Here is a 139,799-nt window from a genome sequence, read left to right on the forward strand (position 1 = left end):
GTTTTAGGTATAGGTTATGTGAGAGCTGAGCTGGGATGGAGCATGACTCACATACCACCTGGGAATTCAATAGCTCCTTCTATCAGCCTTCAGCTTTCCTCATGATGGGCATCCCAGGCCTGGAAGCCCTTCACCACTGGATCTCCATCCCTTTCTGTGCACTGTACCTTACTGCTCTCTTGGGAAACTGCGTGATCCTATTCATCATAAAGAAGACCCAAAGTCTTCACGAACCCATGTACTACTTCCTCTCCATGTTGGCAGTCACTGACCTGGGCTTGGTTCTATGTACACTGCCTACTACTCTGGGCATTTTTTGGTTTAATATGCGAAGGATTGGGTTTGATGTTTGCCTCACTCAGATGTACTTCATCCACATATTGTCCTTCATCGAGTCCTCTGTGCTCCTGGCAATGGCATTTGACCGCTTCATTGCCATCTCCCGTCCACTGAGACACTCGTCCATACTGACCAAGACCACTGTCATGAAAATAGGTCTGGTGATTGTATTGAGAGGTATGGTCTCCCTCCTTCCCATACCCTTCTTGCTCAAGAGACTAACCTATTGCGGGAAGATCGAGCTTTCTCACTCTTTTTGCTTCCATCCTGACATCATGAACCTAGCCTGTGCAGACATAAAAGTCAATGTCTTCTACGGTATGATTATTCTTCTGTCAACAGTGGGGATGGACTTCATCTTCATTGTGCTGTCCTACATCCTGATCATTAAAACTGTTATCGGCCTTGCAACCAAGGAGGAGTGTCTCAAGGCTCTGAATACATGTGTCTCCCACATCTGTGCTGTTCTAGTATTCTTCATCCCAATGATTGGCCTGTCCATGATCCATCGCTTTGGAAAGAACGTTCCACCTCTGGTTAACACTTTGGTGGCCTACACCTACCTTATCATTCCCCCCGCTCTCAACCCCGTTATCTACAGCATAAAATCCAGCCAGATCCGTGAGGCTTTGCTCAGGGCACTGCGGAGGAAGACTGAGTTGGAGTGGTAGCTTCCCCCACCAGTTCTGCCAGAAGGTACTAGTGGACTGGTTTCTTGGTCCAAGCTAGCAGACTGGTTTCTTGGTGCTCCATCCAAGCGGGTCACTGCCAGATGAAAGAACTGTAGATCCTCTCGGATGCTGTCCCTCAGCCCAGAGCTGTGATCTTCCAAGTTTTGTCCTAGCATGATGCTTTCATCCCTTCCAGCAGCCTGCGAACACCCCAAGCAGTAGTGCTGGTGATAGAAACAGATGGAAGCCCCAGTGAGAGGGAGACAATTACAGCAAAATGGGCTGCATGACTTTCTCTTCTCAAGTCGCACATTGGTGTGGATCAAAGAACCTCTGCAACACGTTATGCAAACTCTAACAGCCAGATAATAGCGTGTAAGCTTCACTCAGAGCCGCTTGGACAAGGTCATGGGTCCCTCACTGCCCGTTACGCATAGATAACCCCAGCAGAAGGCTCAACAGGACAGGGATTGGACTAAGACTTTGGAGTTACTCTGAATATCCCAGTCCTTAGTTGGTCCACTGGAAACACCCCACAAGATGGAGCTCAGTTCCAGAGGCTGAGCACAGAGCGTTTTCTGAAGATTAGGTTCTGTTAAGTGGGCCCGCAGCACTCTCAGTCCTCCTAAAAAAATGACTCAGCCCAACATGAGCCAGCAACCTGGGCTGGCAGTCCAGAAAGCCCCCCGCACCCTGGGCTGCATCCCCAGCAGTGTGGCCAGCAGGGTGAGGGGGGGGATTCCGCCCCTCTGCTCCGCTCTGGGGAGACACCCTCCCCCCCGTGCTGCCTCCAGCTCTGGGTCCACCAACATCAGAAGGACATAGAGCTGTTGGAGCAGGTCCAGAGGAGGCCACGGAGATGCTGGGAGGGCTGGAGCCCCTCTGCTGGGAGGGGGGGCTGAGAGAGTTGGGGGGGTTCAGCCTGGAGAAGAGAAGGCTCTGGGGAGACCTTAGAGCCCCTTTCAGTCCCTAAAGGGGGGAGTCTGGGGGCAGGAAAGCTGGGGAGGGACTCTTGATGAGGGAGGGGAACCATAAGACAAGGGGGAAGGGTTTGACACTGAAAGAGGGGAGATTGAGATGAGATGTGGGGAAGAAGTTCTTTGCTGTGAGGGTGGTGAGAGCCTGGCCCAGGTTGCCCAGAGAAGCTGTGGCTGCCCCATCCCTGGAGGGGTTCAAGGCCAGGTTGGAGGGGGCTTGGAGCAACCTGGTCTGGTGGGAGGTGTCCCTGCCCAGGGCAGGGGGTGGGAAAGGATGATCTTTAAGGTCCCTTCTAATCCAAACCATCCTATGATTCTATGATTCATGTTCATCTGTATTTTTAATGTGCCACACACATCTACAGTGACAGAAGCAGTGCTGCTTTTGCATCTCTTTTTGATGTCATCGAGCCTTACCATCTTGCCAAGTCTAATGTTCCAGCCATTGTTTTGCATTGAATGTAATGCGTGTGTGCAATATCTTCAATAAAAGACATCTATTGGTTGTAAAAGGTCAAAAGATTCAATGAAGCCATTTTTTTTCTGTTTATATGACACAGAGACATTAGGTTGGAGTTGCTTAAAATCTTCAGGATTTGCTGTAGAGGAGCATAGGATTGTGTGAAGTAGGGATGCACCAGGATGGTGCTTGGGGCTCTGGTGGGGCTGCTGGCGAGGCTTGCTGAAAAAAAGTTTTCAAAAATATAACAGGAATGGCTAAACTTACTGACACTATGGACCACGTATGACAATTTTCCAGCTCAGATCTGCCAGGTACTGATGGTACTGCTCAGAGGAGTTGGAGGAGGAGATCTCCAGGGGCAGTTCATGACAGTGTGTCTCAGTATCTTATTGATCTGCTCTTGTTGCTGGGTCTCAACCAGGCAGAAAGGTTTCGTGATCCTCCTGGCTTGCTTCCTCCGAGGGACAGAATAAAATGACCCCAAATTTTTCGTGCCTCCAAATTGTGGAGCTGTGTTTTCACTGGTCTTAAGCCATATTTTGGCCAGTTTGGACCATGGTGGTCCAAATAAGAGGAAATGGCCAGTCTTCACCTTGGAAGGGTGAAGCAGCAGAAGGTATGGGGGCAGGATTACACACCAGAACTGGCCTGCTTCTGCCTGCTGCCACTTCACACTTCAGACTAACCCAGGATTAGTGTCTTTTTCTACACACAACAGTACCTGGAATAGAGACAAAAGAATAATGAGGGACCTGCTCTGTCAGGAGGTTGGACTAGATGATCTCCAGAGGTCCCTTCCAACTCCATATCGCTCTGTGATTCATTCTGTGAAGATCCCCCAAAAAAAAGTGGGAAGGGAGAAAGGAAGATTCCCAAGGGGAGGATTCCCAGGGCACTGTTTGTTTTGTGTTAGTTATTTTGCTGAGGATCTTGGTGGGCGCAGGGTGAAATACTCCTCAGCAGACCAGAAGAACAACAGAACCTCCGCCTGAGCGCTGGCACGGCAGCTCTTAGGGTGAAGGTCCCATTTGCAGGGAGATAGCACGCAATGGGAGCACTCTTTGCTCAAAATATCTAAGATCTAACCTGGTGCTGTGCTTGCAGCCAGCTATTACAAAGATTAACATAAGGGAACAAACACAACTTTCAGCAGAAAAGCCTGGAAATGAGGTTTGCTGGAGAGATGCTGAGCTTGCAGGATCCTCACCCTGCCCTGCTCCCATTCTGAAAACTTCCAGAGTTTCTCCCTGGGCGTCCACGCTTCCTGGCCTCTGAGAAACAGCAAAAGCCCAAGGAGCCTCTGCCACAGGTTAATTAACACAGGACAGGTTAATTAACACATTTATTAGCAGAGCTGGAGGCCACAGTGGAGCGGGGTTTGCAGGGTATTTGGTGCGTCTCCATGACCCACTTGAGCAGAGCTTCATCTGCCACCCCGTTTGCTTCCCAGTGGGTGTAGCTGCAGGGTACCGAGCAGGCGCTCCAGATTTGGGAACCTCTGTATAAGGTACTGTCTTTTAGGAACATGTGTTCAAAACACTTTGTGGCCGCCTCTGGGAACGGGAAACTTAATTGTGGTGTAATGTCTGCGTGAGAGAAAAGAGAGATGGATGAACCACTTAGAGCCGCTAATTCCTATTCTGCAACGCCCTGAGCTCTCTGCTTTGTACCATGGGATCAGTTTGTAAGTGATTGCAAGTACTTGCCGATGGATTTATTTCTTATGAGGCACTGGAAGAGCAGCGTGAGACAAATCAGAGGCATCTCTTGAGGAGAGGAGAGGAGAGGAGAGGAGAGGAGAGGAGAGGAGAGGAGAGGAGAGGAGAGGAGAGGAGAGGAGAGGAGAGGAGAGGAGAGGAGAGGAGAGGAGAGGAGAGGAGAGGAGAGAAGAAGGGGAAAGGGGGAAGAGGAGAGGGAGAAAGGAATAAAGGGAGAGAAGGAAGGAAAGGGAAAGGGAAAGGGAAAGGGAAAGGGAAAGGGAAAGGGAAAGGGAAAGGGAAAGGGAAAGGGAAAGGAGGAGAAGGAGAAGGAGAAGGGAGGAGAAGGAAGGCCATTGCTACCATCTCCACTTGGTTCCTACTGCCAGTTCCTCCCACTCCGAGCCCCCTCTGAGCCCTGTGCTGAGCACCTCCCCTGCCCTGAGAAACTCTCCCATTACCTCATTCATGCAGGATAAGGACATTTCTCTGTCCTGGAGACACCTGGTGCTTCTTGGCCACATCCCCGTCTATGTTTTCCTCCTTCCCTAACTGTGTTGGCTTCACTCCGCAGCCCAGTGGACATAAGTGTGGCCAGCAGGTCACGGGAGGTGATTCTACCCCTCTACTCTGCGCTCATGAGACCCCTCAACTCTGTGTCCAACTCTGGAGTCCTCAGCACAGGAAGGACATGGACCTGTTGGAACGGGTCCAGCGGAGGGCCACGAAGATGATCAGAGGGATGGAGCACCTCCCCTATGAAGACAGGCTGAGAGAGCTGGGGTTGTTCAGCCTGGAGAAGAGAAGGCTCTGGGGAGACCTCACAGCAGCCTTCCAATATCTGAAGGGAGCCTCCAGGAGAGCCGGAGAGGGACTCTTTGTCAGGAAATGTAGTGACAGGACAAGGAGGAATGGTTTTAAATTGGAAGAGGGGAGATTTAGATTAGATATTAGGAGGACATTCTTTGCTGTGAGGGTGGTGAGGCACTGGAAGAGGTTGCCCAGGGAAGTTGTGGCTGCCCCATCCCTGGAAGTGTTTAAGGCCAGGCTGGATGGGGCTTTGAGCAACCTGCTCTAGTGGAGGTGTCCCTGCCCATGGGAGGGGGGTTGGAACTCGATGGTCTTTAAGGTCCCTTCCAACTCTAACCATTCTATGATTCTATGATTATTCCCCAACTGGTCCTACCTCCTCCTTCACACCTGGGGCAGGGCTATCGGGCAGCAGCTGGGATGTCCTGGGGGTCAAGGAATGGGTTAATGGTGTGGGTGATGGTGGGATGAGGCTCCAGCCGTGTCTAGAACCCGCTTGTATGACTCCAAATACAGCAAGTGCCTGCCCAGAGCGACCAACTTAGCCAGGACCTGGGCATAATTATAAAATAGCAGCAGAGCGACAAGCAGGTACAGCGTTTCTGCTTAAAAGTGATGACAAACAGCCAGGGAAAAACAAAACAAAACAAAACAAAAACAGAAAAAAACAACCTAAAAATCCCCTACGTTTGATCAAACCATCAATTAAGATTAATTTTATTTTTGGTTCAAAAATGCTTCTAATTTGAGTGATGCCTTGTGTTTTTAATTTTTATTTTCTCTTTTCCCTCTGAAACAATATTTTGGCCTGAGGTATATTTTTTGTTGTTGTTGTTGAGTTGGTATGGAAAAATGGCTACATATTCAAAACAGCACAGAGGGCTTTTGAGGGTGTATATATATATATATATATAGTCCCCTCTCACTGCCATGTCGCAGGAGGGAGCAGTGGAGAGAGGGATTCAGATGGTGCAGGCTGTCCCATTGCCTGCTCTGTCCTGGGAAGTTGGTCCCAGCCCAATTTTGGCTCCATGGGACAAGTCTGGTTGATGCTTATGGCCATTTACTGGGATCAGCTGCTGTGGCTGCTGCTAGAGGTCCTCTGGCTCAGAAGGTTTTACTCTCTGAATGCGCTTACCTCGTGTTAAATGGAGTTACTGGGGCTTGCTGGTGGGAGGATGAGGGAAATAAATCTGCATTTATTGGTGTTTTTAAAGACACAGATCCCATTTTTATCTCTACAGAAGGCAAACTCCTTACAGTGCCCGGTCTTCTGCCCACAGGCAATTCAAAATCATTAGTCACTTCTGAAAACGAGTTGGTGGATTTATCAATGCCAAAGAGCTACAGATGAACTGAAACATCCAGGGATTATTTACTCTGTGTGTTTGTCTCTTACAGCCCCATTCTCTCAAAAGAAATGGACAGGATGGCGGGTATTTTACAATGAGACTCAGGCTGTAATTACACTTTGGTGGCCGGCAGGTAAGCTGGCTCAAATACGTGTTGGCAATTACTGAGTCGCTTTGTTCATTCAGTTTGCATCTTAAGGTAAGTGGTTTGTTGAAAATCCCATCACCAGAATAGCTTTTAGGCAACTCCGGCAGTAACAGTCCACCTACGCTGTTTGTAAAGGGTGTATAAAAAGCTGGAGTATGAGTCTTACTGGTTGTAGATTCCAAATGGAAAAACCCCACACCAGGGAAATAAATCGCAATTGCTATTTCAGCCTAACAGCTTCACTACAGATCTGCATTAAAAAATCCCACATTTTCATAACCGAATGTTACTTTTGAAATAGTTGTACTAATATCCTGCGTGGCTCGCCATAAAAACATTTTGCATCCTTGTTTTACACGGACAGGGCATGAATGGTAGACCACGGTTGGTCTAGTGGGAGGTGTCCCTGCCCATGGCAGGGGGTTGGAACTCGATGGTCTTTGAGGTCCCTTCCAACCCAAACCATTCTATGATTCTATGAAAGAAATAATCCATAATCAAAAAGCTGGGTAATGTTGGGGAGAGCAGTTATGGGCTTGACCTCATACTGTCCATAGAGGCCATGGGAGATGGTGGGTTTGGTCCAGGGTGGGTAGAGCCAGCCACTGACCTGCTGCCTGGTCCATTGGGGTGGATGGATGAAGCCCTACGTGCTCCAAGGGGTCAAGCTCACCCCCCTCTTCTCGTCAGGGCTCAGGGCTGGCAGTCAGGCAGGGTCTGCCTTTGCTGCTCCACCCCAACACTTTTTAAATACCAATATTTAAAAAAAAAAATCTAATCCCCGAGTATAGAAACGCACCTAAAGTAGAGGATTTTGCATATCTTCCTGGCCATTCCCCTTGGATCACAGCACTCCCGGAAAGTTTGCAGATACAGAATAAGGTGAATAACCATCAGATATTTTTTTTCTTTCTCTACAGATATTCTGATATTTCCATATGTGTTTTCAGGCAGGAAGGATGAAAATCCTGTTTGTGTGTGCAAACGCATAAACATGCGTGTCTCGCTGTGCGTGTCTGCAGTCCTTGGGAGCAGGGGGCCGTGGGAGGCAGCACAGCCATTTTCACAGAGCACATTTCTGACACAGCAGCCCAGCACATATGGAAAAACTCAAGCAGAGCTGAAGCTTAACAGGAAGCATTGTTTTGTTTTGTTTTGTTTTGTTTTGTTTTGTTTTATTTGTTTTGTTGGTTGTTTGTTGGGGTTTTTTTTAATATAATTTTGCCTTTAAAAAGAAAACAAGTTCAGCTGCTGGGTTTAGAATTTAAAATGATGATTTTACAGTGTTCTGCATTTGAGAGAATTCAAGAAATTCTTGTTCAGATTCAAATGCCAGCATTTCATGGCGGTATTTGTTGTTGTATATATCCATGATGGGCTAAAACAACAAGAGGGGAGCTCTCCGTATCGGAATGGCAACTATAAGATTCCCCTGCATTTTGCAGGCACAGCCCCATGGGACTCACGGTCATGGGAAAGGATTTATAAAGCTGCTGTTTCTCTTTCCCTCGCAGCAGGGGATGTGCCATGGCATAGCATGACTGCTCCTCACCCCACGTGCCATGCCCTTCTCCAACGGCTCTGACCCCAGCCCATCCTCCTTCATCTTGGCCAGCATCCCGGGGCTGGAGGCTGCCCATTTCTGGATGGCGATCTTTCTGTGCTCCACGTACGTCGTGGCGGTCGCAGGCAACTGTGCGGTGCTGTTCATTGTCAAGACAGAGCCCAGCCTTCATGCTCCCATGTACTTCTTCCTCTGCATGCTGGCGGCCATCGACCTGGCCTTGTCCACATCCACGGTGCCACGCGTCCTCTCCTTCTACTGGTTCAACACCAGGGAGATCAGCTTCGGCGCCTGCCTCGTCCAGATGTTCCTCATCCACAGCCTCTCAGCCATTGAGTCTTCTGTCCTCCTGGCCATGGCTGTGGACAGGTATGTGGCCATCTGCCACCCACTGAGACACGCTGCCATCCTCACCAATGCTGTGACGGCCAAAATAGGGCTGGTAGCCATGGCCAGGGGAGTCCTTTTCTTCCTGCCTTTGCCTTTGCTCCTCCTGCCCCTTCCCTTCTGCAGCTCCCGGGAGCTGTCACACTCCTTCTGCCTGCACCAGGACGTGATGAACCTTGCCTGCGCCAACACCACCCCCAGTGTGGTCTACGGTCTCATCGCCATCCTGCTGGTCATGGGGCTGGACTCCATCCTCATCTGCCTCTCCTACATCCTCATCCTCAAGGCTGTCTTGCGGCTGGCATCATGGAAGGAGAGGCTCAAGGTGTTCAGCACCTGTGTTGCCCATATCTGCGTGGTCCTGGCCTTCTACGTGCCCCTGATCGGGCTGTCTGTGGTGCACAGGTTTGGGAGAGACCTGGCTCCACTGGTGCATATCACCATGGGGAACGTCTACATCCTGGTGCCCACTGTGCTCAACCCCATCATCTACGGGGTGAGGACCAAGCAGATACAGAGGAGGATCCTCAATTTAATTCACATACACAACAACAGAACTCTCCAGTGACCTGTGCTTGGCTGCTGTCTCCTGTATCCTCACACCAGCTCATCTTGATTTACACTTAGATCTTTGGTGTAGGACTGTCCTCTGTTTGTGGGGCGCCTACCACATGGTGGGAGACTCTGAGGTGCTACCACAAGGCAAAAAGTAAACAGCAATTGTAAACTCCTTCCCAGAGTGTTTATCCTCACTGAACTTGGAGTGAATCTACTACAATGATCCAAATCCAACCCTGACCCAGCAGGTACCACAATGGGAAGGAAAAATGACTCAGTAAACTAATAAAGATGTCTTGACACTGTACTTCTTTGTTCCCATCTCACTCCTAACAATGGCAGAGTCGAGTGAACTCTACAGTGGTTTTTTTTGACTGATTTGGTTAATTCATGGTTTCCACTTGTGACACATTCACTTTCCAAAAACATTTTAGCAAAAGTTTTGTCAGAAGCTTTGGCTGTAGCAATGATCTCTAAGTAAAATAATTACAGGAAAGGACATTATAGATGCAGAAATGTACCTCAGAAGAAGTCTGGGTCTTCAGTCAGGACAGCTCAGCCTCCTTGTACCAGATGCTCTGGAAAAATTTCAGACCCAGAGTTAGTGGTAGCAATTGTAAAAATATTTTCAATTAATAATTATAGTCAATAATATTACAACCTCCCAAGAGAAAAAAATAACCAAGTTATAAATGTAAGTGATAATTCCAAGCTGAAGAAGGTGGTCTTCCTAACTCAAACGTGTTTCATACCTTTCACTTCACACATACTGGGAATTCCTAAGAAGTTATGGATTAGGTTCCAGATCTTCAACTTTCAAGCTTTTTTCATACTTCCTAGGTATTCCTCATGAAACAGAGTACCTGACAGCCTTTCCTGTCTTTATTCTCATTACTCTTCTAAAGCACTAGTGCACAAAACCTTGCACATTAGGACCCTTCACAGATGACTAGAGCGGCACCAGGTGCTATTAAGAAGGCTGATCTACACTCCATCAGGAGGCCTGGCTCTGTTGAACACTGATGTCTCTATCAGCAGGTGATTATCACAGAATCACAGGATAATTTGGGTTGGAAGTGACCTCAGGACATCTCTAATCCAACCTCCTGCTCAAAGCAGGGGAAGCTCTAGGGTCAGACGTGGTTGCTCAGGGCTTTATCTAGTTGGATGTTGAAAGCTTCCAAAGATGGGTGTTGCACAGCCTCTTTGGGTCTCTATTACAGTGCTTGGTTGTCCTTACTGTGAAAGAGCTTCTCTTTATATCTAGTTTGAACCTCTCCTGTTTCAACTTATGCTTGCTTTCTCTCATCCTCCTGCCTGTCCCATTGTGAGGAGCTTGGATCCATCTTCTTGATAAGAGTAGAGGAATCCTGCTCTTCCGCTGTTGGGTCTTCCCAAAACAGGGCCAAAAAAGCCCATTTTCCTAAACCTCTCCTCATGGAGCGTTGCTCAAACCCCAGCCACCCTGGGAGCCATCAGCTGAACTCACTCCATCTTTTTGATGCCTTTTTTTTTTGCACTGGGGCCCAAACCCAGATGCAGTATCTAGATGTGGTTTAGCAAGTGCTGAGTGAACTGTGAATCCTTTGGGGGCATGGCAGATCACTCTCCAGAAAGATCAGCCCAGAGCCCAAAACAACAAATATCAGGAGGAAGTGCTAGAAAAGGAGGAAAGAGAAACCCAAAAATTATAGAGCCTGTAAATCTGCACTGATTTATACCATGAAAGTGGAAGTGTGTTTGATGGTCTAAGATTTGCAGGGAGAAGTTTCATTTAGTGTTAGGCTGGTTTCTCAGGGTTTTATCCAGTTGGGTCCTAAAAACCTACAAGGATGGAGGCAGCACAACCCCTCTGAGAAACCTTCTTTTGCTTGGCATGGGCTCCTGTTTCTCTCATAATATTAGCACGTATAAGCCATTTAGCTGTGAAAAAAAAAAATAAATTATTTGAGAAAAACAGGGAAATATGTGGAAAGCAGGCAGTTCCGTCAGGGAGGATAGAAGACAGGTCTAAGCGCGGCACTCAGGGGCTCTTGCATCTTGTCCATAACTTCTAGGTGTGGTAAAAGGGGTCCCTCACCAAAGATACGTGCTGTGTTGCATCAGGGCCTTCAAACGGCAGTGATATTTGGTGGAGTTCAGTGCAGATTCTTCTAATTCCCAGTTAACACTGAAAGCAAAACAGGTGCCCCTTTTGTAGTCTGTGCTTGTATAGTTTCAGTCTCCATGAAACACATCTTGTTACAACCTTTTCTGCTAAATTAAAGCACATTTTATTTCAAAATAAATACTTTCACGTAGGTGAGTTGCAAGTAGTTGCCTTCTGGGAGTTAAAGGCAATTTTGCCCCCTGTCATTTTGCTCATAATCTGTTTTATTAGAGCTTAGAAGGGTAAAAAAAATTTCATAAAAATGAAAACAATCTGTACCTGCCTAATGTGATTTGGGAAGAGTGAATGAATTTTCCAGAGGTGCGCTATGGATCTTAACCCTTTTCAGAAGGCTGTGGCATTGAGAAACAGCTCCTGCTCATTCTCCATATGGTCCTTATTTTTTTTCCCTTTCGTGCTGAAAGAAAAATTATTAAAGAAAAATGAATGAATCATCCTGAAAATGCTGCATTATGTTTCCTAGCCATCTATTTATCAGAAAGACAGTTAATAGAGCCTCAAAGCAGGGAGGCAAGATGAATTTCTCCTCGGTACAAATGAAAACTGTGTGGGATTCTCGCTTTCCATCTTGTTTTCCAAACTTTAGTTACAGAGTGTTGCTTTGGTGGGGAAGAGAGGGAACGTGCCTTCTTCCTCAATGTGTGTCTTTGCTGATGACTACGACAACCATTTTCCATCTGAAATGTCCATGGCTGAGGCCCCAGGCCACCTCTGCCCTGCAGCAGAAGAACACCAACCAGAGCATGGGACATCTGAACCCACATCTCCTCCATGAGCAGGTCCAAGAGCCAGAGGTGCAAACGGACTGACTTAGCTGGGGCCCAGCTGGCTCCAGGAAGGTGAGGAAAGAGCCTGGTTCAGTTGAAAAATGTACTGAAAAGGGAAAGGATGGGACAAGGAGAAGGAGAGAGGAAAGGACAAGATGGAAGCGTGGTTTGCATAGCGGTGGGGAGAGGACAGGGAGTCACATGAGCCTGGAGGTGGCAAGGGAGGCAATGAGGAGTTGCATGGGGCTGGGCCAGTTGTTGGAGATCTTCTGGAAGATCTTCAAGTGTTATTCCTCTTCTCTTCTCTTCTCTTCTCTTCTCTTCTCTTCTCTTCTCTTCTCTTCTCTTCTCTTCTCTTCTCTTCTCTTCTCTTCTCTTCTCTTCTCTTCTCTTCTCTTCTCTTCCCTTCCCTTCCCTTCCCTTCCCTTCCCTTCCTTTCCCTTCCCTTCCCTTCCCTTCCCTTCCCTTCCCTTCCCTTCCCTTCCCTTCCCTTCCCTTCCCTCCCCTTCCCTTCCCTTCCCTTCCCTTCCCTTCCCTTCCCTTCCCTTCCCTTCCCTTCCCTTCCCTTCCCTCCCCTCCCCTCCCCTCCCCTCCCCTCCCCTCCCCTCCCCTCCCCTCCCCTTCCCTTCCCTTCCCTTCCCTTCCCTTCCCTTCCCTTCCCTTCCCTTCCCTTCCCTTCCCTTCCCTTCCCTTCCCTTCCCTTCCCTCCCCTTCCCTCCCCTTCCCTTCCCTTCCCTCTCCAAGCATTCCTGGGACTGGACCTGGGGACCCAGCATCTTTGCACACTCTGGCATTTCTGCTGTCCCGGACTCCCTCATAGGCTGCCTTGGGGTTTGATATGGTTCCCCCAGTAATGGAAGGGGGGGTTTATTTACATGCCTTGCTTTTTAATTGACATTGGCATTGCCAGAGATTTGGCACAGAATCATAGAATCATGAAATGGGTTGGGTTGGAAGGCACCTTTAAAGGCCACCTAGTCCCACCCCCTGCCATGAGCAGGGACATCTTCAACTAGACCAGGTTGCTCCAAGCCCCATCCAACCTGGCCTGGAATGTTTCCAGGGATGGGGCAGCTCCCACCTCTCTGGGCAACCTGGGCCAGGGTCTCACTACCCTCACAGCAAAGAATTTCTTCCTTAAAGCTAGTCTGAAGTCAGTCCTGTGATTTAATCTTGAACTACTTCATCGCTCTTAAGTCTCTTCCAAATAAACACACTGCAAGAAAACAGATACAAAACTGGGCAAAATGCAGCTGTGCCTATGAGATCGTCAGCGTTGAGGGGGTTAAAAACTGTCTATTTCTCTCTCTCTGATTACATGTGAAGTAGCAGGGGAAGTGCAGAGCTCCCTGCTGGGATTTATCCGTCAGACAGATAAATATCTCCTGGTCTCTGCAGTGCAGAGTCCCTGCGAGGAAACCTGCAGGAGGCAGGTGAGTATTTAGGGTTTGGGCAGCAACTTGTTGCTCTACAATAAGTCCTTTTATGCCATGGCTCCTCCTGGGCAGCAGCAGCAAGCACTGAACAGCACCCAGTTCGTGGAGCTTTGCAGACACGCTCCTGTGTCTCCCACTGCCTTGGTCTGGGAATTGTGTTCCCTGTCCCTGTGTTTTCCATGGAAAAATGAAGTTTTAGGCAAAGCAGCACCAACGGAGGCAGCTGGGCGGAAGGAGGTGGAATGAAGAAAGGAAACTATCAGGAATTTCCATTCCCCCCAAAAAAAAACAACCAGGAAATCTCTCCCAGAGTGCAGGTGACCCCATGCCACACATATTCGTAAGGTTTCAAGCACAGCCCCAGCAGTCCAGCTCCAGCTGATGGCTGGTGGCCATGCTGGGATGGGATGGGGCGGTCGCAGTGTGAAATCTCACTCTGGATGGAGCAGGAGCAGAGCCTGACGCTGGAGCCGGCTCAGCACCAGGATCTTGGGGAGGAAAAGCCCAGCTCGCTCCTGGGAACCTGCTATTTATTGTCTCCTCTGTCCCTCTGCTCCCCAGCACAAGTGTGGTCGGACGCAGGAAGGTCTCTGAATGGTCTTATCAGGAACATTGGCTTAATCTGTGCTGCAGGGCTCTTCAAGAAATCCTTTCCCCCACGTATTAGGGAAAAAACATGAGCTGGGCAATGTGCAGGGGCTGAGCGAGATACAGTCTTTTTGGGGGGGGCAGAATAGACATCACTGGAGCGCAGTGTTTGGAGGTTGGGGGGGATCAAATACTGTGACGCTGGCTCAGTTTTTTTGCCCTGAAATTGGATGTTTCTTACCTGAGGCAAGCACTTATTGCCTCGGTTTACGCTGGCAAGCAGCAGAGTGCTGTTAAAAGCTTCTGCAGAGCTCTGGGGCTGGTGGCAATGACCTGACATCCCCACCAGACACATTTCAAGAAGGCTTAGCTTCAGACCAGCTTACGTCTGGTCTCCTAGGCTGGACACCCTTTGGACACTGGAGAAGTATCAGGTGTGCACCTCAGGCAGTCTTCCCATTCAGTCTGATCTGGGAGGAACTCAGTCTGCTCCAGGACCACTCCACCACATGGAGCACTTCCAGTGGAAACTGGCAGGACACTGGCTTCAAAAGTACTCTCCTGAATCAGTGCAAGTGGCTGTCACTGGGATGGATGGCTGCATGGGGAACTGGAGCTCCTGGACCGTAGCTCATGCCAGTCTCTGTTTGCCACTGACCAGATCAGGTCGAGGGTGTTTGGTGCTTTTTTTTACAGGACACAAGAGCCCTCAGTGTAGGCAAGATTCAAGAAGGATTTCATGTCTCTGAACTCTACTGCCTTCTCCCACCCTCCCTATTTCCTACTCGTTGGCATCCCTGGGCTGGAGAAGGAGCAGTTCTGGATTGCCTTCCCCTTCTGCATCATGTATGTCATTGCTGTGCTGGGGAACATCACCCTTCTCCTCATTATAAAGGCAGAGCCGAGCCTGCACGAGCCCATGTACCTCTTCCTGGCCATGCTGGCCTTCACTGACCTTGTCCTAACGACATCCACACTCCCCAAAATGCTTGGCGTCTTCTGGCTGGGCTCCGGGGAGATTGGCTTTGTCTGCTGCCTTTCTCAGTTGTTCTTCATCCATACCTTCTCCTCAGTGGAGTCAGGCGTGCTCATGGCCATGGCCTTGGATCGCTACATCGCTATTTGCCACCCGCTGCGGCACTCTAGCATCCTCTCTGTGCCAGTGGTGGTGGCCCTCGAGAGCTTGGTGCTGATGCGCGGGGTCCTCCTGGTGAGTCCCTTCTGCTTCCTCCTCCACAGGATGTCCTTTTGCCGGTATCACGTCATCTCCCACTCCTACTGTGAGCACATGGCCGTGGTGAAGCTGGCATGTGGGGACACCAGAGTCAATGCCATTTATGGCCTCTTCGTGGCTTTCATAGTGACAGGGTCTGATGTGATCCTGATCTCTGGGTCCTACACCATGATCCTGCAGGTGGTAATGAGGCTGTCATCCCCAGAGGCACGACTCAAGGCCTTCAGCACTTGTGCATCCCATGTCTGTGTCATCCTTGCCTTTTACGTCCCTGCCCTCTTCACGTTCCTCACCCACCGGTTTGGGCAGAGCATCCCTCCCCAGGTCCATATAACGGTGGCCAATCTCTACCTGCTGGTGCCCCCCATGTTAAACCCCATTGTTTATGGGGTGAGAACCAAGAAGCTCTGGGACAGGGTGGTCCTCCTCTTCCAGCAGAAGGGAAACTGACCCATATGTATGTGCCTCAAATTGTGCTCATAATTTACTGATGATGCTGGTAAATATAACGAGAGTTAACGTTGTGGCTATTTGTTCAAGGAGGAACCCTTAGACAGTGCTCGGAATTTAAGCAACACATTCCTGCAGAAATCACTGTATTTGTCTCTTCTGTTAGCACCATCCAGGAGGTTTCACCCATTGTGTGGTGAAACTTGGCATAAAGACATTCAGTCTGGCTTCTGCACTAGTGGAAGATGGTCACCCCTCCCAGAAGTTAGGTTCCTCACTGTTAAAATTCTTCCACTATTAAAAAAAATGTCCTCTCATGACTAAAATATTTACACTGTAAGGCTGAGTATCTCCAAAAGATCTTTCTGCAACTGCTCTCATTATATGAAGAGCTCATTGGACTGTGTGATGAGAAGGTGCTCGGATGGGAATGGTGACTGTCCTTGTAGAAGGAAATGCATATAATTCAATTTTAAGCATTATTCTTTTTTCGTGTAAAGAAGGCAAAACACACAATAATCCTATGCTAGCAATTCAAAAGTCCTATGTAAACACAAACCCTTTCAAAAATACCAGAAATCCTCCCTGATGCGATACTTTGGAGTGACCTATCCCAGGGAGATTGTTGCTAACAGGATTGCTCTATAGTAATATGTCAACTATCCCAATAAACAGGCAAACGTGTTTTACAGAATCTCTGCTCTGTACCTGAAAAAGGTAGGAAGCAGAACGAGCTGGAGGTCAGACCACCCAAATTCGAGTTACAAAACTCAAGCATGCTCTATTTTTGGTGCAAACTGAAGAGCACTAATGGATGGAGAGGAGATCTCTAACCTGCCCTGGCATTTCTTGGAGCTCTCTCTCTTCCTGAGCGTCCCTGACCATCGTGGCCATCCACGGGGAGGCTCCGGGCTCTGCTGTGTCCCCAAGAGCTGGATGCCAGTGGGGAAGCAGGAGAGCGGGGCCCAGGAAGAGAACACACACTTCTGTTGAAGCGAGGCAGATGTTAGGCTGCAGACAAAAAGGGAAATGAATATTTTTGGCACCATTTCAGTAGAATACTTAAATTTCAGCTCAATTCATCCTTTTTCTTCCGATAAAAGAGAAGTAGCGTTTCACAGACTGCAGAGGCAGGAGAGATACGATTGCAAATCGTCTAAGAGCTGGACTCAGAGCACCCATTTCATAAAGCAGGGCTGCACCATATCGCGTGGCCCGATGCTCACCCACCACTGCTCTGCTGAGGTAGAACCCTCATTTTTCTGTAGGGTCCACAAAAAATCACAGAATCACAGAATTATGTGTCATTGGAAGGGACCTCTGGAGACCCCCAAGTTCAAACCCCTGCCAGAGCAGGTCCACCCAGAGCAGGTTGCACAGGAACGCATCCAGGTGGGGTTTGAATGTCTCCAGAGAAGGAGGCTCCACACCCTCTCCAGGCAGCCTCTTCCAGGGCTCTGCCACCCTCACAGGAAAGAAGTTTCTTCTCATGTTTAGATGGAACTTCCCATGTTCAAGTTTGTGCCCATTACATCTTGTCCTGTTTTAATTTTCGTTAACAACGTGGGAGCTGCCCTCATGACCAACGTCCACCCACCCCACCACGCTGTCTCCTCCAGCGGCAACAGGAGAGGTCTTCTGAGAGATTCCTTTTTTAAGTAAGAAATAACAGCAGGGGATCATTGCTGGTCAGATACATCCAAAGGTGACTGGCTGACCATTAAAGCTCCTTGTGACCTGTGAGATATGTGCACACAAGCCGTCACTGCCACGTAACATCAGATACTCAGCACCAACAGCCTGGGCTCCTACCCTACAATTCCCTTCTTTGTAAATAAACAAGGTTGGCTGTGATGTCTGGATCACTGGATAGTATGGATGGAGTGGTTGCTGGGGTGGGAGGACATCAGCAGTGTCCCCCAGTCAATGCTAACTGGAGGACACTGCCTGGAGAAAGCGGTGGGAAAGATGAGGATATCTGTACCCAAACCAGGGATGTAAGCATGCTTTCACAGGGTGGATGTACAACTTTGGGATGGTCCTTTGAAATCCACAGGCAACAAATGGTCCTCTTGCTGAAAAAGGCCAAACCTGAACAATTTGATGGGTAGCCTGGTGGTTTCAGGAGTGTCACCTGAGGCCACAGCTTCCAGGAAAAGATCTTAGCCCAGAGAAAAGGAGGCTGAGGGGAGACCTTCTTGCTCTCTCCAACTCCCTGAAAGGAGGGTGTAGCCAGGGGGGGTCGGTCTCTTCTCCCAAGGAACAGGCCATGGGACAAGAGGAAACGGCCTCAAGTTGCACCAGGGGAGGTTTAGGATGGAGATTGGGAACAATTTCTTCCTGGAAACGGTTGTGAAGCCTTGGCAGAGGCTGCCCAGGGCAGTGGTGGAGTCGCCATAGAATCATAGAATGGTTAGAGTTGGAAGGGACCTTAAAGGTCATCAAGTTCCATCCCTGGAGGGATTTCAAAGCCAGGCAGAGGTGGTGCTGAGGGACATGGGTCAGTGGCGGGTTTGTCAGTGTTGGGGTGATGGTTGGACTCCATGGTCTGAAAGGTTCCTTCCAGCATCGACAATTCTATGATTCTATCTTGCCATCAGTGCTCTCTCCTCTTGTTAGGTTCACGTCTCTCCTTCTCGCCTCTGCAGAGGGAAAGTTTCCTCCTGTCTGATGTCTCCTTGTAGAAGCCAGAAGCCAACACCACATTCAAGACCTGCTCTGACTTCACACCTAGTTTCTAGTTCTACTTAGCTCCTGGTACTGACCTATGGCAGTTCCACAGTGGCCCCCCAGCTGACACTGGGATTTGCTGTTAGCAGCACGTTTGCATCATCTCCTTTGAGATAACAGATCAACCAAAAAAAAACCAACCAAGAAGTCCCCGGTAGGCTTGGACCTCCTGGGGGATTTTTTGGAGTAGCGATACAAGGATGCGTTCACTGGCAGCCTGGAGGCAAGATGCTCAGGCAGCTCATATTTCGGTTTTGCTCCAAATTAAGGCAAAACGATCTGTTTTTTCACATATCAGTTGTTAGATAATTTCAGATAACTTTGTCAGTAGTACTGCAGTATTAGTGTTAAAGTGACTATTAGTTTTGGAGGGAGGATACGCCTATAATGAAGAGTTCATTACCCTCAGACCCTGTTCTTGCCAATGAGGGCTGTACACACCATGTATCCGACCAGGGTAGACATTAGGGTGAGACAACCTGCCTTCTGGCAGTGCCTGTTCCCCAGTGTGACTGGTGGGGTCCAGACAACCACCTGAGATCCCAATACCTGCACAGCAGGTACCTGCACCCAGCTGAGGGGACAGTGACCTGCAAGGAATGACAACCCTTGCCTGTGTTGCAGCTTGGCAAGGTGGGTGCTCTCGTAAGACCCCAACTGGAGCACTGTGTCCAGCCTTGGAGTCCTCAACACAGGAAGGACATGGACCTGTCGGAGCAGGGCCACAGGAGGTCACGGAGATGCTGGGAGGGCTGGAGCCCCTCTGCTGGGAGGACAGGCTGAGAGAGTTGGGGGGGTTCAGCCTGGAGAAGAAAAGGCTCCGGGGAGACCTTGGAGCACCTTCCAGTCCCTAAAGGGGGGAGTCGGGGGGCAGGAAAGCTGGGGAGGGACTCTGGATGAGGGAGGGGAGCCCTAGGAGGAGGGGGAAGGGTTTGACACTGAAAGAGGGGAGATGGAGATGAGATGTGGGGAAGAACTTCTTTGCCATGAGGGTGGTGAGAGCCTGGCCCAGGTTGCCCCGAGAAGCTGTGGCTGCCCCATCCCTGGAGGGGTTCAAGGGCAGGTTGGAGGGGGCTTGGAGCAACCTGCTCTGGTGGGAGGTGTCCCTGCCCATGGCAGGGGGGTTGGAACTTGATGATCTTTTAGGTTCCTTCCAACTCTAACCATTCTATGATTCTATGATATGAAACCTTCTCCTCTCAGTGTGCAGAAGTGGTTCCTGTAAACCACAGGCAGCTGCCAGAGCTTTCCTCCCCGTCAGAGGGTGATTTTGTTATTATTGACTCCATTTCTTCTGGAAAACAGCACTTGCACTTGTACATATGAGAATATCTGAGTCCAATATCTTTTGCTCTTGGACTAGCAGATGTTCATAACACTGCTTTTTGGCAGCAGGACGGTGAGTGCTTGTTGGCTGGATCCTGCAAAATGTTGCTGTGCTCTCTGGGTTCTCAGCTGTGCACAGCTCCCGAAGACGCAGAAACCACTTGGTGCAAAGGTACTTATATCAGGTCTTTGCTGCCAAGGTTATTTTTAGGGAGGAGAAAGATCACCAAGTCTGATAACTCATTCACAGAAAGATAGAAAATGGAGATGCAAAGAATTTTAAAAAAAAAAAAAAAAATATCTAAAATGAGGATGAAGCTTACGACCAGCAGAGAAGAGGTGTTCGGTGACATCCACGCAGCAGGGACGTGGGAATTGCATTCATAAAGCACTAGAAGCCAAACTCAGGTATCCCTGTGGGGGAGTCACACAATGGGGCAATGTCAGAGTACATCATGGTGACTCTTCTCTTGCTTTTTACAGAAGGATGAGGAAAAGCCAGAGCAAGGACCGGTGAACTCCCTCCGTGACTCCCAAGTCCCGAGATAGGCTTTCTGCATGAGACACAAGTCTGCTGTCACCCTTTACCAGATGCCACCTCTCAAGACGTTTTGCCCTCTGGTGCAATACAGTCAAGAGAGTATCATGTCTGTCAACCTATAAACAGCTCTCTGTGTCCTGGCATCAGGAAGCCCATAATTCAACCATCAACTAGGTGCTGTGTCCCTCCGTGGTGGAGTCTCCATCTCTGGAGACATTCAAAACCCGCCTGGACACGTTCCTGTGCAACCTGCTCTGGGTGGACCTGCTTTGGCTGGGGGGTTGGACTAGATGATCTCCAGAGGTCCCTTCCAACCCCATGTGATTCTGTGATTCTGTGATCTCCGAAAGCTTTTGGTAAAAAACAAACAGATCTGCAGAGGGATACACAAACTTCTCGCTCTAAGAAGGCATTGATGGAGGACACAGGAGACCCAAGAGGTTTTTGCATATGGTAGAACAGCTGGTGAATAACAGTTTAGATACTCTCTACTCCATCCTGTTGTTCATTTGACTGTTGAGGATCCTGAACATTTAAACTATTTTTATGCAGCAGATGAAGGGGCTATAGGAGAGATGGGGAGGGACTCCTGATGAGGGAGGGGAGCCATAGGAAGAGGGGGAAGGGTTTGACACCGAAAGAGGGGAGATGGAGATGAGATGTGGGGAAGAACTTCTCTGCTGTGAGGGTGGTGAGAGCCTGGCCCAGGTTGCCCCGAGAAGCTGTGGCTGCCCCATCCCTGGAGGGGTTCAAGGCCAGGTTGGAGGGGGCTTGGAGCAACCTGGTCTGGTGGGAGGTGTCCCTGCCCAGGGCACGGGGTGGGAAAGGATGATCTTTAAGGTCCCTTCCCACCCAAACCGTTCTATGATTCCTCTGGGTGGCCCTCCCCTTGCCCCCATGTTGTAGCAGATGACAGATGCCTGTGTCCCCCCTAGGCTGTGCCTCCAGCCTGTTGTCTGTCCTCAAGAAGGGTCCCCGGGAGCTACAGAAACAGAAGGAATTACTGACATTTATCTGTCACCCGCTCTCACCCCCGAGAGGACACGGTCACTCCTGCAAGCGTATATTTGATATAAGACATTGGCAAATTTAGAACATTATGGTTTCCCTTCACTTGGGAGTTTATTTACTATTCTAATCATTGTTGCCATTACTACAGCTCTTACCCATAGCCCATCAAGCTGTTCAGAGTGACAGGTATTGCAGTCGGTATGTGCGTTAGTAATATACACAGCAGCTATAATTCTTAGCAGGAATGTTGTTATTACAGCTCACAGTTGTGGGTAAAATTAAGCAATGTGTACACAAACGCAGCTCTCATTTCTTCTACAGAGCTGTCAGCCACCGGCTTCCAACCCACAGCCCACAGATACCTCAGGGAAATAAAGTGTTATGTGAAATACAAAACATGAAAGAAAAGCTATGCTTAAAGGGCTTAAGTTTTAAATATGGGGATGGCACCTTTTGGGGTTGTAAGTGAAAATTAAACAAAAAAAAAAAAAGAAAAAAAGGAGGGTTTAGCTCCTTTAACCTACACTAGTTATTTGCCTGGCTTATCTGCTTCTCTTTTCAGGGGCTGCAGTGGCTGATAGGGAAGAAGCTAAACTTTTTCCAGCCCTCAGCACTCAAGGAATTCACCCTCCATCTGTCTGTGTAAACAGGGAACGTGGCATTGTTTAATTGGAGGGCACGTGGCTAAACTCATTAGCGTGCCATGAAAAATGGAATTAGTCCATTTCCAACTGCCCCACTTCTCGGACAAAGCTCCAGACATCTGTGCCTCAACTCTTTGCTTCGCCAGCTAAATAATTAGCTCGATAAGTTAAATTAGCAGAGAGCTTTCCAGAGTGCTCCAATTGCATGATAATATAGATTTAAGTACTTGAGTCTGGGTGTACAGACTTAAACGTGTACCTCATCCTCATCATTTGAGGAAGAGGAGGCTGAGGGGAGACTTCATCAGTCTTTACAACTACTTGAAAGGACATTATAGAGAGGTTGGTGCTGGTCTCTTCTCACAAGCAAATAGCGATAGAATGAGAGGGAATGGCTTCAAGATGCAACAGGGTAGGTTTAGACTGGACATTAGGAAACAATTCTTCACAGAGAGAGTGGTCAGACACTGGAAGAGGCTGCCCAGGGAGGGGGTTGAGTCACCATCCCTGAATGTGTTTAAGAGTCGTTTAGATGTGGTGTTGGGGGATATGGTGTAGGGGAGAACTTTGTAGAGTGGGGTAGATGGTTGGACTCGATGATCCCAAGGGTCTTTTCCAACCAGAATGATTCTATCTGTAAATGTGCTTTGGATGCTCTTTTTATGGCAGGGGGATTGGAACTCGATGATCTTCAAGGTCCCTTCCAACCTGAACCATTCTATGATTCTTTGTCCCACAAAAAATAAAAAGATTGCTTTGTTCACTCTGTGCATCACTGACTGGGCAAGTATTCATTAAACTGGGAAAAGTCCCATCCTCCACCCATGGGACTGTCCCAGAGGTTTGTTGTCCTACCCCCACCCTCCTCCCCAGTGCACCTCCATGAAGCTGTTCACCTCAATTGCCCCAGATTGGGGCTGAAGAAGGAATATTCCTCTCCTGCTCCTCCCATCCTCCCTTTATCTTCATCCTTGTCAAGACACGTAAGCAATGTGTCTGCACCCAGGGGGAGGATGAATTTCCAAAGCCCAGCTGGGTGCTGTGCCATGGGGTGGGAGTGGGAGCTCTGGCTGGGGTGGATGCTCAGGAGCCCAGAAGGATGCTCATGCCCAGGAGGATGAATACGGAGCCTGTAGGCAGAGCTTAGTCCTCGCTCCATCATGCTTCATAATTCCATCTGTCAGGCTCTTGGTGACTAAGAACCAGAGGAACTGGTTCGCCATCTCCAAGCGTGCTCAGCACCAGCCACCTCAAATACAGGAGCAAAACATCATCCCATCAGCAGATGGGGCATAATCTGTGCTTTGTGAAAGACCCCATGAAAAAAACAGTTTTCAGAACTTGCCTTCAGGGGTTTAAATCCTGTCTGAAATATGCTGTTCTAACACTGAATGTTGCTCTCTATAGAAATGTCCACTCCCTCCTCTAAATATCAGCAGTTGTGTCCCTGCAGTGTTGCTGGGTTGCAGCAAGAGGCTCCTGGGCTGTGGAAAACACTGAGAGGAGACAGTGGGGTGGGGATAACTAGGGACAGATGATGAAGATGGATGACCATGTGTGATAAATGATGAAGATGTGTGAGGATAGATGGACAGACAAACAGCCAGCCAAGGGGTGTGCTGGCAGTAGCTGCCTGGCTGGCGAGGTGATGGGTTCGGAGCGTACACTGATTTTGGCTGGAATAGAGTTAATTTTCTCCATAGTAGAAGAAACCAGCTGGTTTGGGTTTGTGACCAAAACAGTGTTGAGAAAACACTGATGGTTTGTTTATTGCTGAACAGGGCTTACACAGTCTCAAGGCCATTCCTGTTCCAACCAGCGAGCAGCCTGGGGGTCCACAAGGACTTGGGAAGAGACACAACCAGGACCCCAACTGACCAAAGGAATATTCTGTGCCATATGACATCGTGCTCAGCAACAAAAATTGGGAGAAGGAGGAAGGGGAGGGCATTCACTGAACATCTGTGGGGTTAAACCACAGCAGAGGGACATGGGTGGATGGGTGGATGGAGGGGTGCAAGGGTGGATGGATGGAGAGCATGAAAAGGCTGCAGGAATGCACAGTGATAGATAAGCAAGGCAGCTGTGAAACAAAGCTACTTTTTATCACAAGATCTGAGTGGAAAATGACCTACCCAAAATTAAAATATCGACGATGGAGCAAAGCTGACATGGAAGTGCATTGACCCTTCAGATGCCCTTACCTCTGTTGGGCTGAAGTCCTTCAGCAGAAGATGCAAAGGGACAAGGAACCTCACTCCTGCCTGAGTGCTCCACATGCAGAAGAAACTGTCTGTTTTTATAATGTCTGTGTGAAATCTCAGCAGCAACGACAGTCACCTGGGACCTGCTGCAGGGGCTGAGGACATGAAATGCAAACCGATGACACAGCCCAGGAAGGTGATGGCATTTCTTTCCCTACCTTGAGCTGCTTTTCCCTGGCGGCAGCAAAAGGGTAAATGCTGCAGGAGCAAACACAAGGATCGTAAAAGTTTAAGAAATGCTGCTCAAAGCAGCAATGTAAAAAAAAAAAATAGAGTTTTCACTAGATTTTCCTTCCTTTTAAAAATAGAACAGTGAATTTTTAAAATGATAAATATTGAATAAAGTCAGTTGTTTGCCCCAAGTGTAGGAGGTGGCTCCAGGGTGAAAGTGCCGCTCTGCGCTTGCCAACTAGATTTGAAGGTTGGGATAGTGATGCAGCTCCCTGGAAACACGGCTTAGGTTTCATCACTGAATTTTGGGTAAAATCAAGTTTTACCTGCAGGCTGGTTGAGCTACTTTTTGGCCATGGAAAAGCGCTCTTGCATGGTGACACAGAATCACAGAATCATATGGGGTTGGAAGGGACCTCTGGAGATCATCTAGTCCAACCCCCCAGACAAAGCAGGTCCACCCAGAGCAGGTTGCACAGGAACGTGTCCAGGCAGGTTTTGAATGTCTCCAGAGAAGGAGACTCCACCATCTCCCTGGGCACACACATCGTTTTTCAAACACCAGCAGTGGAATCCAAATTAACCCTTTAAAAGATGAATGCATTTTATATTCCCCATGTTATGGATAGGGCAACCAAAACAAAGAGGCAAAACAGAAAAAGCTAAGGCCAGGGCTACTGTTTATGGAGTTCTTTTCTTTGTTGGAATATTGTCCCAAGGTGTCAACAGGGAATGATCCATCAGTGATTCAAGTACAGATCATGCCTGAAAATACCTGCAGTTCAGCTCGTTATCTGGGACAGACTCAAACGTGCAGAAAGGGCCAAGACAAACTGTCCTGCCTTTTTTTTTCCCACTGAAAGGCGTTCCTTGTCTCGAGTGTTGCCAAACACCGAAAACTTCACGACAAGGAGAAAAGAACAACCAGTCCTAGCAATGATGAACTAAGATAGAAGTGCTGAGTGTACAGATCTTAAACCAGGAGCATGGGGACCTGTCGCACAGTCGTCTAAGCAGGACAAAGAAAGACTGAGGGAGAGACATGATAAAAGGCTGCCAACAAAACAAACAACAGCAAAAAGAAAAAAAAAAAGTAAAAAAGAATAATTTGGTTTCTGACTTTTGTGCCAGACGATGGGAACTCCTGCACTTCTAGCCTGATGAGTCTTTTAGATATGAAAGAGAAACTCATCATCATCTCAGAAACGTCACCCTTGCCACTTCTAGTTTGGGGTGGGATATGAGCACGTGTCTGGTTCTCTTACTGAGGAGAATTTGGGCTGGAAGGGCCCTGAGCAGAGGTGGGAGGAGGTGAGGGGGCGGGAAAGAGGAAAGATGAGGCAGATCAGCTGTGATAAGTCACTCTGGGGTTTCAAACCTTCACTTCTCCAAAGTTACCAAGGTGGGGGAGGGGGTGTGTGTGGATAAAAAACCTCTTAATATCCAAACAATTTTTTTCTCAAGGTTTTTGAAGCAGTTGCCATGACATCAGATTTTGCTAGTGACACAGGAAAAAAAGCTGTGATCCCGTTCCCACCCCATCCTTGCACAATGTGGCTCATGGAAACCAGCCAGAAGAGATGTCCCCATTCCTCCAGGCTCACCCAGGGACTGCTTGTGGCGCTACGGATTGCAGCCCCCTCCTGTGGGCTCGGCACACTGAAAAGGATCCCCCTGTATTTTCTGCCCAAATATCCCTGTAACATAAAGTGCAGTGAGAAAAAAAATGCCAGAAATGGTTGCTGCAGGCGCAGGGAGCCATTAGGCAGCTCAGTTATTTCCCTTCTGTTTCTTGGAGAAAACATCATCTTTATTTACTCCTCAAAAGCAATAAAGCGTCTTTTGCAAAATCAGGACAAGTACATTACCATTCATCCTCATTTCAAGGAGTGTGGCAAAACACAACAAACATATCACATGGATGGCTGAATTTTGTTATGATTATATTCCAATCCCACCAGCTGTAAGACCTGTCTTCTGAAACGCTCTATTATGCTGATGCCTCTGACAGAAAATTCCCTCTAGAGGCATAACATCGTGCCTTACGCTATATATAACTCCAGCAGGGGCAGCACAGAGTCAGTTAAAGAGTATTTTTGGCTGATGCTAAAAAGTAAAGCTGGTTTGGGCGTTGTTTTTTTGGTTTGGTTTTTTGTTTTTTTTTTTTTGGCTCCTGTTATTGTGGTAAATGTGGGGATCAGGACAGATAAAAATTATTATACCTGGTAGCCCTGTGGTTGGCCTGCTCCTTTGACTGACATTAAACCTCGAATAAGAATTCCTTAGAAGGCTCTAGGGTATGAATAATTAATTATATTTTTAAGCAGGAGTTTTTAAGGTTTCCTTTCCAGGCAATATGCCATGGGAGTTAACAAGAGGGTTAGAAAACACGAACGCTTCTATCGTAAGCAGAAAACACACCGCCGCATTTTTTCACTGCAACAGACTCCATGAATTATCCTAGCACAGATATTCGACGAATTCTTTTTCTTAACACCTGTACAAACTGCACACAATATCTATTATGAGATACATGAGATGATTTATTTTCCATTTGTAAACCTGGGAGGCTCCACTATCATGGTGGATCTGCAGGAGGGCAGGCTCCAGGAGGAGATGGCTGAGGAAGAGTGGGTGTTGCAATCACAGATCACAACTGTTTTCTAATTTATATCATTTAACTCTATCTCCTAATGCCCTTTCCTAACAGGTTTCACAAGAAGCAATCCTCCTCTCATGCAGCCTATCCAGTTATTAGTCTGTGCTGTTGTCCTGGAAATTCCCTTCTTTCCAAAGCGACACGGTGTGCTCATTCATCACAGCCTTGCAGTGCTGTCTCAGGTTTGAGAGAAGCTGCTGTGGAAGAGGAGGATAATCCATCAACCTGCTGGTGAGAGTTCCCCATCATTTCAGGGCTGCATGATGCAATCCATAGCGATCCAGGGGTTTTCTATCATTTCCAAACCAGACAGGAGCCGAATCCTGGCTGGGCAGACTGTAGTTCCTAAGAAGGGAGAGGACATCAAGAGCACCTCATGGGGGTGATGGACCACCCTTGTGGTCACAGCCTTTCTGCCAGCCACATTCTGTGAGTGTGAAGCATCTTGCCCCAGTTTTCCACCTCAATTTATTCCGTTCATGTTACTATGAGTTTGGAAATGGTGTTATTCTGCATGCTAGAAAAGCAGACCAGGGCCTCTACCAGCTCTCCATCATGTCCTCTCCGTGCTGGCCCTCCCTGACCTGGGACTGTGTCTCTCCACCATGCCAGGGGTGCTGTGGTCCTTGTTCAGGGCAATTAGCCTGTATCCCCATGTGTCTCAGCTCTTTCTTATCTGCTCCCTCTCCTTTCTGGAGTCAGTGGTGCTTTCTGCCATGCCCCTCAATAGGCTGATGGCCCTCTGTCCTCCATGGGGCTGTAGGACCATGCCAACAGGCATGAAGACAGCCAACACAGGGCTGATGCAACCACAGAGGAGCATAGCCCTGATCATACCCTGGTCCTCCACCTCCTCTGGCTGCCTGGTGGCTGAGGAGTGCCTTGTCCCACCCCCTTTGTCTCCATCCCACCTGGTTGCCCTTCAGAGAGGTGACATTCAACAGCATCTGTGCCCCAGACCTCATCTGCTTCACCATGGGTTCAGATCTTTATTTTGTTGTCCTCCACCATGGCCCTCTTGACACCTTTCAGCATTGCCTCCACAGATGAGGCTCCAAAGGTTGTGTGGTCTCAATCTTCTGCATCCCAGCACTTGGTTAGTGAATCCTGCACAGATTTGGAAAAGAGGCACCCCCATCTTCCATGCTGTGATGGGCAACATCTACATCCTCCTCCTGCTCCTCTTCTGTCTTTTACAGCATCCAAACAAAGCAGATTTGTAAAAGCACCTTCAACTTGTTTCTTTATGGACCCCTCCAAAACAAGCCATAGGTGAGAAAAGCCAGTGTCTTGCAAACCATGGGATAATTCTGGTGGGAAGGGCTCTCAGAGGGTCTCTCGTCTGATGCTCTGCTCAAAGCAGGGTCAGCGCGTGGGCTGACCAACATTTCCAGGAGCTGTGCTACTCTCTGTGCAAAAACCTGCAGGTTTGGGGCAGAGGAGAAGCCTGCTGAACCCGGGTGAAGTGAAAGATTACTACCCAAAACAACCGTGTCCTCCCTGGTAACTCCAGAAGCTTCTCTCATAGCCAGGACTCTGCTGTGCCAGATGCTGTAAACAGCACTGATTGTCAGCTCCCTTGTGCAAGGAGTTTCCAGTCTTGGTTTAAGACAAGATTTAAGAGTAGGACAAACACAGTCCTGGTCATTTTTATGTTTTTGTCCTGTATAACAAAATAGCTAACAAAAATTTGACTTGCCACCCTCATCCCAATGAGCGAATAACCAAGACTGACCCACAGCTTTGCTCCGTGCACCACGAAGGACCCCAGGATGGGAGAAGGAGAGCAAAGCCCAGATGCCAGTTAGGGTGGTGGGGCTTGTTCGCAGGGTGACGTTGGGACCTGAATGCCCTCAGCCTGGAGAGGGGGGGTCTTTGGGGACATGGGTGCCTGGGCATGAGGGTCTCTTCTACATGCAGCAGCATGATAAATCCCCCCTTGTGGGATACGGGGGGGATCCTGTTAGGCCAGCTCATAGAGCTAGAAGTGAACATCTCCTGAACACCCCCCCAAGAGTCAGAGTTCAAAGGTTTTCTGCTGTCTCAGGCTGCTTGAAGAGGCGATCGTCCATCCCCAGCCCTAGAGCAGGGCAAAGGAGGTGCCACCTCTTTGGGTGCAGCAACGGCTTGGACAGGAGCTCTGTGCTCTGCATAGCGCTGGCTTCACCTTATTTCAGATTAAAGGAGAGCCGGGAGAGCAGATGTGGATTTTTTGCAGTCCCTCATTATTCCTATGACCCTCTCTGGGCTCTTTGCATGGGTTTTCTCTCCGCAGACCCCCCCCGGTACGTGCACTGACAGGGAGTGCACATGAGAGAGCACTGCGGAGTTAAGGAAACCCTGCCTGCAACAACCCTGAGAAACAAGAAATACACCCACATGTGGATGGCATTGCATTCGACAGTGAAAACCCCCTGCCTCCCCCCTTCCCCAGCCCAGAGACAGGCAGACTCTGCAGACACGGTGCTGGGAGGCATTTATTTGGTGGCTACAGCCCGTCAGTACCCGATGGACATCTCCTTCTGCTCAGGGGTGCTTGTGGCGGAGCAGGGACCCTTCCTCACCACAGCCAGCCCTGGGATGCTCAGTGGTACTTGCGGGCCAGAGCATGGGCCACCACACTGACCAGCTTTTGCCAGGCAAACTGGCAAGCGGGGGTGAAATCCCGGGCGAAGTGGGAAGCCAAGACGATGATGAGGATGTCTCCGAGGAGCTGGAGAAGAAGGAGGAGCACAGAGAGGGTTAGTGCTGCTCGAACCGTGGTGCCACAGCAGAGCACAGAGCAGGGATGGGACATCCCCAAGCTGGGGGCTGAGCTGTTGGACCCACAACCTCTGAAGGAGGGCTGTGTACTCACTGCACCCTGTACTGCCATCTCTTTAGCTCTAACGAGCTTCTTCCTTCATGCAAGCTCTCTGTTTCCCTGGTTTTTCTGTGACTCCCCTCCAGTCCCCATCCCCCCCAGACACCACTCCACAACCCACAGGCTGCCTTTCCTTCCTCCTGACTTCTCCCCGAGGCTGAATTCCAACCCCTGAAAAGGGTCTCACATGCTCACATTCCTCCTCTTCCTCCTCAGTGCCCCCTGCCCCATCGGAGCGGCCCTTGGGGTGCAGGGCTTGTTACGGGGGCTGGCTCCCTCCCTGTTCCCTGGGATGGCTACAGCAAGATGCTCAGCCTTTCCATAAAAAGCTCTGGATTTTGGTAGAACAAAATCTGCATCATTCCTTAAAAAAAAAAAAAAAAAGAAAAAAAAGAAAAAAAAGAAAGAACGAACCTTGAAACTATTTCCCCCCATTTTGGGAATGCTAAAGGAATTTGGCCTGAGACCCACCCTGCAAAATCCTGGGGTTTTTTGCTTTTTCTCTTCAGATGTAAAGGAAGAAAATGATCCATTTTTATTTAAATGTGCTGAAGGAGGAAGGAGAGCCCCATCCAGACGGGCAGCCCACGCTGGGCAAGGCAGAAACCTGCCCTCTGGTTTTCCAGCACACAGGCTGCTTATCTTGCTGTAGGATTTCCCCAAATGCTCTGCTTGTCTTCCCCCTGCCTCTGCCTCCTCCAGCCCACCCTGCACCTTCCCCTGGGTTTGGTTCTTTCTCCCCCAACCAGATGTCCTTCAGATAATGATCTCCTACAACCTTCTGCTCCCCATTGTTGTGTTGGCATTAAAATTTTAGACTTTTTAACATGAAAGTCACCCACCCTCCTGCAATAACTCCTGCATCACAATCGTCTCCCGTGGGTACCGCACGGGGTCTCTGCCTCCACCAGCCAAAGACAGTAGCCCTAGACAATGTTGTTGGAGGCCATACCCCCAGTTTCAAAGCAAAACTTTCCCCACAGGACATAGGGAAGGGGCTGGGACTGCAAACACGGCTCACCCTGAAGTTCTCAGGATCCACGTGCAGCTTCTCGCAGTGCAGCTCAGACAGCTTGGCGTAGGTCGCCTTAATGTTGTCCAGGTTCTTCACAGCTTCCCCGAAGGAGGTGAGCACTTTCCTGCCATGAGCACGGACCTTGGGGTTGCCGATGATGGCGGTGGGGCTGGAGAGGTTCCCGAAGGAGGCGAAGAACCTCTGGGTCCAGGGGTAGACGATCAGCAGCCTGGGGAGAGACAGAGGGACACAAGCAGAAAAATTAACACTCCCAAATGCAATTTCCGTGGTTTCTGTATTCAGGGAGAAGCTGGGCAGATGCCCGGGAGCTGGACCTACCTGGCCAGGGCCTCAGCACCACATTCCTCCACATTGATCTTGCTCCAGACGCTGGCGATGAGCTGCTTCTCTTCGGCTGTCCAGTGCACCATGGTGGCGGGTGGCTTTGCTGGGAGCTGCAGGAGGACACAGACCCCTTAGTGGAGCTGCAGACCCCATGGAGGCTTTTATTCCCTGCTGACAGCTCCTCCCCGTCCTGTGCTGCGGGGTCATTGGCTGGGGATGGGGTGGGGGTCCCCATCGGTGGGGCGAGCAGAAGGGGATGGCCAGGGTGTGTCATGTTGAGAAGGGGCCCCTGGTTATCCTGAGCTCAAGAGCTTTGTCCCTTCCCCTCTGTGCGGGCAGTTCTCCCTTCCACCTACCAGACTTGGGCCCCTTTGCAGAGAAAGGGTTAGACAAGCCACCATGAGATAGTCCATCATGGTCAAACACATGTGCATGGGGCAAGCCTTGTGCCTCAATTCTCCCAAATGCTGGATTCTGCCTTGCCTTTGCCTCTGCCAGTGAAATGATGAATGCCCCTGCCAAAATTCAGCCCTTGGCAGAGCAACCCAGAGGGATTTGCCACCAGCAAACCCCTGAGATACCTGCTCTGCAGGAGGTCTCCACTCTCCTTGCACCACCAGGAGTGGTGACGCTGTGGGTGACGCTAGGGTTGTTCAGAGAGTGCTCGGGCTTTGCAGCTGAAATCTCCATTAACCCTGTTGTCCTTCTCCTGTAACAGAGTTTGACCTGCTCAGTTTACTTGTCCCTGTTACAGGAGGAAGAAGTTCACCCAAATGTTCTCCCCTCAGATGTAAAAGGACCTGCCAAATGAAGTGCTGCTGGAGAGGGAGCAAGTATCAAACAGGATCAACTTTTTCTGCTTTCATCCACATCCATAAAGGGCAGGAGATAGGCTTTGAACACAAATAACAAATAGGCTTTGAACACAAGGTTTGCCACTGCAGGATCTGCTGTGGGCTGCTGTGGGCTCAAAAAGCAGCAAAAGCTCCGCTCAGGGATGTCCAGCCCAGGGCTTTTCCCTTCTGAACCTGCCCTGACAAGATGCCATATTTCACATTTTCTCTTCTCCAGGCTGAACCCCACCAACTCTCTCAGCCCCCCCTCACAGCAGAGGGGCTCCAGCCCTCCCAGCATCCCTGTGGCCTCTTCTGGCCCTGCTCCAACAGGTCCACGTTGGGGGCTCCAGAGCTGGATGTCGGGACTGAGGGAGATTTTCAGCCTGATAACATCTCTTTCCCCCTCTTGTTGTAGACTTTATCAATGGAATAGGGATGAATAATAGTCATTAGAGTTACAGAATCACAGAATCATGGAATCATAGAATGGTTTGGGTTGGAAGGGACCTAAGAGATCATCCGGTTCCAACCCCCCTGCCCTAGGCAGGGACACCTCCCACCAGACCAGGTTGCTCCAAGCCCCCTCCAACCTGGTATTGAACTCCTCCAGGGATGGGGCAAAGGTCTACATCTGCCTTTTGTGGAGAAAATCTAGTGCACACGGGCCGGTGTGCTGGAGCATGACGATAAATCCAGTTGAGCAGTGCCCGGGTACACGCATTGAGGAGGAGAGAACATGCCGGCAAAATGCCACCGGTGCCCACCCTCCTGCACCGCTTTATCAACCCCTCCAGGACCTGCCGTCCCTGCACCAGGCATTGCCCTGGGGGGTTGTCAGCGCCCACAACGACTTTCTACCGTCACACCGGAGACAAAACAGGAGCGGGAGAAGCCACACAAGGAGAAGACATCCCACGGGATCTGTTTGCTGGGGGATGAGGGACTGGGGTGTCATCCCCCAGCTGGGGATGGGGAGTGAAGCCCCGGGGAACCACCCCCACCCTGCCATGCTGGGATGCAGGTGCAGGGGAAGGATTATGGGTGCAGGGGATGGAAACCCTCGTCCCTGCTGCTGGGAAGGGGTACCCCAGCAGGAACCCCGACAGCGGGAAGAGCCCAGCCCTCCCCTGCTCTGCTGGCCCACAGGGTCCAACCTGAGAGGCTCATTTCCACCCCCCAGGCACCTTGCTCGCAGGAGGAGACCTGCTTGATCAAATAATTCCATCTTTTCTGCCTGAAGTCTGTGAACAATATGTTCATGTGAAAGGCTACGAATAGCTAACATGAAACCTATGAAAAATCATGTCAGAATCTGGGTTTTGTGGCCCTGTAACACCTGCCCAGAGTCCCTGCAGGGAGGAGAGCGCTTTGGCACTTGGTAGGAACCACCTTCTCAGTGCCTGCCCTGACACCAGAAACAAAATGCCTCTTCGAGTAACGTGTGTGAGAAAGGGCATTTATGGGTCACAAAGGGCTTTTATTACCCTCCAGTGGGTCATGGGCAGAGAGTGGGATGCCCAAAAACACGTGGATGAAGCAGGGAGAGGACACTGTGCAAAGAGGGTGTTGGAGACACTGGGATATATCACTTTGCCCTCTTTTTTCCCTTCGAAAAATAAGCGAGTCCTTTCATCCAACCATCCTTTTTTCTGTGTCATACTCAGTCCAGACAGCGCTTCCCACGCCAAGAACAAACTCTACCCAAGAGAGTCCTGCCCCGCAGACACTTAAACACCCAAAACGCTCCGAGTGCACACAGCATCGATTGATACTCATATCCAGAAAATTATTAGTATTTACCACTATTAGCAGGATCAGGCCCCCTCCCTAATTGCCGAATGGGCGGCACAGGGTGAAAAAGAAGCGCATAAACAAAGTCTGGACAGGTCTTGATAGCAAAATGTTTATCTAAAACCTACCCCCACCCAGCTGGCTGCTTGGCCAGTATGAGTCAGCTAATTTCTTGTAGGCTTTATGCCAGGAATGAGCCCGGGTAGATTAAAGTCTTCACTTTATTTATCCTCCCTAAAAAAAAATTATGAATCCTCTGAGTTCCCCTCGCCTGCAAGAAAACATGCACATTTCACAGTAGAACACCGGATGGTTCATCAGTGCAAACTTCCCAGAAGTAGCCGGACTGCATCTGCCCAATACTCCATAAAGATGATTTCCAGAGCCCAAACACCCCCCCCCCCCCAAAAAAAAAACATACAGAACAAAGGGAAGTGGTGTTTTCAGGGAGCAAAATGCCTTGCTCAAGCTTCAACCCCCAGCCCTCTTGCAGGTGCCCCAGGTCCCCATCCCACCAACCCCTCCACCATCTCAGGGACACACGGACTCGGTGGAGACTTCACAGGATGAGCTTTATTTGGCTGTTACAAGCTGTTGGCTCCAGAGCAGCACATCAGCCGGTGCACAACATGCGGCTGGAGGATGCTGCCAGGGCTTTCCTGCTGGCCTTTTAGTGGTATTTGCGGGCCAGGGCGTGGGCCACCACACGGACCAGCTTTTGCCAGGCAGCCTGGCAGTCGGGAGTGAAATCCTTGGAGAAGTGGGCGGCCAGGACGATGATCAGGATGTCACCCAGGAGCTGGGGGGACAAGAAGACCCTCGGGTTAGCAATGCCCAGCAGCCTGCAGATCCCCACACAAGCATCCGCACTAGATCCAGGGAAAAACTCCAGGCATTTTGTTGGCTTAAAAAATCTCACCCAGAGTCCTTTCTATGATGAACCCTAAACTTGTTCTCTGCTCTTACTCTAAAGATTCAGGTTCTGATACTGCTGTAGGAAGAGTAACCACAAACGCCCCAGAAATTTTGTGGATTAAATTTCTCTTTCTCCCTTCTGGTTTTGTTTGGGAGTTTCTCCCCAGCAGAAGCTATGGCTGAGGGTCTGCGGCACGGCAGGGAGCCGGCACTCATCAGTGCCAGCCCCGGTGACAAATGTCAGGATTACTTCCCCATGGGGAAACTCTCAGCTACAGAGACATAAGAGCCAAAGTTCTCTCTCCCTCTAGGTCCCATTCCTCTTGTGCTTTTGGCATCCAGCCTCTGTCTCCTGCTCCTCACTCGTCTCTCCTTTCTCCTCCGTGCCAAGCTCCACTCTGGCTCCTTTGCCCTCCCCTTGACTCAAACCTCTTCCTGCCCAACGACTGCTTTCGTTTTGCCCTTCCCCTCCCTTTCTGCACTGAAACCACCTCCTCATCGCCTTCCCGTCTCCCCTGCATGCTCCCTTGCACCCTCCAGATGACTTCTCCATACACCATCACCCCTCAGCCCCTTTGGTGCTTTCGCACCGAGCTGCAGGTCTACCCCTTCCCTCACTATCCCTCTCCTCTATCTCCCCCTTACCCCAACCACCAGCCCCTCTTCCTCCTCCACCAACATGTATGGGGTAAACCCTTCATGTGGTGGGACTCGGGGTTGGGGCAGAAGCTGCCCACAGAGAGGACGGTTCCCCGATGATGAGCACGGCTTACCCTGAAGTTCTCAGGATCCACGTGCAGCTTGTCGCAGTGCAGCTCGGACAGCTGGGCGAAGGTGTTCTTGATGTTGTCCAGGTTCTTGACGGCTTCCCCGAAGGAGGTAAGCACTTTCTTGCCATGGGCGCGGACCATGGGGTTGCCGAGGATGGCGGTGGGGCTGGAGAGGTTCCCGAAGGAGGCGAAGAACCTCTGGGTCCAGGGGTAGACGATCAGCAGCCTGGGGAGAGATGGGGGAACATAAGCAGATGCGTTAACGCTCCCAAATGCAATTTCCATGGTTTCTGTATCCAGGGTGAAGCTGGGCAGATGCCCGGGAGCTGGACCTACCTGGCCAGGGCCTCAGCACCGCAGTCGGCCACATTGACCTTGCCCCAGAGGCCGGTGATGAGCTGCTTCTCTTCGGCTGACCAGTGCACCATGGTGGCGGGTGGAGGGTAGCGTGTGGCTGTCGGCAGGTACGGAAGGTCTCGGCTCTTGCTCCCGAGGGGATCGCACGCTGGCGAGCAGCTCTCCCCGTCCCCGCTTTTATATGCTCCCCCGGGCCCCTCCTCCTGCCCCTGCACCCCTCCCTTGGCTGGGCCCCCCGGGGGGGGGGGGGGGGGGGACCGTGGCCCTGGCACATGAGGGAGGGGACGTGGCGTCAGGGTGGGGCTCCAGGGCAAGATGCCCAGATCCACCACGGGATAGGCTGTCCGTCCGTCCTCCCGTCTTTGATTTCCAGCTCCGTGGCTCCCCACTGAAGGGTGGCATTTATCTCCACGCTACATCTGAGCGTCCCATGAGCCCCACGTGCCCCCGGAGGAAGGTGCGTGCCAGGCTTGGTGCCCCTTGGATGGTGCAAACCACGAGGCAGGAGAGGCAGAAGACTCGGACGGGGGCTGTTGGGTCCTGCCACTGGAGACACCAACACTGTGCAGGCAGTTTCTCTTTGTCCTCTTCTTGCACGACCTGCCAGGCTTTGGGTTCTTTGGGTTCCTTCCTATCAACAATTTTAACAGTTTCATAGAATCACAGAAGGGTTTGGGTTGGAAGGGACCTTGAAGATTGTCTAGTTCCAACCTCCACCATGGGCAGGGACACCTCCCACTAGACCAGGTTGGTTCACTTCAGGGTAACACTGAGAAAACCATGAGCAGTGCGTTGAGGTCAGAGAGGGCTTCAGTCTCACAGAGCGTGTTAGCCAAGATCAAGCAAGGCTGGATGGGACAGGGCACACCAATTTCCTGCACGGTATTAGGTCACAGGAGAGATGGGGAAGACTGGGTATACTGGGGTCTGTGCAGCAGGAGGCAGTGCCTGACCTAGAGATATGACAGTTGGAGGAGCAGTGATCCCCTTGAGTGGTGGGAGAGGCAGTTGGGTCTCCTGGGGCTCCATGTCGGCTCCTACTCCCAGCAGAGCCAGCTGGAGGTGATGGGGTGGGATGTAGGTGCTGGGGCCAGGGATGGAGCTTGTGAGACCAGAGTCAAGTAACACAGAGGAGTGGTCCAGTGGAGTCTGGATGACCATGGGGCAACGTGTTCACCTTGGCCATGGGCTGTGGGCTACCACCCTTTCTGATGGCTGCTGCGTTCTCCTCTGCCTGCTCACTTCAGGTAGGTTCTTGGCCAAAGGACCTGTGGGGGTAACACTGTCCCCCAGCCCTCCACGCTGAGCAGCACAGACCTGATCTGGAACCATTCGCTCTGCCCACTCCCTGATAAGGGTGAGGGAGGGATTCACCACCCAGAAACCCGACACACATCCCTGAGCTGCTCTTGGTGCTGTGGGGATGCTGGAGGACAGGAGGCTGGTGAGGGCTGTGGTCCTCTGCGTGACACAGAGACTATTCAGGGGATTTCATTTTGCTTGTGGAAATTTAGATGTAGGGGGCAGTGAAACTAGGGACTCTGTCCTTCCTGTGCATGAAATTACCATTCTTGGCATATTTTTTGCCATAAGGGGTAGTTGTGTCTATTATATTCTCTTTTTAATAATCTGAGAATGATAAGCTTTTAAACAGAAAACAGCAAAAAAAAATCCCATTTTCCCTTCCATAAAGGTAGCTACAAATGATGGAGCTCATCTCACTGCCACTTGCCCCCACTGCATGCTGTTGTACAGTTTTTTTCCCACTTAATCTGTGAAAAGCTTAAAACATTAAGCTCAACAATGTCACTCAATGTCTCAGAAAAGCACTGGAGTATTTCTGTTTGCATTTCGTAGTGTGTTTATTTGGGTTTTTTTATTTTTTTGTCTTGAATCTTCCCCTGGGTGACTCTCACTGGCATGAATTCATAGACAAGCCCGTGGGTCGTGTTCCTCCACGTGTGTAAGCATCCCCTCCATATTCCCCAGCACCCCGGGGTGTCCCCCACCCCATGCCCACAGAGAGGCGGACACCTCTTCACAGCTGAAGCAGTTGGTGTTTATTTGGCAATTAGAGACCAGCAGAACCAGAGGATGTTTCCCCAGGAGCATCTCCAGGCGTGAAGGCTTGCGGGAGGCTCAGTGGTACTCGTGGGCCAGAGCGTGGGCCACCACACGGACCATCTTCTGCCAGGCGGCCTGGCAGGCGGGGGTGAAGTCCTTGCTGAAGTGGGAGGCCAGGACGATGATGAGGATGTCACCCAGCAGCTGGCAACGGAGGGAGGAGAAGTCGTCAGCCCGGTGCTGCCCCCCATCTCCCTCCCCTCCGTGTCACCACCCAGGTGTTCGTGCATGGACACCGGTTTTTGGGGAATTCTTCGCAAAGCAAGGAACGGATTTATCACAGCCCCGTGCAGAGCACCAGGCTCCTTGCACAGCTTGCAGCTCTGGCACCCACCAGGGTGCCTGGATGTGCTGGCTCCTCCTCCCCACACACTTTCCTCCCTCTGCTTCGACTGGGTTTATCCTTTCCTCTCACATCCCTCCTCCTCACCCTTGCTTTTCCTTGGCTCAGATCCCCTCCTTCTGCTTCTGTGTTTATTTTCTCTCCTGGTTTAACCGCTCCATCACAGCCAAGCTCAGCTCTTCCCTCCAAACCCTCCAAAACTGTCTCGGTTTCTTCCCTTCTGGTCTCTGGCTGCCCCAAGCCAACGTTGCTTCCCACCAGCACGTATTCGACTCTGCATTTCATCCACATCCTCCTCGCCTGCCTGGGTCCCTCCTCTCACAGATCCCAGCACCATAAATCCTCTCTATTCTCCCCAAACATGCCTATTCACTCCCTCTTCCCCTCCACCACCCCTCCCTCAGCAGGCCCCCAGACTCAGGGTTTCTCTCTAGGTCTCACTGACCATCAGACACCCCAGAGACCCCTAAATCCCTCTCCGGAGAGCAGAAACCTCTGCCAAGCTGAGGCTGGAGTCTGAGCACGGCTCACCCTGAAGTTCTCGGGGTCCACATGCAGCTTGTCGCAGTGGAGTTTGCTCAGCTGAGCAAAGCACTTCTTGATGTTGTCCAGGTTCTTGACGGCTTCCCCAAAGGAGGTGAGCACTTTCTTGCCGTGGGCACGGACCATGGGGTTGCCGATGATGGCGGTGGGGCTGGAGAGGTTCCCGAAGGAGGCGAAGAACCTCTGGGTCCAGGGGTAGACAATCAGCAGCCTGGGGAGAGACGGAGGGACACAAGCGGACACAGACACGTTAATGCTCCCATGGTTGGAGCGGTTTCTCTATCCAGGGTGAAGCTGGGCAGATGCCCAGGAGCTGGCATGGACCTACCTGGCCAGGGCCTCAGCACCACATTCGGCCACGTTGACCTTGCCCCAGAGGCCAGTGATGAGCTGCTTCTCTTCGGCTGTCCAGTGCACCATGGTGGCGAGCAAGAGGGTTTTCCTGGGGCTTCCCTGAACAATGAGGAGGAAGTGGAGCCAAAGTCTGCCCCAGGGATTTTTATACAGTAGTAACGGCTTGTCCTAATCTCAGTTCACGTAGCTATTGGTTGGGGCTGGGGAGGGAGCTGGGCTGCACAAGGAAAGATAGCAATTTTGGATGCAGTCCAAGGGGAAAAGAGGCCCTTTCCCCCCTCTGAGTGGACACCCATCATCTCAAACCCATGGACTTGTATTCACCACCCCGAGCACAGGTGGAGCTGCCTGCACAGCTCCTCCTCGGCTGTGGGTGTCCAATATTGCAGAGGCAGACAGGGGCCAGGGGCTGAACGTGGGGTGCAGACCCAAGAAGACAGGTAGTGACATTCAAAGAGTTTCCAGTCTCCGCCTTGACCATTTTTTCAGACTCTTCATGGTGCATTGGTGCCCTGCACTCCTGGGATTCATCCCCAACACCTCTAGGCATCATCCATCCCAGCTTGAAGGACCAGAGCCTTTCTGGGAAACATGGATTGAATGATCGCTCCCAAATGTAGACCCCCCTCCTTTCTTGTCTGTCCTACCAAGGAGCTTCAGAGTTGTTGTCCATCATCATTGTCCATCGTCATTGTCCACGTTGTTCTCAGACCCCTGTTTTGCATCTGCTCTCCTGTTTCTCATTGCTAGTGCAATTCCCTGTCACCAGAGAAAGTGGACCCACCTCGAAAGCATGACTCTGAGTTATGGGTCTCAGGAGCACGGTGTTACCCCCTAGTCCTTGGCCTTGGTCCCATGAGGAGAACAAGCCAGACATGTCACCCACGTGAACAGCGAGTCCCACCTGATGCCAGCGACAGCCTGAGACCAGGCTGTATTGTGAAAAAACAGCCCAATGTTCTTTTTATCTGCTGGCCCTCTAGGAAGAGGACAACACAGCATTCATTTATTTTCAATTTTGAATGCCTCGTTACTGTACGGGCCAATGAACGGCCCCTTAGTCTGATAACTGGGTGGCTTTGGGGCACAGTTCTGAGCCTGACCAAGTTAGAAATGGGGTGTACACCAAACAAAAGGCAGAACCACACAGGGAATCACGCTTATTTTTCCAGACTGCCAGCAGAAACATGCAATAAAACCTTGTGTGCATGGCACAAGTTGGATGGTTTTGCTGTATCAGGCATTAGCACCGACAGACTCTCGAGGGCAAACACTGCTTATATGGGCAAAAAAGGAGTTCTTTTGATAAATAGCATACCTCATACCCCAAGAGAAATAAGCTGTCCTGGCAAAGCAGCATTTCTCTGTTGGTAGAGCTGTCTTGATGAGATTTCTTGTTCACGTGAAGTAATTCAGGCCTAAGAAACGGCCTTGCAGGGAGGATGTCTCCCTGCATTGTCTCACTCATGGTCTTTCTTCTTGGCAACTGTCTTTACAAATCTGGAGAGCACTATCTTATCTCTTATCTGCCTGCTCCAAATAAGACTGTCGATAAGTTCTTCCAGCCTTACTTCTGACCAATACCATTACTCCCTGCAGTTGCTATAAATGTGAGAGTTGTGACTTTTTTCCACCCTCCTACTTGACAGGGCACCTCCATCCAAGGTGTTTCCTACTAACAGGGAGGCTGTCAAAGAAGAGAAGCATTCTTAAGGGGATAATTTTGCAAACAGGGTCCTGATGCACGGTAGGATGCATCAATGCACACAAAATAATGCAAGAAGTCCATGATACAATCAGGTTCTGAGCTCTGCCCTTGGCCGTAGCTGGTGACCTGACCTCAAACTAAATTCTCTAATTGCAACTCTAGTTCTGCTGTGTCTGCAAATCGGCTCGTGCCCATGTTTTCTCAGTTAATAGAGACATAAGAAATGAGGAGGCTGTAAGGTCAGTTCATTGCTCTGTGGACACAGCTTCCAGATTCTTTATTAATAGAATGGACTGGTGAACTGGTGGCATCAGTCCCGTGGTACCTCAGCACCAGAGCAGCTCAGATGCACTGTCCCACAAGGGCAGTTTCAAATGCCCATCCCAGGCATGAGGTGAGATGCTAAACCAAGAGAAGAAGCACAGGATGAGCAGCTCCTGGGCCTTTCTGAGCTTTGCCATATCTTTCCTTCCTTCTCCCTCAGCCCTGTCCTTCCCCAGCCTACATGGCTCCTCCTCGGTCACTGCTGTGGGCAGCAGCATCTCCCAAGCTGGAGGTGTCCCTGCCGGAGAACATCATCCTGTCCCGGCAAGTGATCCCTTCAAAGTGCTTCATAGAATCATAGAATGGTTTGGGTTGGAAGGGTCCTTAAAGACCATCCAGTCCCACCCCTGCCCTGGGCAGGGACACCTCCCACCAGAGCAGGTTGCTCCAAGCCCCCTCCAACCTGGCCTTGAACCCCTCCAGGGATGGGGCAGCCACATCATCTCCAGCAAAGTGCTTTTCACATCATCTCCCATGGCATAAGTGCCACAGGGCAGTCATCAGCTGACTGAAGGAAAAAGCATGAGATATTAAACTCCCTGTGAAAGGAGCTTCCAAGGGCTTTTTCGTTTGAAGGTTAGTCAGCCACAAAGACATTTTAAGGAAACCTGCTGTGTCGGGAAGGCCCAGAGGCTGTTTACGACAGTCGGGCAGTGGTCCATGACGCCGTCGGAGGCAGGAGCTGACAGTCAAGCAGAGACAGCTCCAAAGGTGCCTGCAAGGATGGCAAGGTGACCTTGACCAGGACATGGAGACAATTTGCCGTAAGCAGCCCTGTGCCCTGCCGGACGGCAGAGAGACACTTGGCAAAACACAACAGCACGACAGCCCAGGCAGTCCCAGCCCTGGCTTCTCCAGGGGATCCATCCGCCTCACCCATTTTTATAAGAAAGAGTTCATATTAAGTGCATTTTAAAATCGCCTGCTTTACCTCCTGGAGGGGGCAGAGGCCTGGGAGGCAATTTTTTGGATGCTCAGAGCTCCCAGCACAGGGGCTGTCTATTGAGGGGGCTGTTTGGTGGCACAAGGTGGGAAGGGAAATGTCCATCATGACATGCCAAGTAGAGGCAATTTCTGTAGATTTTTTTCCAGTTCACAGAGTCAAAGGGAGAGATGTCCTTTCACCCAGTCCTTATCTCCAGAGTGAAAACTAGGGCTTTTTTGCTCCTCAGATGGATTTCTCTATGCTCAGGACCCTTCCCTCGAGCATCCTTCCAGATGGCTGTCCCATTTGTGTGGGTCATTCTTGATTTCTTGGCCCCACATTGGGCCATGCCCATTTCCATGGATGGGAACCTTCCATTTTTATAGATAAACCATCTCGATGACAGCACAAGGCAGCTACAGTGACAGCCTTTCTGAAACAAGCAGAATTAATTGGTCACTCTGATTGCAGCAGGCAGTGTCCTGCGCCAAGCTTTACCAGAGCCCTTATCAGCAGGAGTGGCAGCTCTACCCAGCCTCTGCCGCTCTGGATCCCGGCCAGCCTCTTCTATTTCCTCCAAAACGCGCCATTTCTTGTGTCTTAAGCCAGTAGGTCTTAAAGGTGTCTTTGTTTCCGCTTTATTTGCTGTGATCTTCCTTTCCCAGCTGTCCAGGCTCATCTCACCCTGCGCCAACATCTCATGGTCTCCCAGTTGAGGGCAGGAGCTTGCTCCATCCCCCTTGGAGTGGAAGCAAAATGGGATTGTGCCTCTGCCAGCTCTGCCTTGGTCAGGCCATGGAGGGCTGGAACCACTTGGAAGGGACTCTGGGCTCCAAAAGGCTGTTTGTACCATGCAGAGATCCTGGGGCTCTTTTCCCAGGTGGCTGAGAAGGCCATCAGTATCCTGGCCTGTGTCAGGAACAGTGTGGTCAGCAGGACTGGGGCAGTGACCATCCCCCTGGACTGGGCACTGCGGAGACCCCACCTCGAGGGCTGGGTCCAGGTTTGGGCCCCCCACGACAGGAAAGACCTTGAGGGGCTGGAGCGTGTTCAGAGAAGGGCAACGGAGCTGGTGAGGGGTCTGGAGCACAAGGAGAAGGGTCTGGAGAACTTCTGAGGGAGCTGGGGGTGTTCAGCCTGGAGAAAAGGAGGCTGAGGGGAGACCTTCTCGCTCTCTCCAACTCCCTGAAAGGAGGGTGTAGCCGGGGGGGGTCGGTCTCTTCTCCCAAGGAACAGGCCATGGGACAAGAGGAAAGGGCCTCAAGTTGCGCAAGGGGAGGTTTTTGATGGAGACTGGGAACAATTTCTTCACCAAAAGGGTTGTCAACCTGGTCTGGTGGGAGGCATCCCTGCCCATGGCAGGGGGCAGGACTGAGTGGTCTTTAAGTTCCCTTCCAACCTGAACCATTCCATGATTCTTTGAACTTCCAAGTTTAGAGCTGCACTTCTGTACTAACTGGAACAAGACTTTGAGAACAGCCTCACCTCCTGAAATCCTGCTGAAATGCCCCTTTGCTCACCGAAAGGATAATAACGTACTGCGGGAAACCTGGACTGGTTTCTGGGTGGGTTTTTTCTTGTTTATTTTTCTTTTCATAGAATCATAGAATAATTCAGGCTGGAAAAGACCCTTGGGATCATCGAGTCCAACCATCAAATCCCTGCTATATCAGGAGAAAGGCAGAAAATTTATTCCTAAATCATGCAAAACAAGGATTTCAGCATTCTGAGACACCGACATGTCTGTCCTTGTTGCTTTTTAAGTTATTCCTGGAAAAGCATTGCTGACACTGATGTGTTTATGCAGAATCCTTCTGCTCCAGTGAAAAAACATGCTTCCATTAGGCCAAACTGAATGAAAAAAAACCAACTCTGATCGGTCCAGCTTAAAAGCTGCCCTCGTCCCCTTCTCTTGGGATAGTATGCATTTTCTTTTAGATACCACATTTTGATCAAAATGCACAAAAGTCATGGCAGGAGCAGTTTCATTGCCAATTCAGAAAATGCTTTTGATCAATTTCTTAAATACACGTTAGTACTGCAATACGATGGGCCAAATTTCTGCCTAATCTAAGGTGGCTTCAGTGAATTTCTACAAATTTAAACCCTCTCATGCATGAAAAGTGGAGAGATTTGGGGCCAGAGGGGCCTTTGCTTAGAATCATAGAATCATAGAATGGTTCAGGTTGGAAGTGACCTTAAAGATCTTCGAGTTCCAACCCCCCTGCCCTGGGCAGGGACACCTCCCACCAGACCAGGTTGCTCCAAGCCCCCTCCAACCTGGCCTTGAACCCCTTCAGGGATGGGGCTTGCCCTGCAGCTCACCCTTCTGCACAGAATGGGTCAGAAACCCCCCACCTGGCAATTTCAGAAAGCTCAGAGGTGCTCAGAGGTGGGCTGGGAGGTGCCCATCACTGGTTTGGAGACCAGTGTCCCCAGATGTCCCACTGGAGCTCCCTGTGCAAGTAGCCCCCCAGCATCACTTGGTGGGTGGAGGTCCAGGAGGTCCAGGACCAGCCTCACTGGGCAGGCAGGAAAGGCAGACTGATGTCTTTTGGAGAGAGCCCAAATAGCCAGGAAGTCACCTCCCCTTTGGCCAAGCTTCCTGGAGTGTGATGGTCCCAGCAGCCCAGAATCCACCTTCCCCTTCTCATGCCCCCCAGCTCCCTCCCTCCCACCCCACAAGCGGCCACAGAGACACAGGAGCACACTAAGAAGTCCAGAAAATGTGGGGGTTTTTTATTGACTGTTAGAGAAACATCTGCCTCCGGAGGGTTTAATGGTACTTGTAGGCCAAAGCATGGGCCACCACACCAACCAGCTTCTGCCAAGTGGCCTGGCAGGTGGGGGTGAAGTCCTTGGTGAAGTGTGCGGCCAGGACGATGATAAGGATGTCTCCCAGGAGCTGGAGAAGAGAAGGAAAAAAATCAGTTCAGCTCGGTGCTGAGCACCCCTTTGCCCTGCGCAGGACCCGAGGGACCAGGGTCTGGGGGGAGCTCAGGTCTCTGGTGGGTCCTTGGAGGCTGTGACCCAGGGAAGCTCTTTGAGCTGAACTCTCTGTGCTGGAAAATAGCCCTGTGCTGACCGTATGCACCAGAGTCCGCCTGCTCTGCCTCTGCTTCTTCTCACACCTGCTTTTTCCAGCCTTTAGACTTTATTTCCAGACATTTTCTGTTTTTTTATCTTTTTCTTTTCTGCTGTGAAACCCCATGCCTACTTGAGCAGAGGGTCAGTGCAAGGTCCACCTGCTATATCCCCAAAGTCAGGCATCAAAAGAGACTGAAACAGGGGCCATCAGCCACATCCAGCCCTCTCAATCCCTTCCACCCTCAGCAGCTCCCTCTCTTCACCCCCAGCAACTTCCCACCCCCCTGCACCCTGATTTTTTCTGTTTCTTCATTCCCCTCCTGCTCCCCTCCCACATCTGCTGACCTTGTCCCCACGCTCAGACCTGTCCTCTCTGTCTCTAATCCCACTCTCTATCTCTTCCCATCGGTGGCCAGCCCCTGACCACCCCACACTTGCTTTTCCCTCTCCTCCCATGTCTGCCAGCCTCGGAAAAAGGGGAGACGAAGCCGTTCCCATCCTCGGGGCCAGGAGGTGCCAGGGAGAGGCTGCCCATGGCACTGACACAGCGGGACTTCCCTCCATGCTCTCCACCCTCAGCCCCACTTGGCCTCCCAGCATCCTTCTCCCATTTTTCTCAAACCATGCCTGTCTGAGACCCCAAGGCTTTCAGATCATCTCCTGATACTTGTCCCCAACCCCTCACAGCCTGGAGACCGGCATTTCCCTAGAATCAAATGCCCAACCTTTCCCTCCAACCCAGCCCCTTTCTGTTTGGTAACTAAAGCACACGACATTTATGCTTGTTTGAAGCCTTCCAGGCACTGAGCTACCCTGCAGAATGGAGGGAGAGGAGGGTCAAGCCCTGAGCACGGCTCACCCTGAAGTTCTCGGGGTCCACGTGCAGCTTCTCGCAGTGCAGCTCGGACAGCTTGGCGTAGGTCGCCTTGAGGTTTTCCAGGTTCTTGACAGCTTCCCCGAAGGAGGTGAGCACTTTCTTGCCGTGGGCACGAACCTTGGGGTTGCCGATGATGGCGGTGGGGCTGGAGAGGTTCCCGAAGTTATCAAAGAACCTCTGGGTCCAGGGGTAGACAATCAGCAGCCTGGGGAGAGACAGAGGGACACAAGCAGAAAAATTAACATTCCCAAATGCAATTTCCGTGGTTTCTGTATCCAGGGTGAAGCTGGGCAGATGCCCGGGAGCTGGACCTACCTGGCCAGGGCCTCAGCACCACATTCCTCCACGTTGACCTTGCCCCAGAGGCTGGTGATGAGCTGCTTCTCTTCGGCTGTCCAGTGCACCATGGTGGCGGGTGGCTTTGCTGGGAGCTGCAGGAGGACACAGACCCCTTAGTGGAGCTGCAGACCCCACGGAGGCTTTTATTCCCTGCTGACAGCTCCTCCCCGTCCTGCGCCGTGGGGTCATTGGCTGGGGATCCCCATCGGCGGTGGGTCGGTCTGTCCATGGAGTGGTCAGTCTGCAGTGAGGTGTGGTCTTCAAGGAAAAAGCCCTGTGACTTGCTTACCAGGCAGGCTCAGGACACAATAACCACTTATCTCCCTCTCCTTCCCCCCTTGACTTCCTGCTTACCACAGGCATGGACATGCTACCCCGTGTCCTGCAGCCTGCACTGACCCATGTGCAAGGGGCTCTACAGCAGCTTTGAGTCCTCTGCAGGACTTACAGCCTCTCTAAACTTGAGGGATATAAGCATGGCCAGCAGGTCATCATGAGGAAGGTGATTCTGCCCCTCTACTCCACTCTCGGGAGACCCCACCTGGAGCGCTTTGTCCAGCTTTGGAGTCCTCAGCACAGGAAGGACGTGGACCTGTTGGAGCAGGTCTAGAGGAGGCCACAGCGATGCTGGGAGGGCTGGAGCCCCTCTGCTGGGAGGACAGGCTGAGAGAGTTGGGGGGGTTCAGTCTGGAGAAGAGAAGGCTTTGGGAAGACCCTGGAGCCCCTTACAGTCCCTAAAAGGGGGGGGCGCTCCAGGAAAGCTGGGGAGGGACGCTTGACGAGGGAGGGAAGCCAAAGGGGGAGAGGGAAGGGTTTGACACTGAAAGAGGGGAGATTGAGATGAGATCTGGGGAAGAACTTCTTTGCTGTGAGGGTGGTGAGAGCCTGGCCCAGGTTGCCCCGAGAAGCTGTGGCTGCCCCATCCCTGGAGGGGCTCAAGGCCAGGTTGGAGGGGGCTTGGAGCAGCCTGGTCTGGTGGGAGGTGTCCCTGCCCAGGGCAGGGAGGTTGGAGCTTGATGATCTTTAAGGTCCCTTCCAATCTAATCCATTCTATGATTTCGTATTTCTCTGATGGGATAGATGACCTCATTTATGAACTTGGGCACTTCTGCACAGGAGCATGCTCTTGGGGATGCCAAGTGCTGTTGCCCGTGGCTGCAGATCTGTATCTATGGACACACAGACCCACAGAGAAGCCCCTGTCCATTTTCCTAAACAGACAAAAGTGTGGAAAACATCATCCTGCTGGTCTAGTTCCTCCACACCTGAACTGTGTGCTGGAGATCCACGGACCAAGCCATGCTTGGTGTTAATGAATCAGAGATCACATCCCCATTCTCCAGGTTTCAAGGAATACCTGTGAGGGATGCCAATGCTGGGGCAGGCTGCGACCAGGGCCAGGCTCCCCGGCTCTTCCAATGTGTGTAGAGCATTAACAAGACAGGTGCTTCAATGGCCATGCCCTCTTTGGAAATTAAATGTCTTGCCCAAGGATAACAGGACCCACCATGTTACAACCAGACCAGCAACATCTATTTCCACCAGTTCAGGGTCTGACCAAAGGCTTTTGTTTGACTCTGGGTGTCACCTTCCCATTGAACTATTTGGGTGTTTTCCTGTTTTTCAGCCTTGGGGTGAAGCTGTGCTCCCATGCTCAGAAAGGCAAAGCCAGGAGGTATAGGGGATCCAGACAAGACCATGGACTTTGGGTCCGTCCGTAGGCAGCCTAGGAGGCTTCATCCAGACCTCCAGCCCAGTCCAGTTACAGATCAATACTGGTCCATTGATCCCATCGGAGAACACCGTGCAGTGGCACAAGCCTGTCACGGTGATCCCAGTGGGCTGGTTCACGTGTCTAGTCACGTTTCAGCACGTTTGCTGCAGGGTCCTAGGAGGCATTATTAATTTTCTAAAATTTTCTGAATCCCAGGCAAGGCCCACAGGCCCCTTCCAGCCCCAAGCCAGCCACCAGTGAGGTCTGATAACACAGCATGGAGCGGAGGCTGCTCGGGGCAGATAAAGGCATCGTGCAGGTGGCCAGCGCTGGCTTCAGCTCCTCACCTAAAGAGCAGGCATACGGCCACACGCCCTGGGTTCTTGAGGAGACCTGAAGACTTCAGGAGTTGTCAATTTTCAACGAGTCGGGACTCAAAGGGTGAAATCAAATGTGTGCCACCCCGAATTCACAGGGCAGATATCTGCATCGTGTGAGCCAACCAGCCCGTACAACTGGACACAGAGCTGGCCAAAACAGCTGGGGAATGACAATAAATGACCTCACACGGCCTCCTCATTTATTCCTTCTCTCGTCCTGGCAGACCCACATGGAAAATAAAATTCAGGCTACATCTGGGTCTATTATTAGCCATGCATTTGCCTCGCCTGCGATAGGAGTCTCACTGTCAGCTCCGCAGAGCTGAACTTTGAAACAGAAAAGATAATGATGCTTTTCTTCTGCTTTTAAGCCAGCAGCACGAGAAAGCTCAGGGAGGGGTGGCAGAGAGCAGGAGGGGTGCGAAGCTGGGACAGGCAGGACAGCATCAAACGCAGAGGCTTGGAGGAGAGTGTTAATTGCGGAATTAATATTAAAAAAAATGTATGGTTAATAAAATGTTTTTTTTTTTTCCTGGACTCTGCAGAAAATGGCCTGTAGTGAGAAACATCAAGTTCCTGGTACCATTCTTTGGCCCATTCAGGATCTGTTTTTGCTGGTGCAGCTGCGGGAGCAGGATCACCTCTTCTCAGGATGGTTAACGAAGGGTGGTCAATGAAGGATGGTCACAAATTGCTGAGGGGAAGAGAGAAGGCAGAGGAAAGAGAGGAAGAAGAGAGGCTGAGGTCATTCCAGCTCAATTGGTGCTACTTTTCTGTATTGATTCCTTTTAATGGCTTCTTTCATACCCACAGTAATTCCTTAAACTCTTCAAATCCCACAGGACGGGCACTCATAGAGAAGGAGTAATAGCAAGCGAATTAGCCAGATAATCGGATTAGGGTCATATCGGAGACTCCTACGCCTCTGGATGTGGAGAGGAACAACCTTTTACAGCCACTTTGGGCTGTAAATTCATATGTCTGAGCTTCAGCCTACTCCTACCCCACTGGTCCTTTGGGCTGTGTCCAGTCTAGCACGGGTGCCTTCATTTAACTGGAAGGTCAGAGCTAACTTCCCTCTAAAGGGTTGCTCCATAAACGGTGCCTGGGGAAAAAGGGGACTTTGGAGCTACTGTCCAGGTGAGCCCCAAATTCAGGAGTGGAGCAAAGCCTCACCAAATGCTCACAGATCATAAGGAAACCAGTGGAGGGGCTGCTTTAAACCAAATGCTCACAGACCTTAAGGAAACCAGTGGAGGGGCTGCTTTAAACCCATTCAGGATGTGGTCAATGATGAATTTGGGGAAATTAATGCAGAGCAGCAGCAAGCTGGTCTGAATCACCCTAATTTATACATCTTTCCCTGGCTGGGACTCTTTGGTCGCTAGCTTGAACATGAAAACCAAGGAGAATTTCTGCAAATGCATTTTTTTTTCCCTTAGGAGGGAAAGGGAGAATGGGAAAGAAGAGGTACGGGTACACCTCGGTGGAGATTCGGAGCAGATTGGAGTTTTACAGCGAGCAGGCAGAGAGCTTGATGTTATTACCACAAGGAGAGTTATCTAATTTAGCTGTGGCTCATCGCCCAAGGCACTCTGCTTTCAACACAAAGACATTTCAAATTGTTTCTGTGCCGTAAGGATAAACTAAGGGGAAATATAACTGCAGGTTAAATGAATGGTTCTCTCTGCCCCTAAGGTGGATCTCTAATTCCAGGATCCAGGTTTAACCCTTCGTACCCTTCAGGCCTGACTCCAAGAGAGGAGGAGCACCCCTTGGTCTGACTCCTCTGGTCTGAATTTCATACCACATAAGGACTTACATATCATGTAAACATGGGCCTCGGTGTTTTAATTGTCTCAGAGGCTTTTACTGTATTGCTTTAATTTTGTAGGAAGTCTCCTGGGTCTGAAATTTGGTTCTCAGTGACACTGCCTGGAGGTTGGGGGTTGGTTGCAGCAGAGGAGCTCCAGGGCATGGCAGGAGACATGACCTGAGCCCATTCATACATCCCCGTCCCTATGTCCCAGTAAAGGAATTCATCAGGACATACCTGGTCCTAAAGCCTGTCCAGTGTCACAGGCTATGGGGGGTTCAGAGCTGAGTGCGGTGAAGGGATGAGGGGCACATGGTCAGGCATAAAAGCCAGGATCACAGAATCATAGAATTGTCTAGGTTGGAGGGACTTTTAAGATCATCAAGTCCAACCATCAACCCAGCCCCGAAAAAACCACCACTAACCCATTTCCCTAATATTCAGATGCAAAGTTAAAGGTTTAATTAAACAGCTTCTGAGTTACCCCTCAACACAAGAACTCAGGCAAAAGCAATCCAGAAATAGGCAAAAGCAGCTTTTTTTTATTCATGACAAGTTGTCTCCAAGACAGTCTCATTTAAGGCAGTGTTTTTCCTGCCTGTAACTGAGCTGGTGGTTTGCTCCCACTCCTCACCCTCGCTGGGGTTTTCATCTGTTCAGCACAAGAATCATAGAATCATAGAATGGTTGAGGTCAGAAGGGACCTTTCAGACCATGGAGTCCAACCATCAACCCAGCACTGACAAACCCACCACTGACCCATGTCCCTCAGCACCACCTCTGCCCGCCTTTGAAATCCCTCCAGGGATGGCGACTCCACCACTGCCCTGGGCAGCCTCTGCCAAGGCTTCACAACCCTTTCCAGGAAAAAATTGTTCCCAAGCTCCATCTTCAACCTCCCCTGGGGCAACTTGAGGCCGTTTCCTCTTGTCCTGAGAAGCAGTACACAGGCCCCTGGCAGGAAGGTCCAGCCTGTGGTCTCCCATCAGAACCTCTGCCCTGGACTGCAAAAAAAGCCCACTTGAGCTGGGGGCTGGAGGGGACACCCGAGTGGGACAGTGGGACATCCCTGGAAGTGTTCAAGGCAACACCGGACAGGGCTTTGAGCGACCTGGTCTAGTGGGAGGTGTCCCTGCCCAGGGCAGGGGGTTGAAGTAGATGGTCTTTAAGGTCCCTTCCAACCCAAACCATTCTATGATTCCATGACAGCTCAAGTGGGGGACGTGGTGCAGCACCTCCCAGGGTGCAGAAGGGAAGGGCAATGGGGCAGGGGCGTGAGGGAGCCAGCTGGGTTTTTCCAGCTGTGACCAGATGTGGGGCACTGCTGCTGGACCACGTTGAGGCCCCGCTTCTCCCCGAGCGGGGGTCTGCTTTGCTTTGCCATGTTCAGGGAGGGGGTGCAGCATCCCCAGTCGCAGCAATGCAGCACAACAGCCAGCTATCAGCCCCACAGAGGCCGGCGGGGACCCCACCGCCCTCCCCATGCCCACCTCCCCCTCTATCGCCCACGGGCAGCCCATCGCCGCCCACACCCTACGAGCCCCACACCAGATAGCTCCTCGCCACCCTCGCTGCAACGCGAGATAAAAGCCAGCGCCTGGCCGCCCTCAAGGTGTGACAGCGTGTTTTCTGACCCTGGATTTAGCAGAAATGGGCTGGATTATTTGTGGGGCTGGGGTCCGGCTCTGCTGCATGAAGGGAGCTGGACCGACAAACCTCCATCCACACACCCACTGCTGGCGTTTGCCGGTCACACCAGTGGGGCGATCTGTGGGGTAAATTTGAGTTTTCCTGTCATTTTTTTCCTCTTATGGCAGGTGGGGGCTGTTACAGGACAGGATTTCAGGATCTCCTTCACCACTGCCTAGTGCCCAAAGGCACCAGCGCAAAGTGTGTACCAACCCAAGAGGATGGGAGGTGACACTCAGTCACCAAGCCTTCCCCTCTGCCCCTCTCATGGCATGGGCACCCCTAAATGTGTGTTCCCCAGGGCCCCTGGGCAGGAGATGGGCAGAGGAGAGAGAAAGGGGTGGAAAATCAGACCCACAGAAAAGATCCCTCCTGGGGTCTCCTGCCCAAGCAGATGAAGTAAGTGCTGTTTGTAATCACAGAATTGTAGAATCATAGGATGGCGGAGGTTGGAAGGGACCTTTCAGACCATCAAGACCATCAACCCAACACTGACAAACCCACCACTGACCCATGTCCCTCAGCACCACCTCTGCCTGGCTTTGAAATCCCTCCAGGGGTGGCAACTCCACCACTGCCCTGGGCAGCCTCTGCCAGGGCTTCACAACCCTTTTGGTGTAGAAATACCATGGGATAACACAGTGCCATGAATTGTAGTGTCCTGGGTAGGAAGCCTACAAAGCCAAGCCCCCTCAGGCATTGCCGCAGCCCTGTGTGTGACTGTGGCTAATCCAGAAGTCCTGGTCCTTGATGGTTTGCAGCATCCCTGGGGACGCACAGCCCAAACTCTCAGTCATCAACTCAGGAGAACAGAAAGTGGCCAGAGAGACCCGTTGCCCGGGGATGGTCCCTGGGAGCTTTGGAGGCCAGGGAAGGGAAGAGCCAAAGAGCCCAAGAGGTGCTGGCATCAGCCCTGGAGCAGAAAGGGTCTGGATTCACCCACTGTGGGGAGGGAAATCCCTGTGGGAGGGAGGCCAGCTGTGCCTGGCAGGTTGGAAACCACCCTCAGGACCCTAGACAAGAGGCGTGAAACCTCTGCCTCCGAAAATTCCAGGGCTTTCACAGTGCTCCTGGGACGCACGTGGCTCCAAATCTCAAGAGCTGTTAATCGTGCCCTTCGCTGCCTTCCTCCATCGCTTCCCCCAGCCCATGTCCGTGCCTGTGCCTTGGGGACGACCCCCACAGCTGGAAGGTGATGCTATTCTCCTCCCCTCCTCAGGTCTTTCCTCGCCTGTGGTCACTGAAGGAGCCCGGGGCTCCTTGGACAAACCGAGCCCAGCCTTGCTGCAGGGAGAGCAGAGGAGTTCCCCCCCTCCGCACAGCTCCAGGAGGATGTTTGGTTGTACCTGTGATGGGCAGAAGTACGTTTCAATCCCAGAGACTTCAGAGTAAGGGAAAACACCCTCACTTTCCCCCTAAAACAGCTCCAACATCCTTTTTTCTAAGGAGCAGCTCCAAGGGACCAAGCCAGTCCTCCCAGCAGAGCCTACTGCAGGTCCAGCTGGCTCTACCTGTCTTTACTCTGCAGAAGGCTCCCTTAACCACAGAATCCCCCCCAAAAAGCCTCCAGCACTGGGTGGGAATCACAAGAGCTGTGTCCCAGACCTTAAAGTCCCAGGGGGCTTGCTCATGAAAGATGACCCTGTGTCCTGGTTTGCCCAAACCCCAACACCCTGTGAGCAGGGAAAGCTCCTGTGGGACCAAGAAGTGCATCACTGAGCTCAGGCAGGGACTTCTCTCCTGTTTGTGTCACCAGCTGGGTCAGGGACACATTTTCTGCCTGCATCACCTCCCCCTGATGCCTTTCAAGCAGTTAATGCTGGCAGTGGACAAAGCCAGACCCGTTCCTGTGCTGGGGCTTGGTTTTAGGAAGGCAGAAAGAGAGATTTGACCTATTAAAGTGACAAAAGTGGCTCTGGAAATGGGATGGCACCTGGAGCGATCCCTTTGCAGCCCCTGAGCCACTGCCTGAGGGCTCCCTGCGCCGTGTACCCCTGCGTGATGGACCAAAGTCCTGTGTGTGGGGCAGCCCACTGGTAGAGCCCCTCTCCAGCTGCCCCACCAGAGACCCTGGTGCTCAGCAGCTCATCCCACCACCTCTGTGGTCCCAGGACTCGTGGGTGAACCAGGGGCTGGTGTGAAATTCATTACTAATTTTGCTCAGGTCCCCACAGCACCGAGCCATCATGCCAGCAGCGTGCATCAGGCAGAGCCCCTTTCTCCCAGGGAATCCCAAATAATCATGGAATCACAGAATGGTGGAGGTTGGAAGGGACCTTTCAGACCATGGAGTCCAACCATCAACCCAACACTGACAAACCCACCACTGACCCATGTCCCTCAGCACCACCTCTGCCCGGCTTTGAAATCCCTCCAGGGATGGCGACTCCACCACTGCCCTGGGCAGCCTCTGCCAAGGCTTCACAACCCTTTCCAGGAAGAAATTGTTCCCAATCTCCATCCTAAACCTCCCCTGGGGCAACTTGAGGCCGTTTCTTCTTGTCCCATGGATTGTTCCTTGGGAGAAGAGACCGACCCCCCCTGGCTACACCCTCCTTTTGGGGAGTTGGAGAGAGCGAGAAGGTCTCCCCTCAGCCTCCTTTTCTCCAGGCTGAACACCCCCAGCTCCCTCAGAAGTTCTCCAGACCCTTCTCCTTGTGCTCCAGACCCCTCACCAGCTCCATTGCCCTTCTCTGGACACGCTCCAGCCCCTCAAGGTCTTTCCTGTCGTGGGGGGCCCAAACCTGGACCCAGCCCTCTAGGTGGGGTCTCCGCAGTGCCCAGTCCAGGGGGATGGTCACTGCCCCAGTCCTACCCACCACACTGTTAACAACATCTCTGTGGGGCTGAGCTGAGATCGGGGTCAGGGAATGTCCCACAGCCCCTGTTTTCCTCCCCCACCTCCAGCCCAGAGGGACACTTTGTTTTAAGTCTTCTTTCCGGACATTCAGGCAAAAAGGCAGTGCTGGCACCAGCATCACCCGACGGGGCTCTCACCCCCGTGCCCGGGTCTCGGGGACGGGGGGTCTGGGGGTGTTTCAGCTCTTCCTGCTGTGGTGCTGGGGGGAGAGCAATTATTGATGGGGCTCCCCCATCATAAACGGAATGTGATGAGTTTGCATCGGGCATCGACTCATCGGTGCTGAGTCACGGCAGCCTCCCCCAGCCCGGCTGTGGCGTGGGGCTGCGGTGGGGCGATAACTCGGGGAGGGGGGGGGCACAAACAGGAGCCCAGCTGCGGGGAGATAAGGCAGCCCTTGGCCCAGGAGCTGCGTTCCCCTTTCTGCTGTGTCAGACTTCTGACGCGGCAAAAAACATTTCTGCTGAGGCACCCTAGCAACCAGCTGAAAAATATTTAGCTTTTTTTTTTTTTCCTTTTTCTATTTTTTTTAAGTATTTTTCTCAGCAGAACCAGGAGGGAGGGGTTACTAGGGCAAGCCCGGGCTGCTCACCCCTGTGGTTTTCATGACTGGTCCCCCCCCATCTCTGGGGCAGAGGCTCAGGTGACTCATATTCCCAAAGGGATGGTGGGACGTGTCCTGACAACCACCCCCTCCCCTCCATCCTCCCCTCTTGCCCCATTGCACATCCATGTGTTGCCGGGGAGTGGGGGTGAAATGTGCCAGCTGCTTTTGAAACCCCCATTTCCATGGGGGGAAGCACAGCACCTTGTTCCCCCTCCCAGAAAAAGGCTCTTGCAGGGGGGCGGGGGATGTTGGTGTCAGAGGGCTCCCCTGCTCCCCCCTGCACTGGCTGGGAGTTTTCCTTGCAGGGAAACTGAGGCACGGAGTAGGGCAGCTGCTCACCCAAAGTGCCGTGAAATGCTCACGGAAGGGCAGGATCCCCCTCGGGAAAGGGGGACCTTTGCTGTCCCATGCCCTCCTCCCCCTCCAGGGATATAACGAGGTATAATCTCCATCATTAGTGTTGGTGCCAGCCCAGTTTGGTGTTTGTGTGGTGCCCACTTGGCTCCCACGGGGCTCGGGGCAAGCTCTTGTGGGGGGTGGGGTGTAAAGCTGGGTTCTTTCACTGGGATTGAGGAGTTTTGGGGGTAAATGTGGTGTAGGGTGATCCATAGCACAAACCCTGTGTGTTCGGCAGCATTAAGCTGCCCAGACTGAGCTCCCCGTGTGTCGTCAGGCACAAAAATCACCCAGAGTCACCCTGGGAGACTGTGAGTGTTTTGCATGAGCCCCTTCCAAAACAGGCACACAGGAGTTGAAGGCACCAGCAAGTGCCTTTTTCTGAAGAAAAAGGATGTGGCACTCTCTGGGGCAACCCTGGTTCATTTGGAAAAGGAGGAACGGACCTTCAGGCTAGTGGAAAAGGAAGCAAACCCTCTTTTTCCAGGCAGGGAAACTGAGGCATGGATTTGAGGAAGGGAGGGGGAAGGAAAAGCGATGCTGGCCAAGCCACCCCTCACAAGTCGCTGGGACAGACCCAGCTTGTCCCCCTTGGGACCTTCCAACCTCCCCATGGCATCGTGTGAGTTGTTTGTGTGGCTTTGCCCAGGGAAGGTGGGACAGTGGCACAACACTGGACCCACCAACCCAGACCCCTCTGTGGGTCCATGGGCGACAAACCTCTGCCATATTGGGGTTCCTGCTCCCCCTGCTGTCGGTGAAACCCCACATCATGCCAAGACCAAACCAGGGCAGGCTGGGGCAAGTGGGGAAACTGAGGCACAACCCTGGAGACCCATTGTGCTGCCAGCACAGGGCAGGGGGATGTCAGGTGGTACCTGGGCTCCCCCAGACTACATTCCCATCAGTGACTGGGGTTTCCAGAGGAGGTGCTGGGATTTGGGTGCCCCAAGCCCTTCCCCAGTTTGGGCACTGGTTTTCCAGCTGGGCTGTGTTTGGTGCTAACCGTGGATAAACATAATCCAAAGCCACTTTCAGAAATAGTGCTATGGGATGCTAAACTCCAGAAACAGGGTTTAGTGGTGGTTTTTGTCAGTGTTGGGTTGATGGTCCAACCTGGCCTTGAACCCCTCCAGGGATGGAGCAGCCACAGCTTCTCGGGGCAACCTGGGCCAGGCTCTCACCACCCTCACAGCAAAGAATTCCTTCCCCAGATCTCATCTCCATCTCCCCTCTTTCAGTGTCAAACCCTTCCCCCTCCTCCTATGGCTCCCCTCCCTCATCAAGAGTCCCTCCCCAGCTTTCCTGGACCCCCCCCCCCCCTTTAGGGACTGGAAGGGGCTCCAAGGTCTCCCCGGAGCCTTCTCTTCTCCAGGCTGAACCCCCCCAACTCTCTCAGCCCCCCCTCCCAGCAGAGGGGCTCCAGCCCTCCCAGCATCTCCGTGGCCTCCTCTGGACCCTCTCCAACACTGTAGGAACCTGCTGCAGATACCAGCCGTGCTGCAGCAACTCTGCAGTCGGACTGCATGGGCTGAGCCTCTCTGGGTCTCTGCTCCACTTTTCTACCCCCTGGGACGTGCAAAGAGCCCGTGCTCATTCCTGAGCTACTAGGGAGTAAAATTCCCTCTTGACGGTCCATGTGGACTGCGGGTTTTGTCTGTATCTGTGCGGAATTTGCACCCAGATCTCCAGGCTGGGAATACGGTCTGTTTATCTCACTTCACCCCAAAAATAAGATACCTGCTGCCCCTCCTGGGCTGCCATCCTAGGCAGAACCCGCTGTGGTCAGCCTGGTGGCCTCGGAGAGCTCAAGCCCGGTGCTCAGGGTGTTTGTGCATCAGGTGCATCAGGAGTTTGTGATGGCTGCGGTAACAAACCCCCACCAAAATGACTGCACAAACGCAAGTGTTTCAGATCTTTAAGTTAACATTTCCCTAATGCAATTCCTCCTCGCAATAAAAATGCATTCGCCATATCCCTGCGCACCGTATTTCTTCATTAGTGTTTTACCAGCGGGGGAAGACAGGCCCCAAAGAACGCAGTAATAAATACAACTCTAGATACTGAAATCTGACCATCTTCATCCACTCGGAGGCTCTTGAGCTATAATGTGCAGTATTAAATATTCCATTTCTCCCCTTCACCAACAACGGCCTTTACAGCATTTTGTTTCCATCATTTCCTCTAGTCGGATGAAATCCTCCCGGGGTATTAATTTCATTATGTTGTTTTCAAATCATTTCACCCATCAGTGCACCAAGTGCTGCAGTAAAATCCATTCCAAGATTTAGGAATACACCCCCCCATGAACATTCTGCCCCTCACAAGGACCCTCCTGAGGACTAAGAGGAGATTTAAATCATACCTAGACTTGCTCCTGACCTTCTGAATTAAAGTAGAATTGCAACGCTGCAGGAGGGTCCGTCATCACACGATAAGGGCGCAACAAGAGGCCTGTGCAGGGAAGACCCTCAAAGAGCTGATGGGGATGGAAGTGGATGTCCTGGAGCATCTCTTCTGGTCTAGTTGAACTGAACGTGGCTGCCCCATCCCTGGAAGAGTTCAAGGCCAGGCTGGATGGGGCTTTGAGCAACCTGGTCTAGTGGGAGGTGTCCCTGCTCATGGCGGGGGGGTTGGAACTCAACAATCTTTAAGGTCCCTTCCAGCTCTAGCCATTCTATGATTCTATGAACATGTCACCCAGGTCCATGCTCATACCCTGGCCTCCTGAGGACCATCTCACAGGGCTCCCTCAAATCCCTTTTCTCTCTCACCACTCCAGTGGCTGCACTTGGAGGCTCACGATGCTCCACACCCCAAAGCCGCCCAACAGGAGGATTAAAAGCTGGGTGAGTTTCCGCAGGAGCTTGGAATGACCCAGGGCAGCTGGAGGGAGCTGGGATGCTCAGGGAGGTGTTTTGGGCAGAGGCTGCTGAACCCAGGCTCATTCAGCCTCCCCTGCCAGAGTCACGCTGGGCTCCAGGCTGCTTCTCACAGGGCAAGCCAGACACCCATCCCCACATCTCCTTGGTCTTCACCCCATACCCAACGAGGCTTATGGTCTGGGTGGCCCAGGCTGGCCAGCAGGACATGGACAGGGTGGTGGACAGTGGTCCTGAAACAGTGGGTGAAGTAGAAGAGAGCTGGAAAGTGGAAGTATGCAAAGATGCAGATGTGGGACCATGCAAATGTGGGACCATGTATATGTGGGACCATTCAGATGGTCCTCACAGGGATCAAGGAACTGGAGACAAGTGTTCCTGGAAGGCAAACTCAGCACATCTTGGGGACCCAGGACGTATGACCTGACATTGAAGACAGCAAGCACCAATGGCCAGGAAGGCATCTGTCGCACCATGGACACTGCTTTTGGCTGTGTCAGCAGAGGCCACCTTTGAATGGCTCTAAGATGGGTGGCAGGGATCAAGTGTGCTCTGTCTCTTCCAATACATGAATTAGGAGGCCTCCAAAGGAGTGTGTTCAGGACAAGCATAATGTGGTGGCTCTAGATCTTCTTTCACACAAGCCATTGTGTGTTGCAGTTACCAACATTCGAATTCAAATGAACATTTAATGGAAGGAAGAAGACCTTCCTGGGCACCTATGTGTATATGAACTGGTTCTGGTTCAGGAATCCCCTAGAATACAAATTGCTGGAGGCTGAGAAGGTGCTTGAGGAATTACTAAGCACACTTGCCTTATTCTTACATTCTTCTCTTGGCATCTGCCTAAGGCCACTTTTGGGGACAGGACACAAGGCCACATAGCTCTGGTCTGCTCCAGAGACCACAGACCTCCCCCGGGGTTTCCTCCCATATCCACAGAACTGGAACAGGTTGCCCAGAGAAGCTGTGGCTGCCCCATCCCTGGAGGGGTTCAAGGCCAGGTTGGAGGGGGCTTGGAGCAACCTGGTCTAGCAACCTGCCCCACCCAGGGCAGGGTGGCTGGAACTCGATGATCTTTAAGGTCCCTTCCAACCCGAACCATTCTATGATTCTATGAGCTGAAGTGGGGCTGGCAACAACCTTTAAGCCTCATCTGTCCATCAACTTGCCACAGAGCAGGAGCTCTTCTACCCAAACCACCCCTGGCCTGACTCTCCGGGGAGGGGGATGCCGGGAGAGGATGGCAACTCTGGGAGGGATCTCCAGGGCACATCCCCTGCCACCATCATCAAGGACGGAGGGCACTGTGTGGAGCTGCATCAAATGCTAGGGTGGACCTGGTGCTGTAGGGGTTAATGAGTCAACTCTGAGCGCTGAGGAGCCAAGAGCCCTCCTGCTCTCAGGCGGAGGATCTTCTATAAATCCATCCTCTGCTGCTGTGAGCCCTGAGGGTGAGGAACAGGCTGCAGAAGCTGGTGGGAAGCTCGTGAGTGAGGCAGGTGAGTGGGCTTTTTGCTCTGTGCCACTGTTGGGGGGCTCAGATGGGTACCCCCCCCAACTCCTCCCAGATGTGGGCAGGGTGTGTGATGCTCGCCCCTGCAAACAAACACCCTCCCATGGACCAGCTCATTTCAGCTCCCCGAGGTGGGTGTTGCTCCAAGGAACTGCACCCTGTCCCCTGTCCAGAGAACTGGCATGGAGATGGGACACCTCTCCAAGACCCCAGACTCTCCTGTTGCAAAGGGGAACGGGCAGCCCTTGCACCCACTCAGAGAAAAACTCTTCATGCCAGAGCAAGGTGCAGCCCCTTTTCCAGTCACAGCCTGCTGAGGACGCTCGGTCTCAGTGAAATCCTGGGGTGCATCTGTGGAATTTGTCGTTTTGGGGAGTACATCACACTGTAAGAGTTAAAATGAGTCATCACTTCACGCTCTGCCTGCTGAAGATGCTCCCATGCTGCAGTGAGGGGGCGGGGGGGCTGATTTGTGGCAGAAAATGTGGCCGAGACAAGGAGGTTCTTCAACTGGCACAGTGTGGGTAAAGCACATACCAGAAATTCAGGGCAATTAAAAACAACCTCTGATGGTCCCTGTACCCTCAGGGTGGAGACTGAGCAGGGAATTACGGCCGCTTTAACTGGTCCTGCCAGATGTTTGTGCCTGAAGATAACTTTCTCCTCCCGTAACTCCTCCTCTGTCCCCTCTGTCCCCTCCGTGTACTGTGGGGGATGATCTTTGAGGACCTTCTCCGGAGGAGCAGAGAAAACTCCCACACGTTAAAGTTTGTGCCAGCCCAGGTCAATCCACGGAATTTTCTCAGTCTTTCCAGCTTTCCAGGGGTGCTGCCTTGGGCCACAAACCCAGCATTGGGCCACAAACCTGTACATGGACACAGGGAAGGGCAAAGATGGATGCTGTGGGTTAGAAGCCCTATGAGTTTGAGGAAAGAATGGCAATTTTTCTGCATTTTTTTCTGAACAATCAAGATATTTTCAAATGCAATGGTTTTACAGTTATTTAAGCTGTTTCCAAAACTTTTCTAGACTTAAGGGTGGGTATTCCAGACAAGGTGACATAAACCTCCATAACAGATCTCACTTAGCTGTCAAAACCAGTCATTTCCAGAGCAGTTTCTTAAAATCCCTCTTATGCACCCATTCATTCCCACTGCCTTCCTCCCTGTTGCTTTCCATGGGAAGTCCTTATAGGAGAGGGGTGGGAAGGAGCTTTCTAGAAGATGTTAGAAAGCTGATGTGGGCCAACTGAGCCGACCTGGGGCTGTGGAGATCTCAGTGACCCTCATTGAAACATGCTGAGGCTGCACTGGTTCTGCTCCCTACGAGCACCCAAGGGAGCACAGGAGCCCCTGTCGTAGACGGTCCTTCAAAGCTAGACATGAGGACCAGAGCAAGGTCCTCCATGCAGAGAGGCCTGGGGAGAGGACTCTAGACATTACAGTCCTTGGGTCCTGTCACCACCCTTCCTGGCAGTGTGAGTTTACAGAAAGAAAAATTTCCATCTCTCCTCCCTGTATGTCTAGCGGGAGGATGTTCAGGGACACTCTGCTTTTAGACAATGTCCTTGTAATTTCCAGCTTGCATATATCCATGTACAGTTTATAGAATCATAGAATGGATTATGTTGGAAAGGACCTTAAAGCCCCCCCCAGTTCCACCCCCTGCCCTGGGCAGGGACACCTCCCACCAGACCAGGCTGCTCCAAGCCCCCTCCAACCTGGCCTTGAACCCCTCCAGGGATGGGGCAGCCACAGCTTCTCGGGGCAACCTGGGCCAGGGTCTCACCACCCTCACAGCAAAGAATTCCTTCCCCAGATCTCATCTCCATCTCCCCTCTTTCAGTGTCAAACCCTTCCCCCTCCTCCTAGGGCTCCCCTCCCTCATCCAGAGTCCCTCCCCAGCTTTCCTGGAGCCCCCCACCTTGAGGGACTGGAAGGGGCTCCAAGGTCTCCCCGGAGCCTTCTTTTCTCCAGGCTGAACCCCCCCAACTCTCTCAGCCCCCCCTCCCAGCAGAGGGGCTCCAGCCCCCCCAGCATCTCCATGGCCCTCTGCTGGACCCGTTCCAACAGGTCCATGTCCTTGCTTTGTGAATAATCACTATTCTTCAGCTTAAGTAGATCTTTTTCCCTCCGTGTGTTTGTAGATGGCCTGTGTTTTGTTGGTCTAAAAGGCCCAGGCTCTACAAGTGTCCATTCCTCAGAAAGTGGCTATATTTCCACAGGCAGACCAGTATCTGATCTGTTACCAGCTCCTCGTCTTTCACCAGGGATTCCCAGCAAAAATAGAAAGTTCAAGATCAGCACTCTAATTGCAATGTCACTTCTCCCCCTTGATTTGTATTTACACAAGCACTCATGGACATTTATTGTCCATGAGACAATATGGAGAGCTGTTTCAGTCCAGCTCCTGGCAAGCTTTGCTGTAGCTGGTCTTGCTGATGCCTCTGATCCAAGGGCTCCTGGACCATCCCTGTTTCTTACTGCCTGTGTGTGATTTGCGACCCCTCTGGCTTTCCTTCCAGGGCAGCTCTTCAGGGATGAGATGGAGCATCCTTGTTTCATCCCCACTGGGACCAACAGCAGCCAGACCAGGACCCAATCATTCTTTTTGGGTGGCTTTCCAGCATGGGGAACCACTCAGGTGTGGTCTGCTGTTCCTCTCTGCTCTACGTACCTCCTAGCGCTGCTGGGGAACCTGACTGTCCTTTCCATCATCAGGGCAGAGCAGAGCCTCCACGCACCCATGTATCTACTCCTTGCTATGCTGGCTGTGGCCGACCTGGGCTTGTCCACATCCACCTTCCCGACCATGCTGAGGATGCTGTGGCTGGAGGCCAGGGAGATCAGCTTTGGCACCTGCCTTACCCAGATGTTCTTTATTCACTCCTTCACGGACATCGAATCTGCTGTCATCCTGGCAATGGCCTTTGATCGCTATGTGGCCATCTGCCACCCCCTGCGATATTCCTCCATCCTCACCAACTCGGTGACCACCAAGATCTGCATGGCAATTGTGGTGAGGACCGCCCTTGTCCAGTTCCCGCTCCCAATCCTGCTGACTCGGCTGTGTTTTACCAGGGTCAGCAAGCTCTCCCATCCCTACTGCTTGCACCCAGACATCATCACACACACAGGCTCCGACACGAGGATTAACAGTGCTTATGGACTTTTTGTGCTGCTCTCCACACTGGGTTTGGACTTGCTCTTTGTCCTCCTGTCCTACCTCCTTATCCTTAAGACCATCCTGAACTTTGCCACTTGGAGGGAGCGTCTCAAAGCCCTCAACACCTGCATCTCACACATCTGTGCCGTCCTCCTCTTCTTCGTCCCCATGATCTGCCTGTCTATGATGCACCGTTTTGGCAAACACATGTCCCCCCAGGCCTACGTTTTCACGGCCAACCTCCATTTCCTTGCCCCACCCATCCTGAATCCCATCGTTTACAGCGTGAAAACCAAACCCATCCGGAGACGGATACTGAGGATGCTCTGCCAAAGAGGGCTCCCCAAGTCCAGGGTTGCCATTTGCCAGTGAAACCAATATGATGGTCACTGCTGACTGTCTTACACAAGGTTCAACCCCCAAGAAGACCAGCCAGGAGAGGGGAACATGCCAAACTTCTGCCGATGTGGCAAGTGAGGATATAAGGAAAGTAAAAGGCATATGGACAGTAAAGGATATGTAGATATCTGCAATGTAAAAACCACAGTTTTAAGAATATCTGGTTAATGGCTCTTCAACATATAAACAGAGGCCAAAAATAGGAAAAATAACAAATCATGCTGAAATACACAAACCCAAGACCCCAGGAGATAACAGAGACAATAACGCAGACCACAGCCAAGGTCAGTGACTGAGGGGTGGCTGGAGGATCCAGGAGGAAAGAGGTTCAAGCAGAACTGCTGAGAAGGGAGAATGAAGTCATGAGTTCCCTGGAAAGAGCAGACTTAGTGCTGGATATTCGGTGGCCCTTGTGTAAAAATCTATATGGGGTGATTTCAGGGGCTTGTGGAAATGTGAAAAATGTATTATGGGATGTTTAGAAGATGGACTGAAGGCAAGAGAAAGGAGGGATCCAGGTGTATTGGGAAGGAACCAGGTTGGGAAAATGGAGGGGAGCTGGTAAAGGGGATGATCAAGTGTAAACAGGTTGCTGGTCAATGTGCTCTCCAGGCCAAGTGCCTGATCACCGCAGCCCAACCTCTCAGCTCATTAAACTCACTTCTGGCTCTCTTCTGAGTGACCCTACTATCTGTGTACGGGGGTACGTGTGAGGCATTTGGTGACAAACATTAAGCTGGACTAACTGATGAATGGGAAACCAGAACCTGTAAAGACCCAAGGCTGGAGCTGAAGAGTGGACAAAAAGGGCTGAGGGTCTGTCTGGACATTGATCTGGACAAGCTTCTGGTCTGCTCCAGGGTTTGAGGGACCCACGGACACAAGAGTGACTACGAAACAAGCAGGAGAGGGTCATATCCTGTCCTGACCATCCATTAAGGAGAAAAAGGGCTGGGTCATGCTGGTCATGTCCACATGAGCTGGTGTCGGTGTGGGTACCAGGGCAGGCACTGCTCTCTGTGACAGGCCTTTTGGCCACCTGGGACCATTTTTGCCTCCCAGGAAGACCAGGCTGGTCACTGGCCACTTGGACTTGGTCCATTATATGTGAAGTGGAGGATGAGGGTAACTGGGAGCAGAGGGGGCCAGGTCTGGCAAGGTCCACCCTCCATAGACACAGCTGGACTTGGTGTCCCAAACATGGGCTGAAGCAGACCCCAGGTCTGTGAGGGGAATCCTTTATATAAAGCAACGACTTTTGGACTCTCAGGTATTAATCAAAAGTGTTGTCTTCTCTTTAAAACAGGGGTGCTTTCCCCCTCAGGTTTTTTTCTTAGTTTCACCTGGAGCATTTCGCCTGAGTTAGGCTACAACACCAGATTTCTTGAAATAACTGTCATTCCTGAATTAGCATGCACTAATTAGTATGCTGGAGTTTCCATAAGGCACTGCAGCAGAACACCTCCTCAGACTGGCTCATTTAGGCTTAGAAGATTGATTTCTTCCCACTTGAGCTGACAGGGTGGTGCTGCTTCAAAAGGAGCTGCTCTCCTCCAGCTGGGCCAGAGGTGCAGGCACCGTATGAACTGACTCCCCTCAGAAGGACGTTTTAAACCAGTTTAAATATTTAAGAACTGTTTTCATGTTTTCTGCCAGTGTTTGTTACGGACTGGGCCCCCAGCACTGTAACAAGTAGGATCAGCATGTCCTTGGGAGCACTTTACTGGGAAGTATAAATATTTTTAAAAGTGGTCCAAGTAGATTCCCTCAGCCTTTCCAGGCTCAGACCCCTTGACACCCATAATATAACCCATGAAGATACATATATGCATCCTTCTATGTATAATAAAATTACAAGCCCCAATTAAAGACCCTGGACACCAGTAATTCTGCTTCTTCCAGTATCAAAGTTTTGGGTTGTTCTGGTAAGAGCTTCAATAAGACACCCTTTGCCCAAGAGCTGCATGGTAGAGCCTTGCTCATGGGTGAGACCCGCTGTCCTCAGCCTCAGAGCTGTCCTCAGACCCTCTCCCTCGGGGATGAGCTCTGCAGGACATTGTGGATGGCAAAGGTTTCTACAAGCTCAAAAAGCAGCAAGGAAAATCCACAGGAGAGCAATCCTTTGGTTCCATAATAGCCTCTCTGGCTGAGGAGCCACTGTGCTCTTCTGTGTGGAGGAGCACCACGGCATGTTTGCCTTGTGCTTAAACTCTGGGACCTGCTGGTGGCCAAGCTGCTGGGTGGCACAGAGTTTGGACTAGCTCCTTGCAGGTCTTCCATAAAACCACAGAATCATAGAATGCTTTGGGTTGGAAGGGAACTTAAAGATCACCCAGTCCCACTCTCTGCCATGGACAAGGACACCTCCCACCAGAGCAGGTTGCTCCAAGCCCCCTCCAACCTGGCCTTGAACCCCTCCAGGGATGGGGCAGCCACAGCTTCTCGGGGCAACCTGGGACAGGCTCTCACCACCCTAAGGGTGAAGAATTTCTTCCCCAGATCTCATCTCCATCTCCCCTCTTTCAGTGTCAAACCCTTCCCCCTCTTCCTATGGCTCCCCTCCCTCATCAAGAGTCCCTCCCCAGCTTTCCTGGAGCCCCCCACTTTAGGGACTGGAAGGGGCTCCAAGGTCTCCCTGGAGCCTTCTCTTCTCCAGGCTGAACCCCCCCAACTCTCTCTCAGCCTGTCCTCACAGCAGAAGGGCTCCAGCCCCCACAGCATCTCCGTGGCCCTATGTCGGTGCAGGCTTCGGAGCGGGTCCTTCCACCGCAATTTGGGAGCCCAGAGACATCAGCGCGGCATCACCGGGGAGGTGTGAAGCCATGAACCCTGCAAACCTCCGCTCCCCTTCCCCGGGGGGGTGCCGGGCTCGGGGTACCCCGGGGGGTGCGGGCGGGCGGAGCGCGGCTCGTTGCTTCCCTCTGCTGGGGGATGCGGGATGCGGGATGCTCCGGTCGGTCCCTGCCGCCCCCCGGCCCCGGTGGCCTCAGCTCCTCATGGAAACAAGGAGAGGGACATATCTCCGCTTTGGAGACCACAAATGAGAAAGCAAATCCATGGCGTCACCCGGGTTGTCTCATGCCAGACGCACCCCGTAGGTTCTTTGTCCCACATCATGACCTTCACAGAAAAGCTTGTTTCTAATTTTCTTCTTCCTTTTCTAATTTTCCTCCTTTCTCTGAAGCAGGGAGACAGTCCAGAAGTGATGTCTCCATGAGAGGGTCCTCAACTGAGTGGCTTACTGAAGGCCTTTTGCAGAGGAACCCCAATGAAGCCTCTGTCAGAGAAAGGATGCACCTGCATGGAGACCTGTACATCATACATTCTCCCCGAATAGCCCCAAAAGTTGGCTATGCCTTGATTTTGTACTTTTAGGTTGAAAACCCAAAAGCTGAGGAATTTAAACCCTATGCCTGCTTTTCAGACCTGATCCGTAGCTTGCCACCAGTGTGGGGCATGAGAGAGGAACCGCCAAAAGCTGCTGGGCAAAGACAAAACCTGCTGAGAAATGAGGTGAGCTGAGTCCTCCACCCTGACACCCCATGAGAGCTACGTGCCACTGACTCACCCACAGGGAAGGGTACCCAAATTAGGTCTGGGACATAGATAATTCCAGCTTTACCAATATAAAATTGATTTTTCAAGCATTAGAAAGCGTTAGTCTGCCTATGCCACAGATATGTCAAGTGGATCACTGAGGCCTGAGGACCTTATTTAATTAAAGCCATGAATTCTTACACCAGAGGCAACCTGAGCCAGGGGTTATGTGTGATAATATCTGTGCTGGGGCTGGAGAGCCATAAGGTATGCACGGGCCAACAGCTGGTGACGGTGACTTTTTGCAGATATGCCAATTTTGGGGGCCTGAAAATCCAATCTTGAAATGTTGATTCTCAAGATGTGAGCTCACAATTTTCCTGGGAAAGAAAAGAAAGGAAGGAAGAAGAAAGGAAAAAGAAAATATCTGGCTAAAGTCAATCTGTCTGGTTTTATTTCAGCAACTAAATCTTGATTTAGTGCTTAATTTAAGGTACCCGAGTTTGACTTGGTTCATATTTTTATTAGTTTCCGTTCCCTCACAACCTCTTTCTGCTCTCTCACTTGTTGACCATTCCCATTCTTTTAATATTGGATTTTCTTTTTATGCCCCCAAAGAGAGCCCTCAGAGTACAAGCCGATGGTGAGCGTTCAGAGGAGGAACGGCAGTGAGAGCCTGCTGCAGGGAGCAGACACATTTGCTCTATTACTCAGAAAGCACTGGAACACCCCCAGGGGCAGGCAGAGCACAGCTGGGGGCAGTGGTGGCAGCAGACCCCCTGTCATCTCCCCCGGGTTGGCTGGAGGGGGTCAGCATCACTCATCCTATGATGACAGGCTGAGAGAGTTGGGGGGGTTCAGCCTGGAGAAGAGAAGGCTCCGGGGAGACCTTGGAGCCCCTTCCAGTCCCTCAAGGTGGGGGGCTCCAGGAAAGCTGGGGAGGGACTCTGGATCAGGGAGGGGAGCCATAGGAGGAGGGGGAAGGGTTTGACACTGAAAGAGGGGAGATGGAGATGAGATGTGGGGAAGAACTTCTTTGCTGTGAGGGTGGTGAGAACCTGGCCCAGGTTGCCCTGAGAAGCTGTGGCTGCCCCATCCCTGGAGGGGTTCAAGGGCAGGTTGGAGGGGGCTTGGAGCAGCCTGGTCTGGTGGGAGGTGTCCCTGCCCAGGGCAGGAGGATGGAACTCGATGATCCTTGAGATCTCTTCCCACCCAAACCATTCTATGATTGTATGATTCTATTCATGTGTCCTCAGCCATCCCACCTCATCCCCGTCCCGCTGTGAAGGGGATGATGCAGAACCCCGAAGGCTTCGTGTGCTCCATCCCAGGCCATAATCTGCAGCAGCAGAAGAAGGTAATCTCTCAGCAGGTGGCTCACATTAAAGGAGTTCCACCCAAAACCCCGTTAATTTTGTTTTCTTTTCATCGAGTTTGTCCAAGCATCACCGATCAGAGCTCTCCTCCTCCCAGCTGCCTGTGAGCCCCGGGGGGACTCAGGGGGAACCTATAAACATCTCCACCTCCCTGCCCTCTCTCCCCTCAGGTCCAGAGGCAGATTATCCTCATTCCTGGTGGTGATGGGAGCTGGTCAGTTGTTTGCAGTAGCTGTCGTTGTGCAGATTTCTGTGGCCAAGGTGCCTGATTTGAACTAGAAGGTAAAATTCTGCAGCTGGGAGAGCCGCTCCCCCCCAGACTACTCCAAGCTGCAGCTTTAGGCTCCGAGAGGAGAAACACCGTTTTCCAGGCAGGGTTTGTCATGTAAATGCTGCTATTTGGGCTCCAGGGTCCTTCTCTGGCCTGGGGGGTGTGCTACCCACAGCAGATACCTGCAGGAGACTTTCCCAGGCTCCACCTGAATCAACATCTCACGGAAGAAATCACAGCCTGGCTCTAAAGCGCAGATAGCCTGATGACCTCAAGCTGCCTTTCCTGTAGAATTCCCAATAAGGGGACGGGGCTGTGCCTTCAAAGAAGAAAAAGTCTATCAGCAAAACCTTCTGCTATCATCACCGGGTTATTGCTCGCCAAAGCAGTTGCAGACCTAGCCCTGGCCACCCGTCATCTGAGAAGGGTTCGTGGCTCTTCTTCACATTTCAACTACTTTGGCGGGGGCTGCCCTCACGGGTGGCTGTGTTATTTCTCTGGAAATACTGCAAATCACCTTCTGGGTGGGGCAGAGGAAGGGGAAGCACAGGCAGAAGTCCCAAGGGAGCAACAAGGAGAAAAGCTGCATGGAGAGGACTCTGCACGCACATACCCCACGCACGTTGGGTGGATTTGGGCTTGTTCGGCAGCAGATGTGGCCATCTGAGACCAGAATAGGAAGATGTGACAGAGTGTGGGGCAGATTGCACCAGGGCAGCACTGCTGGGTTGTTTATCACCCAGCTGCAGTGGGAATGATCCCCCCACCCCATTGTGCAGTGGGGCAATCCTTGGGCAAACACCGAGGTTCCTGAGCTCCTCTGTGCGATCTCTGTGCCCGGAGTTGGTGTGTCGGTGTTCCTACCAACAGCTACATTCTGCCTTAGACCTTTTCATCTGATTTTGCTTTAAATTCCAGTGGCTGCTCTGCCTCCCTGGCACACGGCTGGTCCCTGATGTCACATACTCTGCTGGATGCTGATCTTCCACTCTGCTTTGTTCTGCACAGGGACTGTGTCCAGTTCTGAGATCCCCAGTTCCAGAAGGACAGGGAACTGCTGGAGAGGGTACAGCAAAGGGCTACAAAGATGATGAAGGGACTAGAACATCTCTCTTGTGAGCAAAGGCTGAGGGACTTGGGTTTTTTTAGTCTGGAGAAGAGCAGACTGAGAGGGGACCTCATCGATGCTGAGCAATAGCTAAAGGGCGGGTGGCAAGGGGATGGGGCCAGACTCTTCTCAGTGGTGCCCAGGGACAGGACAAGGGGCAATGGGCACAAACTTGAACAGAGGAAGTTCCATCTCAACATGAGGAGGAACTTCTTACTTTGAGGGTGGCAGAGCCCTGGAAGAAGCTGCCCAGAGGGTGTGGAATCTCCTTCTCTGGAGACATTCCAACCCCACCTGGACATGTTCCTGTGCAACCTGCTCTGGGTGACCCTGCTCTGGCAGGGGGAATTTTTTAAAACACTTTGGGATCCAGAGAAATCTGTGCTCCCAGTGCTCTGGGGAAACTCAAGTGGGTTTTCATGAATTATGAACTGTGCTCCTCACCTCTTCCCATTTTTGCTTACAGGGAAAGGAGCCCAAACTACTTCAGATACCATCCTACCATGGTGGCTCTCAATCAGACCAGCTTGCAGCCCACCTCCTTCCTTCTGCTGGGCATGGCAGGCCTGGAGGACCTGCACGCCTCGCTCTCCATCCCATTCTTCCTGATGTACCTGGTGGCCCTGCTGGGCAACTTCATCCTCTTGTTTGTCATTGCAACCGAGCGAAGCCTCCACGAGCCAATGTACCTCTTCCTGGCCATGTTAGCGGTGGCAGATCTGGTGTTATCCTCCTCCACGGTGCCCAAAACCCTGAGCATATTCTGGTCCCTTTCCAAGGAGATGTCTTTCCAGGCCTGCCTTACCCAGATGTTCTTCACCCACCTGAGCTTCATTGCAGAGTCAACCATTCTGCTGGCCATGGCATTCGACAGGTACGTGGCCATCTGCAACCCCTTGAGATACACCACAGTGTTCACACACCTGATGATAGCCAAGGTGGGGCTGACAGCCATAGCCAGGAGCTTTTGTGTGATGTTCCCAACAATATTCCTCCTTCAGAGGCTGCCGTACTGCGGGCACAATGTCATGCCCCACACCTACTGTGAGCACATGGGCATTGCCCGGCTGGCCTGTGCCAACATCTCCGTTAACATCTGGTATGGCTTTGCCACCACCCTTCTGTCCCCAGGCCTGGATGTTGTGCTCATCGGGGTATCGTACATCCTCATCCTCCGGGCTGTCTTCAGGCTCTCCTCCAAGGATGCCCGGCGCAAGGCAGTTGGCACCTGCAGCTCTCATGCCTGTGTTATACTGATGTTCTACACCCCAGCATTTTTCTCGTTTTTCACTCACCGCTTTGGCCACAACATCCCCCACCATGTTCACATCCTGTTGGCCAATGTCTACGTGCTCCTGCCACCCATGCTAAACCCCATCGTCTACACCCTGAAAAACAAACTCATTCGAGAAAAGATGTCCCAGGTGCTCTTCGGGACCGGGGCAGTGTGGTGACTGGGATGCTATTCCTTTGAAAGGAACATCTGGTCTGGCTGGGATGATCCATCCAGCAGGAATCCCACTTCAAGGACCTCCCTTGTCAGCTCCTCTGCAGACCCCCAGACCTGCCTATGTCGTGATAACCTGCATTTGCTTTTTCTGGTTAATCTTTAACTCTCCTTTGTACCCACAGAGAATAACTGTTCTTACTGATAACCCCTTTCCAATCCTTGTGATTGCTGTGTTCCCTAATTAACTGATACAAGTTGCTGATATTCCCAGCATAATACTGACGGATATGTCCAGTTCTCTGATGCAACATTTTAAACTTTATTGAAGTATTGAAGTATTTATTCCTTTTTTCCTTTTTTTTTACCAAAGAAAGTGGACAGAGCATCATTCTCCATTAGACACTATTGTAAATGAAAATCCAGAGAAAATTACATTTGGTTAAAATATCTATGCAGTTAGATCACTGGGAGTCATATGTATTTCTTCTAATTAATAATATGTTATTCTGTGCAATGCAAGAAGCCACATCAGAACATAAAAATGGCACTGGAATTTTATTGCCCAAGTCTCAGCAGTTATTCAAGTTGATGATGGGTTTTCCCTTGAACTTTTAACCAAACTCTTGTCATCTTTCTGAGCTGTGTGACTCCTGCAAGGCTTTACCCACCCACCCACCTGTCTAATCATGGCCAGACCCCTGAGCACTGATGCAGATCACACCATGACTGCAGAGTCATGGCTTCTTGCAGCTTCCTGGTGGTCCAGGTACAGACCTGTTTGGTTTTCACACTGTACACAATTGAGAAAAGGAGGCTGAGGGAAGACCTTCTCGCTCTCTCCAACTCCCCGAAAGGAGAGTGTAGCCAAGGGGGGGCGGTCTCTTCTCCCAAGGAACAGACCATGGGACAAGAGGAAACAGCCTCAAGTTGCACCAGGGAAGGTTTAGGATGGATATTAGGAACAATTTCTTCCTGGAAAGGGCTGTCAAGCCTTGGCAGAGGCTGCCCAGGGCAGTGGTGGAGTCACCATCCCTGGAGGGATTTCAAAGCTGGGCAGAGGTGGTGCTGAGGGACATGGGTCAGTGGTGGGTTTGTCAGTGTTGGGTTGATATTTGGACTCCATGGTCTCAAAGGTCCCTTCCAACCATAATGATTTTATGATTCTGTGTTCATCATGGTGGGACCAGCAAGAAGATGCTGGCCATGAGAGTGTGAGCAATGGGAGAAGCATTTTTTCCCAAACTTGTGAATCACAGACAGACCAGTCACTGGGATGTCGAATATTAGGAGAGCACAGATATGGGAGGTGCAACTGCTCAAGAGCCTGCACTGCTCGTCCTTGGATGCAATACTCAAGACAGTCATAAGGATCATGATGTATAACAGAACAAGTAACAGTGAGTCCAAAGCTATTGAAGAAAGAGCAAACGCTTAAGCCATAAATGCTGCTGTCTCATAAATGTCATGTAGATGGGACTGGGCCACACTGATGATCATAGAATCATAGAATGGTTTGGGTTGGAAGGACCTTAAAGACCATCCAGTCCCACCCCCTGCCCTGGGCAGGGACATCTCCCACCAGACCAGGTTGCTCAAAGCCCCATCTAGTCTGGTCTTGATGGTATCCTGGTGTAGACAAGAAATAGTGTGAGAGACCGTTTACCCGGTGATATTGCAGCATCTTCAGGGGAAAGGCAGTCGGAAACACCAGAAGTACTGCCTGGACAGTCAACTCCACACCAGTTTTGGTGCCACAGAGTTTGCCAGGAGGGATGCAGGCCTCAGGGGCTGAAAATTATGGCAAAGAGGTCAAAAGCTACAGCCACGAGCACAGCAGATTTGATGACAGAGAAGGTGTGGATTAAATACATATAGTTGAGGTATGAGTCAAAGTGGACAGCTTGGTAATAATACCCACATAGCCCAGGCTCCAGCATCTCCAGTCTGTCACTGTCCACTCTACTGGGAGACCCAGACGGGACGCAGTGCCCAGGCATAGTCTCACCAGTGCCCAACTGGAGGGGAACCACTGCCCTGCACAGCCTGGTGCCCCAGCACCTCCAAAGACCCACCACCAGCCACTTTAGCTGCAAGGTGTCCTGGTGATCTTGGGGTAATCTGTACCCACCAGCATCCTGGTCCCTTTTCCACAGATCTCCTTTCTGGCCAGACAGTCCTCATCTAGAATGAAAGCACCAATTAAGATTAAATCTAAAACAAAATCTGTTGGACAAATCCATTCAGACCCAAGGCCATCTGTGGCAACAGCACACTCTGTCCTCAAGCAATGTTTTTATTGCTGCTAATTATCGTTAATGATAACAACTGACTGTTATGACTCAGCTGTATGTTTGAACTCAGTGCGATCTGCTTTCTAAGCAACCCCTCCTTTCATAATCCTTGAACCCCTGGAGCCCCTCTGCTGTGAGGACAGGCTGAGAGAGTTGGGGGGGTTCAGCCTGGAGAAGAGAAGGCTCCGGGGAGACCTTGGAGCCCCTTCCAGTCCCTAAAGGGGGGGGCTCCAGGAAAGCTGGGGAGGGACTCTTGATGAGGGAGGGGAGCCCTAGGAGGAGGGGGAAGGGTTTGACACTGAAAGAGGGGAGATGGAGATGAGATGTGGGGAAGAACTTCTTTGCTGTGAGGGTGGTGAGACCCTGGCCCAGGTTGCCCTGAGAAGCTGTGGCTGCCCCATCCCTGGAGGGGTTCAAGGCCAGGTTGGAGGGGGCTTGGAGCAGCCTGGTCTGGTGGGAGGTGTCCCTGCCCAGGGCAGGGGGATGGAATGAGATGATCTTTAAGTTCCGTTCCAACCCAAACCATTCTGTGATTCTATGACTCTATAACCCTTCTGATTTCAGTGAGATTATCAATCCACAGCCATTTCTATTTACAATCACAGAATCACAGAATGATACGGGGTTGGAAGGGACCTCTGGAGATCATCTAGTCCAACCCCCTGCCAAAGCAGCCGTCTACATCTACGTCCTACTACGGCAGCCGTCCCCATTAGCTGTGATGCCCACTCTCAGCCTCCTCTTCTGGAGCTGTGAGCAGCGTAAGCCACAGCCACCAACCCTCTTGTGGAGATACCTCCCCCACTTCAGTTAGGAGCCCCTTTGTTACATATAGTCAAGTGATTTTTTTTTATTATTTTTTTTTTCTCTTTTCTGGAATTTCCCACTGAACAAAAACACCCATCTGTCTCCTGCCAGGCTTCATCGTCAATCAGTTCTGAAAGCCCTTTTCTCAGACGTGTGATACCCACCCTTCCAGAGAGACAAGCAGACAGATAACCATTCATAAAACACCTACCCTTCCTCGCAGCGCTCACAAAATTAATGCAGCCGGCTGCTGTATTTTTCACCGCATCACAGAGTTTACACCCAAAGTGGAGGTGAAATCTAAATACTCAGAGTTGAGTTCCTCTTACAGTCCGTAAGAAAAGTGAAAATGGAAAGGCTCGGGGGGGCAAATCAGTCAGTGGTCAGACCACATCTCTTGCAGCGCAATCGCACGTGTCTCACGGGCTGATGTTCTGGATGCTCTGGATGCATCCCAGTTTGATGTCCCTCCTCCCAGCATCACATCACCGGTGGCTGCTGCTCGGTTTATAAACACCCCTGTCGCCTCCCCAGTCCTTCCTGCTGTCTCCCTGCATTTTTCCCATCCTGAATGTGAATCTTAATCTATTTATGGGGTTTATTTCAGACCATTCCTTCCATTTTTCAAAATTACTGTGGGCATTAATCTTCCTATTTTCTGTGCTTCTGGAGAAGCTGCGGACTTAATAAGTATTTTCTTTACGGTGCTGCCGAGGCTAATGCAAGGTCCAGGATGCTCCTCCAGTTTCTCACTTGATTTTTCTGTGCAGTAGCACAAGCAATGGAATTCGAAACTTCCCCGTAATGGTTCAATCTGAGCAATATTCTCTGGCTCGTTTATGAAAATATTATGTCATATGCATGCTAATTAATCTCAAAAATTAAGAGAGATATTCTTTTCCCCTATGTACAAACTTTGCCACCCTTCCACGTAAGAGAAACGATCTGATTGATATGTTTTGTATTTGACAAATCCTTAAAAGTTTCTGCTTGTCTTGTTATTAGCCAAAAAAAACCCATTACTTGATCATTTGTTTATGTATAAATTTTCTAGGGATCGTGACTAAATTTTACCCTAGAGCCTAAACATAGGAGGGTGAACATCTCAGGGGGTCCCTCAGCGGTGAATTACTATAGTTGGGAGGTTTGTCCATACAGACTTTCCCTCTGCCCACCCTTTCCCAATTTTAAAGACTTTCTTTTTTTTCTCCACCTTATTCCAGGCTTCTGTTCTTCCCTCCCTCCCCACGGTGTCCGAGCAGCAGCGATGAGGTGAAATCGCTTGCTTTAGTAATACCCGAGGCTGAGATGAGATCAGTCATCAACCACAGTAATTACTGTGAAACAGAGCGTTGCCTTTAACAGAGTTTCACCAGATTCACCCCAGCTTTGCTGAAGGGTATCAGGGTCTAAATCCAAATCAGGGAGGACGGGTTGCATATGTCACTTCAGGCCCCATCATAGGAAGGACATGGACCTGTTGGAACAGGTCCAGCTGAGGGACACAGAGATTCTGGGAGGGCTGGAGCCCCTCTACTGTGAGGACAGGCTGCGAGAGTTGGGGGGGTTCAGCCTGGAGAAGAGAAGGCTCCGGGGAGACCTTGGAGCCCCTTCCAGTCCCTCAAGGTGGGGGGCTCCAGGAAAGCTGGGGAGGGACTCTTGATGAGGGAGGGGAGTGATGAGGGAGGGGACCCCACTTGCTGTGGGATAGAGTGCACCCTCAGCAAGTTTGCCGATGACACCAAGCTCGGTGGCGCGGTCGACACGCTGGAGGGAAGGGATGCCATCCAGAGGGACCTGGACAGGCTTGAGAGATGTGCTTGTGCAAATCACATGAAGTTCAACCAGGCCAAGTGCAGGGTCCTGCACCTGGGATGTGGCAATCCCAGGCACAAATACAGGTTGGGCGGAGAATGGCTGGAGAGCAGCCCTGAGGAAAAGGACTTGAGGGTGTTGGTGGATGAGAAGCTCAACATGAGCCGGCAATGTGCACGGGCAGCCCAGAAAGCCAACCCCATCCTGGGCTGCATCAAGAGAAGTGTGGCCAGCAGGTCGCGGGAGGCGATTCTACCCCTCTACTCTGCGCTCATGAGACCCCACCTGGAATACTGTGTCCAGCTTTGGAGTCCTCAACACAGGAAGGACATGGACCTGTTGGAACGGGTCCAGCGGAGGACCACGAAGATGATCAGAGGGCTGGAGCACCTCCCCTGTGAAGACAGGCTGAGAGAGCTGGGGTTGTTCAGCCTGGAGAAGAGAAGGCTCCGGGGAGACCTCACAGCAGCCTTCCAATATCTGAAGGGAGCCTCCAGGAGAGCCGGAGAGGGACTCTTTGTCAGGAGATGGAGTGACAGGACAAGGGGGGATGGTTTTAAATTGGAAAAGGGGAGATTTAGTCTAGATATTAGGAAGAAATTCTTTCCTGTGAGGGTGGTGAAGCACTGGAACAGGTTGCCCAGGGAAGTTGTGGCTGCCCCATCCCTGGAAGTGTTTAAGGCCAGGCTGGATGGGGCTTTGAGCAACCTGCTCTAGTGGAGGTGTCCCTGCCCATGGGAGGGGGGTTGGAACTGGATGATCTTTAAAGTCCCTTCCAACTCTAACCATTCTATGATTCTATGATTCTATGATGGGATGAGGGGGAAGGGTTTTAAGCTGAAAAAGGGGAGATTGAGATGAGATATCAGGAGGGAATTCTTCACCCTTAGGGTGGTGAGAGCCTGGCCCAGGTGGCCCAGAGAAGCTGTGGCTGCCCCATCCCTGGAGGGGTTCAAGGCCAGTTTGGAGGGGGCTTGGAGCAACCTGGTCTGGTGGGAGATGTCCCTGTCCAGGGCAGGGGGTGGCACTGGGGGGGCTTTAAGGTCCTTTCCCACCCAAGCCATTCCATGACTCTATGATTCCATGATTCTATGATTCTGTGATTCTATGCTCAAATGACAGAGTGCGCTCCAAACTCTTAGAGTCATTAGAAAAAGTTTCAAGAGCAAGATAACATTTAGTTTTCTGTTGATGACAGAGTGAAGAGTCTGAAAAGTAAGAGCCATCAATAGACTGATTTTTAAGCCAACATCTGGACATATGGATACTTAGACAGATGTTTTCTTACACGAACAATGGAGCGTCTGCTGTGGCCAGTGCAGCAGAATGAAAGCCTTCTGCTCATCATGATCTTTTGCATAGCACTAAAAATCCCTTAAACGTTTTATGTGAGAGGTGCATGGACTCCTGAGGGAGGATTTACCGTGTAGCCCTGCAGCCCCTGCAGAGATTTACTCACCTGATCCTTGTCGCTTTAAACTGCAGATCACCTTTAGCATCCCACAGGCAGTGAAAAGCCCCTGTGTGTTTATTCACTCTAGAAGAGTCTTCGCCTGTTTTTACTCCTGTGCCTACTTTCCTTTTCATCTCATGGGTTGCAAAAGCCAGAAATGGATGAATTCACTTTACAGCAGACTGCCAGTGGTTCTCAAGTTTGCCCCAGCAGAAAGCGGGCTGCGGCAAGACAAGTCAAGCACTTTAAGCATCTTCCTTATACAAACCTCCCGTGTTAGCAGTGTCAATAACACTAATAAATCCAAGGAGTGCAGGCTTGGGATCCTCCAAGCCTTTTATATACATATATGGAAATGCAGCACACAGATCACCAGCTAAAAGTCTGAGGTTTTTTATGGTATTTACAGATACAGCCCTTCTGCTGGACCTTCAGTCATCACCACAGGGGCCAGGTTCCACTTTTAGAGCCACAGATACACACGGGCAGCCATGTCTCTGGCTCACAGCCAGCAAACTCCTCCTGCCTGTGTGTCTGGAGGATGGATGCTTTGGATGGACGCCCGAGCTCTCCTCACCTTGCTCACTCCATCCCCTGGGGTGGATGCCTCAGAATCACAGAATCACATGGGGTTGGAAGGGACCTCTGGAGATCATCTAGTCCAACCCCCCTGCCAGAGCAGGTCCACCCAGAGCAGGCTGCACAGGAACGTGTCCGGGGGGGGTGGAATGTCTCCAGAGATGGAGACTCCACCACCTCTCTGGGCAGCCTCTTCCAGGGCTCTGCCACCCTCACAGCAAAGAAGTTCCTCCTCGTGTTGAGATGGAACTTCTTATGTTCAAGTTTGTGCCCATTACCTCTTGTCCTGTCACTGGGCACCACTGGAAAAAGACTGACCCCATCCTCCTGACACCCTCCCTTTATTTATAGGCGTTGATTGGATGCCCCCTCAGTCTTCTCTTCTCCAGACTAAAAAGACCCAAGTCCCTCAGCCTCTCCTCATAAGGGAGATGCTCCAGGCCCCTAATCATCTTTGTAGCCCTAATCTTTGTCTCCAGCTTCCCTCTTCCTGGATTTTGGGGAAGCCAGCGATGTGCTGCCAGTGGCCAAACCCTGGGGTCTCTGCATGTTTGGTCCCCAAGTTAAGACCTCTAAATCTAAACACAGGCTGAGAAGACCAAAGCTGAGATGCGTGGTTGGGTCTGTCCCTCCCAATGTGCAGCTGGACCCCATCATGGGGTACAGCATCAACAGCCAAAGTGACCCCCAGTGACCGAGATGGGACAGAGTACGGCTCAGGTTGACCATGAGCCAGCAATGGGCCCTGGTGGCCAAGAAGGCCAATGGTCTCCTGGGGGACATCAAGAGGACTGTGACCAGCAGGTGGAGGGAGGTCATCCTGCCCCTCTGCTCTGCCCTGGGGAGGCCACAGCTGGAGCACTGGGACCAGTTCTGGGCTCCCCAGTTCCAGAAGGACACAGAACTGCTGAAGATGGTACAGCAAAGGGCTACAAACGTGATGAGAGGACTTTCCTCTGCTGAGGAAAAGCTGAGGGACCTGGGTCTTTTCAGTCTGGAGAAGACTGAGGGGGCATCTCATCAATGCTTAGAAATTCTTAAAGGGTGGGTGGCAAGAGGATGGGGCCAGATTCTTCTCGGTGGTGCCCAGTGACAGGACAAGGGGCAACGGGCACAAACTGGAACATGGGAAGTTCCATCTCAACACGAGGAGGAACTTCTTTGCTGTGAGGGTGGCAGAGCCCTGGAAGAGGCTGCCCAGAGAGGTGGTGGAGTCTCCTTCTCTGGAGATATTCAACCACCCCCGGACACGTTCCTGTGCAACCTGCTCTGGGTGACCCTGCTCTGGCAGGGGGTAGGACTGGGGGGTCTCCAGAGTTCCCTGCCAACCCCAAATCATTCTATGATTAAGGTGTCTAAACGGGAAAGGGACAGACACAGACATAGCTTCAGGCTATGGCCAAGAAGGACTCAAAGGGTGCAGATCCAGCTGCCAGGGTTGGGACACTCGCTGCAACATCTGTACGGGGATTTGCACAGCTGTGCCATGGGCCAGAAAGGTGTCTGGTGTGGGAGACTGGGTCAGACATGAGGGCGCTGGTCACCCAGCTCCTCTGCTGGAGGTGCCCCCCACGGTTCGGTGGCACTGGAAGGAGGATTAGAGCTGGAAGGATCAGAGCTGCTAGTGTCACCATGCTCCTCAGCTTCCTGCTCCACCAGTCTGACACTCACCTCTGCCATGCCATGCCAACAGCTCATGCTGGGAGCACCAGCCTGACCACAGCCATCTCCACGTCTGCCTGTCTGTCCTTTGGTACCCTACACCAAGAAGAGCAAAGTTGGAGAACCTGGTACTGCACATGTCCCCGGGGAGGTGGATGGGTCTTGCACCACCAGAGACTTCCTCAGGCCCTGCTCATCCCTGATGTCATAGAACCATAGAATGGTTTGGGTGGGAAGGGATCTTAGAGACCATCCAGTCCCAGCCTGGGCAGGGACACCTCCCAGCACACCAGGTTTCTCCAAGCCCTGGCCAACCTGGTCTTGAAACAGTGCTTTGCTGAGGCTCGGGGACAGTGAGGCGGGTGGATGTGATCATTTTTGTGCACGTTGGGGCATGGAGAGAAGATGCGGCAGAACCTGTCCAGGGAGGGAGGAACGTTTCTGCCATTGCATTTCAGCAGGTAATCACCTTGTGTTCAAAGCAGATGGAAAATCTGCAGGTCCAGTGTTTGATGGGCAGGGACATCCACTGTTTCTGTGCCTGCAAACCCAGCGTGTTTGGGGTGGAGAAGGAACCCAGTCACACCTGACAGGCACCAAAGGGGCTGCAGGTTCACCTCCCACGGCATGCTCCACTCACTGGGATGTCGTGCTGAGGCAGGCTCCCAGGGTGGGTGGTTGCCGATTTCGGAAGCTGCTGCACTAAGGATTCCTCCTACAGCTCCTGCCTTGGAGGAGGTTATTAAAGACACAGCATTCCTCCTGCACTGGCAACACACATCCGTCCCTGAGGCTATGATCCCAGCGCTGGTCTCCATCAACAGACCCTCATAGAATCATGTAATGGTTTGGGTTGGAAGGGAACTTAAAGCCCCCCCAGTCCTCTCCCTGCCCTGGGCAGGGACACCTCCCACCAAACCAGGCTGCTCCAAGCCCCATCCAACCTGGCCTTGAACCCCTCCAGGGATGGGGCAACCACAGCTTCTCTGGGAAACCTGGGCCAGGCTCTCACCACCCTCACAGCAAAGAACTTCTTCCCCACATCTCATCTCAATCTCCCCTCTTTCAGTGTCAAACCCTTCCCCCTCCTCCTAACTCTACATGCCCTTGTAAAAAGTCCCACTTACCAGCAAGGAGGAAAAGAAAAAGCTTTACTGGGTTGGAACTGGGAGCACTGGGGAGGACATGGTGGGGCACCCTGGGAGGGCTCCTTGGCCAGCTCCTGGGACGTGGCTGGGGACCACAGGGCAGAGGTTTCCTCTGGAGCCTCTCACACATGTGCACAAGGATGGAGACCCCCACAGAGGTTCCCAGAAACGGTGGTGGGTGCACATCTGCCCCACGGCCCCAAAGGCAACTCCCCTGAGCAAACACAGGAAAACACAGGAAACCTCACCTGATCTCAGAGCTGGATTTCAAGTCAACCAGCAAAACACCATAAAAATGCAAACTCCTGTTTCCACTGGATGCTAAAAACCAGCATTAAATAGAAATGTGAGATATGTTCCATAAATCTCAGAGCCGTTCTTCTTAAGCTATATTTGCTGGTGGAGATTGCTGCCTTTCCGACTGGGAGAACAGCTTGCGAGTTTGAAAGATTTTTATAGTTTTTCTGGCAGTAAGCTCGTCTAATAAAAGACGGCACCTCTCACCACAAATTATATTTGTCTGACATATTTGCAGCTACATACTTACGGTAGCTACCTATTTATAATATTTTTATAGCTACAACAAACACTACCTCTGCTAGCTCTGCCCTTGGAGTTTCTGCAGCCTGACTGGTCCAGCCACCAGCCCGTCATTTCCTGATGGCCCCAGAGTCTTCCTCAGCTTGGGATGCATGACCTTCTTGTGAAACAGGGTTGGAGACCTGAACAAAAGTGTGAACAGACCTGGAGGAGATGAGGTTTAAAATCTTGTTTTCAGTTCTGCCCAGAGACACATGGAGTTAATTTCTCTTTAAAACGCTGGGCTGAAAAATACTATTTATCAGTGTACAGGCTTTCCTTGGGGCATATGTTTTGAAAAATGTCTAAAAATGTCTAACATAATGAGTCAGAACTATTAAAAAAAAAAAAAAGTATTGATGGAAAAAGACAGTATGGCTGAAGGATAAGACCTGGGGATTGCAATCAAGACACATGTGATAGAATCATAGAACCATGGAATGGTGGAGGTTGGAAGGGACCTTTCAGACCATGGAGTCCAACCATCAACTCAACACTGATAAACCCACCACTGACCCATGTCCCTCAGCACCACCTCTGCCCGGCTTTGAAATCCCTCAGGGATGGCAACTCCAGTGCGGTTTTAATAAGTGAAGAAAGAAGAGCAATGAGGTGTTTCTCCTCCTCCTCGAATGTGAGCTGGGGCGCACGGCCCCACGCAGCAGCAAGGCACTGACCTTCCCCTCCTCATGGCCCACCCAGGGATGATGGTTTCTGTCTCTGGTCACAGAGTCCCAGAATCGCAGCCTGGCAGGGGTTGGAAGGGATCTTTGGAGACCCCCCAGTCCAACCCCCTGCCAGAGCAGGGTCACCCAGAGCAGGTCCCACAGGAACGTGTCCAGGGGGGGGTTTGAATGTCTCCAGAGAAGGAGACTCCACCACCTCTCTGGGCAGCCTCTTCCAGGGCTCTGTCACCTGCACAGCAAAGAAGTTCCTCCTCATGTTCAGATGGAATTTCCCATGTTCCAGTTTGTGCCTGTTGCCCTTTGTCCTGTCCCCGGCCACCACTGAGAAGAGCCTGGCGCCACCCTCTTGTCCCCACCCTTTAGCTATTGCTCAGCATCCATGAGATCTCCTCTCAGTCTGCTCTTCTCCAGCTGAACAGCCCCAGGTCCCTCAGCCTTTCCTCAGCAGAGAGATGCTCCAGGCCCTCATCATCCTCGGAGCTTCCGCTGGACTCTGTCCAGCAGTTCCCTGTCCTTCTGGAACTGGGGAGCCTGGCACTGGACCCAGTACCAGTTTGATCTACACCAAAGAACACGGGCTGGGAAAACGGGGACCCTCCGAGTCCCGACAGGGTGTCAAAGCCAGATGGGAGGTTCCTTGTCCTGGTGGGGCTGCAGTTATTTCAAGGAAAGAAGAAATACACGTCTGTATCTGCCAGCATGAGTGAACTCCCCGTCGAGTTCCCACCAGCTGCATGAGGGATCGATGAAGCCTGATCAGGGGCTGCACAAGAACATCAAGGCAGCCCTAAATCTGAGATGCTCTCCCGGATGAGAACATTGTCCAACAGGCAGGTTCCCCTTGTCCTTCAAGTCCTTGTGCCTTAAACAGAGCAGATCTGTTCATTTTTTACACCAAAGGGCTGGTGCCCATTTGCGTATGAGATGACATGTTAATGCTGCCTGCTGGCACACCCAAAATAGGATTTACAATTCAAGGTAAAATGAGGTGCGGGTTTTAAACGTGGCTATAACTCTCTCTGCTGGAACAAGTGACCACAGATGGTGGTGACCGCGGTCCCTGAAGGTGTTTCATCCGGAGTCCTCCTAAAAGATGTCCGTGATGACACAAAATGGCCTGTGTGGAACAGAGTCTTTGGGGGCAACGTTAGAGCTGAGGTAACCAATGACATCAAACCCATCGTCTCAGCTGTCTTTAAAAGCTGTGTCCTGAACATCAGAAAGAAAAAGCAAAAAAAAAAAAGCACAATCTAACACAAAGGAAAAGGAACAGAAGGAGGGGAAGTGGCTGAAAAAAGCCTGCCCTGGGAACCGCCCCCCCCCAGCCCCTCCACGCACACAGTTCTCCTGAACTGGGAGAAATCCCTCTTTTGAAGATGGAAGTGGGTCCATTTTTGATGGGAAGAAGTTTCCTGGCTGCACTGGCTGAATTTTAGAAATACCGACGGTGTTTTGGGGCTGGCTGCACGCCAGCTACCCAGCCTGTCTGCCGCGGCTACGAAACACGTACGATGATAAATACAGTTGTCTCTTTCACTCAGCGATTCCATATTTCTACAAGCCCTCTGTTGTGGTTTAACCCCGGCGGGGAGCTCAGCCCCACACAGCCTCTTCGGTCACACCCCCCCCAGCCTCCTCAGTGGGATGGGGAGGGAATCGGAAGGGTAAGAGTGCCGAAACTCCTGAGTTGAGATAAAGGCAAGTCCAAAATACAGCCTTGTGTTTTAGCTGCAGCTGAGCAGTGCTTGCACAGCATCAAGGCATTTTTTGCTTCTCACCCCGCCAGCGAGTAGCTAAAACATCCCTGTGTTATCAACACTGGTTTCATCACAAGTCCAAAATATAGCCCCATACAAGCTATGATGAAGAAAATTAAATATATTCCAGCAAAAAAACAGCACAGCCTTCCTTCTCAATTCTTTCTTTGCAAACAGAATTCCACAGGCAGACGTTGTTTTGGCGTGCGGTATTTTGCCAGAAATACCCTTATCTATGGGATAAGCGCTTGAGTCTCTGCTGTAAATCACAGAATCATGGAATGGTTCAGGTTGGCAGGGACCTTAAAGACCATCCAGTCCCTCCCCCTGCCCTGGGCAGGGACATCTGCCACCAGGGCAGGTTGCTCCAAGCCCCCTCCAACCTGGCCTTGAACCCCTCCAGGGATGGGGCAGCCACAGCTTCTCGGGGCAACCTGGGCCAGGCTCTCACCACCCTCACAGCAAAGAAGTTCTTCCCCACGTCTCATCTGCATCTCCCCTCTTTCAGTGTCAAACCCTTCCCCCTCCTCCTAGGGCTCCCCTTCCTCATCAAGAGTCCCTCCCCAGCTTTCCTGGAGCCCCCCCCTTTAGGGACTGGAAGGGACTCCAAGGTCTCCCCGGAGCTTCTCTTCTCCAGACTGAACCCCCCCAACTCTCTCAGCTTGTCCTCCCAGCAGAGGGGCTCCAGCCCTCCCAGCATCTCTGTGTCCCTCAGGTGGACCCGTTCCAACAGGTCCATGTCCTTCCTCTGTTGAGGACTCCAGAGCTGGACACAATGCTCCACATGGGATCTCACCAGAGCAAAGTAGAGGCGTAGTATCACCTCCCTGGACCTGCTGGCCACACTTCTTTTAATGCAACCCAGGGTGCGGGTGGTTTCTGAGCTGCCAGCACACGTTGCCAGCTCGTGTTGAGCTTTCATCCACTAAAATTCCCAAGTCCTTCTCCTCAGGGCTGCTCTCCATCCGTTCTCTGCAGTAAAACGAGCAGTAACACAAAATGTCCTATCATCTTGGTGTCCTTCGAACAACCAACCTTCTCCCGCCCCACTCTTTGTCTCTCCCTCCTGGACCACCACAGTCCTCCATTGAGATGCCTCAATGACCATTCTCAATGTTCTCCACAACACTCTCAGTGGTGTCCTCACTCCCTTTCTCATCCACCTTAACTTTTTGTTCCCTGTTTTTCCCATCTCCCCAAAGAGATTCCTACTTTCCAGCCCAAGCCCAAGAAGAGCTCTTTTGTATCTTAAATATATGCTGTTAATTGGGGACGTGTTATTTACTATGAGCAGAAACCTTTCTTTTTGGGGTGTCCGGTTCCTTTGCTTGCCAGTGCAAAGAATTGAGAACTGTATTTCCCCAAGTGACAGAGCTGTCTTTGAACCACAGACATTAAATAATTATTTCATTCATTTTATAACCCATGGCTGATCCATTCAAATCAAGATACAGAAGTATAATCGAAGCGGCATGCAAGTCCAGCACTGATATTGATTTATCTGAAATTTTGCAATTGAAAGTGTAATTTTTTTCTTCTTGTTTACCATTTTTGTTGTTATTTAGCATCACAGTCATGTAGCCCAGGAAGAGAAGCAATTGGTAGAAGTATTATTTAGTATCTCTACCTTTGCTATACTTTGAAGCATAGATCAGATGATACTTTAATAAAATATTAGAGATGTAGAATGAAAAGAAAATCCCTGCTGCCAAGAGCTTCAAATCTAAGGACAGGCGAGGAGAAAGAAATGAGGGGAGAGAAAGAACAATAAACAGCATGGGTCATCGTGAGAGGCTGCGGGAGCTGTGTGTGTCACTGTACGATACCAAGGAAATAAGAGGATATATTGCAAATTATGGATTTCATGAACAGGATCAGCTGGAAAACAGAGGAGGTTGAGATTATTTTAATTTCCATTTTCATATTGGTCCTCTTATCAAAATCATCTGGAACAGATGAAACTCCCTATGCAGTAAAACAGCGAGACAAATATCAAATAATTATCCATGACTATTGCACTGTCACTGAAATTGGATTGTGAGTGATTGCGCAGGCTTTAGATGGAACAGAGTGTTATCCAGGTACTCGGAGTGAAAAACATATGAAGGAAGCAGAGGACAGGAATAACTAAAAGAAACTTGTGGGTTGCAAAATACTGTAAGGGGCAGCTGATATCCTTGGGCCTGAGAAAAGTCCTGGCTGCCCCTCATCAGGGGCAGGGGGACAGCCCCGAGTGGTGGCTGTGGCCGCCTCCACACGCTGTGATTTCTGATGAGTTTGGTTTAATGTATGGATATTGATAATAACTGCTAATACTTTCACTGAGTCAACGCCCCACGTGATGCAAAGCAAAAGCACTTTCCAAATTATGAACTGCCATCCGGATCATTATGGTGAGTGTTTCCCAGAGCAGTGATCTCTGCCAGGGACATCTCTCAAGTCCCACGGTGTCACGGGGAGAAGCTCCTTCTTGGCAAGAAGACCCCAAGGACACCTCTGTTTAGTTTTTATGCTGTAGATCATAGAATCATAGAGTTGTTGAGGTTGGAAGGGACCTTTCAGACCATGGAGCCCAACCATCACCCCAACACTGACAAACCCACCACTGACTCATGTCCCTCAGCACCACCTCTGTCCGGCTTTGAAATCCCTCCAGGGATGGCGACTCCACCACTGCCCTGGGCAGCCTCTGCCAAGGCTTGACAACCCTTTCCAGGAAGAAATTGTTCCCAATCTCCATCCTAAACCTCCCCTGGTGCAACTTGAGGCCGTTTCCTCTTGTCCTTTCATCTGTTCCTTGGGAGAAGAGACTGAGCCCCACCTCTCTACAATCTCCTCTCAGGTAGTTGGAGTTCAGCATGGGGAGGACCAGCAGGTAGATGTTGGCCATGAAGATACGAACAAGAGGGGGAGCACACTGGCCATACTGGTGAACCGTGGACAAAATGACCATGGGGATGTACAGGATCTGGACTGCCAGGACATATGGGACAAGCCGTTGTTCAAAGCTTGAGATGCTCCCTCTGGGGTGCAATGCTCAGAATGGCCCTGGCAATCAGTATACATGACAGAAAGACGAGGATGAGGACTAATGTCAGAAAGAGAACGGCTACAGCAAAGCCACACCAGTTATTGAACGTGGTGTCTGCACAGACCAGCTTGATCAGACAGCAGGCCTCCTAAGAGACGTCTGAACAGAGCAGCCAGCCCAGTCCTGTTTATCCTGGCACTGGTGGGGATGGAGGAGTCTATCTCAGCAGGTAACAGATGGCCACATAGTGATCAAAGGCCGAGGCCAGAAGCACCGAGGACTCCATGAAGGAGAAGAATGAAGTAACACTGAGCAAAACAGGCGCCAAAACCTTGTTGTTGACCAGAAAACACATACCACAGTGAGCACTGTAGAGAGAGACAAACCCAAATCGGTGATGGCCAGCATGGAGAGGAATTGGTACAAGGTCTCGTGGAGGCTCACGACCATCCAGGGGACAGAGGACTGTGCAGCTCCCCACAAGTGATGCAATGGGAAAGCAAGTGAAGGGAATGGAGAGCCAGAGGTGGGAAGCCCCTGGCCCCAGGACGCCAGTCGGGGTGAACAGCATGAGAGGAATGAGAGGAATTGCTTCTGCTGCAGCATGACATGATAAGCTGAAGAACAAAAAGGTAAAGTAAACTTGTGATCAGTGAACCAAAGAAAAAAGCATGAACTAGAAATGATCCAATATCATAAATCTGCCAAATCTAAATGAACAGATTTGTGTTATGAACTCTGGCTCTCTCTTTTTAAACTTAAAGAGGGGAGATTGAGATGAGATCTCAGGCAGAACTTCTTTGCTGTGAGGGTGGTGAGAGCCTGGCCCAGGTTGCCCAGAGGAGCTGTGGCTGCCCCATCCCTGGAGGGGTTCAAGGCCAGGTTGGATGGGGCTTGGAGCAACCTGCTCTGGTGGGAGGTGTCCCTGGATGGGACTGGGTGGTCTTTAAGGTTCCTTCCCACCCAAACCAGTCTGTGATTCTATGATTCAAGGATGCCAGCTCAGCCTAGGATTCACGTCTCCAGGTACCACACACCTTTCCCTCACCTAAATGCATCCAGGCGATATTCCCAAGTCTTTACACCGATCACCCATGCTTCACAACAGCCTCTTGGAGACGCAGCTGAGGGGAGAGCCGTGCTGCTGGTGTAAATACACAGTGAATCCACACTGAGACACCACAGAGATCCCGCGTCTTCGTTTTGTCTGTGGAGAATTTCCTAAGTACCTGGCAGATGCCCAAGATTCCTCCTCTGAATATCTTTTAAACAGCGGTGAAGCATAACAAGATGTAGCAATATAAATTTGAATAATTCATACCAGACAGCAGGTTCTGATTTTATGCTGAGCAGGTAAAACTGACTTCAGAGACGGAGGATTTGCCACTGTGGTTGGGAAGCAGGTTTCTGGAAGCAGGACATGCTTTGAGGCAGCAGGGGAGAGATGAGGCATTTAGCTGCTGAGGGCAGGAAGGTTGGGGAGCTCAGTTAAAACCAGGAGCACGTTTTTAGCTGTGATTTTGTATTATCCAGTGCCTGTTCCCAACATACTAACACAAGAATGATAGAATCATAGAATGGTTTAGGTGGGAAGGGACCTTAAAGATCATCAAGTTCCAACCCCCTACTCTGGGCAAGGACACCTCCCACCAGACCAGGTTGCTCCAAGCCCCCTCCAACCTGGCCTTGAACCCCTCCAGGGATGGGGCAGCCACAGCTTCTCTGGGCAACCTGGGCCAGGCTCTCACCACCCTCACAGCAAAGAAGTTCTTCCCCACACCTCATCTCCATCTCCCCTCTTTCAGTGTCAAACCCTTCCCTCTCCTCCTATGGCTCCCCTCCCTCATCAAGAGTCCCTCCCCAGCTTTCCTGGGTCTCTCACCTGCTTCGAAGCCTTAGCTTGCTCTCTTGGTGCCCACGAAGCGTGGGTTTTTGTTTCACCCCCTGCTCAGCAGTTCCACAGTTAGTGCTCAAAAGGATTTAAAAGAAAAAACCCAGGCTGAATGCTAATAGCAGGTAGGAGAGGAATCAATAACAGAGAGCAGTCTGTATTCTGCTGCACAAACCTGGCGTTTACTCAGATCTCAAGCATCTCTGGTTCCTTTACCTCAAAAGGGCCACAGGTAATTGGGATGTCCCTTCCTCTGGCTCTCGGACTGACCAGGCACATGGCGGGGCAGGGGCAGGCATCTCCTACTCCAGCTACTTGGTTTCTTCCCCATTCCCTCAATTATTTACTTCCAAATAGACAACAGGTCATAGCAGCAACTGAACACAGGGCACCAGCTATGGCACCCAGCCAGCACAGAGTGGGTACCAGGCGACACTTCACATCCTTTGACCAACTGTTCTTCTCCTGTGGTTGGACACTCTCCAGCTTCTTTCTGACCATACGCTGCCTGTTCTTGATCAAAACCACCCATTTTTCCACCAGCTGTTCAAGGCACCAAGGACTTGGTCAGCCAAGACCCAAGGGATGGTGGGCAGCAAGAATGCCTTCCTGGCCCTGGGACAGCACTGATGTTGGTGGAGATGAGAACAAACACACATTGCTGCTCCTCTGGAAGGGTGTCCAAGAAGTTTTCATGTACTTCCATGTTTGCATAGTCTAATAACTGCAATATTGTGTAAGCATAGAATCATGGAATGGTTAGAGTTGGAAGGAACCTTAAAGATCATCTCATTCCATCCCCCTGCCCTGGGCAGGGACACCTCCCACCAGAGCAGGTTGCTCCAAGCCACCTCCAACCTGGCCTTGAACCCCTCCAGGGATGGGGCAGCCACAGCTTCTCGGGGCAACCTGGGCCAGGCTCTCACCACCCTCACACCAAAGAACTTCTTCCCCACATCTCAGCTCCATCTCCCCTCTTTCAGTGTCAAACCCTTCCCCCTCCTCCTATGGCTCCCCTCCCTCATCAAGAGTCCCTCCCCAGCTTTCCTGGAGCCCCTTGAGGCTGGAGGACATGTGAGACTATGAAATATTGGGCTGAATGTGCAGCAGTCCCACACCAACACTAAAACTACTTGAAACCAGTAGGAAAAGCGTTTGACACAGAGGAAAATAACTTCTTTCACAGAGAAGTTTCTGGAACTTGTTTTCACAATCGGTTATGAAGGAGGATGCCACCAGAGAGTTTAAAAGGTGATTATACAAATTAATGAGTAATGGGTCCATAGACATATATCCTAGTGAGCGGGCAGGGACGTGGCCTCTATTGTCACTAGTAAAACGACAATGGGAGCTGGTATGCTTTGAGGGGAATGATGGATGGCAGAAACTGGCCAAGGTTCTGTACTCTCCCTGTTCAAGCAGAACCGCTGTGATGGAGAGGACACAGAGCCAGGAGCCATGGTCATCTGCCATCCACATGTGCCCACTGGGGCAGTGCCGACCTGCCACGGCTCAAATACAGGAGGATTTGGGGGTGAATACGGCAGAACACGAGGCTCTGGGGGCAGAAGCTGCCTCTGAGCAGAGGAAATGCAGCAGAGCTGAGAGCAGCATAAGAGACACACACACAGAGGGACAAAATGAGGAGTGACGTATTTCATCGCTGGTGTTCAGGGATGATCTTGGGGGACTGAAAATCTCACTTGGCCAATTTAATCTCACTTCAGTGCTACAACATATTCCCCTGCAGAGGGGAAGCTTGGTCAGGGTTGGTTTGTAAAATACACAGAGAGAGCTCCGGGACAAGACGCAGGAACAAACCCCCTGCCATTCCTCAGAGCACATCCAGGTAACACAGAATCATAGAAACATAGAATGATAGATTGGAAAGGACATTCCACACCATGGAGTCCAACCATGGACCCACCACTGCCAAACCCACCACTGACTCATGTCCCTCAGCACCACCTCTGCCCGGCTTTGAAATCCCTCCAGGGATGGTGACTCCACCACTGCCCCGGGCAGCCTCTGCCAAGGCTTGACAACCCTTTCCAGGAAGGAATTGTTCCCAATCTCCATCCTCAACCTCCCCTGGTGCAACCTGAGGCCATTTCCTCTTGTTCCATGGCCTGTTCCTTGGGAGAAGAGACCGACCCCCCCTGGCTACACCCTCCTTTCAGGGAGTTGGAGAGAGCGAGAAGGTCTCCCCTCAGCCTCCTTTTCTCCAGACTCTCCAGAGGCCAGTTTCCACCTTTTTTTGTGGCTCACCTAGAGGTTCTTCCCTTACCGTGGGTCTGGGGCAACATGTCTGTAACCTCCGTAGGAAATGGGAAGTCCCTGCAGCTTTTGAGACATTTCATTGTCTGGTGGGAACTTTAATTTTTAAGAAAGATGACTCTGTGGCTCTGTCTTCATTCACATATCTCTCACTATCCTTTCCTTTTTTTTTTTCTTTTTACTCCTTCCTTGCTGTCTATTCTCATTTTTCTCTTCTTTCTTGGCTCACATGCAACTTCTGTTATGTATAGCATTTCCATTCAGAGATATTGAAGTACTTTATCAAAAAGATGGCATTTCTCTCCCTAACCTTCCAGCAAGCAGAGCGTGTGAGTGTGTTACCCAGTGAAATAAATAATTGGATATTTTTTTCTTGTGGCAGAGCAGTAGCAGAACAAACTCGTTTTTACAGTCTCTCTGCCTATGTCTGCCGTCTCTCCACCATCACCTCCTCACCCCGAGCCAGGCACCTGAGTGCCCAGCAATTCTTTTGAACAGCAAAGACGACTCCTTTTCTCACCCAAGCTTTCCACCTGTGCGGACCTGTGCTGCTTATTCTCCACCAGCAATGCCAGCGACCTTCACCCGAACAGGTCACCAAAGCTGCCCTGGGTGCAGGGGCCCAGAAAACTTTTCATTCCCTGTTACAAGATGAGAGCGATCCAAGAGGATTTGTCAAGTAATCTCCAATTTCATTTTTAACAACCTTCAAAAAGGTTGTTCCTTCAAAATCCTAAATTCTTTAGACGACAAAAATTTTGATGGATGGAACAATCAAGTATTTGAAATGAAAAGTCTGAAGCAACAATATCTGCCCGATATAAAATATATATCACCTCTTTTCCCATTCCTTCTATGTGCATAAAGAAATCCCCTGTTTACACTCACTTTTAAAGTGCATTTTAACCATTTTTTTGCAGGGAAAGGAGGAAAACATCAGATGTTCTCTCAGCAATCCTGGGGTTAACTCTGCAATCCTGGGGTTAACTCTGCTCTTCTTGTAGCCAAAAGCTGATTCACTGCTGAAGGATTCCAAGGGTGAGCAGCAGCTCCGTGTGGAAGCATCTCCTTGTGCATCTCTTTGTGCTGGTGGTGGGTCTCTCTCTGCAAAGATCCCCATGGACACGGGGTGTCCCAGACCCCAGCAGCTGGTGGTGATGCACGTTGTCCCCACTTGGTACTGGGATCTCCTCAGCACCCACCTGGACAGGCAGCTGTGACACAGGTCCTGCACCGACCCTGTATCCCACAAGCATGGTATGGCCATTGCTGGCCACGGGCTTTGTACTGAGTTTGCAAGGTCTCAGGACTGAGGTGTGCCAGGTTTGCTCCTTTTGGACTTGTCCTGACCTTAGGACAAGAGGAAATGGCCTCAAGTTGCCCTGGGGGAGGTTTAGGATGGAGATTGGGAACAATTCCTTCCTGGAAAGGGTTGTGAAGCCTTGGCAGAGGCTGCCCAGGGCAGTGGTGGAGTCTCCATCCCTGGAAGGATTTCAAAGCCAGGCAGAGGTGGTGCTGAGGGACATGGGTCAGTGGTGGGTTTGTCAGTGTTGGGTTGATGGTTGGACTCCATGGTCTGAAAGGTCCCTTCCAACCTCCACCATTCTGTGATTCTATGATTCTGTGACCTGCCTAGAGCTTTGTTTTTACCAGATTTAGCAGTAATGACATTTTTTATTCTGACTGTGGCTATGGCTTTTTTGCTTACTGTTTTATGGTGCAACCAGAGTTTCAGTTTTAAGCAGACAGTAGTAGCTCTTCTGCACTGGATGAAATATTTATGACTTGAACATAATGGCGTAGCGCTGAGAAATATGGGTCTGGTGGGACGGCGGGGGACTTGAGAGGTGGGGATAGTGCTACAGGCTTGGGGAAGTGTGGCTGGAAAGATGCCTGGAAGAAAGAGACCTGGGGGTTCTAATTGACAAGCGGCTGAATATGAGCCGGCAGTGTGCCCAGGTGGCCAAGAAAGCCAACGGCATCCTGGCTTGTATTAGAAATAGCGTGACCAGCAGAAGTAGGGAGGTGATTGTGCCCCTGTACTCAGCGCTGGTGAGGCCACACCTGGAGTATTGTGTCCAGTTTTGGGCATCTCAATCCAAGAGAGATGTTGAGGTGCTGGAGCGAGTGCAGAGGAGGGCAACGAAGCTGGTGAAGGGCCTGGAAAACAAATCATATGAAGAGCGGTTGAAGGAGCTGAGACTGTTTAGTATGAGGAAGAGGAGGCTGAGGGGAGACCTCATCACTCCCTACAACTACTTGAAAGGACACTGTAGAGAGGTTGGTGCTGGTCTCTTCGCACAGGTAATTAATGACAGAACGAGAGGGAATGGCTTCAAGCTCCAACAGGGTAGGTTTAGACTGAACATTAGGAAAGAATTTTTCACAGAAAGAGTGGTCGGGCATTGGAATAGGCTGCCCAGGGAGGGGGTTGAGTCACCATCCCCGGATGTGTTTAAGAGACGTTTAGGTGTGGTGTTGGGGGATATGGTATAGGGGAGAACTTTGTAGAGTAGGGTAGATGGTTGGACTCGATGATCCCAAGGGTCTCTTCCAACCTGGACGATTCTATGATTCTATGACAGAGGATGCGGCGTAGAGGAGCACAGGCAGGAAGTGATAAGAGATGGGGCACAGGTTGGCACCAGAGACCTCTTGGCTACAAACAACTTGGGAAAGGTCAGTTAAAGAAATGCAGGCTCGGAGCTGGACAAAAACAGTTTTGGGGTGACAAAGAGAGCAAAGAACGAGTATCTAACATGCATAAAATGCACCAAATTTAGGAACTCTGCATGTATCGTGGACTTGAATGATGAGAAAGCAAGGTGTAAAAGCATGTTAACAAACATAAAAGAGACACAAAGTGGACCCTAGAGTGAGGGAGAAGTAGCCATGAACATCAATATCATACTTCTTGTGAATGACTACAGGTTTTGATGATGCTGTAACGTCCACCACCAGCAGCGAACTGAAGTCACCAACCTTAGGACCCAGAGGAGCAGTGAAAAGGTGAGCATGACCCCAGGGAAGAGGCAGAAACTGGGAATTGTGTGTATAGTAATCATAATTTTTTTAATTATTATTTTTATTATAGCATCTTTCCAGTATCTGAAGGGGGCCTACAAGAAAGTTGGGGAAAGACTTTTTACAAGGGCATGTAATGATAGGAGAAGGGGGAAGGGTTTGACACTGAAAGAGGGGAGATTGAGCTGAGATCTGGGGGAGAACTTCTTTGCTGTGAGGGTGGTGAGAGCCTGGCCCAGGTTGCCCAGAGAAGCTGTGGCTGCCCCATCCCTGGAGGGGGTTTTGAGCAACCTGGTCTGGTGGGAGATGTCTCTGCCCAGAGCACGGGGTGGCACTGGGGGGGCTGTAAGGTCCCTTCCCACCCAAACCATTCTATTATCTATCTATAATATAACCTACCAAGATTCTATTATTACTGTTATTATTGCTAATATTATTATTATTATTATATATTATTATGTAAAGAAATATTAATTTCTTTCTTTTTTCTTTCTTTTTTTTTCAGAAATAATTCTATCTGGACTAACAATGATTTTTGTATTAGACTGTTTTCTATTACACTAACAATTAATTCTTGCCTTTATCCATAAAGTGCATTTGCTTTTTGCCCATATATGAGATTCTGATCATAACAACACCCACTGCAGCGGCAGCGGGAAGCCACACGGGACATCATCAGGCATCTCCGATGAGATCTGTGGTCTCCAGTGGCACTGAGGCGTAGGTGAGTTCATTGAGCTCCTGGCTAATGCAAGCCCCAGGGTGCCTGGAGGCACTCAGCACCCCCTAAAGCTCTTACCCAACAGCCTCTCCCCCAAATCTGGCCCCAGGGAAGAAGCATCTCCAAAGCAACTCCATCCCAGACCCTGGAGAGAGGTTGCACAAGGCAAATCAGCTGGATGGAGTAAGTGTGGGTGCATCCACCCACCCACCCACCCCAGTGTGTCCAGTTCTGGGGCCCCCAAGTTCCAGAAGGACAGGGAACTGCTGGAGAGAGTCCAGCGGAGGCTACGAAGATGATGAGGGACTGGAGCATCTCTCTGCTGAGGAAAGGCTGAGGGACCTGTGGCTGTTCAGCTGGAGAAGAGCAGACTGAGAGGGGACCTCATCGATGCTGAGCAAGAGCTAAAGGGTGGGGGGCAAGAGGATGGGGCCAGGCTCTTCTCAGTGGTGGCCGGGGACAGGACAAGGGGCAACGGGCACAAACTGGGATGCAGAAAATAAAGAAAACTTTCCTGTGTGGGTTTCAGAGCCCTGGAAGAGGCTGCCCAGAGAGGTGGTGGAGTCTCCTGCTCTGGAGACATTCAAACCCCTCCTGGACACATTCCTGTGCAACCTGCTCTGGGTGATCCTGCTCTGGCAGGGGATTGGACTGGGGGGTCTCCAGAGGTCCCTGCCAACCCCAGATCATTCTGTGATCCCATTAAGGATGAGGATATGGGCAGGACTATGTGCGAGGAGAGAGTTTCCCTGTTTTCTGCACAGTCATGTGCACGAGTATCCCCTGAAAAGACAAGGCCTACACCTTCACATGGAACACATTAAAAGGCTTTCTTGGGAGACCGAGGGATCCGCACAGCCATGAACACGGTACTGTGTGGGAAAAGGTTGCAGAAAGTTTAATAAAGGATTGTAGAGAGGGGAGTTCGGTCTCTTCTCCCAAGGAACAGACCATGGGACAAGAGGAAATGGCCTCAAATTGCACCAGGGGAGGTTTAGGATGGAGATTGGGAACAATTTCTTCCTGGAAACGGTTGTCAAGCCTTGGCAGAGGCTGCCCAGGGCAGTGGTGGAGTCACCATCCCTGGAAGGATTTCAAAGCCAGGCAGAGGTGGTGCTGAGGGACATGGGTCAGTGGTGGGTTTGTCAGTGTTGGGTTGATGGTTGGGCTCCATGATCTAGAATGTCACTCCCAATCTTGACAATTCTATGATTCTATGACTGAATCAGCAGGCACATGGATAAGTACACCAGATGGGGAAAGGCAGTACGGCTCTTCTAACGTTCAGACAAGACTCCCTAATATATTGCAAGTCCTCCAGGGGCTGGAAAGGATTCTGACTGGGGCAGATCCAGGTGACAGAGTCCAGAGTCTACCTGGATTCCCAAGGGCTCTCGCAAGATCCCCACCAAAGGCCATCAAATAAGCAGCCATGACATGAGAGTAAAATCCCACACACCAGTGAGTAATTGAATTACGAAAAAAAGGTTCATGACTATCCTTTACAGGGAACCTCTGCAGGAACCTGTACTGGAATTTTCACCTTCCAATGAATTTTGCCTGGGAAAGGGAGGGGAAAACAGCAAGGCAACCAAGTTTCTGATGATATTAAATTACTCCAGGAACAGGAAGACCAGCTGCAAAAATCTGCAGAAGACCCCGGTAAGATTGAGTCACTGAACAATAAACCAGCAGATAAAAAAAAAAAAACCACAGTTGAGAAAAACATCCAGTGATGCACTTGGGGGAAAAACAGAACCCTTTAGATAGAAAATGACAGGCTGGTGGCTAACAATTATCTCTCAGGAACAAGCTGTCACAGTTACGATAGCGTTACCACAACACAGTTCAGTGATCAGCAGTTCCGAAAACAAACCAGATTATTAGAAATTCCTCGGCAAGGACCAGAAAGCAAGGCCAGGACAGCGTTGGGCATCCGAAACGCTGCTGCAGCCTGGGGGGAGCCAAACGCTCATCGTGGTAAACGAGTGAGCTTTGGGTGGGAAGAGGCGACGGAGGGGAGATGTGACAGAAGGGGCAAAGGCTCGGAGATGGGTTGTGGGGGGAAAGATCTGCTCGTTGTCACTCCCAATAGAAGAGGGGCATTCGTGCACTCCGTTTAGGAAGATGAGCTCCTTTGGGCAAGTGGGTTCATCGCCAACATGTCAGGGATCACAGAATCGCATGGGGTTGGAAGGGACCTCTGGAGATCATCTAGTCCAACCCCCCTGCCAGAGCAGGGTCACCCAGAGCAGGTTGCACAGGAACGTGTCCAGGTGGGGTTTGAACGTCTCCAGAGAAGGAGACTCCACACCCTCTCTGGGCAGCCTCTTCCAGGGCTCTGCCACCCTCACAGCAAAGAAGTTCCTCCTCATGTTGAGAAGGAACTTCTTATAATCAAGTTTGTGCCTGTTTCCTCTTGTCCTGTCCCTGGACGCCACTGAAAAAAGACTGGCCCTATCCTTCTGACACCCACCCTTTAAGTATTTATAAGCATTGATCAGATCCCCCCTCAACCTTCTCTTCTCTAGACTAAAAAGACCCAATTCCCTCACCCTCTCCTGATAAGGGAGATGCTCCAGGCCCCTCATCATCTTTGTGGTCCACTGCTGTACCCTCTCCAGCAGTTGTCTGTCCTTGTGATGTGAAGAAAAGAGCAAAACAGCCCCAAAACCTGTGCTGTTCCAGGAGGAAGGCTCTGTCTGCTCCTTCACTGAGGGTGAGGGCTTCCCAAGGAGTTTTGTGAGCAAACCTCAGCTTTTAGCTCCAATTGTCATTCTCAGGTTTGTGCAACAAGGTGCACTGGTTCCCCTCATCAGGTAGCATTTAGGTTTTTGTGTTGGGAGTTATTATTCTTCCTTCTAAGACTTTTCCCTGTTGGTCATTTTTTAGTGATGAGCATTAGCCCAATTTTATTTATTCTTGGTGCCCAGCAGAATCCCTGACCTGTCCCTCCTTGGCTTTTTCTTTTTGTCCCACGCAATGGCACAAACCCAAACTGCCTGGTGCGAGGCGAGCAGAGGGAAAAGGGCTTGTTGTGAATGACCAAGGCTGATAAGAAACCTGCCCTTTGTAAAAAAAAAAAAAATCTATATATAAAACAAGATTGTTTCCCAGGCAAGAGGGTGTTGCTGTGGAAGAGGCTGGCAAGCTGGTTGTCACCAACACAACTGCTTCTAAGGTAAAAAATGCTGGCAGAGGTTGAACCTCGTTAATCGTATTAAGAAGGTACTTTCAAGTGCCAGCACCTGTGTCAGAAGGATTTCCTCTTAAAGCTGACCCCCAGGAAGTTACTGAGTGTTTTTAAGGTGTTACAGAGGGTTTGGAGGCTTTCTAGGCTGGTAAGGTTGAGATCTGGCGGGTTTTTTTTTTTGGGGGGGGGGGCTTGTTGGTTTTATGTAATTATGATGCAAGTTAACTGCTTCCTAGTCCTCAGATTTATGTGTTTGTTCCCTGTAATTGTTGTCTTCTGTGTTGTTTTATGAGACTTTAATGCTGTAAATGATTTGCCTTGGTCCTGTGCTTTACAAAATGCTGCTTAAAAGGTGATTGTTTTAGATCCTTATGTATTGACAAGGAATGAGGGAACGTTTTTGTGTGTCTGTTGGCTGGTTTTGGGGTTTTTTTTGGTGTGTTTGGCTGGATTTTTTTAGTAAATTACTGTAGAAGTCCTATCAGGCTCTAGGTGGGCAGAGGGGGGTAAAGCAGGATTATGGGAAGTACCTCTTATTGCTCAAGTCGGGTCTCCTTTGGAGACTTCAAAGATGGGTCTTCAAAGGCCCAGATGAAGATAAACTGAGGAAAATGCCTTCTTCTCTTAATGTTCTCCTGAGAACAAGGTGGACCTCCTGCAGCTTGTGGTCCACACAAGATGTCTGTGTGCTAGTGCTTTTAACTGCCTCCTTGCCTCCTCTGAACCACTGACTAAAGAGATCCCTCAACTAACAATGTCCAATTGCAGAAGGTTTGGGAGCTGAAATCTCTGCACCAAGACACTGGTCCTGGCAACAGGACCCCATGTGAAGGCATCTTGGGCATCAGGGATGTTTGAGGTTAACTGTTGAACAGCCCAAGCACTAAAAGGGCTTTTTGATGTAGCTTTAGCCAGAGGAAAATATGCAGCTGACCTTGCAGCCTTGCTGGGGGTGGGGGGGGTTGCCCTTGTCTCCTTGGTGCTGTGAGCTGCTGGTGTGTCCTCAGGAGAGCCTGGCCCCCACAGCACCTCGTTTACTGCTGTTTGTGGCAAAACCCCTCTTGTGCTGTCCGCTTTCCATATAGCTCCATCACCTTCTAGCTCCCTGATCCAACTGGGCTGGCCGTTGGGATGGAAGTGGGGCAGGTGATGCTTGTGTTGTTGGCTGCCTGCACCGTGATGCCTGCCAAGGACCCGTTGCTGAACGTCTGCATGGATGCCAAACACCACAAAACCAAGCCTGGCCCAGAGGGGAAGCTGCATGACCAGGTATGGCTCTGCTGGTGGGTTGGGTGGGTTCCCTGTACCTACTGCCCCAGGTGATACCAACTGTTTTGGGCTTAGTGACCACCTGCCTGAGGAGGAAAGTCTGTGCCGGGTATGAGGCCTGTTGGTTGGCTGTTGTCTTCTAGCAGATGGCTAGGGCAGACACAGTGGTGTGAGGATTTCTACCAGGTCAGTGTCACCTCTCTTTAACTAGGAGGCTTCCCCCTTCCCAAAGCTTAGGTACCCCAGATCGGAACAAGGCAAAGGATGGCAATGAAAGATGTTCTTATCTGCTCCCTCTTTATTAAACACTCTTCTTGCTAGTTGAAGAGCTCTGCCCCTGGATCCTTGGTGGAGATGAAGCTAAGAGCAAGGAAGGGTGTGAGAGGAGGGAGCTTTTTTCTGCTCCTTAGGCTGGCACTAACTGCTGGTGAGGATGTGACCTCTTCCTCCTGCTCTTCCAGCTCCACACTGCTGCAGCCCTGAGCTCTTCAGCCCAAAGTGTCCAAGGGCTTGCTGGAGTAGATGTTCTTGCTGCTGAAGGTTTCTCACTGCTGGCTATGCAGGGAGCTGGCACCTACAGCATCCTCTGGGTCCCTCGAGCTGCTGCCTGCCCTCCCTGACCAGCCTGTCTCTTGTCCTGCTGTAGTGTTCTCCCTGGAAGGACAACGCATGCTGCACAGCCAACACCAGCTCAGAAGCCCACAAGGACCAATCCAACCTGTACAACTTCAACTGGAACCACTGTGGGCTGATGCCACCCAAGTGCAAGCGCCACTTCATCCAGGACACATGCTTGTATGAGTGCTCACCCAACTTGGGGCCCTGGATTGACCAGGTAGGATCTGGTTGGACGTGGTTAGATGTGATGATCTGAAAGGTCCCTTGCAACCTGGGCAATTCTATGATCAGATTTGCTGTGGCTAGGACAACAGGGCTTGTGTTGGCCACCTGATGTTGGTACCCCATACAGAATACCCATGGCATATCTGGGAGTGTGCTTTCCAGGGACATTGCAAGCTTTCCTACTGGGTGGAAAAATTCAAAGGACTTTGCTAACCTCTGCTTAGGTGGTCAGATGGGCTGATGGAGGAGTTGCTTCTTGTAAAGACATGTCTCTGCTGGGGCTGAAGCTCTTCTGAGATGAGCTCTGGAGCCCAATGGAAGGGGCTGGTGGGGGAATTTGGGATGTGGTAGATCTTGCCCCTTAACTCTGAAGGGTCACCGCCAATGTGCATGGTCCTGTTCCCTTGCAGGTTGACAGCAGCTGGCGTCGGGAGAGGATTCTTCATGTCCCACTTTGCAAAGAGGACTGTGAGGAGTGGTGGGAGGACTGCAAGGACTATCTCACGTGCAAAGAGAACTGGCACAAGGGCTGGAACTGGGCAACAGGTTGGTGGGCTGAGTGGAGCACCCTTTCCTCACCCCTGCAGGCACCCATGGCAGTGTCATGGCTGGATGCCTGGTGGCTGGAGCCAAAATCCCTAACTGCTGTCACATGTCTGTGGGGTTGTCAACTAGAAGGTGGCCAAGCCACCATCCATCAGCTAAGATGCAGTGATGGGCAGTGAGCAGGTGGCCTGATCCTCCCTGGTCAAAGGATCTGTTGGAGCAGGACCAGAGGAGGCCACGGAGATGCCAGGGGGGCTGGAGCCCCTCTGCTGTGAGGACAGGCTGAGAGAGTTGGGGGGGTTCAGCCTGGAGAAGAGAAGGCTCCAGGGGGACCTTGGAGCCCCTTCCAGTCCCTCAAGGTGGGGGGCTCCGGGAAAGCCGGGGAGGGGAGCTATAGGAGGAGAGGGAAGGGTTTGACACTGAAAGAGGGGAGATGGAGATCTGGGGAAGACGTTCTTTGCTGTGAGGGTGGTGAGAGCCTGGCCCAGGTTGCCCAGAGAAGCTGTGGTTGCCCCATCCCTGGAGGGGTTCAAGGCCAGGTTGGAGGGGGCTTGGAGCAGCCTGGTCTGGTGGGAGGTGTCCCTGCCCAGGGCAGAGGGTTGGAACTCAATCTTCAAGGTCCCTTCTAACCTGAACCATTCTATGAAGTGTGTTAGCTCATGTTGTTCTCTTTTTCTGGTGCTGTCTGTCCTCAGGAACGAACCGCTGTCCTTGGGGCTCCATGTGCAGACCCTTCAGCCAAGTCTTTCCCCGACCAAAAGACTTGTGTGAGAAAATCTGGTCCAACTCCTACAAATACACCACAGAGCACCGGGGCAGTGGGCGCTGCATCCAGATGTGGTTTGACCCTGCCCAGGGAAACCCCAATGTGGTTGTGGCAAAGTTCTATGCTTGGAAGAAGAGAAACTCCCCTGCTGAGATGGAGAACGTTACCCCTGAGGCAGACAAAGCCATGTGCGCTCTGCTGTGGTCTGTCCTGGTTCTGCTGCCCCTGGCCCTTGTGATGCTCCCTGAGTGATCCAAGGGGCTGTGGATCCCACGGATGGGGGTCCCTGTGACTGGTCCCTGAAGGGACCTGGCTTGCACTTCTCCTACAAGAGGAGCTGGCATAGGTAACTTTAGGTCTGCCTGCTCAAACAGGTCACACACCCCAGTAAGCGCTCTGCATGAGTTTTGTTGGTGGACCTTGACGCCTGCCTTGACTTTCAGCTGCTGGCAAAGGCAGTTATTTCCCTGCTGTCCCAGGAAGGGCAATACCCTATGTCTCTGCTCCCATGTAGGAGCTCCTTCACGTCTGTTCCCACCTCCTGGTTGTGTGCTGGGTCAGCAGCTCTTGCTCAAGGTCCTCAGCTGAGCTCTGGTGTCTGGTCTTTTAGACCACTCTGACTCCCTGAAGGGTGGGGGTGACAATAAAAATCTTCCTCTGAATCAACTTTGCTGTACTGAAGTGAAGCAGCATTGGGGAGATGGAAGTGCTCTGGGGGTGGAACAAGGTTGTTGGTCTGGACTGGGAGGTGGTGGGATCTGTAAATGTAAGAGTCAGGGTTGGTGTCGGGAAGATGGGGCCAGTCTCTTTTCAGTGACAGGACAAGAGGTAATGGGCGCAAACTTGAACATAAGAAGTTCCATCTAAATATGAGGAGGAACTTCTTCACTTTGAGGGTGGCAGAGCCCTGGAAGAGGCTGCCCAGAGAGGGTGTGGAGCCCCCTTCTCTGGAGACATTCAAAAGCCGCATGGACACGTTCCTGTGCAGCCTACTCTGGGTGGACCAGCTCTGGCAGGGGGTTGGACTGGGGAGTCTCCAGAAGTGCCTTCCAACTCTGACCATTCTGTGAGTCTGGGGGCATGAAAGATGTAATTCTCCTGGGAACTGAGTTGCACTCAGTCAACTGGATGTCTTCACCGGGGCTTCTGCAGCAGCCCACAGCTAGCCATGAGAGAGGAGCACCTGTAACATCTCCTTCCTGGTCACAGCCACTCTTCCATGTTTCCTCTGCCTCCCTCTGAGCCAGGAGAAGAAGCAGGAGGAGTCTGACCTGTGCATGGAGTGCTGGAGCAAAATGCAAATTTCTGGTGCAAGTGGCACCAGCTCTCCCAGCCCAGCAGTCACCTCCCAGGAGCGTCTTGGCAGAACTGCCCTTGACCAGCAGCTCTCCAGAGACTTCATGTGGAAAAATCCCTCACCTATTGACTGGTACGGCTTTCCTCCCCCAGCCCGTAATCTGGTTTTGCCTGAATATCTGTGCTGCTTCAAAACTTCCTCCCCTTTCCCTGGGAATAAAGGTTCAGAGTCTCCCACATGGGACTTGAAGAAGCCATCAGTAGCTGTGCAAAGGCTCACTGCTGTGCTTATCTTTATTTTTATTTTGTTTTCCTTCCCTGGAAGCAGAAATGAGCCTCCAGCAAACCTTTAGCAACTTTTGAAAAGAATAGCGAATAGAGAAGTCATAGGGAAATGCACGGGGCTGCTTAGGTTAGGCAAAGTCCATGCCTGCGTGGTCTGCAGAGCTTTATGGTACTTCCAATACTTCAAGGAGTCTTTAGATCAAAGCAGCTACTCCCAGAAGTTTTTCTGATTTATTGGGTGTGGGGTTTTTTTTTTCTTTTAAAATGCTCCTAATGATACAGCCTCTATTGTAGCTGGCTCCTTTTTCCTTGCCTCTATATGAAACACAGAAGCGCTCCCCACTGGGAGAACGTTCAGCCTGGAGAAGAGAAGGCTCCGGGGAGACCTTCGAGCCCCTTCCCGTCCCTAAAGGGGGTGGCTCTTGATGAGAGAGGGGAGCCATAGGAGGAGGGGGAAGGGTTTGACACTGACAGAGGGGAGATGGAGATGAGATCTTATGGAGAACTTCTTTGCTGTGAGGGTGGTGAGAGCCTGGCCCAGGTTGCCCAGAGAAGCTGTGGCTGCCCCATCCCTGGAGGGGTTCCAGGCCATGTCGGAGGCGGCTTGGAGCAACCTGGTCTGGTGGGAGGTGTCCCTGCCCAGGGCAGGGAAGGGGAACTCAATGACCTTTCAGGTCCCTTTCAACCCATCCTGTGATTTTTTTTCTTTAATTTTGTTTTTCTTTCCTTCTCTATCTTCAACATGTTGTATGCAAAAGCTGAAACTGTTCTAGGACTGACCCTGGCTCAAAGTCAAAAACATCTTCTAGCCCGTGTGTGGGGTATGAGCTTCACCCTGCCTGACCCAGGTAAGGATGGGGGAGAGAAAACACCGGAGCTGATGCCTGTGACAATGATGTCCATAAGGGACAAAAATAAACCAACTCTAAATGCAAAGATGCTCAAGCCGAAGGAAATCCCTTCCAGGCAGCTCCAGGTTCTGGTCAGTTCTACTGTGTCTAAATAACACTCAGATACTTGTCTCTTAGAAGCATATTGGGATCCCCTTTGGGGCTGGTGGGAAGTCTTCCTGTCTCACAGTGATGTGAAACCTCCCAGGCAGGTGTCTGGAGGGAGACCTGACCTCTCTGTTTCCAACCACTTCCAGCTTTATCCTTTGGAAGTTGCTTTGGGATTAACTGCAAGTGATGCTACAGCCAACGTCTCCTCTTCATGAGATACTTCCAGTTGTAGACACTTGCTTCACCAGTTCTGTTGGTGCCATTCCCATGCTCAGCAATGGTAAGATAATTGCTGGGATCATTCGTTGCATACTATAGAACAGTTTTGCTTGATGAAGCTGTTCTAGAAAAAGGCACCCTTGAGGAGAAGAGGCTGATTAGATCAGCTCTCCATCTCCTACCACAGTCTAAGTTCATCTGCTCAGCCCTGAGTTGAGCTAAAAGGTCACATATTTCACCTGTGCTCTTCTCTATATCTGATTGTTCCTTGTGATAGACTTTACGACCCTGCAATCATTTCTGCATTAATCCTAGCATGCTAAATAGTGCCATTCACTCATTTATTTCAATGATACAGTTAATAAAGAAAATCTCCTGCAGTCCAGAAATGGAGAGAACTGGAGAGAATGTTACAAATAGCAAAAATACTCAGCTTCCAAAGGTTTAGCTCCTTAACTATCGGAATAGTCACCGCCTCCATCTGCAAGTCTAGATATAGAATCATGGAACAGTTTGGGTAGGAAGGGACCTTAAAGACCATCCAGTCCTCTCCCTGCACTGGGCAGGGACACCTCCCACCAGACCAGGTTGCTCCAAGCCCCCTCCAACCTGGCCTTGAACCCCTCCAGGGATGGGGCAGCCACAGCTTCTCGGGGCAACCTGGGCCAGGCTCTCACCACCCTCACACCAAAGAAGTTCTTCCCCACATCTCATCTCATTCTCCCCTCTTTCAGTGTCAAACCCTTCCCCCTCCTCCTAGGGCTCCCCTCCCTCATCAAGAGTCCCTCCCCAGCTTTACTGGAGACCCTTTAGGGACTGGAAGGGGCTCCAAGGTCTCCCCGGAGCCTTCTCTTCTCCAGGCTGAACCCCCCCAGCTCTCTCAGCCTGTCCTCACAGCAGAGGGGCTCCAGCCCTCCCAGCATCTCCGTGGCCTCCTCTGGCCCTGCTCCAACAGGTTCATGTCCTTCTGATGTCGGTGGCCCCGGAGTTGGAGGCAGCTGGGGGTCTCCCCAGAGCAGAGCAGAGGGGCAGAATCCCCCCCTCACCCTGCTGGCCATGCTGCTGATTACGTGCAGAACTATTTTTATGAGCAGCACACTCTTTCTGAAAGCAATGTTACAATGCTGCAGCTCAACTGACGCAGAGAAGGAGAACAACCCAAAAACAAGCTGCTTTATAGATGTCTTCTGTGTATGATCTTACCTTAAGATAACTGAACACCCATCTGCTGGACCCTCCAGGACCTAAAGTTTGTGGCGCTTGGTCCATGTCCCTATTTGACATCTGTGTTCTTTCAGCTTTGGCTTCTCATCTGTCACATTTACATGTGTTTGCTTAGATTTCCTGCCTGGATTTCTTTGATATGTCTTTTTCACTGCAGGCCATCAGCAGCACATCGTGTCTCTCAAGAAATCCACCTCCACACCCATCACATTTTTCCTTTTGGGCATCCCAGGGCTGGAAACTGTCACCATCTGGCTCTCTTCCCTTCACCTTCATTTGTGTTGTGTCACTTCTGGGGAACGTCACAATCCTGTTTGTTACCAGGACTGATCCCAGCCTCCACGAGCCCATGTACCAATTCCTCTCCACTCTGGCCACCACCAGACATCACATTCAATTACCATTATGGCTTCGTTTTAGCCAAGCTCTTCCTGATGTTAGCCCTCATCCTTGTCTTTGTGTCACATATACTGATTGCCAGGGCCATTCTGAGCACCGCATCCCAGAGAGAGCATCCCAAACTTTGGACAACTGCCTGTCCCATATATTCTGGCAGTCCTGATCCTGTACATCCCCATGGTTGGCTTGTCCATGGTTCATTGATATGGCCAGGACGCTTTCCCTCTCGTTCATGTCTTCATGGCCAACGTCTACCTGCTGGTCCTTCCTATGGTTGGCTTGTCCATGGTTAATCAGTATGACCAGCATGTTTCCCTTCTCATTCACATCTTCACGGCCAACATCTACCTGTTGATCCTTCCCATACTGAACCCCATAACGTACAGCATAGAAACTGAACAGATCTGCAGGAACATCCTCAGGGTCCTCTTGCCCGGGTATCCCTGTATGAGGCAGAGACGGGTCACAGCTGAGGGACGAGGCCTGGGGTGATGTCCCTGTGTACCATGGGCCAAGTCAACATGTCAAATGCACACCTCTTCCCACTGCACATCCTCCAGTTGGAAATGCTTCCTAGGTTAATGATCACCTGTGATTCATTAGGGGCTCTGCTGACTGAGTCCACGTGCGAGGATGGCTGGTAACGTCTGCTCAAGTGAACATAAAGGCCTGACAGGAATTGGGGGCAATGACAAGGTGGTGGTAACCAGCCATCTACTTCTCCTAAGGCCATCAGAGGTGAATGGTTCAGCCATTGTCCCTGTTCGGAAACTAGAGCAATTTGTCAGAAGAAACTTTCTCAAGACACTATGCAAATTCCAGGATTATTGCCTAAACGGGTATAGGGTTTTTGTGGGGTGCCTGCAGGAGAACTTGAGGTTTGAGCAAGAGAATTATGGAACTATACAGGATTTATCATGGGCCATTTAGGGGAAGGAATTACTGGGAATAATTAAAAGAGTGTGTGTGTTTGTGGGTGTATGAAATCTACCCGAGAACTCCTGGCCAAAGCAGGGATCAAGGAGGGTGAGGACTCTGGGGTCTGAGGTCTGGATCAGAGGGACCTGGGGTCTGGGAGATGAGTATAGGAGAGACCAAGGGTTGGGAGCGTCTTCCAGAGAGACCCCCTGTACTGGGGTCCTTGAGCCGCTATGGCTGAGCAATTTGTGCTGTCAGTGTGAGTCTACGTGGGTCCACCTTGTTGGGACACCCTGAGTACAGCCACCAAACAAGGTCTGAAAATCCCAGCCTGGAAAATCCCTGAGCCAGCAGTCAGGCTCCAGTTGGGCAGGGTTTTGACAGTGAGCTCAGATGAAAAGGAAACGTGCACACACACAAAAAAAAAATAATAATAATAAAAAATATCTCATTTGGGGCAGTAAGACCATGTCTCAGGAGGGCAGCCGGGCAGCCAGCAGGTGGATGGGGTGTTGGGAAAGTGGGGGCTGTTCTCGCACACCAACTCTTCTGGAAATGTCAAGATATTCAGGGAAATGCCAGAGCAGCGGAGATGTCAAAGAAAGGTTTGCCGAGGGCGAGGGGAAGACGAAAGGGCAGCGAGAATACCTGCAGCAGTGTGGGTGGGTGTCCTGGGGGGATAGCACTGCTGGTGCCCCCTGAGACCCTCCTGCAGCAGGGCTGGGTGGTAGACAACATCCCTCTTGCCTTTGACTGCAGATGAGCTGCTGCTTCTCCATCCACCCAGGAGAGCTAAAGTGCCCTTGACTGGGGTAGATCTGGAAAAAACCTGGCTCTGCAGGCCATTTTCTGGGGCGTGGAAGGAGAAGGTCAGTGAATTTGGCTGTGTTGGAGGTTGTGCTTGGGTTTGTGCAGCTTTCTGAAAGGGTGGGATGATCACTGGAGACCTTGCAGGACAAGAAGGAGGGCCACGGAGATGCTGGGAGGGCTGGAGCCCTTCTGCTGTGAGGACAGGCTGTGAGAGAGTTGCTCCCAACTCAGGGGGGCAACCCTCCAGGTTCAGCCTGGAGAAGAGAAGGCTCCGGGGAGACCTTGGAGCCCCTTCCAGTCCCTAAAGGGGGGGGCTCCAGGAAAGCTGGGGAGGGACTCTTGATGAGGGAGGGGAGCCCTAGGAGGAGGGGGAAGGGTTTGACACTGAAAGAGGGGAGATTGAGATGAGATGTGGGGAAGAAGTTCTTTGCTGTGAGGGTGGTGAGACCCTGGCCCAGGTTGCCCAGAGAAGCTGTGGCTGCCCCATCCCTGGAGGGGTTCAAGGCCAGGTTGGAGGGGGCTTGGAGCAACCTGCTCTGGTGGGAGGTGTCCCTGCCCAGGGCAGGGGGTGGCACTGGGGGGGCTTTAAGGTCCCTTCCAACCCAAACCATTCTTTGATTCTACAATAAGAATTTCTAAGGGTTGAATATTTTCAGCAATTCCTCCCAGATCTGGGTTTTCATCCCAGAAACGGTGGGGTTAGTGCAGACGGAAGCTGCGCGTGTGGGTTGTCCAGGAAAACGTGACGAGGCTGAGGAACATGGTGCTCAAACTGACGGGCTGAGAAGGAGAAAGTGACCAGTCTGCAAATGAGTGCTGTGAGCCAGGTGGTTGGATGAGCGGTGCTTGTGGGATGTTGCTGGAGCTGAGGATGAGTCTGGCAGCACAGAGGGGATGAATGCTCAGTCTCGGGCAAGCTGTGCCCCACGGTAGCAACCAGGACTGCGGAGTGCCGGAGCAGGAGGGGATGGAGATCCAGAGGTGGGCAACCGAAACAGAGAGGGAGAATTTGGTAGCAAGGTGAAGAAAAACTGTTTGGTCTCAGCTCTGTCCCAAAATACCTTTCACTCCCCTGCGATACTTGACTTTTGTCCAGGGCTTGTGGCTTTGCCCAAACAAGAGCTCCATAGGCATGTACAGAAATATTAAATTTCCCTTGGTGTCCATGGTAATTATTTCAAGGAAAGAAGCAGTGCCACTGAGCAGAACTGCAACTTTTTAAAGGTCTTTGTTCTGTAGAGGTTTTATTTGCAGTTGGGTTTTTTGTTGTTGTTTGCTTGTTTGGTTTTTTTGTAGTTGAAAGCACTAAACCAGCAAAATGGACTTGGTAAAACTGAGATAGCGATAGCTCATGAGGAAAATGTCTAAGAGAATATTTTTTGGGAAGTTCTGCAGTTCATTAAAGATGCGATAAAAAGAGAATGTAATTTTTATTTTTTTTTCCGAAGCCCATCAGTAAAATGAATAAGCAAGAAGGGCACTAAAAATCACCGTGCATAAATCACCACCTTTGCAGTGATCCCGAGCATGAGAAAAAACAAAACCATGAGCTTTTGAGCTTGGTCAAACCAGTAATGATTTACAGAAAGAAACGGCACGAGCATGCAAAGCAAAAACAGAAAGGAGGGGGAAGGCAAAAAGCAATTTGCATTTAGCTAGACACACAGCTTAATGTCAGAATTGCTTTGTTATTCAGATGATGGGGAGGCATATTGAATGATGAATGATATGAGCATGTATGACATTTATCATTTTTTTGAAATTATAAATTATTTTTCCCTGAAATAGTCTAACCTGAGCAGCTAATTAAGAAATCAGGGGAAGCAGCAGGAAAAAAAAAAATGTTAAAAAGTTAGGAAAACAGATGGCTTTAAATTACCAGGGCAGTGCAAGGGCAGGGAGACGTTCCCCGTGGAGCCCTTGGAGAGCGGGCAGGAGCAGCCCAGAGCTCGTTGACAGACACCTTTGAGAGTGATAAATGAGGGAGAAAACCAGACTGGAAGAAGGCAACCCCAGAGCCTGACTTCAGAAAGGTGGAAAAGGGTAAAGAAGCAATAGGGAAGTAGAAACCAGTCGGATTAACATTTATTTCCTGAAAAATACCAAAGCAAACCAAATATTTATGGAGCATACGTAGCGCATCGAAGAAGTGAGTAGCAGTGACCGTGAACTTCTTGGGAACAAATTGTGACAAAGCAATCTAATTTTTCCTTCAGATGGGGTAACATGCCTTGCTGACAGGGAAGAAACAGAAAATTAAATCTGCTTTGACTGTAATTATGCTTTGGACACGTTTCACATAACGTATTCAGAAACAAGAAAGGGAAGAATGATCTGAACGAAACTGCCACAAAGTGAAGGCAAAACTCGTTGGAAAAAAGCCATTTTCAAAGAAAAGTTATCAATTATTCATTGTCAAAGATGAAGCAAACAGGATTTGAAGGAAGCTATCTTATTTCTGTGGTTATTCACTTTTTTTCATTAATGAGCTTTTAAGAAAATAGACGTTTCTTTGAGTCTGAATGTAGTCATTGTCATGTCATTTTGGGTACAAAGATCTGATCTTGCTTAAAAGATCTGGCCTTTAATCAGTGTGTTCCGTATGAACGTACCGGACTGACGTCGTCTTTATTATTCTGAGCATTTAAAATTTTTGGTGTGACTCCAACATCCTCCTGGTGGTTGGACAGGGAGAGACTGCTTATTAATTCCTCAGTGAGAACAAGGCAGAAGGACAGGAAGCACAACGGGGAGAAGGCTGAAATTCAGGACTGTCCTGGCACCCTGGATGTGAAACTAGAACCGCGATTCAGAGCCTTGGACTGGTAGGGATGAAAGGATTTATGTCAACAAACACCAGTGTCAAACTGGTTAGTCTGGCAGTAATATTGATCTACTTTTTAATATGTATTTCGGGGTTTTATTTATGTTTATGTTTTAAATCATTTTTTCAAAATAGAATTAGAGTAGGCAGCACCCTTACAAGAAAGCTTTGGGAAGTACCAGAGACTACAAGGCAAAATTGGGCTACAATGTCAAGGTTTGCTAAAATAAACAAGAAAATAAAGCCCCAAGTGAAGACTATGTCAGAAACCACGAGCAGGAATGTGGAGTGTTGTACCCAAGGCACGAGGAGTAACCTTCCCGTTCGTCTCATCACCAAACCCACAGGTGGGGCCACCTTCTCCTAAAGGACTACAAAGACCCATTAGCAAGAGGAGAGCAAGAAAATAATTAAAAATCTTAGAATTTGTAGCATGAGGACTCCTTTCATGCATGGAGAGATACGGAGGTGCCATCCAGGAATGTTAGAACGGATTTACTAAACACCTTTCTGGGTTGTTTTGGGTAAGGTGTTGTCTTTTAGGGTAGCAGATGGACTACAAGATCTCCTGAGGTTCCTTCTATTCCTACTTTTCACATTTCTAGCGAAAATTTCACATTAGACATATATTTTCTACCCCTGACCTACACACCTCACTTGTTGTATGTTTATTTTGATATTCCATATGTACACGTAAGAAATGTACATAAGGAATATCTGCCTCATGATATGTTGGTCTTCACCAAGCAGTGATGTGGGGGTTTGAACTCCTTGGTATTAATTCATCAAAAATAAATACCCGCGTCTTGGTTAGAGATCCACCATTGCTCTTGGCCTTCCTGTATTTTTACCAGCAAACTGCACAGGCAGATTGCATTTCTCAGTTATTAAACATAAAGGTGTCTTTCTTTGCTTTTCTTGAGCATCCTGGATTTAAGCCAGACTTTGTGCCCCATGAGACCCTCATCCAGGCTCAGTCCGAGGACCTGGCTGACTTTGAGCAGAAATGTTATTACAGTAATATTGTGCGTCATTTTGGGATGCTGTCCCGGTCAGAAGTAAAACCAAACCAATTTTCTGTTCTGTAACTTTATATCCTAGCTAGGCCTCCTCTAACTCTCTGAAATTAACGGCATATCGTGGAGAAAACTGCTCGTTCTCAGAATGATAAGACCAATGTTTGTGCTCCATGCCAAGGAATGGCATGCAGGGAGGCCCTTGCTTATGCTTATTTCTATAACAACCAAGGTCAGCCAATTTTGTTATTTACCCCCTTAGGGGGTCGGAAACGGAAAAAATGTAGAGGGGTCACATCGGTGGGGAGGAGTGGGCAGGAGAGATGACCCAAACCTGACCAACTGGGGTATTCCATCCCATCTGCCCCACGCTCAGTATAAAAGCTGAGGGATCAAAGGGTCAGCCCCTTCCTGCGATGGCCAACGTCCAGAGAGGACTCTGTTCATCTGCCTTTGGTCCCGATCCGTGTGTTCCTGACTCCAGAGCTGGAATCCAGTTCCCATCCGTCGCTGAGTCCAGTCTGGGACTTCCCCAGTGCCTGCCGGTGACATGACTGTCATCCTGGGAGCTTGACACGGTTTTGTGTATATTGTATCTATTTCATTATTTTCTTCTTTATTTTTATTTTAATATTAATTCTTCATTAAAGTAGTTTAGTTCATTCTAAACTTCCGAATCTCCTTATCTCTTTCTCTCCTCTCTCTCTCTCTTTTAGGGGGAGGGAGGGGGGGGGAAGGGCCATCTGTCGGTCTGGTTTTGGTAAATTTGGCCGAAACCACAACAGATGCGCAGAGAATTTCCCATCAGAAACCCCCTCGTGCAGACAAGGTTTCCCCTCCTGACCCCTCTCCGTGTGAAGCCGTGAGGACCCCTAAGACCAATGAAGCAGAGAGGGGGGCAGTAGCTGAGCATGATCAGAGGCTGTTATTTACATCAGCACGTTTTATAGAAAGAAGGCTCTTCTGAAAGCTTCATCTTCCAACTACATCCTTTGGGCTAATATAAGAAATTATCTCTCTCCTGAAAGAAAAGGCAGGGTCAGGCAGCTACAATCTGATAAAGCCACATTTTTTCAGAAAAAAATGCGTCACTAATGGTGGTCGTTTGCTGGAGGTAAAAGTGGCCCCAGCGTTAAAGAGATTGGTCGTGTATATTTTTTCCGAAAAGCTATTTTCTAATACTGAATTCATTGCTCCCAACAGCAAAACTGTGTCCTTCTGATGAATGAAGATGAGATAATTACTGCTGTGGAAGCCATCCTTCTCTAATGGGTGATTCACCTTGATCTGCTGACTGTCAGTGTCGGGGGCACTGCAGAGGCCAGCAGTAAATGTCATTGGGGCCCCACGAGGGTTCATTTCCTAGAATTTGGGATAAATACGAGATAAATCAGATAATGAAATCCCACATCATGCTGACCACTCGGACACAGATCATCCTTCAGCTGGATATGTCATTGCACCTGGAAGGAGAGGAAAAAGTAGCACTTAAGCACTGAAGTGGTCAAAAGCAGGTTTTCTATACCCAAGGATGTGCTTCAGAAAGCTCACCCCACTACCTTAGACATGAATTTACCATCCAATATCTCTTCTTTTTTTTTTTTTTTCTCGTCAGGTTGGTTTGCTCCAGGACTGCCCGTTTCTTGACAGATTATAACACATAAACCAGGAAACTTCTGCCATGGTTCTGTCAGCTCCGGCAGCCCCCGGTCTGGCTGTCAGAGCCAATTACACCGAGTGCTCGGGTTATTGAATGTGACCCAAATCTCAGTATCCCGTATGCAAAACAACGGGCACTCATTGCTCCAGGAGGGGCAATACGCCCTGTGACCACCCGGTTCAGTTTGGGTCACAGAACAACCTGGGAGGGTGTGAATTCCAGCCCAGCAGAAGCAAAGGTCTCGATTTCCAAAATGGGAATGGGGTTAAAAAGAAAAATCATAGAATCGTAGAATGAGAACAATGGGAGCAATGGGTACAATGAGAACAAAAACCTGGGAACAATATGACTGTGCCCTGGTTTTGAGATATCTTTTTTTTTTTTCCTTTATGCCAGGTGCCATCTGGGATTTTCCTGGAGGTTTCCCTAGTCTGGGACACTGAGACCCCAACTTCTCTGTGCTCTGCTTCCCAAATTCTGCTTTTCTAGAGTGGCTCTTCTCCTGGGCAACAGCTTATACAGTCTGCACCTTGGGCAGACTGTAAAAGTCATCAATTTGAGCAAACAGGCTGAAAATGGGAACAAACACATTCACGGCTCAGGGATCCACCGGTGTCTATTAACTCTGCTTGGGATGAAAGAGCCAGCTTCTTGTGAGGCTTCTCCATCACAGTGGGGTAGGTGTTGTCCTCTCATTTTCCTGTCAATAAATTGTGCTGGAAATAACAATCAGAGCACAAACTGGATCAAAAAGTTTCAGGTAAGAACTCAGTTGTTGAGGGCCAAATGCCGTAAGCCTCTAAAAGATGTTGGTCCTCTTGTGTATGGTCACCTTCCTTATCCAGTGGAGAGCCAGGCACTGCCAGGACCTTGGTCCATGTTGTGCATCTTAGGATGGGACAAACAATCCCTCAGCAGTGCTTATTTCTCCCCCATAACTATACAGGAGGCGTTTAGCCCCACACCAGAAGAGTGATGTGGTTGATGCTGTGTTTTTCATAGAGAGATGTCATCTGTGCTAAAAGAATTAATACAAGATGCTAATGTCCTTCCTGCCTTGGTGAGATGATAACAGTTTAAAATGAAAAAAAATTCCTAAACATAATAGCTACCCAAAAAAAGCAACTCTGGACCCAGACATCCAGGTCCTAAACTGCCCCGTCTCTGCCCAAGAGATGGCTGCAGTGGGCACAGACCTGTCTGGTGTCCCACCAGCTCAATGGGCTTCAAATGCTCAAAGGGGTGACAGCAGAGCCCCTGTTCTGCCACCAGCAGCCTTGAAGCCACCTTGTCTACCTCTGCTTCTCCAGCCTGAAGATGTGTCTCTCACTCCATCTGCATGTCCTAAAGGGGGCATCCAGGAGAGATGGGGAGGGACTCTTTGTGAGGGAGGGGAGCCATAGGAGGAGGGGGAAGGGTTTGACACTGAAAAAGGGGAGATTGAGATGAGATATTGGGAAGAAATGGATGGATGGATGGATGGATGGATGGATGGATGGATGGATGGATTGAGACCCTGGCCCAGGTTGCCCAGGGAACCTGTGGCTGCCCCATCCCTGGAGGGGCTCAAGGCCAGGTTGGAGGGGGCTTGGAGCAACCTGGTCTGGTGGGAGGTGTCCCTAGATGGAATTGGATGCTCTCAGGCAGAAAGACGCGTGAACCGAGGATGAGAGGGCTCAGGGGAGTGGGAATCTGATTTTTTTTTTCATCTAGTTTCAGTCATAAGGTTGACCCGCTCCTCTGCATGAGGGACAAGATGTGGTTTTTTTTTTTTCCATGCAGTGCATCACGCTAAACCCAAACACGTCTCTCATTCACGTCGCTGCGACTCCCAAACCCCAGCAACCACATTATTTTCTCTCTGTATTTATAGCCACGCTGTGGGGGATCGTCACAGCAGCTCGCTGCCTTCTCTGCAGGGTTAAAAAGTGACCCCACCAGGGAGGGCTTTCGCTGGGCAAGTTTCCTTTCCACCCGCTTCCAGCATAACGGAAGAGTCCCAGGGTGGAGGTCAAAAAGCAGTTTTCTTCCAATTCCACGTAAGCAGGTGCATTGTTCTGCATCGGTGATATTTAACTGCTGGAAGAAGTTAGTGGAAGGGTTATGAACACGCTGAATTCTCCAACCCTTAATATTTTTTAGAATTTGACTATATAACTTTTTTTTGGAAGATGCTTTGAAGAAAAACAAGCCGCTGGGTTCAATAGGTTAATGGTCAGAGAAAGCATATGGGGACACCTTATTCAGCCCATTTTGTACCCCATCCCTTTGATTTCTCTCACCCCTGGCCTCCCCAATGGCCCTTTCCCACTTTTGACCCTTCCCTCAGGGTTCCTTCATCAGTTTTGCATAGTCCCACAGGACCCTCAGATATCCAAATCCTCACCTCCTTCATTTCATAGAATCATAGAATGGTTGGGTAGGAAGGGACCTTAAAGCACCCCCAGTGCCACCCCCTGCCCTGGGCAGGGACACCTCCCACCAGACCAGGTTGCTCCAAGCCCCCTCCAGCCTGGCCTTGAACCCCTCCAGGGATGGGGCAGCCACAGCTTCTCGGGGCAACCTGGGCCAGGCTCTCACCACCCTCACACCAAAGAATTTCTCCATAAGATCTCATCTCCATCTCCCCTCTTTCAGTGTCAAACCCTTCCCCCTCCTCCTATGGCTCCCCTCCCTGATCCAGAGTCCCTCCCCAGCTTTCCTGGAGCCCCCCTTTTAGGTTCTTTTCCCACTTCTTGTCAGCTACAAAAGCCAGGCTGACCCTCTCCAAAGCTGAACTTGGAGTTTCTCAATGGCCTGTCATAGAATCATAGAATGGTTAGAGTTGGAAAGGGCCTTCAAGATCATTGAGTTCCAACCCCCCTGCCGTGGGCAGGGACACCTCCCACTAGAGCAGGTTGCTCAAAGCCCCCTCTACTAATGGCTGAAGAGTTTTGGTCTTTGCTGCTGTCTCCATTATCTACCAGGTTTTTTCCTCCGTGTGTTTTGTGTCTTTCCCTGTTACCGACACTTTCCTTTGAGCTGAAAAGGTCTGACAGCCTCAGTGAAACAGACTCTCTAATCTTCCACGTACCCTCACGGGGACCAGAAGAGTTTTGGGAAGAGGCAACAAAAACAACCAAAGGCCTGAAATAACCCCTCTGCAAGGAAGAGCTGGGAGAACCAGGAGTCTCCAGTCTGGAAGAGGGATGACAGAAGGGGTAGGGAAGGGCTCTGTAAAATCTTGAGTGACTTTAAGAGGACATCCAGGTGTCATTGTTCACTGTCTCTCTTAATACAAGAACCAAAGTGCATTAAATAAAATAGCAGGTGGCAAATTTAAAGCCAATTACAGGAGGTGTTTTTCACTCAACAGGATTAAGCTTTGGAACATTTTGTCAGAGTGAACTGCAAACGCCAGAAGTCTGCAGGAGCTGAACCGGGCAGAAAGACAAATCCACAGGAAAAAAAAAAAAAATTCCATTAAGGAACATCCAACACAAATCGCTGCTCTTGGTTCAGGAAGTGCCAGGGCCTCGGATCAATAGATGTCAACAGAGAAATGATCCCCTGGTGCTTGCCAGGCGCTTATGCCTTTTCTGAACACTGCCTGGGTCACACCACCGGCAGGTTGGACATTCACACCCTCCCCAACAAGCACAGAGCTCCCTCAGGGGCTGTTCACCACCCCCCGAGGAGCAGCAGACCATTCTACAACCACAGAATCACACAATCACACGGTGTTGGAAGGGACCTCTGGAGATCATCTAATCCAACCCCCTGCCAGAGCAGGGTCACCCAGAGCAGGTCCCATAGGAACGTGTCCAGGCAGGGTTTGAATGTCTCCAGAGAAGGAGACTCCACACCCTCTCTGGGCAGCCTCGTCCAAGGCTCTGCCACCCTCAAAGTAAAGAAGTTCCTCCTCATGTTTAGGTGGAACTTCTTATATTCAAGTTTGTGCCCATTTCCATACCACCTCCCACCCCAACCCCAAGGCACAGAGAGTTGCTGAGTGTGTGGCAAGGAGAGAGGACATCAGGCTGGAAGAGTCCATGGAGTTCGGAAGGTGGGAATCCCTCGCTGTCATCTCACCCTGGACAATCGTGGTGAAACAACCTCCTTGGTCCTCCGTCCTCCCACCTCGCAGGGAGGAGTTTTGCACCAGGAGCTGCCAACTGCATCCTGGGCTGCATCAAAAGCAGCGTGGCCAGCAGGCCAAGGGAGGTGATTCTGCCCCTCTACTCTGCCCTGGTGAGACCCCACCTGGAGTACTGTGTCCAGCTTTGGAATCCTCAGCACAGGAAGGACATGAGCCTGCTGGAGCGGGGCCAGAGGAGATTGGCTGGTGGTTGGACTTGATCTGAAAGGTCCCTTCCAACCTCAACCATTCTATGATTCTATGACAATCCAAGAGCTGGTGGGACTAGTCATCACCCAAACTTGGCATCACCCAAGCATGCAGCAATCCTTCCATGCATGCACAGGCAAAGCCAGGGCTCAAGGGACTTATTTAGACCCAACGCTGCCTCGTGTCGCGTGAGGAGGTTCCTCTGGTGAGTGTCTGTACAGGTCCTTGCACAGAGGGCACTTGACCCCAAATGCTTGTGGACTGAAGGCAGATTTGACTTGGATTACCCATTATTTCTGTCTCTTCCCCTAAATCCCTTTATTCAATGTCTTGGGGGGTTTCCCAAACCTCATAAGCGGCTCTTTGTGGACCGGGTGAGTCTGGCTCAGGCTTTCTCACCGCAGTCAGAGCTGAGCCTCGGCCGCAGCAGAATCTGGTACATTTCTGAAAAGCAAAGGGCAGGAACGTTGCTGTGAGGTTTCATACCTCAGACAGCACTTGCAGAGCCTGACCTTGATGCTTAGAGGCTTCACTCTACGGTACCCAAGGGCAAAGGAAAGAAATAGTGTTTAATTCCTTCCCTCTGTTCTAATTAATATGTTAATTCATGTAGGGTTTTTTTCCTGGTTACGGGCATGTTAGAAAATATTAGATCAAGAAAGGATCACTGTGATGATTTGTTCTGACATCCTGCATCACACTTCCAGAAGGATTTCATAACCAATTAACTCATCAGGCCCATCACATGGGCTCTAGGCAAAGCCTACACCTCAGAAGAATTTCTGGTTGAGTTTTACAGTTCCAACAGGCGAAGAATTTGTCATCTGCCCTTTTTTCATTTTCAGATTTGCAAACTAGCAGTGTCTCGTTTCATCCAATTTCTGTGTAACTTCAGTTTCCAGTCACCGGGTCACGTTGTGCTTGTGGGTTATATTGAAGGGCCATCACTGTCAACCACGCACCGACTGGTGCACAATTTTTAGATCAATTCGTCTTTTCTTTTGCCAATCACGTAGTATGAACTTAATAAGTCATTCAGTAAGAGACTCATTTCCCCAGAGAATAAGAAAAAAAATAATCTCTCCTTTGATATGGACTAGATGATCGTTGTAGGTCCCTTCCAACTAAAGTTATTCTAGTCTAGTCTAGTCTAGTCTATTTATTCTGGGCTGTTTATTCTATTCTAATTTTATGTAACTTTGCAAGATTTGGTCTTATATATTTTTCACTGCCAACGCCCTTCCTGAAGTTTCTGGACCCCCATTTCCCTGGAAAGATCTCTGATTTGTAGGGGTTAGAAATTATTAACTCGCTGCTGGATGGATACGTGTGAATTAATCATGATTTATGACCTTAAAGCAGTAGTATTAAAAAACAAATGCTGTTGGGAGCTTCTAGCATGTTGAGGTAGCTGATTAATTTCAAAACTCCTTGATGCTTTTGTCTAAATTTTTCTCCCGTTCATGAATATTTTATCCCACAGTCATCAATGAAAAGGGAAAAATATGCAGCAGCACACTCATTAACCACTGCTGCGAACCTGGGTAATTTATGAGTTTTGTATCAAATGCATATATAAGTATGCATATGTCTGGTTTCTGGTTTGTGGGCAGTACACTTATTTTTTGAAGGTTTTTTTTATTTCAGCGCAGATGTTCCCTGGTCCGCCGTGTGGTTGTCCAACAGCTCCAACTCCTCCTTCAGACCCTCATCCTGGTGGCCATCCCAGGGCTCTCCATCCCTATCACTTGCATTCTCCTCACAGGGAACTTCACGATCCTCTCTGTCATCAGGAACAATCCGAGCCTCCAGGAGCTCCTGTTCCTGCTGGCCACCACCGATTTGGTTTTGTGTCTGTCTACAACACTGACTGTGATGAGTGTTTTCTGGGTCAACTACAGGGAAATCAGTTTTGATGTCTGTTTTGCTCGGCTTTATTTTGTTCATTCCTTCTCTTTCACGCAGCCCTCTGTGCTTCTGGCCACGGCCTTTGATGGTGATGTGGCCATCTGCTGCCCATAGAAATGCTCCTCCATCCTCACCCGTGCCAGGAGAGCCGAGGTCAGGCTGGCTGCTCTGTGCAGATGCCTCTTAGGAGCGCTGCCATAGCTCTTCTTGCAGAAAAAGTTGCCCTTCTGCCCGTCCCATGTGCCTTCCCATGCCTATTGCCTGCACCAGGACCTGGGCAAGCTGGTGTCTGCAGATATCATGTAGGGGTTAGCTGCGCTCATCCTCATAGTGGTACCAGACCCACTGCTCATTGTTTTGTCATAGATTATGACCTGTAAGACAATTGTGAGCATCACATCCCCGAGGGAGCGTCCCAAGGCTTTGAAGAACTGCCTGTCCCATATCCTGGAAGATCCTGTACATGCCCATGGTCGGCTTGCCCATGGTTCACCGTTTTGGTGAATACGCTTCCCATTCACGTCCTCCTGGCCAACACCTCCCCGCTGGTTCCCCCCTGTGCTGAACCCCATCATCTACAGCATAAAAAAGAAGCAGATCTGCAGGGGTGTCCTCAAGGTCCTCATGCCGAGAAAGAGCTTCTCTCCGTGGCACCACTACGCCTAAAGTGCTTCTGCCAACTGCTCTCCACAAACTGGTGGGATGAACTCATTATGCCGTGTGCGCCATTGTTACTGATTGAATGTATACTTCCAGGTGAAGATAGAAGCCATTAATATTCATATTAATTTAAATCATCATCCATGCTTTTTTATTCTGTGATTTATCACATAATTTTCTCTGTGAAGTGTGTTGTATTTCCACTCCTCACTGAAGGAGTTCATGCTCCAGAAAAACTTTAATATGCAAGATTTTTTTTTCTCTTGGCTGCTGAGGTCGTAACATATCTCGCTTAAGTATTTTTAATGAGTACTGTAATGAAGAATTAAACCCCAGTCTAGGGAATAATTCAGCCTGTGATTAAACCTATGTGATTAGTCGCATTGTTTGTATTTACCAAGTAGTAAGCTGTTCGGTCACCAGTTATGAAACCAACACGAACTGAATAAAGTGGTCTGAAATTCCTTTGTAGCCTCCCTAAACGCAACAGTCTTGGGTGAATGTTTGCCCGGTTGTTTTTCAGGGATGCTCAAGGCTGCCTTGGGGAGCACAGTCTTACCAGGCAGGCTGTACCTGGGTAACCTTATCATCAATATCACATAAGGTCGGAGTGACTTGGGTCATCACTATCAGAAATATCCAATTTGGACAGTGATGTAGCAGAACTGGGGCCAACAGAGAATGAAGTAATAAGAGGCAATTTGTTTACCAGGGAGAAGATGAAAGTGGAGAAAAGAAATGTCAAAGGCAGTTAGAAGGAGGGTCAAGAAATGGTGAAGGAAATAATGAGGCATGCAAGTGATGTGTTTGGGGCTGTCCAGGTAACAGCTGAGCCACCCTGCACTTGACCTCTATGTCTGGAGCAGAAACAAAACCCCAAAGCCACACCATGAGAGTAATTCTTGGGAGGAGTGGGGGAGGCATTCTGCTTTCCCTGGGTGATGGAGAAAACCTGGGTGGGTGGATCAGGCATCACCTCAGGTGGATGAGGATCACCTCATCACCCAACACTTCAAAAGGGAGCGGTTGCTAAGTGGCTTGTTTCAATAGTACACCTTAAATATTCCCAAATCATGAAGCTACGATGGCCATGAAGCTCCCATGCACTCACTCCCCCCATGTAAGGAGCACACCATCCGTCACTCCTGCCTCCGCGTGCCTGATACTCACTTCAGCAGGAAGAAATATTCTCCAGCAGACTTTGGGTGGCTAATTCACCAAAGAATCACAGAATCACATGGGGTTGGCAGGGACCTCTGGAGACCACCTGGTCCAACCCCCTGCCAGAGCAGGGTCACCCAGAGCAGGTTGCACAGGAACGTTTCCAGGGGGGGTTTGAACATCTCCAGAGATGGAGACTCTACCACCTCCCTGGGCAGTCTCTTCCAGGGCTCTGACACCCTCACAGCAAGGAAGTTCCTCCTCATGTTCAGAAGGAACTTCTTATGTTCAAGTTTGTGCCCGTTACCTCTTGTCCTGTCACTGGGCACCTCTGAAAAAAGACTGGCCCCATCCTCTTGTCCCCCACCCTTTAGCTCTTGCTCAGCATCAATGAGATCCCCTCTCAGTCTGCTCTTCGCCAGCTGAACAGCCCCAGGTCCCTCAGCCTTTCCTCAGCAGAGAGATGCTCCAGGCCCTCATCATCCTCGCAGCCTCTGCTGTACCCTCTCCAGCAGTTCCCTGTCCTTCTGGAACTGGGGAGCCCAGAACTGGTCCCAGTGCTCCAGCTGTGGCCTCCCCAGGGCAGAGCAGAGGGGGAGGATGACCTCCCTCCACCTGCTGGCCACGCTCTTCTTGATGCCCCCCAGGATGCCATTGGCCTTCTTGGCCATAAGGGCACGTTTGTCACTCATAGTCATCCAGAATTCCCTATCTAGTAAAAAAAAAACCAACAAATAAGCACATTTGTTCCTGCTCTTAAATTATTTTAATGACATATCTAATACCTTTGTATACTTTAAGCAGGAAAATCAGCCACTTGAGACATTAAGTGGCTCTGAGAACTCCCAGCAGTGGCAGATGTATGAGAAAGATTGTACAGAAGCAGTTACCGATCTCAGTTGTCAAGGATAGAAATTTAAAATGGGAAACAAGTTTTTATGGCTGAAACGTATCATGTCCTTAGGAGTAAACACGCTTCCAGGCTGTAGAACAAGCGCTGGGCGTGTCCAGCATCCTCTACCTGGAGTATGTAACAGCACAAATATTTCTTAGACTTTTAACCCAATAAATTAGGGTTTTTTTGGAAAGCTGTGCCTATGCATTAATACAGCTGGGGATTGGGATGGTGTTACCCTGGGTCCCCTGAGGCAGACAGAGACGCCGACGTCTGTGGTATGATGTGGGGGCTACATCTGTGAGGGGACTGGCTCCACACAGGTTCTGTTGGAGAACTGTCTGCCTTTACTTATTCTCCCCCGGTAGGTTAAATGTGCCACCACAAAATTAATTTATACAGTTCCATTAACTGGCTCAGAACCTTAATGTCTACTTAGATCAGATTTCTCCGTCCCTTCTCCCATGAAATTTTTAAAATTTCCAAGGACTGAGGTCCCACCCCCCATGGAGGAAGAATTTTTCCTTTATTCTCCAACTGAATTTCAATTTAAACTGAAAGAGGGGAGATTGAGATGAGATCTGGGGAAGAACTTCTTTGCTGTGAGGGTGGTGAGAGCCTGGCCCAGGTTGCCCAGAGAAGCTGTGGCTGCCCCATCCCTGGAGGGGTTCAAGGCCAGGTTGGAGGGGGCTTGGAGCAACCTGGTCTGGTGGGAGGTGTCCTTGTCCATGGCAGGGGGGTTGGAACGAGATGATCTTTAAGGTCCCTGCCAACCTAATCCATTCTATAATTCTGTGAATTTTCCCCTATTGCAACTTTTGTCCCCATCCTCTTGTCTTTTCACCTCTGATGAGCCTGACTCCATTTTATCTGTGATGTCTTTCAGGTATTGGAAGACTTTAATTAGAAACCTCTTTTCCCTTCTTTTCTTCTGGCTCAAAAACCCCATTTGCTCCAGCTTCTCTTGAACGTTGTGAGCTCCAGCCACCTGACTGTCCTAGTGGTCTCACCTGGCCTCGCTCCAGTTTATCAACATTACTTTTGCTTGTATGGCAGGACCCACAACTGGACAAAGTACTGCAGATGCAGTCAGATATTTGCTGATTAAAGGGGAAAAAAATCTCTTCCCTTGACCTGGTGGTTGCACCTTCATAAATGCAGTCCAAACTGCAACTGGTGTTCACTGGGGCAAGGGCACAACCGAGGTCTCACATCCAACCTACTGTCCTCCAAGCCCATTCTGAAGAGCTACTCTTCAGTCAGTCCCAGACAGGACCAATTCAGGGGCTTTTCTGTCCCAGGCTCAGGAATTTGGGGGGTTTTAATGAACCTCGTGGGATGGACTTGAGAATTTCCAGGTGCAATTCCACACTGTTCAGCGAGGACTCAACCCTACGAAGTGCTGGGTGTCCAAACCTGACTCGGGGGCTCATGAATGCCCCACCAGAGTTAGGTGAGCACTTTAAGCAACCCACCTCCCCATCCCACACCACTTTCCACACTTTACTTGTCCAAGTAATTGGTTTTCTCTGAACTGGAGAAGCATCCAGTCCTGCGAGGCTCATGGTGTCCCAAGGTGGGGAGGTGCTGGGACTGGCTGTGACTCCAGCAGCTCTTCTGGAAGGAGCACATTATTTCAGGCGTCTCTTGGGCACACAGACATGTGTCTGTGGCTTAGTCACGATGACTCACACTTGATACGGAATCAAGAATGAGCGAATCTTACTTCTGGAAGGAATGATTCATTAGCATAAGACCATTATTTATTGCTCTCATGATGTTGCCTAGAAGGAATGCAACAGGCTCCATTCCAAAGTGCATTTGCTCCCTGCTTGCACCTGGACTGGGGAGGTTTAACAAGGTCTATTGCCTAGCAGCCAGCGGAACGAGATGCTTGACACCTAAAATCCATCAAACACCTCTGAAAATCTCTGTCTAAAACACAAAAGCCACAACATCGTTAATTGGTGAGCTCCGGGCACAAAGGGGAAGCCTCTCGAAGAGTCCTGCACGCTGTTCTCTAGCTCTTGCCTCCATTTCAACTAAGCTGCTGGCATTGAAATTAACAGAAGACATCTGTCTCCTTTCCTTATACAGGCACAGTGCCGTCCTCTTGAGTGGTCACCGTCTGAGCTTTCTCAGACTACGACATCCTTGAGCTGAAGGTGGTAGCTCAAACCTAGGGAAGGGAAGGGAAGGGAAGGGAAGGAAGGGAAGGGAAGGGAAGGGAAGGGAAGGAAGGAAAGGAAGGAAGGAAAGGAAAGGAAAGGAAAGGAAAGGAAAGGAAAGGAAAGGAAAGGAAAGGAAGGAAAGGAAAGGAAAGGAAAGGAAAGGAAAGGAAAGGAAAGGAAAGGAAAGGAAAGGAAAGGAAAGGAAAGGAAAGGAAAGGAAAGGAAAGGAAAAGCAGAATAAAGGTTTGTGTACTGCACTCATCCTACCCGTCCATTTGTGGGGGATCTCCTTCAGGAACAAGTCCAGAGACCTGAGCTCCACAGCCTGAAGAAGTGACTGGAGACTGATCCATCCCGTTCGAATCTGTTCTCCAGGAGCACTTGCCCTTTCTGCTCTGCCCTTTTCTAAAGAATGATTCTGCAATTTCACACATTCCCCCCATTTCTAATGCCAGGCTGACCTGTCCATGTGTTTTGTTTTCACAGAGCAGCTCTTGCAGCCACTGCTTATCATGACAGCCCTCAGGACCACCATCTCCAAGCCTGCCAAGCGGCTCCTCTGAGGGATGGAGCGTGTGAGGATGGACCTGCCTCAGCTTGAATAGTAACTTCTTCTGAAAGCACCTGGGCTGAGGAACAGATGAGCTACATCTTCAAAGAGCAGAAGTTGCTGGTGATTTAGGGTGGAATAATGTTACGCTACTCAAACATTGCCCTGTGATCCAGCGCTGAAGACAGACCCAAGTGCTTTTTTGAAAACCAGCATGTATGAAGAATTTTCAAGCTGAGTAGTGAAATAATGAAGCAGAAACATTTGATACAGAATCATAGAATCATTATGGTTGGAAGGGACCTTTCAGACCATGGAGTCCAACCATCAACCCAACACTGACAAACCCACCATTGAACCATGTCCCTCAGCACCACCTCTGCCCAGCTTTGAAATCCCTCCAGGGATGGCCACTCCACCACTGCCCTGGGCAGCCTCTGCCAAGGCTTCACAACCCTTTCCAGGAAGAAATTGTTCCCAAGCTCCATCCTAAACCTCCCCTGGTGCAACTTGAGGCCGTTTCGTCTTGTCCCATGGATTGTTCCTTGGGAGAAGAGACCGACCCCCCCTGGCTACACCCTCCTTTCAGGGAGTTGGAGAGAGCGAGAAGGTCTCCCCTCAGCTTCCTTTTCTCCGGGCTGAACACCCCCAGCTCCTCAGAAGTTCACCAGACCTTCTCCTTGTGCTCCAGACACCTCACCAGCTCCGTTGCCCTTCTCTGGACACGCTCCAGCCTCTCAAGGGCTTTCCTGTCGTGGGGGGCCCAAAACTGGACCCAGCCCTCGAGGTGGGGTCTCAGCAGTGCCCAGTCCAGGGGTAAATTTCTGGTCACTTTTGTACATTTAGGCCATTATATGACCACAGAGAACATTAAAACCCAGCAATAATAATAAAATCTGGGGTTTCAAGAGATTAATTCTGTACCTTCTGTGTTTTGCCTGAAGCAGGGGCTGCTGAGTTCAAACATACAAGTGCTGTGTGCTCACGTATCTTCAGTTTCCCCCGCACAACGTGACTGGAAATAAAGTCAGAATACACCAAGATAACAGATAGAGACAACAGACAACCTCCAGTTACTGCGGTGTCTGGAGCCTGTGATGTCCATAGAGTCCAGGTTTACAAAAGGAGAGGTACCCATGGGAAAGGACCTGGCAGGAGTTAACGCTTGCTCTGGGACTAAATCCACGCTGGGGATTTCACTCATGGAAACACCAGGCTCTCCCAAAGTTCCCATTAGACCCCAGTCCCCAGGGTGTTGTCTCGAGGATGTTATGAACATGAGGGTCACCAACACGAGAGATGGTGTCTGAGGGGCCAGGTCAGCTTTTTACTCAGATTTATTTCTTGTATAATGACTGCAGCAGTCAAATCACCCCCTGGTAGGTGAGACCAGGAGCTTGATTTATTGGAACTTCTAATTCTGGCTTCTACCAGGAGTCGGGAACACTCCAGCTGTGATGAGGTTTTGCTTTGTTTTTAAAGCTTATAATCAGGACACATGAAAAAACAGAAGGGTTTACCTTTCATCAGGAAGCTTTTTCCCAGGTGAGAGTGCAGGTGGGTGCGTTGCCTTCACTTCTCTGGGAGGGTTTGTTTAAATCTACCTATTCCTCCCCTCTTCTTCGTTTTTTAGTGTCTGCCAGGTGAACCATCCTGGGAAAACACAGCTCATCCTGACAGGCTGAGAGAGTTGGGGGTGTTCAGCCTGGAGAAGAGAAGGCTCCAGGGAGACCTTAGAGCCCCTTCCAGTCCCTAAAGGGGGGGGCTCCAGAAAAGCTGGGGAGGGACTCTTGATGAGGGAGGGGAGCCATAGGACGAGGGGGAAGGGTTTGACACTGAAAGAGGGGAGATGGAGCTGAGATGTGGGGAAGAACTTCTTTGCTGTGAGGGTGGTGAGAGCCTGGCCCAGGTTGCCCTGAGAAGCTGTGGCTGCCCCATCCCTGGAGGGGTTCAAGGCCAGGTTGGAGGGGGCTTGGAGCAACCTGCTCTGGTGGGAGGTGTCCCTGCCCAGGGCAGGGGGGGGAACTGGGTGATGTCTAAGGTCGCTTCCAACCCAAACCATTCCATGATTCTATGATCAAGGAAAGAAGACTGAAGTCACCCACTACAGACCACCCAAGAAGTTCTCCCATCTACATTATTTATGATGCTGCGATTTCTTATCACTGCAGGTGAAATCAAATATTTTTGGGCTACTTTCAATGTTTCCAGGGATCTTGTTTTCAGAAAAAAGAAGTCCAAACAAGCTTTGTGTTAAACTACTTTAATTCATATTTTGTCAAACTATAAAATTCTGCTCCACGAAATGAAAAGCCCATTTTTCCTTCACATCTGCTCCCTAGCAGGCAATATAACAATATTTGTCATTTTTTTCTCCTTTTCTCTTTTTTAACACATTTTATGTGTTTTATGTTTAACACACTTTACACACTGCGTAAAGGGAAGACAAAACCTGGAACTGCAGAGTCAACATCTTGGGCAATAAAAAGTCAAATTTCTTCCATGAGAAGGAGAAAATGGTGTGCAACAGATATCGATTTCCTGGGTAGGATGCCACTCAGAATTTTTAAATGCAGCCTCGCAGGTAATGTAATAAAAATAAATAAACAAATAGGTTCTGGCTGTAGGAATCATACAGGAAATATTGTTTAATAACTTACTGCCCACATTCATCTCCTCTTGTCATGTTCTCATTGTGTTTACATTGATTGGATGTACAAGACAGCTGCAGTATTTCACATCTCTCAGTGTCCAAGAGTATAAAGCGGTGATAAAATACACATTAAACCCAAACGATCTCTGCAATATAGAAAGAAATACAGATAATGGCTATAGTCTAATGGCTGAGTCTGAAGGCCAGGAGAAGTTTGCGGGTTGGAGAGACACATGGGCTTGCTGAAAGCCCAATTAGAGGCCTGATTGCAAATGGCGACACAGTGAAGTCATCCAAGGGCCAAGAGCAGCTGGTCTTCAGGATGGGATCTCCCTGTGGGATGGGGAGAGGGATGAGAGCTGTTTCCCCCCAGCTGCCACTGCCCCGGGCTGAATAGACCCTATCTGGTCACCACTTACCCACCCAGACAATTTTTTTCCTAAAAAAAAACCTATTGACTGAACAGACTGTTATAGAATCATAGAATTGGCTGGAAGGGACCTTAAAGAACCCCCAGGGACACCTCCCACCACACCAGGTTGCTCCAAGCCCCCTCCAACCTGGCCTTGAACCCCTCCAAGGATGGGGCAGCCACAGCTTCTCGGGGCAACCTGGGCCAGGCTCTCACCACCCTCACAGCAAAGAACTTCTTCCCCACATCTCAGCTCCATCTCCCCTCTTTCAGTGTCAAACCCTTCCCTCTCCTCCTATGGCTCCCCTCCCTCATCAAGAGTCCCTCCCCAGCTTTTCTGGAGCCCCCCCCTTTAGGGACTGGAAGGGGCTCTAAGGTCTCCCCGGTGCCTTCTCTTCTCCAGGCTGATCATCTAATATACTTTGAAGGACACTTGGATCAACTTCCCACGATCCCTAGGGACTACAGGGAAGTAAACCACTGCACAGGGTGCACAACCATGCTCCTTATCAGCACACTTTGTGAATTGTTTGGGTTGTATATCCATGATCTTTGGCATCTAATCTGGTCTTCACGATGAGCGCGGCAGTTGTTGGGTTTGCGTTTGCTGTGCACAATGTCCCACTTTCCTGACACAGCAGGACACTCTCTCCCTGCCTGCCCCACACTCATCTACATCAGCTTACACTAACATACGGACCACAGCAAGAAGACCAGCCTTTTATGTTTGTGAGGAAATATTCACAATCTGCAGGACACCTTTGGGAGAAGAAAGCCGGAGACCTGATGCTGCTCAGCCAGGCCTGCTGGAGGTCTCCTGGCCCTGCAGAAGCACAGGACCAGAGGTAGCTGTTGCAACTCATTAATGGACTTTACAAATAAATAGTTTGTCCACATTAAGACCAATTCTCTTTCCTTGGGATCCAGCGTCTGATAGCTTGGGATGGTAAATGGCCTAAATCCCTCAGACCTTGGTGCAACTAAAGTGCTCCAGGAGCCACAGGTACCAAGGAAGGTTGCTCCAAGCAGCACCAGCACAGCCGGGACCCCTTGCCCGTGGTGCCAAGCCCCCCTGCACTAACAAAAAACAGCATTTCCCTGATCTTTGAGTGGCCAAACCTTGCTCCTCAGTTGGTTCAATCCACCCCTCTGCATTAGGTATTTGTATTTGCAACGATGATGGTGCCAAGAGTGTCGCGTTGATGTTCATAACCATTCCCTGGGAGGGCTGTGCCCCCCATCGCTGCCCCACCATGTCCTCGTGATTAAATAACGAGCTGCTGGCTTCCGCAGTGCTCTGTGCCACCGTTCCATCTGCAGTCCAACAGATCACCCGGTACATTACACTCTCCCTGCCAACTCTTGGTAATTAATATATGGCTGTCTGGCTTGCAATTAATTTCTCCAGCTTTCTTCGTGTCGACGGCTGGGAAACCTAAGGCTTAAATGTCCCTGCGCCTGGAATAAATCTTGAAAACTGCCATATTTTTTCCCAATAAGCTGCATGCAGGAAATTCCTCTTCCATATGGCACATCAAAAGACAGTCCAACCTTTTCCATGTCCTTTAGCAGGCAGTAAAATGGACCACCTCAAGGTTATATCTGTTGCTGTGCGGCTGAGGTTGCCGGCAGAGAGGTGAAGCCGCAGACCCAGAAGCGTAGATGTGGACCAGATCACCCCCTCACTCACACACGCAGCAGCAGGTGGTGCATTGAAAAGCCGACATTCCCAACAACGGCAAATTAAAGTCCTTCCGAGGCAGGGCTAAGGCTGCTGGTGGAAATTACACCGTGCATTTAGCCTTTTCGAAATCAGGAAAGCTTCCTTTGCAGTGGGCTAATCGGTTCACTAGCTGGGCCACCTCCCCGCTCTGTGCCCACGGACAAAAGGGGACAAGTTTTCAGGCACGGACTTCCCTCTCCAGCCCTGGACACCGGCAGTCGAGCTGGCGTGTCTCCTGCAAGCACAGATTTTCGGTTGGTTTTCTAATCACGCTTCAGTCTTGGTCTTGGGGCCCTTTGCACAGCACCCAAAGTTCTGAACTCGGTGTCTTGTGTTTGCCCTGTGCCCCCACTGGTAACTCCCAGTAAAACCCAGGAGCCGGTAGAGTGTTCTGGTGGGACTATGACACTGAGAACTCTCCAGCTGAGCCAAGTACCTGCAGAGTCTTCATAGAATAGTTTGGGTTGAAAGGGACCTTCAAAGGCCCAACCCCTGCCATGAGCAGGGACCTCTTCAACTACACCAGGTTGATCAAAGCCCCATCCAACCTGGCCTGGAATGTTTCCAGGGATGGGGCATCCACCACCTCTCTGGGCAACCTGGGCCGGTGTTTTACCACCCTTACCATAAAAATTTCTTCCTTAGATATAGTCTGAATCTCTCCTCTTTTAGTTTAAAGCCATTAGAATGATAGAATCATAGAATCATTCAGGTTGGAAAAGACCCTTGGGATCATCGGGTCCAACCATCAACCCCACTCTACAAAGTTCTCCCCTACACCGTATCCCCCAACACCACATCTAAATGACTCTTAAACACATTCAGGGATGGTGACTCAACCCCCTCCCCGGGCAGCCTCTTCCAGTGTCTGACCACTCTCTCTGTGAAGAATTGTTTCCTAATGTCCAGTCTAAACCTACCCTGCTGCAGCTTGAATCCATTCCCTCTCATTCTATCGCTATTTGCTTGTGAGAAGAGACCAGCACCAACCTCTCTACAATGTCCTTTCAAGTAGTTGTAGAGAGTGATGAGGTCTCCCCTCAGCCTCCTCTTCCTCAAACTAAACAGTCCCAACTGTTCCTCCTGAACATTTCTGCAGAGGCTCTTTGGTCAGAGACACAGCTTCATCTGCTGGCAATTAGGCAGTCACAGCTTCTCCAGTTGAATTTACAGGGGCTTAGTGATCAGTAAAGCATTATTTATCCACTCTTCAGTCATCCAGGAAAATGGCTCCTTTACTGCTCTCTAGAGGAGCAATGTTCAGGACAGGACACACGTTCCTGAAACAAACCTACTGCTAAATATCAGCCCAGGTATGACTCATACATGCAAAGATATTTTTGTGCTTCATATGAAGCTGGCAGCCATGCAGAATTCTCAGCATAATTTAAACCCAAATTAGTAGTTTGACCTAATGCAAATCAAACATTGGAAATCAAAGCCAAACAGATTTGTTTTTTTACCTCAAAACTGCACAGAAGCTGAGATTCCTGGAAAAAAAAAAAAAAGAAAAAAAAAAGAAAGAAAGAAATGCATCATCTCTGGTTTATGAGGAAACCGGTGACCATGCTGTAAATGTGCCATTTGCTGTAGCACCAGTTTCTTTCTCCCTGGCAGCTTTTGCGACTGTGCTGGATCATTTTCACAGAGATTTTGCAAGGTTAGGAGCCAAGCGAGACTTGATTGGTTTTGGAGCTGAGACAGGTTTTGGTTGGGTTTGTTTTTTTTTTTTTAATTATTTGTTGAAATCTGTGACACGTAGAATGTCAAGATCTGCACCAACAGAAAAGAGAGACATTAAGTGCTAAAACAAGAGTTTGGGGGCAACTCTCGTTACAACAGAGCAGGCTTAAGGCAGAGCAGCTGCTGGATTTGGACGGTTTCTCAGCTGCTTGTTTAGTGCTGACTATTCCTTGTGCTGTGGAAAATTTTCAGGGAAAAAAAAAAAAGCCATGTCTGTGCAGTGAAGCAAGATCTAGGCGGCAGAACAGGTGGAGTTTAAAGGCTTTTTAGATATCTTTCTTCAATGGCCAAGATCTGAGGTGCCTTCAGAGACTTTTGAGGATCTAAGTCAATCTACAGCAGCTGTGGGTTTGGTCTTTTCCATTTTGTCCATGGCCACCAACTGCCGGTTGTCTGATCCACGCTTTGGGTGCCAGAGGAAAGGGCATCACAGCTTCAGTCTGGCTGAGGCTGGAAGGGACCTCTGGAGATCACCTGGGCCAACCCCCTGGTCAAGCTGGGCCAGTTTCCCAGGACCACATCCAGGTGGCTTTTGGATATCTCCAAGGATGGAGACTCTACAACCTCCCTGGGCAACCTGTGCTGGTGTTAGACAACCCTCGCAGTGAAAAAGTGTTTTCTTGTGTTTTAAAGGAATTCTTTGCCCATTGCCTCTTATTGTATCACTGGACAACACTGGAAGGAGTCTGGTGCCCTCATCTTCATTCCCTCCTCTCAGGTATTTATGCACATTGATAAGATCCCTCCTCCAAGCCTTCTCGTCTCCAGGCTGAGCAGTCCCAGATCTCTCAGCCTCTCCCCATAGGAGAGGACCTCCAGTCCCATCACCGTCTTGGTGGCCCTTCACTGGACTCACTTCAGTAAGTCCGTATGTCTCTTGTACTGGGAAGTCCAAAGCTGGTACAGCACTCCAGGCATGGCCTCACCAGCAGTGAGCAGAGAGGATGGATCCTCTCCATCACTGGTCTTCCTGGTCCCAACCCCAGCAACGGGGAAGAGCTGGCAGCAAATTGCTCATGAATTATCTTATACAAACAATATATATAGGTGACAGTATGCATAACAGGATTAAAATTAAGAAATAAAGAGTGCAAGGTCCCACCAAGGTTGAAGTAACATTTGCTTGCTCTGAAACTCAAGAAGCAGACACAAAAGGGCCTTTTGGAGAGGTGAACTTGAGCATAATGGCAGAAGTAACCCACAAGCATTGCTGAGAAAGGACGTCCAAGGCTCAGGTTAAACTGAAGGAGCTGATGGGAGGAAATTCTGGGAGGCACCTTAACTGTGAAGCAAAACTTAGTCATCCACAGTACTGCCAAAACTGAAAACAACAGTTCATGCAAAAATTAACGTCAGTATTCTCAAATAGAGGAGACAGCTTTGGCTTATTCTGTAACAGCAATAAATATCGTGCCTTTATTGATAGGAAACCAATCGTAGCAGAAACCGGCCATAAAAAAACCTCACTGGCAAGAGCAATGGGAGGAAACAGAGCACTGGGAGTTTGCCTGAGCAGAGACCGACACTTCTGGAGCCAAAGGTGATGTCTCATCTGATGCCTCTGAAGCATCCCCCTCCTCTATTATAACCTGTCTTTTTAAAAAAATACGTTTTCAGGTGTTCTTTTGGGAACAGTTTTTCACCTATGTGTTTACTCAAAGTATGGTCAAATAATATAGTTAAGGGATCTGCTATTCCTTTGGGAGATTTTTTTCAATACAGTCAATTTTAATGAAGAGGAAACTCCTAAACTGAACTCCATTACACACCTGTCATCCAGAAGAACCAGTTCACTATGCATCTTTTCACCTGACACCAGAGAAAATGGTTTTTTGGAGATGCGGATTTATGGTCACACAGCAGTGAGAGCCACCTGCCCCCACCTTGTAGGGGATTTCCCACAAGTGACATATCTGCGGTAGGTTCTCCTTTCTTTGATCACCTTCCATTGCCAATTAGACATCCTGAACTTTGTCTTTTGTCTTACATTTTCTACAGACTGCTGGGGAAAGTGATGCAGGAATGTTGGGTGTCCTGTATTTGACTGTGGTTGCAGAAGACACAAGCCTGTTGCCCGAGAGAGTGGAAAGAGAACATTCAGGGTGGTGAGATGGAGTCCCACCAAGGTGTTCATCCCATTCTGACAGCGACACCTCCCTCTTACTCTTGCAGCAGATGACTCTTGGGGCAGATGAACACTTTCACAACCTTCTCTTTTATCTGCTGTGTCCGCACCCCGTACACCATGGGGTTCAGCAGCGGGGGGAAGAGCACATAGAGGTTGGCCAGAAGAATATGGATGTGGTGGGGGATTTCCCGGCCGAAGCGGTGTGTCAAAATGGTGAAAAAGGCAGGAATGTAGAAAAGTGATATAACACAGACGTGAGAGCCACAGGTGTTGAAAGCCTTGTGGCGGGCGGTCCTGGAAGGGAGTCTGAATAACGCCAGGAGAATTAAGACATAGGAGACAGCGATGAGGACAACGTCTACCACGATCGCCATGAAGGGCACGGCGAGGCCGTAGAGGACATTGATGGAGATGTCGGCGCAGGCCAGGCGGGCGATGCCCATGTGCTCGCAGTAGGTGTGGGGGATGACGTTGTGCCCACAGAAGGGCAGCCGCTTGAGAAGAAATATGCAGGGGAAAATGATGGAGAAACTCCTCAGCAAAGCCACCAACCCAGTTTTGAGGACGGTTGAGTGGGTCAGCACTGCCGTGTAGTGCAAGGGGTAGCAGATGGCCACAAAGCGGTCAAACGCCATAGCCAGCAGGACCACCGACTCTGCCGAGAAGCTGAAGTGCAGGAAGAACATCTGGGTGAGGCAGGCACCGAAGGAAATCTCCCCCGCCCTGAACCAGAAGAGGGCCAGCATCTTGGGCATGGTAGTGGTCGACAGCACCAGGTCAGCGATGGCCAGCATGGACAGGAAGAGGTACATGGGCTGGTGGAGGCTGCGTTCTGTCCTTATGACAAACAACAGGACGCCGTTCCCCAGCAGGGCAGCCAGGTACATGGAGCAGAATGGGATGGAGATCCAGATGTGCGACTTCTCCATGCCAGGGATGCCAGCCAGGATGAAGGTGGATGGCCTCAGGCTGGTAAGGTTGAACAGCGGCATGCTTCACCTGAAAGCAAAGGCAGAAGACACTGCAGAACATTATTTTAGATGCTAAAGCTCTTCCATCGCTACCACATGCCTCCTATTACCTTCTCTGATCTGCTCAGAGCCACAGCCTGGTCTAGTTTGAGCAACCTGATCTGGTGGGAGGTGTCCCTGCCCAGGGCAGGGGGGTTGGAATTTGATGATCTTTAAGGTCCCTTCCGACCCAAACCATTCTATGATTCTATGACAGCCAGAGGTATGATCCCAAACTACAGACCTATCATCTGGACCCAAACCACTCCTATTATCTGTAAACAACAATGTCCAAATTTTCTACCTCACTTGGTTTTAACTCTTAGGTGTATTTTTCTTCCAAGTACTTCCACTTAGACCCGAGGGAATAGAGACAGAATCAACCTTTACCGCACAAATACCTTAAATTGATGTTCTGTTAGTCCAGGGTAGAAGGAAGAAGTGGGGATGGAGAGAGGAGAGGTCAAGTGTTCGCAGGGATGCACAAGATGTTCTCAGCCATCGGGGGCTGCAGAAGGGGGGGTTAAGGTACCTGAGCTCACACCCGCTCAGAGAACAAAGCCAGCTCTGGGTTGGAAATTGTCTGCCCGTGTTCCTCCCTCGTCTCCAAACTTCTCTCTCCTTTTCCTCGTGGTTCTGGGACCTGGTTCAACTTCCTTTGCTCCTCTTTGCTGGGGCGAATCTAGCAGAATAAAATAAAATAAAATAAAATAAAATAAAATAAAATAAAATAAAATAAAATATATAATATAATATAATATAATATAATATAATATAATATAATATAATATAATATAATATATAAAATAAAATAAAATTTAACCAGGCACTTGGAGGACTTTTGGGTCAGGGAGAAGAACCTGGGTGAGATGGAGACACCCCCCCCCAGCCCAGGAAAGGGATGTGCTGCTGCCCCAGACCCAGACTCACATGAGTTAAATTGAGATGTCACCTTTTTTTTTTTTTTCAGCAGCTTCTGCAATTACAGTCAGCTCTTGTATACCAAATCCCAAAATAGGAATCGCCTATAGCACAGAAAGTGACGCAAGTGCTTGAAAAACCAACGGGTGGGGTTTCTGCATGCCGAAATATTGACTCCACGCGTGAGAAAGCAACTGCATTTCAAACAACAGAGTTGCTTCCCTGTTTGCGATCAGTAAGAGAGACTTTTCAGGTCTAAAATATCCTGAACCAAGAAATCCAAGGAGCCCGCTCCACAGAAACAAAACATGACAGTTGACTGTCTGTAAAAATAAAACGGGTCAAAATAATAACTGATTTAAAACATCGGCAATGTTTTAAAACAGTTCAGTGTAAATAAAAATATATGTGGTTTATTAACAGACGAGACATCATTAATGCTGATAGCAGATATATTCTGTGCTGTCGTACCAAAAGCCAGCCGCCTCTTGCAAAATTCAAAATATTAAACGGCAAATAAACAAATGTTAAACCTGCTGGTGGGAATCTCCGTGCAACCAGGAGATGCTCTGTGCCGGGGGAGCCCCTTGGCATTAGACACCTCCCTCCATAATCTAATCACTGCTGTAAATCCACATTAATACCAATATAGCTGTAAGGATGCACCTACAGCTACCTCTGAGCAGTCGCTTGGGTTCTTCTCTCCTGAAATCTTTCATTCTTAATTTAAACTAAAAGCTACAGCCTAGGAAAAAAAAAAAAAAATCAGATTCCTCCAGAGCCGCCTGAGGATTCCAGAAAACCTGCTGGCATCACGGCAGGAGGCGTTAGCCACGAGCACCCCCCTCCCCGTTTGCCCTGCGCATCCTCAGAGAAGGGCTCAGCATGAGGACATGTCCCCCCGGTGCTGGGAGGGGGGCGAGGGGACGGCAGCCTCCCCCCGCCGACAAGGAGAGGGGCTGGGGAAAATAAAACAGGGTGGGAGGGAAAGGTTTCCTCGGTGATTCATTGCCTCCTAACAAGAGGATGAAAATAATAAGAGTAATAAGAAATAAGTAAATAATAAAGTTAAAAATAAGAAGAAGCAAATAATAAAGTAAAAAAAAAAAAATAAAGTAAATAAGAAATAAGTTAATAATAAAGTAAAAAATGATAAGTAAATAATAAAGTAAAAAAAAGTAAATAATAAAGTAAAAAAAGTAAATAAGAAATAAGTAAATAATAAAGTAAAAAATGATAAGTAAATAATAAAGTAAAAATAATAAGTAAAAAATAATGTAAAAAAATAAAATAATAAATAAATAAAGTAAATAAGAAATAAGCAAATAATAAAGTAAAAAATGATAAGTAAATAATAAAGTAAAAAAAATAAATTAAGTAAATAAGCTAATAAGTAAATTAAAAAATAAGAAAAGAATAAAAGAAATCTCTGGCACGGCCCGGGCAGGCCCCGACTCTCCCGCAGGATGAGCCCTGGGATGCTGCAGCTGAGCCGGGAGAGCGGTGGGCACCGGCCGGGGGGCGGGGGGAGTCCACACTTCTTTTTCCCGTGCATCACCCCCCACCCCCGTGCGGGGTTTAATCGTGTCTGTTCGTGCTGCCCACCCCCCCCCCCCCCACCTTGGACTCATCAACGCAAAACACTCAGGCAGGGAGCAGCCGACCCCCGGGGCGGGCGAGGGAAGGGTCTTTCCGCCGTTACGGTTAAGGAGGGATTTGGTGTCTCTGCAGCAGGTTCTCAGCGTCCCAGAGACCCTCCCGCCCCGGGGTCCACCCGGCAAAGAGCTCACCGGGTCCCCCACCTCGGGAGGAGCTCCGGCCGCTGGCTGCGGTCGGGGCGAGGGGCTGTGGGGATGGGGAGGGGGCGGTGGGGACACTTGTACCTCTCTGCAGGGTCCCAGGGGGAGGGAGGAGGCGCCGTGCCCCGCTCAGCACCTCCCTACGTGCCCCCCCCCCCACGCCCCGGATCGGGAGACATCCCCTGGGGTGTCATCCCCACACACACACACACACCCCCCATCTTTGCAGCGGAGGCGTTAGGATGGTGTCACAGAATCACATGGGGTTGGAAGGGACCTCTGGAGATCATCCAGTCCAACCCCCTGCCAGAGCAGGTCCACCCAGAGCAGGTCGCACAGGAACGTGTCCAGGTGGGGTTTGAACGTCTCCAGAGAAGGAGACTCCACCACCTCTCTGGGCAGCCTCTTCCAGGGCTCTGCCAACCTCACAGGAAAGAAGTTCCTCCTCATATCACAGAATCACAGAACGATATGGGGTTGGAAGAGACCTCTGGAGATCATCTAGTCCAACCCCCTGCCAAAGCAGGTCCCACAGGAACGTGTCCGGGTGGCGTGTGAAGGTCTCCAGAGAAGGAGACTCCACCACCAGTAATCTCACGGAGGAGACCTCCCTGCCATTAACTTCTGCAGACACCTTAGGGCAGAGGTGTAAATAGCAATCCACGTTCTGAACCCGTCACTGAGCGGGGTGCCCAGCGCTCGCGGTGATTAACGCGAGACAAGGAATTTGGGGAGCACTTCCCCGGAGCAATGAGAGAGGCAACCTGTGGGCTGCGCCCCTCGAAAGGGCGGGAGGAAGAGTTTGGGTCTTAGGAAACCCTGCTTGGGTGAACCTGGGCAGGCTGCCCCCCAGCCACCACCCCTCCCCTCAGCCCCTGGGCAACCTCAGCAGACACAGGGTGAGGAACAAACGCCTTAGAAACAAACAAAAAGTCTGCAGGAAATGTTTTCTGCAGGTTGAATCATTTCCGTACAAATTAGCCTGCAAACAGACACAGCAGCAGAGTCCCTCAAGAGGACTCTAGAGTCCCTCCCCAGCTTTCCTGGAGCCCCTTGAGGGACTGGAAGGGGCTCGAAGGTCTCCCCGGAGCCTTCTCTTCTCCAGGCTGAACCCCCCCAACTCTCTCAGCCCCCCCTCACAGCAGAGGGGCTCCAGCCCTCACAGCATCTCCGTGGCCTCCTCTGGCCCCGCTTCAACAGGTCCATGTCCTGTGGGTGACTGGATTGATGCTGCAGCAGAATCGTTGCTTCAAGGACCTGGAAAAGCAGGGTTTGGGCTACCAAGGGTGACACCGGGCAGACGGTGTTCATTGTCCTGGCCAGGCTGGAGATGTGAGCCTGGAATCGTCCACCACCTGTACCAGGGAAGGAGACAGGAGAAGAGAAGGCTCTGGGGAGACCTTGGAGCCCCTTCCAGTCCCTAAAGGGGGGGGCTCCAGGAAAGCTGGGGAGGGACTCTTGATCAGGGAGAGAAGTGATGGGACAAGGGGGAAGGGTTTTAAACCAAAAAATGGGAGATTTAGATGAGATCTTATGGAGAAATACCTTGCTGTGAGGGTGGTGAGAGCCTGGCCCAGGTTGCCCAGAGAAGCTGTGGCTGCCCCATCCCTGGAGGGGTTCAAGGCCAGGTTGGAGGGGGCTTGGAGCAACCTGGTGTGGTGGGAGGTGTCCCTGCCCAGGGCAGGGGGTGGCACTGGGGTGGCTGTAAGGTCCCTTCCAACCCAAACCATTCTATGACACTCAGCTCTGGTCCTGATGAAGGGTTTGGAGAAGATGCTTTAACCCCCGTGTGTGACACTGAGCAAAGCACAAAGGGTTTGGGATTTGCCAATGGGAGAAGCTCTGAACTGGTGCATGAAACTAAAGACTTCCACGCAGCAGTAGATGGGTAGAAACCAGCCGTGAACGCACTCGGGATGAAAGTCTGACTTAGAGCCACCAGTGATGGTTTCCATAACCCGCCCGGACTTCACTCCCGTAGGAGAAGCGGTGGCAGACAAGACGGATTGACTTTCAGAACAGCAGTTGATCAGTTGAGGAGAGGCTGGTGCCCGCGGCGACAGGAATTAGATGGCTCAGACACTCCCTGTCCCTCTGCTGTAGGGACAG

General features: G+C 50.4%; 11 protein-coding genes and 1 pseudogene across 11 annotated transcripts; 7 read left to right on the plus strand and 5 right to left on the minus strand.

Moving 5' to 3' along the window:
- The first annotated feature begins 35 nt into the window (after positions 1–35).
- Positions 36–1,010, plus strand: LOC141462787 (olfactory receptor 51G2-like). The gene has a single exon (XM_074144806.1). It carries the CDS (start codon positions 36–38, stop codon positions 1,008–1,010), a length of 975 nt encoding a protein of 324 aa, XP_074000907.1.
- A 7,009-nt stretch (positions 1,011–8,019) lies between these two features.
- Positions 8,020–8,976, plus strand: LOC141467879 (olfactory receptor 51E2-like). The gene has a single exon (XM_074152585.1). It carries the CDS (start codon positions 8,020–8,022, stop codon positions 8,974–8,976), a length of 957 nt encoding a protein of 318 aa, XP_074008686.1.
- Positions 8,977–14,621: 5,645 nt separating this feature from the next.
- Positions 14,622–15,611, plus strand: LOC141467888 (olfactory receptor 52R1-like). Its single transcript, XM_074152596.1, has one exon. It carries the CDS (start codon positions 14,667–14,669, stop codon positions 15,609–15,611), a length of 945 nt encoding a protein of 314 aa, XP_074008697.1. The 5' UTR covers positions 14,622–14,666.
- A 13,805-nt stretch (positions 15,612–29,416) lies between these two features.
- On the minus strand, positions 29,417–31,858 carry LOC141463418 (hemoglobin subunit epsilon). The gene is made up of 3 exons (XM_074145800.1): positions 31,175–31,858; positions 30,842–31,064; positions 29,417–29,670 (listed from the first exon to the last, which is right to left on the minus strand). Exons 1-3 carry the CDS (start codon positions 31,264–31,266, stop codon positions 29,542–29,544), a joined length of 444 nt encoding a protein of 147 aa, XP_074001901.1. The 5' UTR covers positions 31,267–31,858; the 3' UTR covers positions 29,417–29,541.
- A 2,498-nt stretch (positions 31,859–34,356) lies between these two features.
- Positions 34,357–36,033, minus strand: LOC141462947 (hemoglobin subunit beta). The gene is made up of 3 exons (XM_074145128.1): positions 35,829–36,033; positions 35,496–35,718; positions 34,357–34,606 (listed from the first exon to the last, which is right to left on the minus strand). The coding sequence occupies exons 1-3, from the start codon at positions 35,918–35,920 to the stop codon at positions 34,478–34,480; spliced, it is 444 nt and encodes a 147-aa protein (XP_074001229.1). The 5' UTR covers positions 35,921–36,033; the 3' UTR covers positions 34,357–34,477.
- A 1,856-nt stretch (positions 36,034–37,889) lies between these two features.
- On the minus strand, positions 37,890–39,306 carry LOC141463551 (hemoglobin subunit beta-like). Its single transcript, XM_074146033.1, has 3 exons — positions 39,188–39,306; positions 38,848–39,070; positions 37,890–38,117 (listed from the first exon to the last, which is right to left on the minus strand). Exons 1-3 carry the CDS (start codon positions 39,277–39,279, stop codon positions 37,989–37,991), a joined length of 444 nt encoding a protein of 147 aa, XP_074002134.1. The 5' UTR covers positions 39,280–39,306; the 3' UTR covers positions 37,890–37,988.
- A 5,640-nt stretch (positions 39,307–44,946) lies between these two features.
- On the minus strand, positions 44,947–46,662 carry LOC141462677 (hemoglobin subunit rho-like). Its single transcript, XM_074144668.1, is given in 4 exon segments — positions 44,947–45,075; positions 46,117–46,339; positions 46,450–46,610; positions 46,612–46,662. Coding segments are annotated over 4 exon segments (564 nt in total).
- Positions 46,663–62,877: 16,215 nt separating this feature from the next.
- LOC141466583 (olfactory receptor 51L1-like) lies at positions 62,878–63,870 on the plus strand. Its single transcript, XM_074150597.1, has one exon. It carries the CDS (start codon positions 62,878–62,880, stop codon positions 63,868–63,870), a length of 993 nt encoding a protein of 330 aa, XP_074006698.1.
- Positions 63,871–70,692: 6,822 nt separating this feature from the next.
- Positions 70,693–71,643, plus strand: LOC141466588 (olfactory receptor 52B2-like). The gene has a single exon (XM_074150611.1). The coding sequence runs from the start codon at positions 70,693–70,695 to the stop codon at positions 71,641–71,643; it is 951 nt and encodes a 316-aa protein (XP_074006712.1).
- A 26,699-nt stretch (positions 71,644–98,342) lies between these two features.
- On the plus strand, positions 98,343–102,229 carry LOC141468018 (folate receptor gamma-like). The gene is given in 5 exon segments (XM_074152849.1): positions 98,343–98,372; positions 99,580–99,822; positions 100,469–100,657; positions 101,076–101,211; positions 101,907–102,229. Coding segments are annotated over 5 exon segments (921 nt in total).
- A 2,071-nt stretch (positions 102,230–104,300) lies between these two features.
- Positions 104,301–120,530, plus strand: LOC141466596 (olfactory receptor 51Q1-like; annotated as a pseudogene).
- Positions 120,531–133,992: 13,462 nt separating this feature from the next.
- Positions 133,993–134,952, minus strand: LOC141462477 (olfactory receptor 52B2-like). Its single transcript, XM_074144319.1, has one exon. The coding sequence runs from the start codon at positions 134,950–134,952 to the stop codon at positions 133,993–133,995; it is 960 nt and encodes a 319-aa protein (XP_074000420.1).
- Positions 134,953–139,799: the final 4,847 nt, after the last annotated feature.

Source organism: Numenius arquata, chromosome 1 (genome assembly GCF_964106895.1).
Source record: "Numenius arquata chromosome 1, bNumArq3.hap1.1, whole genome shotgun sequence".
Classification (NCBI taxonomy): Eukaryota; Metazoa; Chordata; class Aves; order Charadriiformes; family Scolopacidae; genus Numenius; species Numenius arquata.

Bases quoted from the DNA above. Each gene is read 5' to 3' on its own strand.
- LOC141462787 (XM_074144806.1), top strand. From the start codon at position 36: ATGGAGCATGACTCACATACCACCTGGGAATTCAATAGCTCCTTCTAT.
- LOC141467879 (XM_074152585.1), top strand. From the start codon at position 8,020: ATGCCCTTCTCCAACGGCTCTGACCCCAGCCCATCCTCCTTCATCTTG.
- LOC141467888 (XM_074152596.1), top strand. From the start codon at position 14,667: ATGTCTCTGAACTCTACTGCCTTCTCCCACCCTCCCTATTTCCTACTC.
- LOC141463418 (XM_074145800.1), bottom strand. From the start codon at position 31,266: ATGGTGCACTGGACAGCCGAAGAGAAGCAGCTCATCGCCAGCGTCTGG. The intron at 31,065-31,174 runs GTAGGTCCAGCT...GTCTCTCCCCAG, and splicing joins GGTGCTGAGGCCCTGGCCAG to GCTGCTGATCGTCTACCCCT. The intron at 29,671-30,841 runs GTGAGCCGTGTT...CTTCTTCTCCAG, and splicing joins TGGATCCTGAGAACTTCAGG to CTCCTCGGAGACATCCTCAT.
- LOC141462947 (XM_074145128.1), bottom strand. From the start codon at position 35,920: ATGGTGCACTGGTCAGCCGAAGAGAAGCAGCTCATCACCGGCCTCTGG. The intron at 35,719-35,828 runs GTAGGTCCAGCT...ATCTCTCCCCAG, and splicing joins GGTGCTGAGGCCCTGGCCAG to GCTGCTGATCGTCTACCCCT. The intron at 34,607-35,495 runs GTAAGCCGTGCT...TTGTCCCCCCAG, and splicing joins TGGATCCTGAGAACTTCAGG to CTCCTGGGTGACATCCTGAT.
- LOC141463551 (XM_074146033.1), bottom strand. From the start codon at position 39,279: ATGGTGCACTGGACAGCCGAAGAGAAGCAGCTCATCACTGGCCTCTGG. The intron at 39,071-39,187 runs GTAGGTCCATGC...GTCTCTCCCCAG, and splicing joins GGTGCTGAGGCCCTGGCCAG to GCTGCTGATTGTCTACCCCT. The intron at 38,118-38,847 runs GTGAGCCGTGCT...CTCCGTTGCCAG, and splicing joins TGGACCCCGAGAACTTCAGG to CTGCTGGGTGACATCCTCAT.
- LOC141466583 (XM_074150597.1), top strand. From the start codon at position 62,878: ATGGAGCATCCTTGTTTCATCCCCACTGGGACCAACAGCAGCCAGACC.
- LOC141466588 (XM_074150611.1), top strand. From the start codon at position 70,693: ATGGTGGCTCTCAATCAGACCAGCTTGCAGCCCACCTCCTTCCTTCTG.
- LOC141462477 (XM_074144319.1), bottom strand. From the start codon at position 134,952: ATGCCGCTGTTCAACCTTACCAGCCTGAGGCCATCCACCTTCATCCTG.